Source organism: Prunus mume, linkage group LG7, assembly GCF_029339155.1.
Source record: "Prunus mume cultivar Tortuosa linkage group LG7, ASM2933915v1, whole genome shotgun sequence".
In the NCBI taxonomy this organism is placed as follows: Eukaryota; Viridiplantae; Streptophyta; class Magnoliopsida; order Rosales; family Rosaceae; genus Prunus; species Prunus mume.
The window spans coordinates 16,393,761-16,512,772 of record NC_142704.1 but is presented as its reverse complement, the minus strand read 5'-3'; the positions used below and the strand labels follow the sequence as shown (position 1 = coordinate 16,512,772).

The window sequence follows — 119,012 nt, the reverse complement described above, 5'->3', positions numbered from 1 at the left end:
GTTCAGGGTTCCAATGAAAGCAATCCACTTGACCCAAAAAGAATCAAGAGGTTTCCTTAATAAGATAAAAACTTTAGGCTTTATTTTAAAAAATAATAATAATCAATGCCTCTTTTTGGATTTGGATTTGGACTCATTAATAGGCAAAGAAATAAATGAGTTTCACTAGAATAAGCCCTGTTTGATATTGATGTAGGATGGGAATTTTTTATTTTTTTTACTATATTAAGGGCTTGATTTGAACTTGGTTTGTCAATCAATACATTAAGAGCTGCCTTTATTGAAATTTGAATCGAAGGTAGGTTTTCCTCAATTAATATTTCATAGGTTGTTAAATGATGATAAAGAAAGGAACTCTAAATTATAGGATCGTTTCTTAATGATTAATTTAAATATAGGGAAATTTGCGTAAATATCATCTAAACTTTTAGGCACACGAATTTTGTAAAATGTTGCAATCCACCACCTATGTCTAACTCTGTTAAAATTTATGTTAAGTTTAAGGCTATTTTCGTCAATTTACTATAACTAAAAATAATTATGAAAAAACAAACAGAATTTTTTTAATTTTTTTTTAATTGCCATTACTGGTAATCCATGAAAATTTTCAATTGCACTTGACAATGAAATATATTACATGATGTAACGTCCTAAATGTTTTTTTCCAGTTGCAGAATCCAGGAGTAAGACATCAAGCAAGGTAAACCCTTTGGTCCTTGCTTGCTTCTGTGCTAGGTAAAACCTACAAGCAAAACCAAAAAGTGAACAACTACATACAATCAACTGCTATAGTGACCAATTCAAACTGATGAATATTTTGATATAATTGCAACTGCAGCCTCATTTTGTGTTAAATATCATCAACAATTCTAAGGAACACACAGAACTAAGATAAGCAACAAATTTGTCATCTTCTTTTTTTGGGTCAAAATTTATCTGATTTGTTATCAAAAAAACTGAAAGGTCTGCAAAGGATCTGTTAATGTAGTTAGTGGTTTAGAATATTTACCCTCTCAAACAAGATTTTAAGTTCGAGTCATAACATTCGTGTAGTTTATGTGAATTTAGTATATTATTGCCTCTCTCAATTAAAATAAAAATAAAAATAAAAATAAAAGTCCAATTTGTGAATGAGAACAAAATAAAGAAGAACTTCATGTCAACCGTTTAAAAAAAAAGAAAAAGACTAAATATTTCTCAACCAATGAGGATAAGACACGAACTTTGACATTTTTCAATCTCCAAGGTAGAGAGTAGAGACCTATATACGGCTATATACGACAAGTAGTCCTACAATCAGAATTTTTCATTTTTCTAGGATTCTCACCTTTTCTTCAGCTTTTTCCCACTGTGGCGTACAGATTACAAAGAAGATGAAAGTTTGAGTTTGGCAACCCGGAACTTTTCGCATTTAGACTCACAAGGGTTGGTGCTTCTTGACCAAGAAAAAAGAAAAGGGTTGGTGCTAGCTGTCACCCTGCCGAGCATAATTTGGCAAGGCTTGAACTTTTCTCTCTTGCTATCATTGTCCTTTTGTTTTTATTTTATTTCTTTTGGAGCAAAGGTTTTTTTGTTGTTGTTTTGGAACATGGGTTTTTTTATTTTGTAGAGAATAAAAGTACAAGAGATTGGGGAGTTGAAGCTGAGGAAGGTAGGGTCTTTTACTCTTTGACTTGTTTGGGTATTGAGTAAGAGAGAATGATATGTGAACATCTTATGTCAAATTGCACTTTCAAAGTTAAATTCATACACATGGTAATTGTTGGGTGTTACGCATAAGTCTTTCTCTAGATTGTGGGTCTGTCTTGAAGCTAAAGGTGTCAAACGGAATATACCGAACCTGGCCCATTCCGTTTAGAGTTTGCCCATTTAATAAACGAGTCATGTCGAGCCTGCACATTTATGAAAATCATCAATGAGGGTAACAAAAAAAAGTGATTTATTCATGGAGAACATCAGAAGCAGGTGGATGGGTGTTGTGGCCGAAGTTGGAGGTCCTATAGCAGCGAGATTTGGGAGAAAGAATAGCACGTTCTTGATTTTGGGTTGAGAGCGTGTTACCCACAAATTGACTTTTTTGGTTTTTTTGTTTTAATGTTTTTTTAAAAGTAAAATGAATGTCATGAAGTAAAGAGTAAAACAAAATAGATTTTTTTAACTAGTTTTTTTTCAGCTTTTAAATTAGATCTAAGAGTAGGTGATTATAAGACTGTTCGACTATAGGGGTCCAAGAGAACGGGTTCAAATCTGAAAAATTAATAATAAGAAGAATAAAAATCCAATTTAGAGAGAGAGAGAGAGAGAGAGAGAGAGAGAGAGAGAGAGAGATAATCGGAAACTAAACCCCAAAAAAGAGATAAATCACAAAAAAATAGGCAGAGGATGCTATTTAATGGTTTGTCCAGAGTGGTTGTTTAGTTGTTTAGCAGAGGATGTTTATTTTTCAGTTCGCTTATAACAAGACTTCACTTTTCGCTGGGAAAAAAAACTTCCGACCGCTGGCTACTACACCCTATACCACCACAACACAATACTACAATGAAGTACCCAAAACGGCATAAAAACGCGTTTTTTTAGCGGGCCCCAGGGTCCCACCCTAAGTTTCCTAACGACGAAATGAGCGTTTTAAACGGCCAATAATGCTGTCGTAGATTTTAAACGCCCCTCTCCCCCCATCAAAACCCACAAAAAGAGAAAAAGAAAAAAAACAAACAAAGAAAAAATCCAAAATATAAAAAATTTGTCTCTGTAAATCACGAGGAGGGAAGCCCCTGTATTATTATTTTTATAAATTTATAAAGAAGAGTTTTTCAGATCGGGGACCCTTCGATTTTGGTCTCCTCGATCGCCATCGCAACCTACATTGCCTCGGATCTGATCGCGGATTTCGATTTTTTTATTGTCCGATTTTATTGGTTTGATTAATTTGGAAGGCGATTTGAGATTTGATTCTTTGCATTTTGCTTCGGTTGAGCTTCGAAGCCGATTGGATTTTATTGGGGAACTTCCCAGAATCTGAGTTTTGTGATGATCTGAAGGATTTGATTTGATTGTTGTTTATTGGAGAGATGGATCCGTTATCTGCAATCAGCGAAGAGCTGGCGGAGATCGACGGCCAAATCACTGACATTTTCCGTGCATTATCGTGAGCATTTTCATTTTATGCCTCTGTTTGGATTTTGGTTGTTTAAAAGATTGAGTTTCAGAGTGTTTTATGGTTCCTTCTTGGAAATTCAAGTCTAATGCTAGTGTTTGGATTCGTGATTTGTTTTATTCTTATTATTTTTTTTTTGTTGCAGAAATGGGTTTCAGAAGCTGGAGAAGATTAAGGACTCGAATAGGCAAAGTAGGCAGCTTGAAGAGCTCACTGACAAGATGCGAGACTGTAAGAGGTATTTTTCATAGTTTGATCCTCGTTATTTATTGTGAAAGTTAATGTGGGCTTAATGTCAATCAATGTTCTTGATAAGTTGGTGAATATGTGTGCTAAGAGTTATTGAATGGTAAATTGGATCGTGATGGTGACTGGGGGTGATGCAATTAGCTTAAGTATTAACACATCGTCAGTTTGCATAAAATAAATGAATTTCAGTACAGTAAGTTCCATTTGATCTTGATGTAGAATGCTAAATTTTTTCTTTTCACTATTAATGGTTTGATTGGATTTGGTTTGTGAATAAATTAAGAGCTGACTTTATTGAAATTAGAATCAAAGGTAGCTCTTCCTCAACTAATATTTCGTAAGTTAAACGATGATAAACAAAGGAATTCTTTATTGGATAGTTTCTTGTTGATTAAAATTATATATTTACAAGTTGCTTCAAACAATGGAAAGAAGTTCATTACTCAGAAAACTTTACCATGAAGGCTTGCTGAATTATGTATGCTAGAATAGGTCCTAGCCAGTTGACAATTTTATTTCTTAATCCCCTTAACTTTTGATGAACAACTCTAGGAATGTGATAGACCTGCCAGACAATAAACAATGCTTTCATTGCTATGCTCTAGTCTCTTCTTTGTCACCTTTGAGCTGGAACTTCGGTTTCAGAAGGAATCTAAATGAGCTGAAATCAGGGGATATGGTGGCATTGTTGGCAGTTTTGGAAGGTATAAGTTAACATGCTGCTAGAGCTGTGCAAGGTGGAATTGGGGTCCTCATGAAAGTTTCATCCTTATTAGAACATTTGGAAAGTTAAGATACCTCTGGAAGGTCCACATTTTCGTGTGGCTGGTGTTGCTGAGATGGGTTAACACGTGAGGCACAGTGCAGAGGAGAAGACCACAAGTTTGTTTGTCTCCTCAATGGTGTGTAACGTGCAAAGCTAGCAGTGATTGTCAATCATTTGTTTCTTCACTGTCCTGTGACTTAAAATTTGTGGTTTGATTGTGGAGGGGTGGAAGGTAGAAGGCAATAAGTTTTGAGTGGTGTAGTATAACTGTGTTTTGGTGTTATGGCGGGAAAAAAAATAAACGGATCTTTGGGGATAATTTGGGTGTTTATGAGGAGGTTCTTTGGGTTAAGATCAGGTTTTGATAATTTCTTTGGGCTTCATTTTTGTCGGAATTCATAGATATTTTTGCTTTCAGCTTTACTTCTTTATTGGAGAGCAGCTGTATCCTAACTCGTTTAGTTGTTTTTCCTGATGTATTAAGAGGCTTGTGTTGAGTTTTGTACGAAGCCTTTTCTTTAGGTTGTTGTCTGTGGATGGCTTGTTCATGTTCTCTTTGCACTGACTTTTGGCATTAGTGAAGTCTCAATATTTAAAGAAGAAATAAAAAGATTAGAATGGACTTGCTACTGTGCCATGGGTTCAATTCAATCTTCTTGCTCAGATCTCATATCCATTCTCATCTCACTTGGACGTCATGCCTGTCCATTATGGAGATGGTGAAAGTGCTGACAAGTTGTTTCTTCATTGCCCAATTGCCTTACATTTAGGGTGGAGACTGTTTGGGAGGCTAGGAAGCTGGGTAGTTCCAGCATCTTTCATAGCACTGGTTTGTGAGCACAAACATTTTGGGGAAGGAAGAATAGTGTAGTCCTAGGGAGGTGTGGTATGATGGATGTGCTTTGGGTGTTGTAGCTAGAAAGAATTTAGATGATATTGATAGCATTAGGGAGGAGGGGAAGGAAGTTTTGTGGGATAAATATTGATTTTGGTCACATTGTGGGCTTCCGTTTCTTCAGAATTTTGCAAAATTCCTTATTTTGCTTCATTTGCAGATGGGGGGGCTGCCATTATTTAGGATGGTAGGAGGGTGGTTTTGTTTGTTTCCATTTTAATTGACTTTTGGATAATTATTTAGCTTCGGTTGTCAGTGGACTCCTTTTCAATCACAAACTTTTTATATTTCAGTTTGCACTCATCTATTTTTGTTAATAAAATTTTGTCTCTTATAACAAATATTATACTTGGAACTGGAATATTTCTACAATTTGTGACTAATGCTGGAAGTTTTGATGAAGTTTAACTAAGTTGACATTTGGTCATTAATCCTGCACCATTATTTGTAAGGGATTGAAATATCTTGTCTGTTGTCGTGTTAAGGATAGTTGAGCAGTAATGAACATCATCTGCTTTTTATGCTGAGATATGCATACTAATTCAGCACTACATCATGTGCGTCTTATGCTGAGACTGCGTCCTATGCTGAGATATGCATACTAATTCAGTACTCTTATCCTTTTACATTGAGCACTGGATTTGCCTGGTTTATTTTTTGGATTTTCCACCCAAAATTATCCTTTACCTAAAAAATTGATGTATCTTAGATTCATTATTATGATGGTTTGCCATGTCATTTGAGAAACAAATGCCATAATCTGATGAATCTGTGCTTAATTACTAAATTTGGCCAGCATCTGTGGTTTATATATATATATATATATATATATCAAATTTTCTGCAATTCATTTGTAGGAGTTGTGATTATTTAATTCAATTTATACAGACGTTTAAATTCCAACTTATGAAGTCCTCAATTAGATTTTCAAGCTAAGAAGGTTATATACGTTGTGTTGTTTTCAGGCTTATCAAGGAATTTGACAGAGAAGTCAAGAATATTGAGAGAGTAAATGACCCAGACACCAGTAGAATGCTGAATGAGAAAAAGCAGACAATGGTGGGTTGTCAATTCTTAATTCATATACAGAGTCTGCATGTCTACTTTTTTCTTTCTTCTAATTGTTCCTTCTTTTAATTGTCTTCTTGTGTCTATTCGTTGTTTTTGCATGTTACAAGTGTATTAACCATTGTTGGAACTTTTGTGCAGATCAAAGAGTTGAATTCATATGTGGCTCTGAAAAAGCAGTAAGTTAGCATCAGCAAGAAATTACATTAATTGTTGTGTGAGTGTGCCTGTACATTGTATTGGTCTGACTTGAACATCTATTATCGCAGGCTTGCATAACATATGTATATAAATAATATTTCATTGATGTATGAGATTTCATATGTTGATTACATATCAATATGGAGACCAAAATACCTGTGATGTAAAATGCCGTGTTTTCTGAGTCTTAATTATTAATTCATAATTATTCCAATGATAAAGTTTTTAATTCACAATTATACAATTGATATGATTCTCCAATCTACTGTTCCCATATATACTGATTATTTAGCGCGGATGTCTTCATGAATGTGTTTCCAAATTAGTAGAGTCCTATCATTTCCTATACTTTTAATTAGAGATGCACTTGGGTAACTTAATTTGGATGGTAGTGGTCATGCGATGTTTTCCCTAATATTTGACATATTTCTCATCTCATCATCATTCTTCTAATAGCAGAAGAAGCCCGACTTTTACAATACAGAAAGATAATACATAGCACTATTTATTGAAAAAGAACTATTCAATTGTTCTCTTGGATGAGTCAAAGTACTGGTTTGTTTTCAGGTCAAAATTGATTTATAAATTGATAATGTTTTAGTACTACAAGTAAATGTATTTATTTATTCTTTATAAGAAATTTTGAAAACGTTTGTTGTGTCTTTGGTGCAGATATGCGTCGAACCTTGAAAACAAGAAAATTGATCTCTTTGATGGGCCAGCCGAGGAATATGGGGAACAGAATGTCTTGCTAGCCTCGTGTAAGCAAATATCTATTTATTTGTTAACTTGCAATTCGGCCTTGTATCCTTTAATAATTGACCCATCAGCTGATAATTCCTGCTCTTATAAATAGCTCTCACACAAATGCTCATGCAAATGCACACGTACACTCAAACACACTCACAGATTCATGCTTATACAAATACATATGAGGAATGCCATAACATCACCAGGTAAATTGAGCATGGTTGATGTGGGGAGGAGAAAATAGACACTTGAGGGAAAGCATTAGAAAGGTGACTCCAAAAGAAAAAAAAAAAGGAAAAAGAAAAATTTAGTTATCTATAACGGAGAGAGGGATAGGGATAGTTACAAGCTTGGGTCATGTTCTGGCACATGGCACATGTTACATATATGGTTGAAAATATAGGAGGGACACCAACTGAAATACAACTTTTCTTCATAAATACATCTCTCTCTCTCTCTCTCTCTCTCTCTCTCCCCTCACTTTTGGAAGATCATGGGACACCAATTGATATACAACTATTTCGACTTTTTCTCTATTTGCTTGGTTTCATTATGTAAATTGGCATGGTGGTGTTAATGTATGTTTTGTCATAAGTTAGGTTCTTAATACCAATTATAGGTGAATTTGACTTTATCATAGTACTTGTAAGTGGTTAATGCACATCTTGAGCCATACAAGACCTTATGTTCACTGGACATTGAGACACCAATTGATATACAATTATTTCGACTTTTCCTCTATTTGCTTGGTTTCATTATGTATTGGCATGGTGGTGTTGATGTACGTTTTGTCATAAGTTAGGTTCATAAAATCAATTATAGGTGAATTTGACTATATCATAGCACTTGTAAGTCTAAGTGGTTAATGCACATCTTGAGGCATACAAGACCTTATGTTCACTGGACGTTGCAGTAACTCACCTTTCTGTTAACACCGAGTACCCAGGTCTTTACTCTAATGATATTATATAGAAACTGCATCTGTAGCTACCTGAAATTTGTATAGATGCCTAATTCTGATACAGCAGTGCTTCAGAAACCAATTATTACTTTCCACCAGCTGGGCTTTGTGACTATATTAACTATATGAAGCTTTGGAAGAATTGGATTTCGGAGTCGATATGAGATTGTTCACCGGTGACAACAGTGACTGCATAATCAATATAAGCCTTTGGTTGGATCAAGAACTAAAAGGCCTGGATGGATTGGTGTAGGATTAGAGGTTAAACTTGATTTAACAAAAAAAAGTAATGTATGTTGAACATTTAGGGAAGTTCCTAAGAAGTATGCATTTACGCAATAACTTTGACATTAGTATTTTGTTCAGATGCCATGCTGAAGATGACCAATGCATTTTCTTAGGCGTCATACCTTTTGTTTCCTTCATTCTGGATGAATTTTTTTTTTAACCAGAGTCCACATATTTTGCAGCTATGACAAATCAACAACTAATTGATAATGGAAACCAAATGATGGATGAGACAGATCAAGCGATTGAGAGATCAAAAAAGGTTGGTACATTTTAAAAAGGTCCAATTTTATTATTGGAAGAAAAAGATTGTTCCTGCTCCCAGGCGTTGTTAGAAGCGATTCAAGTAGAACTTATCTTTGTGTTCCTGTTTGTAATAGGTCGTTCATGAGACCATCAATGTTGGAACAGAGACAGCAGCAGCACTCAAAGCTCAAGTATGTGATCGTTTTCAATTACTTTACTTCATATTCCTTATAGAAAATTGCATGGGCATCGAACTAAAGTTTTATTTTATTTTAAATTATTTAAAATTTTTAATGTTTCATGTTTAGACTGAACAAATGAGTAGGATTGTCAACGAGCTGGACTCAATCCATTTCTCAATCAAGAAAGCTACTAAGCTGGTCAAGGAAATTGGTAGGCAGGTCAATTTCTGAATTATCCACTTGCTTTGTCATATGTTGACGATATTTCCCATTTCTATTACTCATTATGATTATTATTTTTTTTCTTTCCCATTTTCTTTCCTGTTAGGTTGCAACTGATAGGTGTATTATGGGATTACTTGTCCTGGTGGTCATTGGAGTCATAGCCATCATTATTGTGAAGGTATGGAGTTCGCTTGCATCTAGTTTTGTTTTTATAAATTGTTTTAAATTCCACAGATTGAAGATTTTGCGTTGTCATCTACAGCTACATAATTGAGTTCTTAATATTTGTTGCATAACTTATAGCCTGATAGATGCTAGAAAAGTAATGTTGTTTTATTCTCATAATTTTCATTTTTCTTCATTTATTGCTGTGGAAGCCACTGATGTTATTTGCATTCTGATGGTCCCTTTGTGCTTCAAGGGAGTTTATTGTTCTAAAATAAAAAAATTAAGGGCCCATTTGATAACATTTCAATTTTAGTTTTTAGTTTTTAGTTTTCATTTTTTGTGCCAGAGTATAGAGGAAAATGAGAGGGAGAATGCAAGTGAGGATGATATTGAGAGAGAGGATAAGAGGGGAGGATGGGAGGGAGAAATAACAAAAGTGTAAACAGAAACTTGAAAGTGAAAACAATTCAAATAGATTTCATTTTTTAAATTTTGTTTTCACTTTTGTTACTCCTCCCTCCCATCTTCCCCTCTCATCTTCCCTCTCAATCCCATCTCCACTCTCATTCTCACTTCCATGCTCCCTCTTTTTCCTATATACTCTAGCACAAAAAATGAGAACTAAAAACTAAAATTGAAATGGTTATCAAACGGACCCAAAATTTGCTTTGTTTGTTTGAAATTTGGAAGTACATTTGATGCTTCTAAAAGTAGAGCATATCCTTGAACTGACAGCTAGTACTTTGAAGAGATAAAGTGTACTTGACTGTATCTACTTGGCTGCTAATGTATATTTCTGAAATAATTTCCAACTAATATTACTATAAATTTAAGTAGATTTTGAATTTCTTAGTTAGGAAAATGAAATATTTTGCGTTCAATTGTGGAATTTTATTTCCTCTTATCTGGTGAAGAGCTTGCTAACTTGTATCAGCCGTCTGTGTTTTGCCGTCATTGGTGGATATATGGTTAAACTGTTCTTATATCTTTAACTTTTCAGCTCGTCCATCCAAACAACAAGGACATTCGAGATATTCCTGGATTAGCCCCTCCCGCAATGACCCGAAAATTACTGTGGAATCCTAATTAAAGAGAGCTCAAAATGAACCATGTCATGAGATTGCCAAGATGGTTTGCATCATGCCCAAATGGACGTTAGCTTTTTATCTCGTGATGCTGTTCTCAGCCCTGTTTTACAAAACAGATATGGAACTATTTCCCAGTAAGTTTTGCTTTGGAAACCGGCTGTCGTTTAGGAAAGCTAGGCTCACTACTGTTGTTGTGCCTTGGTAATTGGCTTCAGTTGCATGAGATATGCGTGATCAATTTTTCTTCCCTGACCGTAAAAGTTATCCCTATTTAAGTGAGGGAAATCTACTTTGAATATGTATTTTAGGCTGTATTGGTTCGTATACCCTGTATAATCACAGCTTGATTTTGTAGTCACTTTTACTAAAAGTTCTGTTTGGAAGTTACTCGTTGATGTACCAAAATTAATATTTGAAATGAATTTGGGTCTTCTGTGGATTGAATCAGTGTAGCTCAGAAGTTGATCTCATGTTTTATCATCTCTCAAGAAATGGATTTAAATTTGCAGGGTAGGGCTCTTTTTTGGTATGTCAATTTCTTTGTAGTTTCAAATGTCAAGGTTTTTGTTTTTGTTTTTGTTTTTGTTTTTTTTTTTGTGCGGTTAAATTTCAAATATCAAGTTTTTCATTTAAAAGTGACATGTTACTTCTCTCGCATGAGCTCCAACCAAACTTCCTACGAGTTTTTGTTAAAAGTGAACAAAAACTTCTTTGACAGGCCAATTGACAGGGGCACCTATGCTCAAATTCAAATGTTCTTAGACACCCAACCAAGTTTAAGATATCCCATCCACCAAAAACTCAACTAAATTACTCTGAAACCCAAACTATTAACCTTTGTCTTTTGTGGTAACATTAACTCATTACAAGCAAAACTTTACCCCACACTTCGGCACAACACTCCTCTATTATTGAAGGTATGAGTGTGATGTTTTGGATGGTTTTGGTATACTTGTAATTGAGTTGATAGTTTATGGGTCTTGATGATGTAGTGTGATTTAGGATTTAGAGAGCAAGAAAATGATAGCTTGCTAATGGGTAAAGGTTTTAATTTTCAGAGAATTTGGAAAAGATTTTAGAAGTTCATTATGCCATTTATAATAGTTTTACAAAGAGATGATTACAACTTAAAATTATAAAAACATGGGTGTCCAGAGAACTTTGAGTGTTTGTAAACATTGCACAGTCATCGTTATCTGTTGATTTTTCCATTTCATTAAAAGACATCCAAACTTCGAATCATCTATTCTCACATCATAAAAACAGAAACAAACAAATCAAATCGCGATTATCGGGTGGTTTGACCCGACTCGATCTTATTGATAAGATTTGAGTCTTGAGAAACTTATATATAGCTACCTAAATATGATTTATTGCATACTTTTATACATGTCATGAATTTTCATGCAGCTGTGTATATTTGGATGCTAGTACCACTTTCTTCATTAGATGGTTCGACCAGCTGGTTTACATCCATTGAAATTTCTTTTTCTGTCTCTGTTTTGGTCAATATATTGTTTTCTGAGTTTGAAGCCTTCCTAAATATGTACATGGTTTGGTCAAAAAAAGGACTTGTTTTCTAGTGTAAAGAAATTGTATTGAATTTTAGTATGAACTCAAGATTTGCGCGTCTATGTGGGGGACCAATTGTTAAAGTTCACACCACTTGCCAATGATGTGTGCAATTTCTAATCAAGGTTGTTGTTGTGGCCACTGACTATATTTGAAAACAAGTTGCCATGGTCAAATAGCCTCTCCTCGTGATGCTTTATAATCAAAACTTGCATTTACATGTATCTCCTGTGTGTTACTAGAAAAATATGGCATGCATCATGAAGTTGACCTCTTCTTTTCACAATCCGTGTAAAGTACATCACCAAGGCGGACCTTGAGATTTCAAATTTGATGGTTTTGTAAATTGACGATAAGTTTTAATTTTGAAAAAGGAGATCCACTATTAAACCCGAAAAATCTTCAATTTTTTTATATTTAAATTTATTAAATTTAGACCCGAAAATTTGACAAAACCTATAAAATCAAAGGCCATGTGCAATTGCTCTACTTGCTACCCCTCATTACCATAAGTTTAAGTTTAACCCACCAAAAGGTTTTCCCTTTTGACCAAACAATTAGGTCTTAAGCCGCTGTTAAGAATTGTTGATTAAAATGTATTTGTTTATAGAAATTTATTGAAGTTTATCATCAGAAAAGACTGCCGTAAAAAAGCTACACTTGAAACGCAACCAATGGACTTGAGGACCAAATACAATAGAAAAGTGGACGCTTTGTAGTTTGTCAAATGGTTGACAGATGCAGTGACTCCTTTTTGAAATGTAGGCTACCCTCTGGGTCATGCAATGTCAATCCAACACCTAGCTCATTTGATATATTATACTATGGATTATTTTTTCCTTTTTGATGAGTGATATTATAAATTGTCAGTTGTCAATCCACGAGTTAGACCGAAATATAATTATTCTTTTTAGTTCTTAATCAATGGAGTAACTAATTGCAGTCTGCATTCAAGTTTCTGGCTCAAGAAAATTCATTAGTCAAGCACCGATGCTCCCGAGGTCTTGTGTTCGATTTTTCCATCTCCAAATATTACTTGTATAAATAAAAAATAAAATAAAAATCTAAAGTTATAACATGCTACTGGATATACCTCCAAAATATTTAACCAATGGAAAATTCTATATGTACCCTGTAATTTGCTTAAGCACCCTACATGCTCACCAAAACTTCACCTAATTTCAAATTGTGTATAGTAAGCAAATTGTGGGTTGAGTTCATACACTCTTTATATTACTTTATTAATAGTCATATTCCTCTTTTTCTTCCCACTATTTTTGTGTTGAGCCAATCTCTTGTCTCACTTTAATAGGTCGAGTGCGAAGATTGAAATATAAGGCGGATGGGTGAGCAATGCATATTTATACTGCTTATCTTTTGACAATTTAAAAAGTTTTACTTGACTTCATCATTACGAAAAAGAAGAAGAAGTCATTTTCTAACTTTCTCGTATCTAACCCATAACGATTGGAATCAATGTTGTAATGCGAAGGAATTCAAAAGTGTGATTATCATTGTACTAATTCAGGTGTTATATATAATGTGAATGAATGATGTAATTAACATGTCATGGACTTAAAGTATAATGAGTGGTGAATCCATGAATTTTTAAGGGAAAATGCAAATTTAAAATGCTAAAAGCTAAAAAAAATACCCAAATTATTTGAAGGAGGATTTGAACTACCCAAATTATTCGAATGAGGATTTAGACACTTTGCCATTCCATAACTATATAATTTAAACAATAAGAGTCTTTGGTCTATCACTAATTGACTATAATTTATATAGTATATCAATTAATGAACAAATTTCATGTCAATTACACAATTAGTCTACAAAAATTCATATCAAATCATCAATTAATCTCACGAAAATCAATATCAATTAATCTAATCAAAATGCAAATAAAGTTACCAATTAAACAAACAAATTATAATTCATCATACTTTGAGTCATGACCCGCACAACCTTTTTCTCCTCAATTAAACAAACAAATCATATACAAAGATAACCAAATCAAAAAACAAAATTAATATTTCTAAAAAACAAAAACAATAAAATACATATTATAAAATATTTAAAAAATAAGATAAAAAAAACCATAAGAAAAAAAAAATACATTCAAACTTGGAGGAGAGGGATGGATCTGCCACAAGACTCAATAGCATGCAAAGCTTCGTCAAGAATTAAGACTTCAACGCAATGCAAGGGATCCCTTGGTCCATTTAATTTGAACTTGGACTCCAAGACCACGCTCTTCCGTTGTGTGGAAATAAGGCTTCAGGTTTTCTCTTTCGTAATGCTATTTGAACACACTTGATTGATCACATTAGCTGACCACCTTATTCGGTAGCTACAGAAATTTTAGAAATTTAGGTGGTATAAGCTATAGAAAGGTCAAATGGCTTTCTTGGGTTTTTTGGGGATTGAGAACCAAATTGCTTCTTTTACGTCAATCCACAAGTAAATCAAAGCCATTGATCTCAAAGATTTCTCAACCTTTGAAGCAATCTGGTGCAAAAATATTGGATTAACTTTTACCCATTTTGATGTTCTTCCAGTTTAAAATAGTAAGTTAACATTTTTAATGTAGTTACAACTGACACCATACCAAGGTGATAAAAATGATGTTTCCGTAAAGTAGCCATTTTTCAGGTGCCAATTCATCTTTATAATTAATTTAATTACACTAGAAGCTTGTGGATAGGGAACTGTGCACGATAAGGTTCTTCATTGTTCTTTGACTGCAAAAGGTTGCCCATCACAGCAGGCTGCAAAACTTCCTCTGCATGATTGTGTTTTCTTGATCTAGAAAACCACGTGGCCAGTGCCAATTGGATAAGTGAGATAATAATTATCTACAATGCCATGAGCATAGAATTAAAGCATAATTAGCCTAATGGGGATGACCCTAACCTCATGTAAGGGGCAACTTATTTTTCGAGTGCTGATGATTTGTTTTTCTTTAGAATGTTTCGCTGATATTTTTGTAGCTCTGATTTGAACCTTTGGGTACGAACAGAACGACGATTACAAAATCATGCTGTGGATAGCATAACTCAGTGTTTCACCATCAGGCCTTTTATTTTATTTGGTGAAGATTGACTAGAAGTCTACACACGTATAGCTAGAAATAATGTACACAATAATTTCCAGACGGCGACAGTGGCAACTGCTATGAAGGTATTGGCTGTTGCCAAGATACTCTTGTAACAGATGAACTCATCACCAGCGGTTTTACTATTGAGATACCATCAAATTCATCAACATCATATCCAATGGACGACTGCAAGTATGCATTTTGGTTGAGACATATTGGTTTTTCAGCTTAACTTATGGAATTTTCGAGAAGTGAAGGATATGGACAGCGTTCCTGTGGTGCTATACTGGATCTTAAACGTACATGACTATGGTCAAAGATTCAGAGGAAAAACAGACCAGACTGGTAACCAGTCAACACCCTTTTGCAACAGCTATGATGATCGTAACACGATGATTTGTGCCTGTCAGCCACTCATGGAAGGAAATCCTTATCTTCTCCTTGTCAAGGTACGCAAACTGAATCTCTTCTTTCTGGAAAGAAATTAAGGTAGGAGCATGTTTGGATGAGTGGATATTAGTTCGTTTGGGGACTTACATTAATGAATATGATTAGGATGTGGCCCAAAGCCATTAGGTATTTTACACATGTCGAGATTTCACGAGTTGAAATGGCATCTAAAACATGTCATTGGACAAATCCCCTCCTTTTAGAGCATTTACAATCATGTTCTCTATTTCTTAGTTAAAATTTAACTAAAAATATATGAAAACTATTTTAGGAGCTCTCTATAAAATTTTACTCCAATCATACTCTCTAGTTTAGAGAGTTATAAAGGTTACTATTTTTTAATTAGTCCATCTCTATATTAAAAAAATATAAAAAAGTTATCATTAATTAAAAGTTTAAAATACTCATAAAATAAGGAACATTAAATTATAGAGAGCCATTAAGAGTCATTTCTCTTTCTTCAGATTTAGGAGCTCTTAAAAGTCTCCCTATTTTAAGGAGGTGGATAAGGAGCATGGTTGAAGTTGTATTTTTCTAATTCCTCCCTAAAATTTGTCTAAAGAGGTGGTTGAAGTTGTATTTTTCTAAAAATCTTGATGTTCTTCCCATGAGGATTCGTCATAGATCTGAATTTTCCTCCACCTTTTTGATATCGACTTCGTCATTTAATTCTAGCTTTGCAACTTTGATTGTTATATCAAAATTAGCTTTCTACACAAAGCCAACACATTGTTAGGGACAACCCAGTAAGCGTCTGGAGACAACGGCTTCTTGTGGCGGTGGACATGAATGAGCGGAGCAATGTCGGGGAAAACTTCTCTTGGCAGACCAAAGAATCAATTTCAAAATAATAAATAAAATTAATAAATTCACGTTAGCTAATTTCATTAATTGATGTGACATGAGCACATCATCTGCCATATAAAGTGATCAACTAATGTAATCAATTAAGTGTGTTCAAATAGCATTACTCTTCCTTTTTTCCTTTGCATGGGAAAATGACGTCTTTTGGTCAGGATTAAAAAAAGAAAACACGCGTTGCGTGCAGTGCAACACAGACGCGTAGTGCAACACAAAAAAGAACATGTGGCTGAGTTGCTCGGGCATTTATTTGAACAGGTGGTGGGCACCTCTAAGGTAGAGCTGATGGGCAAACTCTGCGACTTCAAAGCTTTTTCCCTATAATATATAAATATAACATTTCACTTGAGTATATGTGGGTCTGCCAATGAATATAATATTAACATATAAATACATATGTTATAATATGAAATCATTAGGAACATCACGTGAGTGCTAATCCAAAAAATTACTCATAACTGTGTACTAATAACATAACATTTCACTTACAATGTTCTCGTTATTATAAAATTTCTAACCCATAAAACTTTAAAAGAGGGGTTTTACCAACGTGAAGCATGGGTTAGGGAAAAACAATTATCTATTGCTGATCCCAAGGAAGGTTTTGCAAAAGATGCAAATATCCACGCCATGCAAAAATTTCTTAATAGGGTTCATTACTTTTTATTGAAAGTTATATGACACCCCTTTGACCTGTACGACAAAGAATTGTAACAAAAACAAAAACGTATTTAGGGCTCGTTTGATATACTATTTGGATTTAATTTTATAAAATTAAAAATAAATTTTAAGTCCCAAGCTTAAAAAATTCGTTTTATAGGCTCTTTAAAAATAAAAAACCTAAAAACACCTCTCATTACTATGCAAATTTTTAGATTCTAAAATCAGTATTTAAAAACTCATGTTTAAAAAAAAAATCAAGATTTTTGAGTTCTTTTTTTTTAGTAGGATACCAAACGAGCCCCTAATAATTGGAGCAGTCAATTTTTTCATAAAGCCCTCTGTATAATATTCTAAAAGAAAAAAAGGTAGCGAAACAGAAAATTGTATTTGATATCATAGCCATCATTTGAGTTTCATACAAACTACATGGACTAAAGGAAGATGTCCCAAGTCCCTCCTCTAATATCGCTTGTATCAAAGGAGGATGTATGCATTCTCAAGTACTAATTCGAAAGATATTTGATCTCTTATTTTAACTAATACAATTTTTTTGTTCTTTAGACACAAGAGGACTTGGACGCTTGACCAAACTTAGTCACATGATCCTGTAAATGATCCAAAGTAAAGACCTGATCAAAGAAAGAGTTTTATGCTCTTCTAGTGATTACTATAGTCAAGTTACTTGTAATTACGGTCAAGAGAACATCATTTTCACCCATCGCTGATGTAAAGACAAATTCATTACATTTTTCCTGAAACAGAATTTTATGAGCTTCCAAAAAATTGTTATAATTTCAGTTTTCTTTGTCAATTGATGAAGTAATTGCGTTTCAAATTTTTTTAGGGTTACTGGTCAATTCTTGACCATGAACCAAAACCACGCATTCAACTTGTATTCCAAAGCTTGGATTAAATTACCATTAGTGAAAAAATTATTGAGTAGTTTTCACATTACTACCCGAAAATTTACTGAAGTTCATCATTTACTATCTAATAAAGTTCATTAGTTGGCATTATAATACATAAATATTCTTTTAATTACATCTTTCATGCATCCATAATTGTATTCGTTCACCTTAATAATTGGTCAATAGTTAAGCTAAGCGTATTATTTTTTCATGATATTAATTGTAGATACTTATTAACGGAGATATGAAAGTGGTAGTAAAATCAATACTTATGTAAAGTTTAAGTAACAAATTTTCGAGTAGTCAAATGAAATTTCCCGTTACTAAAAGTAGCCTCCATTTGATATGACTTCTCCTCATGCACACGACTACAATGACTTGATGCATGCGTCAGTCAACATCAGTACACTCTTATCTTAAATGTGAACGGCTCCGCGGTCGTACCGACGTAAAGTTGGCAGACCTCATCTCTTCCACCATTACTCTGTTTCATTTCATATTTGCATTGCTCAGAAGGCAAAGCACATGGAAACTAAAGAAGAAATATATATATATTTTTTGATACGAACTCAACAAGAAATTATTAATACAAGACAACCCAATTCGTACTTCACAATAAATAAATATTTAAGCTCAACAGTATCCTGCTCTGTCTCCATTTCCATTGTTTTTGGCATTTATATTTTGTAGAATGTCTCTTCACTGTCTCTTCTGATATGCTCTATTGGGTTTTGGTCTGATTAAATAAAACCAACAAAATTAAGGAAAAATCTGAAGTCAAGGGTCTCTCTGTCGTGGAGAGACCAAAACGAAACCAAACCCAACGCGCTATGAGTCTCTGACTTTTAGACACGAAATGGGAACGAAGAGATAGGAAACGCTCAAAAGGTTTGAAACGTTTTCTTGGGTCTTTCATTTTTGCGTAGGTAGAAAAATCCGCCTCTGTTTTAGTCCTGTCCTTTTCTGCCTGTTGATCTTTTTCGTTTCATACACGACACACTCTCTCTCTCTCTCTCTCTGTGCATCTCCAAAAACGAGGTTTCGCTTCTTGTTTTAAGATTTTCCCATTTCTTTATCTTTAAGGCCATTCTCAGAACTTTCTCTTTCAATTTATGTCTCTTCCTTTCACTTCAAAATCGATCTGGCTTTGTCTTTTTTCAGCCTCCCTGTCTCCAATTACCAGCTGGGTTTTTCTTTCTTTGCTTCCTCTCCTATATAATTTGCTTCACTTCCTTCAATTTCCAATTGCGTGTTCATTTGCCCTCTGTTTGGTTGACCTTTCTTAGCTTTCTGGGGTCTGTTAGTTGACCACAATTTCCACTAGCCTCCCTTATTTTCTTTCTGGGTTTTCTTTTCCAATTATATTCATCCCTTCCCATCTAATTTCAGCCATTTCTTCTGGTTTTCTCATCTCTGTTTTTCCCCCAATGAATTGAATTTAGCATTTTTACAACTACATATATATACCATCTGAGGTCTTGAGACTTTTATTTATTTATTGTTTTAGAGCTTAATTAAGAAATGAAGTGCCTTTTTCCATTCAAGGACAAATCCAAGAGCAAGAAGCAAGGAGCACAATCCGCTCCAGAATTGAGAAAGCAAAGCAAATCAAGCGATCTGGTTTTAGATCGTGCAACAAAATCTTCAAGTTCCTTACCATCACCAAGGAGCATACCAGAATTGTACAAAGAAAGGGAGCAAAATTTGAGAGTTTTCTCTTATCAAGAGCTGAGGGAAGCAACAAATGGTTTCAACAGATTGCTAAAGCTTGGGGAAGGAGGTTTTGGGAGTGTGTACAAAGGAACAATTAGCCCTGAAAATGGTCAAGGAAGTCCGATTGTAGTTGCCATTAAAAGGTTAAACCCGCGTAGCTTACAGGTTCGATATATCTCCATTAATTTTCTCTGTTTCTGTTTTTCCGTTCCAATTTTTCTGTCTGTTTCTCTGTTTTTCTTTTCCTGTTCTTTTCCACATCTACTTGGTTGGGAGATTTGTTATTTGTTTGGTGCTATTTTTGGATGTTAGATTGATTGTGGTGGTGGCATTGAATGACATATTGTATTTGGATGGTGAATTCCAATGGTGTGTGTTTTTGAATGTTGAATTTACTTCCAGTGGAGGACTGTGTACTTTTCTATTTATTAAAATTAAATATCATTTAATTATAATTGATTAGTGCGTATGTGATTGTTTAATAGAATTTTTTTTATTCGCTCAGGGATTTAATATGTTTGTTAACTAGGTTGCTAGTTGAACTTAGATTTGAACTTATTATAAATAAATCATATCTTATGTCACTACATATTTGTTTAAATAAGATTATACATGGTAGGCGTGGCTGGGATGAATTATGCTTTTGAAATCTATCTGAATCTAGGAAAGTCACAAAGAAGCAGAATAAATTATTAGCAAGTGGGGGCATGATATAGACTAAATGCGAGATAGTGATAAGCTATTGAGGGTGAAAGAAAACTGAGTGCCTTCTTTTGATCAAGTCAAGGAAGTTGTGTGATCTAGACATCGCTGAAACCCAACATAGGGATATGACAAATATGGACTTTGGAATCCATCTGGTGCTGGAAGTGAAGGAATATTGGGAGGATATTGTCATGTACCAATGAGCATAGTGACAAAAGTTAGGAAGAAGAGAAAGAAAAGTGCTTGCTTAAAATCAGGCAAATGGAATTGATTGATATTCATCTCCATGTGGTGCTTGAATGGCATTTGTTAAATGAATGACAAATAAATGCTTGAAATGCTAAAGGAATTGATGTTTAATTCCTTGATTTGCTAACTCAAGAACAAGAATTGGAACAGTTTTTCATTGAAGGTAATGGTTTAGCAACTAAAAGATATCGGTCTGTCTAAAAGTTACATCTTATTACTCTTTTAACCAGTTATATATATGGTGGACGCACAGATTTTGCAGAATCTAGTGGTATATTTGTCATTACCTTCTGAGATTGGCAAATATTTTATGAAATTTAAGATTAATCAGAGACCCTTTTATACACACATTTTACAACATTATATGCCTCTTACATGTTGTTCTGATTCTTTTGGTTGTGAAGCTTATGGTTTTTAGCTTTTCTCAAACAGGGTCATAAAGAATGGCTTGCGGAAGTTCAATTTCTTGGTGTCGTAAATCATCCAAATCTAGTAAAACTTTTAGGATATTGTTCTGTAGATGGAGAAAGAGGTATACAACGGCTACTGGTATATGAATATATGCCTAATAGAAGCTTAGAAGATCATCTTTTCAACAGGGCTTTGCCCACAATGCCTTGGATGACAAGACTACAAGTTATGCTTGGTTCTGCTGAAGGATTGGCTTATCTACACCAGGGACTGGAAGTCCAGGTGCATATAGTTTCTATCCATTTTATCTGATTTGACCATACTATTGTTAGTTAGTTTTTAACTTAAAACTTCCACATCATTTGAAGATATGGCTCCTCTATGCCAGCTTGCTAGTTTTGGCTATGTTAATTTAACCAATGGAAACCAATAACATAATCGATTAAGGTATTTCTGTGGTTTCAGAAGATAGTGGTATTTATTTATGAATGTGTGAGAATTTTAGTTAGGTCGTCTTTTTAAATTGACTGAGGATTTGAACTGTGACTGCTGATATTTCATGTTGTGTTATATATCTTTTTCTTGTTTCCTACTTTCAAACTGGAATCTCTGCTTTTGGAACTTAAAGGGTATGTTCTACTCATGTAATGTAACTGCCATAAGTTAGGTACAGACAAAGTTTTTTCGTCTGACGGCTATAAAAATTAGATTACAGAGCAAAGACCATTTCTGTTAGATTAAAGCAAACAACCTTTGCTGCTACATTTGAGTCATTTCAGGAGAAACAAAAAATTCCCACAACTAGAAAATGTGCAGAATACTAGAGTGTGTTGCTTTAGCGGTGGGGTTACAGTTAAAGAAGTCACAGGCTTGGTTCAGCTCTACTTGTGGGCTTGAAAAAACTAATATCCTCATATCCTTATTTTACTTCTGATATCCAAATATTGCAGAAATTATGTGCATATGGATATGATGCACTTGCTTACCTCACATGATCATTTTTTGTTTGTAAGAAGACAGATTCTTGATTATATGTTTGTTGAACCTTGTTTTCTTGCGTTACATGGACAGGTGATATATCGAGATTTCAAATCCTCCAATGTGCTATTGGATGAGCAATTCAGGGCAAAGCTCTCAGACTTCGGGCTTGCTAGAGAAGGACCAACGGGTGACCGCACTCATGTATCAACGTCGGTGAGTGGATGGGTAATAGACAGTTTATATTCCCAAAACTGACCGTCATAATTTTGAGACATGCTACACCTGCAACATATTGAGTGGCAACTTTACATGTTGCATGAGTACTTATTATGTAACTTTTGTATGACATTTCATGTACAGAAGCATCCGTAGTTCCATCCAAGTTAGCTGGCTTAGCCCACTTATGGCTCTTATTACTGGATCCCCAAGCACCATTTGAGCCTCATTCTTGGGAGTGCTTGCTTAGTTAGCACATTTATGTCAAAGGTCCTCTTTTTCCACGGGAACAAGTGCTGGTCAATGTCACATTTTTCCACAAGTTCCTATTTTTTTCTTCCCCTTACACATGCCACAGGTTCTTTATGTTGACTTCAAAGACTTCATTGAATTGGCCCTGAACTACTGATGTACTTGTGCCTCATTTGGAGCAATGTACTAGACAGGACTGGGACTAAGTCCACGCCAGTCTCATGGGGACCCACCCCTGTAGGACTTTGTCCAATCTAATAGCCCAGTCCCATCATTGTTCACTAAACATTAGGGAAGACTAGTTGTCCATTTTAATTGAATTTGTCATGTCCAGCCCCACCTTCGAAACATGGCCTTGATGTCCCCGTTTAATGGTTGGCCACCTTCTTTGAAGTGCATCATTCTTGGAAAGAAACGTAGGATTAATTTTGAAAATTATAATTGTCTGTTGGTGTCCTACAATATCACTTATGCATGTTGTCTTTGGTTTTGTTATCAGGTGGTAGGGACTTATGGATATGCTGCCCCAGAATATGTTGAAACAGGCCATCTTTCAACGCATAGTGATTTATGGAGTTTCGGTGTGGTGCTTTATGAGATCCTCACAGGCAGGCGTGTCTTGGACAAGAACCGCCCGCCAGCGGAACAGAAACTTCTTTATTGGGTTAAACAGTTCCCTGCTGACAGTAGAAGGTTCAGCATGATAATAGATCCATTGCTGAGAGATCAGTATTCTCTTACTGCTGCACGAAAACTTGCCAAGTTGGCAGATAGCTGTCTGAACAAGAATGCAAAAGACCGACCAACAATGAGTCAGGTGGTAGAGGTCTTGAAGCAAGCTCTACAAGATTCAGAAGCGGGAACCAGTTCTGTAAATAGAAGTTTTGAGGCATCTGGGTCTAAATTGGCTAAGCGGAAACCCAAGTAGACTTGATACAAGAGAACATTATTATAGATACCACTTTCTGTTGTGACCAAATTCTCTTTAAATTTTTTGGGCAGGTTTAAATGGTTGGATATTATCAGGCAAGTATAGCAGGGTTGCAGTTAACCCTTTAAATCTTTTTTCGGGGACTCTCAGGCGCGAGTCTCGATTCATCGGTAGCTGTCAAATCCGGGAAGTATGTAAATTTCTGAGGTCCTGAAGCACACGAAATCAAGGAAATCTTTTATTTTCTTATTGTAAAATTCTAGAATGGAAGAAGGCAGTGAAATAGGGGAGACCCAGTAGACTGATCTGTGGAACCGCTGTAAATCTCCATACTGAGCCTTTTACCTTTTATCTTTTTATTAGTTTGAAGACATAGCTGCGCACTGTGGTAGTATTCATGTGAAAATTGCTTGTTATTTTTTCCCCTTTCTTTCCCTTTCTTCTGGGAATCATTCTTGTGGAGTGCAATTTAATTACATTGATTAGCCAAAAGTTCATGGAACCTCCCTCAATTAAGTAACAACACTTTGATTTGAAAAATGCTTTCATGATTTCATCAGTGCAGCATTATACTCCAATTTCTCGCCTGTTTAATCTTTCTATCCGAATTCCCATCCAAAGAAAATTAGTCTAAGTTCTTGAAACTAGTAGCTAAATTTTCAGATTTCACAGTTTTCATTGGAGAACAATGTGTCAGGACAAATTTTGAAAAACAAGGACTATGGCATATATCTTCTCGTCAGAGGAGTTGCATGAAATATTTTGGGGATATGAAGATGATATTTTGAGAATAATACATGGAAAATGGCATTCCTTTTTACGCCCACGTCGGTACACATAATTTATTACCCTAAACTCGAAACTTGAAACCCTTAAAAAGCGTCATTTTTGTGTGGAAAACTTGGTCTCTTATCTCTCCTCTCTCTCCGTTTCTCTCTTTTGTTCCTCTTTACTTGCCTATGCATATCCATCACTGTTTATGCGTCTTTATGCGGTTATATATGTACTTGTAGTTTAGAAAATTATATTCGCTGGTCTTATAGATTTGGCAGATAAGCAAGTCATGAAACCATACACTCAATGTCTAATAAAGTTTTTTTTTTTTGGTCGCATGTCTAATAAAGTTTTGTTTGACTGAAATTAAATATACATTCTGCAGAATTTGATTACATTCAACAAGCAGTTAGAAGTTGATGGTAGATCCCATGTTATTTCATAATTTCGGGGTTCCAGTATTTTTGGTTTATTTTCAGTAGTACTGATTGTAAATTAATATAAATTGAACTACAGTTTATGTAACAATAAGATGCAAAACATGAATGTTTGATGAATATCTATTCTATAATTTTTTTTTATATAAAAAATAATATTACTATTACACATTTAAAAATACATATGAGAACATTCAATTGTCTAATCCAAATAAGATACTCATTCAAAGATCATCTCTACAAAAATCACTTGAATGATATCATTTCAATTGAGTTATTGAAATTTTAGTACTTTTTAGTGTTCATTGATTTTGTAAAACACAAATATCGAAACGGTTTCTGATTTGTCTAATTTTTGTAAGGATGATCTATGAATGAATACCTAAAAATGGAATGCGATATATATATATCCAAAGGTGGATTCACGCTTGAGTTAGAGTGGGTTCTAGTCCGGTGCTTATTTTGGAGAGATAAATTAGGCTTAGTTGTGTAAGCTCAATTCAGAAAAATTACATAATAGCCCACCCATTTTTCTAGAAAGCAACCCACCTCATATACCATATCCACGCCGAATACTTTAATACTTTCATTACTAAAGTATTTTTTTTTCTCTCTCTTCTTTGGTTTATTTAGCCTCTAATTTGGCTCAAATAAGGTTTATATCTCTTTGAAAATAATATATATTTTTGAATGAATTTTGAAAATAGTTTTTAATATGAAGGAAATATACTAAATTAGTAAAAAAATATACCACTTTCATTAATCTAAAGGAAATATTGCTTCTTATAAAAAAAAATATTTTGTTAAAAAATATGGCTTATAATTGATCTCGAACAAAAAAAAAACAACCTACCTCTATAAATATTCCTGAGTCCACCATTATATATATATTATAGACTTTCTAGTAAGATAATATTTTCCTATGTATATATATGTATATGAAATTTCGTAAAACATATAATTATTATATATGCATTGATTTTTCATTTGGATTGGCTTGACAAAAAAAGAAACCTGGCACGAAAAGAAAAAAAAACTTGACAAGAGGAAAATAATTGTATTCTAACTTTTTATTTTGGGCCAAAAATGGGTAGAAAGTTTATTAGAAGCTACCAGAAACAACTTTTCTGGGGTATATATGCAAAAGAAAGCAACTGGGCTTGCGTAGTTATAAAGCAAAGTGAAGCCCAGAACACAAACACACGAGTGGGCCATTTGCAAGTTAGGGTTTAGAAAGTACAATGGAATTAATTTGAATAAAATATTATTTTTCCCAAGTGAGATTAGGAAACAGAAAGCTATATATGCATATGTAGCCCTGAGCCTCTGTAAACACTAGCTACTGTGATTTAGGGTTTCCAAAATTCGCTGTAATCTTTTCTCTTTCAAACGATCGAGTCGAGGACTTTTCTCTTTCAGACAAGATGACGGCTTTGAAGGAAGAGCGATGCGAGCGGGAGCCTCCTGTTGACGATGACGACTTTGGTGGACTCGCTTGCCCTCCGCTGGACGACCTTGAAGCTGTCTTCATCCTTGAAACCATGACTTGCGATCCCTCCGACTTATTCGACGACATCAAACTTGACGATGACGACTTTGGTGGACTCCCTTGCCCTCCGCTGGACGACCTTGAAGCTGTCTTCATCCTTGAAACCATGACTTGCGATCCCTCCAAGTTGTTCGACGACATCAAACTTGACGAGCGCGACTTGGCAATTCTGGAGAAGCCCAAGAAACTATCTCACGGCAAAGGCAAGGATTTGGAGACCCTCTACTTCATGCTAAGCGCACCGCCTCCATCTTGTTGTCAACAAAACCCTAAGGGGCCCGAGCAATCTGACCCTCATCATCATCCGCAAGATTGGGATGATGAAGAGAAGTTGGAGACTAACCAAGGCTATCAAGAGTTTCAAAACAAGGGAAAGAAAATTGAAGTTATCGATAAGCGGGGCAAGTTTCTGACCAGCTCGAGGAAGTGCCGAGCGTTCTGATTTCTGGGAGAACACGTTTGTTACTGTCTAGTTTATTCAATTCATTCTTTAATTGATATCAGATGTAAGTACATGGTTTTTGAACCACAAAACGATTACAAGTACATGGTTTTTTAGGAGAGCTAGCACGTATTTTATTGTCTTGTTTATTCTGTAATTGTGACCATTTTAAGTAATTGTAATTCGAGTTATAGATGTTCCTAGTGCCAAAGGTACCTATTTTCCATGTTGGGTTGTGTTTAATTTTTGGTTTATGTGGATCTTTGGACTTGGAATTTGTTTTGGTGAAATGGGTTCTTTTTGTTTCTGTTAGGGGGAACTTGTGTCCAAGAGGAACACCCACTTCTCTTTTGGGTGTTCCTCTTGGACATAACTCTTTGGTTCTCAACAAACATTCAATTTTTTTTTATCTGTAAATACAGTTTCCACTTAGTTAGGAAATGAATATTAGTCCAAATTCATGAAAGGAAATGATATCTGTTTTAGTTTCACATAACCTGGCTATCTATATGTATCATTGCTGATTTTCTCTAAAGTATCTCACAGGATTTTGGCATTACTTTGTGGGAAATTTTTTAAATATTCTTAGCTGATAATATCTGCATATGTGTGTGGTCAGGTTGTTTAATGTCCACCCTTTACATTCATGATAGATCTGGAATCTAGTGAATTGGAGAAATATCATGCTTCTTGTTGTTGATGATGATTTTTCAGAATTTCATGTGATGGTGCATGAATTGAAGTCATTGAAACATGGTCCTGGCAATGCAGGGAAAAAAATTCCCCTGTTTTCTTTTCCATTCAAGAACAAGAATTGGAACAGTATTTCATTGAAGGTAATGGTTTAGCAACTAAAAGATATCGGTCTGTCTAAAAGTTACATCTTATTACTCTTTTAACTAGTTATATGGTAGACGCACAGATTTTGCTGAATCTAGTAGTATATTTGTCATTACCTTCTGAGATTGGCAAATATTTTAATCATGTTTAAGGATAATCAGAGACCCTTTTATACACACATTTTACAACATTATATGCCTCTTACATGTTCTGATTCTTTTGGTTGCCAAGCTTTTGGTTATTAGCGATTCTCAAACAGGGTCATAAAGAATAGCTTGAGGAAGTTCAATTTTTGGCGTTGTAAATCATCCAAATCTAGTACAACTTTTAGGATATTGTTCTGTAGATGGAGAAAGAGGGATACAGCACCTTCTGGTATATGAATATATGCCTAATAGAAGCTTAGAAGATCATCTTTTCAACAGGGCTTTGCCCACTATGCCTTGGATGACAACACTACAGAGTATGCTTGGTTCTGCTCAAGGATTGGCTTATCTACACCAGGGACTGGAAGTCCAGGTGCATATAGTTTCTATCCATTTTATCTGATTTGACCATACTATTGTTAGTCAGTTTGTTTTTAACTTAAAACTTCCACGTCATTGAACATATGGCTCCTCTGTGCCGGCTTGCTAGTTTCGGCTATGTTAATTTAACCAATGAAAACTAATAACATAATCGATTAAGGTATTTCTGTCATTTCAGAAGATATTGGTATTTATTTACGAATGTGTGAGAATTTTAGTTAGGTCATCTTTTTAAATTGACTGAGGATTTGAACTGGGACTGCTGATATTTTATGTTTTGTTATATATCTTTTTCTTGTTTCCTACTTTCAAACTGTAATCTCTGTTTTTGGAACTTCAAGGGTATGTTCTACTCATGTAATGTAACTGCCATAAGTTAGGTACAGATGAAGATTTTTCGTCTGACGGCTATAAAAATTAGATTACAGAGCAAAGACCAATTTCTGTTAGATTAAAGCAAAGAACCTTTGCTGCTACATTTGAGTCATTTCAGGAGAAACAATAAATTCGCTTTAGTGCTGGGGTTTCAGCTCTACTTTTGTGCTTGAAAAAACTAATATCCTCATATCCTTATTTTACTTCTGATATCCAAATATCACAGAAATTATATGCATATGGATATGATACACTTGCTGACCTCATATGATCATTTTTTGTTTGTAAGAAGACAGATTCTTGATTATATGTTTGTTGAACCTTGTTTTCTTGCGTTACATGGACAGGTGATATATCGAGATTTCAAATCCTCCAATGTGCTATTGGATGAGCAATTCAGGGCTTGCTAGAGAAGGACCAACGGGTGACCGCACTCATGTATCAACGTTGGTGAGTGGAGGGGTAATATGCTTTTATACTCCCAAAATTGACCCTCATAATTCTGAGACATGCTACAGCAGCAACATATTGAGTGGCAACTTTTGTATGACATGTCATGTACAGAAGCATCCATAGTTCCACCCAAGTTAGCTGGCTTAGCCCACTTATGGCTCTTATTACTGGATCCCCAAGCATCATTTGAGCCACATTCTTGAGAGTATTTTCACTTGCTTAGTTAGCACATTTATGGTCAATGTCATATTTTTTTCACTTGATATAAACGAATTCAAGGTAATCTTTTCTTTCGTCTTGTAATATTCTAGAATGGAAGAAGGCAGTGAAATAGGGGAAGACAGTAGACTGATCTGCGGAATTGCTGTAATCCATACTGAGCCTTTTTACCTTTTTTATTTTTATTAGTTTTGAAGACGTAGCTGCGCACTGTGGTAGCATTCATGTGAAAATTACATGTTTTTTTATTTCTTCTCCTCTTTCTTTCCCTTTTCTTCAGGGAATCATTTTTGTGGAGTCAAATTTAATTACATTGATTACCCAAAAGTTCATGGAACCTCCCTCAACAAAGTAATAACACTTTGATTTCAAAATTGCTTTCATGGTTTCATCAGTGCAGCATTAATATTAATATTATACTTCAATTTTCTTTCCTGTTATTAATTCTTCTATCCGAATTCCCACCGAACAAAATTAGCCAAAGTTCTTGAGATTGATGGCTAAATTTTCAGATTTCAGAGTTTTCATTAGACAACAATTTTTCCGGACAAGTTTTGAAAAACAATGACTATAGCTATAGCTTCTCATCAGGGGAGTTGCATGAAACATTATGGGGATATGAAAAATGATATTTTGAGAACAACACAAGGAAAATGGCATCCAGTGCACATAAATTATTACCACAAACAAGCGTCGTACTTGTTGAAAGAAAAGAAAAAAATCAAAGACAACAAAAAACCTCCCACATTAGTCCTTGAAGTCCTGCAGAAAGCTTCCTAGAGCATCCACAATTTTTTTTTTACTGGAGAAAAGTCAGCATAAAAAGGTGGGACATGCGGCTACAGTAATTGCTGGAAAAAAATTCACATGCAGGGCAATTTTTGGTTGTCATGTTCCCCCCGATTCTTTTTAGACGAAATCATATCTTCTCCGAATGTAAATATTTTTACGTCTATTTGTTTGAAAAAAAAAAATTAACCTAATACAAAAAAAAATTAATTTTATAAAGTAAACACAAAATACAAATTTAACATAAAAACGAATTAAGACAAACAATCAATTATACATCTTTAGATTTACATCGTTTCTCATTGGAGCAAAAAATGTATTTACACTCGGAGGTGTAAAGGGGATGTAAAAGTGGCTTTACATTCCCGAAAATACACCCTCCACTGTGGATGCTCTTACCCCGAAAGCCGGCAGCTTCTAAGATCGTAGCTGGACAGGAGAGTCAAAAGACAAAATTTTCAAACTGTTATGCAAGTGCAAAGGAGGTGCATTTTATTGTGCAACATTCTTAAGCAAGATAAGCTGCTCATATAGTAGATACATTATAAATTTGAAGGAAAAGAAACAGAGCAATACGTAGCTCTTACCATTTATCTTTGAAGTCTCCTCTGCATTTTTGCCTTGTGCAGTGCTGTTGTAACATAAATCCAGTCTTTTGTATCATTCAGGACTTGGAAGTAGGCATATTCCATGAAGCAGTAAAAGACACCCCAAAATCCTATGAGGAAACCCAGCACTATACTTGCATAAAATCCCAAGTTTATGAGGCCATCATTGTCTCCTTCGGTGTTACAATCACTTTTTTTGCCACTGGTGATTCCAGGATCCTGAGTTGTTTCATCTCCAGGGCATTTCTGTTGGTCCACAAAGTCTCCCATCATTGAGAGGAGTTAAGGGGGGTGTATTCAATTAAGATTTTAATAGATTGTAATCACATGATTTTAGGGGGGTGTATTGAATTAGGATTTTAATAGATTTTTTTGAAGCTTAAAAGTCAGTGCTGTTGATTAACTTTTAAAAGATTAGAAAAAGTACGGTGATATTTAAAAACTTATCGATTTTGAGGTATTTCATGTATTCTGTGAGATTTTTTAGTGGGTGATATAAATATCAAACCCCATAAAAAATCACACCTTATTACATCTGATTCTCACATTGGTTTGCTTTGGGAGAAGATGAACAGACTTGAGAAGTGAACAACTTGTTACTATTTTTTTTTGTCTATATTTGCATTATCTATGTTGCTTTGCTGTGGGCACAAGCCTACACACATCCTTTGCTGTGGAACAGACAAAGAAACCAATCTGTAAAGATTGATTGGTTTGTTGCGCACTGCCCATTCTTTAGGAATGATTTTTCTTATTTATTTATTATTTCATAAAATAATATTTTATTACTTTTGTAAAAACCGGAGAATAGCTATTCAAATAACTATAGAATGACAGAATTGTTAGCAGGGATATATAATATTTTAAAGATATTGTTGTTGAAAAATGTTTCGTTAAGCCACTGGGTGTACAGATGCTTATTATCATTGAGACTTCCTTGTTTTATTTTGATCTAAAACTAGTCTTTCTTACTTTTCTTTTTATATAATACAAATAAATAGTGGACGGTGGAATGACTAGAAAAAGTCTGTCAGTAGGAAATTTCCTTGCGTTAGAATGCTTTATTTCTTGGTTTGAATTCTAGTTACTTGGGAGAAAAGGACCGCTGTGCTACGATTTTTTTATTTTTTTTTATTTTTTATTTTTGATAAAGATGAACTTTCATTAATAAAGACTAAAGAGAGGTCATATCCCAATGAAACTTTATTTTGAAAGTATATAAAAAATAATCATGTCCTCTAGGTCATATAGAACGCAGATGGTACTTTTTTTTTTTTTGAATTTTAAGTTTTAAAATATTTAAAATATAATATATTTTATTTAAAGCCACATGGATGTATATTCATCATTGTCTCAAAAAAATTGTTAGGGACTTCTGGTGTTACAATCACTCAAATTCTTCTCACTTGAATATCCAGTTCTGTCTGGAAAATGGAGAAATCCTTCATTCAGACAGTTGGCAACAGTCTTCTCTGCGGTTTCCGGCCTTTGTTTTCTTTTTTTCCCTTAGTCTGAAATTTCATCTCCAGCAATCCGTTCAACCATTGCCCAATTTCTACGGGTTCATGTCGGGAGAGAATCTGCTCGCCAAGAGCTGGGCAGCATGATCCATCTTCGCCGTCAAAGTCCCAACTCCGATCCACCACCACCACCTCATGCTTGAATTCACTGGGGTACTTTTACTCTGTCACTCCAAAAGTTCTTTTTTGTTGTTGTTGTTTTGGTATTAACAATTTTAATTGGGTATACAGAATTGGGTTTGATTTGTATGTCCTTAGTTTTGAAGTAATGAGTGATGATTACTAATAACTGATCTTGGAAAATGTCATGAATTTTTCAGTGTTCTGATTTGGTGCCTTAATTGTAATTGATTTTGGTGCCAAATGGAATGCCAAATTGACCAATGGGTTTATAGGTTCTCTGTTTTTGTTTTGCCTGTTTTGCACTTTTTACAAACCAAACGTTTGTGATGACTGAAACCCAAAAGAAAGGATTGTTTATAATATTCCTGTCAAGATAGAATGCCAACAGTTTGGTTTGTAGCAATGCTGATGGAATGCCAACACAAAAGGACTTCAGTATAATCTTTACAGAAAAATAAAGGACTTTATTCTAATTCCGGTGCTGCAACACAAATTTAAATCAGCTATAGGTTACTCATTAAGATTGTTACCAGCTGTAAACCCATCAACATGCTTCATCTTCTTCCCTTATTGGTGAAATTTGATGATTTACATGATGATCGTGAATTGGAACCATATGTTCGTATAGCTGATATAACTGTGTTGAATTTCAACCCTTCTAAACTGGTTTATGATTCTCTTGCAGAAACTTTCACACATACCTGGAGCTTCACTTTCTTCTGGAATTGAATGTTTACTAAATGAGGTTGAGCACCATCCGATCTGCAAATGAAGCTGGCCATCGTGAGGCTTACAACAAGACACAGAGCTGGCCATCGTGAAAACTCACAAGCAGGAGCACATGCCATTCACACAATCAAACTCGACGGATTCTGTTACAGCATGACTCAATTGGAACTACTTGTCGAGTTAAAGGATGTAATCGCTAAAAAAAAAAAGTTCACAGGACCCAATTGCAACTGGAGGCAAAATTCAGAGACGTCTATAATAGATAAATAAATAAATAAAAAGCAACGTTAATTATTATCAAGAGTAGAAGCCCAATTAAAACGGTGTATGAACCTTCCAGTCATGAGTAATGTGAACACCGTCAATACGTGATGATGACCATCTAAACATCTGACAGATAAATGTTGTCGGAATATAACCAATATCTGATGGTGAAAATGGCAACAACAGATAAGTGGACAAATGAGGTTGGGCTTATAGCGTGTTTAAAATTGTTGAGAAAACAAATTAGAGAGTGCATGGTTTCTGTCTTGCTTTCCGTAAGGAATTTTTGAAATCTACAGAAGGGAGGAGACTGGAGTTCGATTCACGTAGAAGACTATAATGACAATAAGGGTCAAATTAAAATTTTGGTTTGTTTTTTCGAAATTTATTGTTTTCGTTGAAAGATGAAAATTCTCTACTGTCTGTCAATCACATAATGTTGCAACCATTGTTTAAAGCAGCTTGTCCAATATCAACACTAACATTCAATATCCCAGTTACTTTCACAACCACATACTGAAACTAATAAATACTTGATCACAAGGAATTAGTTAATAATTATGTAGGCAAAAGTCATGTTCTCTATTATTTAGTTAAAATTTAGCTAAAAACACAAAAAAATTATTTTAGAGAACTTTATAAAATTTCGACTCCATATCCTCCATTGAGAAGGTTAAGACAAATGATTATTTGCTTTGCTAATTAAATATTCCATGCTTCCGACAAGACATCAGATGGGATACTTTAAAGTTCTTGCTCTGTTTTTTTTCTTCTAAAAAAGAACTTTAATAATATGTACTTTTCATACCTTAGGTGATAAAAATAATACAAATTTATAAATAAACTCAATTTTAAACATGCATTTATAAAAAAACTCAAGTACTATTTAAACATAGAAATACATTCAAAATCAACCTCAAAAGTTAACTTTTTTGGGTGTGTTTATAAATGGGTTTTGAGTGTGTGTAATGATGAGTTTTGGGTGTATTTATAAAGTTTTTTGGGTGTTGAGTTTTTTTATAATTTCAACATCTATTTTGGAGTGTTTTAGTGAAACTCCCTAAAAATAATGTTTCCGTTAAGGAGCCATTTTTCAGGTGCCAATTTATGTTTATAATTAATTGAATTACACTAGAAGCTTGTGGATAGGGAACTGTGCACACCAAGGTTCTTCATTGTTCTTTGACTGCAAAAGGTTACCCATCACATCAGGCTGCAAAACTTCCTCTGCATAATTGTGTTTTCTTGATCTAGAAAACCCCTTGGCCAGTGCCAATTGTATAAGTGAGATAATAATTATCTGAAATACCATGAGCATAGAATTAAAGCATAATTATACTAACGTCTCAGCATTTGTTGGCAACCAAACAACCCAATCAATTTCCAGCTTGAAATTAAATACGAAATTTAGCAAGAACTAAAGTAAGAGATATCCCACCTCCAAGAAAAAATAGACACCACATTTCAGAAAATTTCCAGAGATAATGAATCCAAAAAGAGAAGAAAATAAACAAAGGAAAAAAATGGATGTACTGACAAAGAAGATGAGCCTAACCTCCTCACGTAACTTACTTTTCAAGTTACGCTGATGATCTGTTTTTCTTTTGAATGTTTCGCTGATTATAACTTTTGGCTATGAACAGAACGGCGATTACAAAATCATGCTGTGGATAGTATAACTCAGCCTTTCACCGTCAAGCCACCTTGTATTGTCCTTTTTAATCAAGTCTTCCTTGAATATCATAAAAAACTTTGAACTTTCTCTACTTTTCTTTTATTATTTCTAGTCCAACATATATTTTGTTCTTTGTTTTTACACAAGTGATAATATACTTTAATATAATCTAAACTACACGGAGGGGATTCGAACTAGGTTGGGGAGCAGATCCGCTCTAGCCAACATATATTTTGTTTTCAAAAAGGAAGAGGAAGAGTTTTTATCAAAAATAGCCAAAATTACCCCTACTTTCATAAATGTCAATTTTTGTAAAATCTTTCCGTTTAAGTTAAAAATACACTTGAATAGACTTAAATACCCTAAAAATAAATAGCCAAAATTACCCCTATTTTGATTATGTTGGAGAGGATTAGGGCATATATCTTATGGTGAGAATGGCAACAACAGATAAGTGGACAAATGAGGTTGGGCTTATAGTGTGTTTAAAACTGTTGAGAAAACAAATTAGAGAGTGCATGGTTCATGTCTTGCTTTCCATATGGAATTTTCAAAATCTACAGAAGGGAGGAAGATCCATACAAATATATGTGCATCTTGTTACATAAAAGAAACATACTAGAGAGCCTACAAACCTTATATCCACTCCATGCCCTAGTGAAAAATATTGCCAGCTACAAATCAGCAGCCTATTGCTCCTGGCAGGCCAAATAGGGCGACGGCAAGAGAGTAATATGAGCCACAACCACCATCAACCTCAAAACAATTGCAGCAAGTGTGTGGCGAAAAAGATCGTAATGTACGTTACAACCAGATAATAGTGAGTTTCAGTCACTATAATTTTGGTGTTTTGAGTTTCAGTCTTATGTTCCTGGGTTTTATGTACCTTGTTTTGATCTTTTTACAGCATGCCAGTGAAGGAGGAGATATGGGTAGTGAAACTTTACCAAATCTGAGACAAGCACAGTCTGCATCAACCGCAGCTTCTTTCATTTTCTTTTATCTAGACACTTGTTTCACATCATTATATGCACTAATAACTTTATCAAGTATCTTGACTTCATCTATTTCAATAGATAATAATGAATTTGCAATAATCCCATTTGAAATTGTAGTGGAAGATTCTGAATTATTTTCCAACCAGATAATAGTGAATTTGCTTTTTCTTGACTCTAGCTTAATCCAGAAGATTATTTCATTAACTATTAGCCAATCACTGGCTTTGTTGATGAGGAGCCATTAAACTTTCTCAACATTTTTAAGTGTGAAAGGTTTTCTCAAGGTGATAGAAATGATATGTTTTCCCAAGGAGATAAAAATGATAATATAACCAAATGATAAAAATTATATTTCATTTTAAAGTTCTTGCTCTGTTTTTTTCTTCTAAAAAAAGTTGATAGACTTTAATAATTTGTACTTTTGAGTGGACTTGACTTGTAAAAGCTGCAGGAAGTACCTCTGCAACTTCCGTAATTTATTTTTATTTTTTTTAGTTTTATCCTACATTGAGAAGGTTAGGACTTGAGAATGATCATTTGCTTTGCAAATAAAAATTTGAAGCTTCCTACTAGACATCAGATAGGAGACTTAATAAAGAAGGAAGAAGTAAAATAATGGACTTGGGGTAATAAGGACCTGAAAGTGCTGAACTTAATTATTTCAGTTTGGTTTGAAACTCAAATTTTGTTTTCTAAAAAGAAGAGGAAGAGTTTTTTTTAAAAATAAAAAATAACCAAACAACCCAATCAATTTCCAGCATGAAATTAAATACGAAATTCGCAAAACTAAAGTCAGAGATACCCACCTTCAAGAAAAAATAAAACCAAAAAGAGAAGAAAATAAACATAGAAAAAAAATGGATGTACAGACAAAGAAGAACAGCCTGAGGTCACGTAAGCCACATTTTCTCCATAGACTAATGGGGATGACCTCATGTAACTTACTTTTTAAGTTACGCTGATGATTTGTTTTTCTTTTGAATGTTTCGCTGATCTTTTTTGTAGCTATCTGATTATAACTTTTGGGTACGACGATTACAAAATCATGCTGTGGATACCCTAACTCAGCCTTTCACCATCAAGCCACCTTGTATTGTCCTTTTTAGTCAAGTCTTCCTTGAATATCATAAAAAACTTCTGCTTTTCTTTTATTATTTCTAGTCCAACATATATTTTGTTTTTTGTTTTTACACAAGTGATAATCTACTTTAATATAATCTACACTACAAGGAGGGGGATTCGAATTTGGTTGGGGAGCAGATCCGCTCTAGCCAACATATATTTTGTTTTCTAAAAGGAGGAGGAAGAGTTTTTTTTATCAAAAATAGCCAAAATTTCATGTACTTTCATAAATGTTAATTTTTATAAAATCTTTCCGGTATAGTTAAAAATCCACTTGAATAGACTTAAATGCCTTAAAAAATACATACATAATTGCTTTCCCATCGTTTCACTCTAGTAGATGATGGTTAGCCAAACTAAAGGAGGTTCGTGCGGTGCTTTATCAAGGTGTCATTCATACTGTATTATGAATTCAGATTTGCGTTGTTGAATCCTCAAGTTCATCTTTGTCATGCAAAGTTCTCAAAACATGAAAAGATGCTCTAGATGTTTTTTTATGTTTTTTTTCAAAGAAGATATATCATTATATTCGTACACCATGTGCAAGAACATTAAAGAAGCATGATGGATTCTAGCCAAAAAAAGAAAGGAAAAAAGAACTATGCTGCAGACCCACCCCATAAACGCAGGAAGAACAACACTCACAAGGAGTTGGACTAGTGCTGTAGACGCGCCTACAAAAGATTCAAATTTTAATCTAATAGAGATTTTCTTTTTAGGTTTATATGAGTATTAGTTTTGAGGGCATTGAAGTCTATTCAAGTGGGTTTTTAGTTATAATTGAAAGTTTTTATAAAAATTGACATTATTGATTAGAAGTCTCTTTTTTGTCTTTTTGTGTGTGAAGATTGACTAGAAGTCTACCCACGTGTAGCTAGGAATAATGTACACAATAATTTCCACACAAATTCATGTGCACAAATCAACGAAATATGTAACCTACTTAAGTCAATCCATGTTCCTTTTTTGGACTGCAAAAATCAAACTCTGCAGATCAGTTTGATAAATAATAATGAATATCATATCCATTATTCTGTTGCTATGGCGCATGGTGATAAGTTGCTGCTATGGAGCTGCAGCAACCAGTGCAGCATCAGCGCTTATAGCAAAGCCTAATTGCACAACGCATTGTGGAGATGTTGCCATCCCATACCCTTTCGGGATTGGACCTAACAAGGATTGTTACTTAGATGAATGGTTTCAAATAGACTGCAGGCACAACAACTCTACAACCTCAGCTAATTACAGCAGGCAAGTGCCTTTCCTCAAGAGCGTCAACCTGGAGCTGCTAAGTATTTTTCCGGTTAAAGATGGCAGGCAATTGGTTCGGGTTAAGAACCCTATTACTTTGTTCAGCTGTGAGGGAAAGGAAACTCGCCAAGCCCAGAATTTGACGGGCAGTCCTTTCATTTACTCTCGGACAGCCAACGCATTAGTTGCAGTGGATTGTGACCTCTTTGCCCGTATGATCTCAGATCATGACCGTGTCATTGGATGCGGGTCGTTTTGTCAAAGCATTAAAGACGGCAGCTATGGCTTTTGTGGAGGTATTGGCTGTTGCGAAGCTGCTCTTCAAACATATGACCTTGCTAGTTTTGAGATACAATCAAATTCATCAACATCAATTCCAATGGGCGATTGCAAGTATGCATTTTTGGTTGACAAAGATTGGTTTCTGGTTGAACTACCCAATTTTTGGCACGTGAAGCATATGGACAACGTTCCTGTGGTGCTAGACTGGATCTTAAACGCAAATGACTATGGTGAAAGATTCAGAGAAAAACCAGACCTGACTGGTAACTACTCAACACCCATTTGCAGAAGAAATAATGTGACCTTGACTTCTTTGTACAATCGGACCAGCATGATTTGTCGCTGTAAGCTGGGCATGGAAGGAAATCCTTATCTTCTCCAACCTTGTCAAGGTACGCAAACTGAATCTCTTCTTTCTGGATTTAGATTGGTCCTTGATTTCTAATCTAAGTAAAGGTATTTACTCTTGGAAAGAGACTAAAGAGAGGGCCGAATTGAAATGATTACGTAGAAAGCTTTTATTGAAACCGCTTTTGTTAGATGCACATCAAAAATTTTGGCAAAAATTAAAGTGCTTCTTAGAAACTTCGTTTACCAAATGTTTTCAAAAGAGATTTTGGTTATCCGAAAGTGCTTTAATCATGCGCAAACTTCGTTTGGGAGTGATTCTAGATAGGCTAGAATCACTTCTAGGAAGAACCATCTTCCATGTGATTCTCCATATAATCTATTCTTTTATATTTTATACCCCTTCGGTTTTTTTATGTTAATGCTTGATTTCTAATGTAAGTGTTCTACTAGAAAGGTAAGAGCAGGTTTGGATGAGCGGATCGGCTCGTCTGGGGGATTACTTTAATGAATATGATTTGGATGTTGCCCAAAGTCATTAGGATCTAAAACATGTCATTAGACAAATCCTGCCCTCTTATTAGCCAGGTACCCAGCTTTCTGCCAAGACTGAACAAGTCCATGTTCCAATCGGGTGGCCTTGGCCGGTCATATATACACAAGGCTTCACAGACGAAAATGTTACTTGAAGTCTTATCTTCTCAAGTTCAACCATTAATTGTGAAATTACCTTTTTTTGGTCAAAATTGTGAAATTACCTTTCTTTGGTCGAAATTGTGAAATTACTTGTTAGTTTCAAACTTCTGTTCCGAAACACATCAATTTTATCTAGATTATTGATCTGTTATACCTCTATTGAAGAACGTAAAGTCAAACATCAAAAATTAAAAAAATTAAGTACAACATATATAACTATTATCGGAATTGAGTTTATTCTTGTACAGGAAATTTTAATTAGTATTAATTATGCTTTTCACCTTTTGATGAAATTTGAACATATGCGATTCTTATATGTGTGAGTTTGGACTGAAGCATATCTCGGGTCATCATCATTTCAGATATTGATGAATGCAAAGGCAGTAATCAGTGTGGAGACGACGTATGTGAGAATGTTGCTGGGGGTTATAGCTGCCACTCAAATATAAATGGCCGGACCCGGATATGTACGCATTTTGCTTCGAACCTTCATCCCAATAATACTAACACTACGTGCCACTTCATACCCACACCGGGGCAGGCCTCTCAAACTATTATTTTAGGTATGTAGTACTCCTATCTTCTCACACATCTCTCAAAATAATAATATATGATTCAAAAGTTTTTTTGTTTTGTTACAATATTGTTCAAAATGTTTTCGGCTTCGACAAGGGTTTATTCAATTATTTTCGTGTTTAGAAATGATAATGGATGTAATTCCAATTTAGCCAAATAATAAGCTCATATGGAAACCTATTGATGCAGGTCTTGGCTCCGGTGTTGGGCTATTGTTTCTACTCATTGGTGCATGGTGGGTGCACAAAATCGTGAAGAAAAGAAAAACCATTGCACGCAAGAAAATGTTTTTCAAACGAAATGGTGGTTTATTGTTAGAGCAACAGTTATTGTCTGGTGAAGTTAATGTTGACAAAATCAAGTTATTCAATTCAAAAGAATTAGAAAAGGCCACCAACAATTTTAGTATTGATAGAATTCTTGGTCAGGGAGGTCAAGGTACCGTTTACAAAGGCATGTTGGCGGATGGAAGAATTGTTGCAGTAAAGAAGTCCAAAATGGTGGACAAAAGCAAGCTCTCGGAATTCATCAATGAGGTTGTAATTCTTTCACAAATCAACCACCGAAATGTAGTTCAAATTATGGGTTGTTGTTTAGAGACCGAAGTTCCACTTTTGGTCTACGAATTCATACCGAATGGAACTCTTTCTCACTATATCCAAGGGCAAATTGAGGAATTCCCATTCACATGGGACAAGCGGTTGCAAATTGCCACAGAAGTTGCAGGAGCTCTTTCGTACTTACACGGTGCAGCTTCCTTTCCCATATATCACAGAGACATCAAGTCTGCCAACATACTTTTGGATGAAAAATACAGAGCAAAAATTGCTGATTTTGGAACTTCAAGATCAATTTCCATTGACCAAACTCATCTAACCACACGTGTACATGGAACATTTGGTTACTTGGACCCAGAATACTTTCGATCAAGCCAATTTACGGTGAAAAGTGACGTCTATAGCTTTGGAGTGGTCCTTGTTGAGCTCTTGACGGGGCAAAAACCAGTTTCTGCAGCAACAGGGTCACAAGAAGAAGAATACAGAAGCCTTGCCACATATTTCATTACCTCAATGCAAGAAGATCGTCTGTTTAACCTTGTTGATGCTCAAGTTCTGGAGGAGGGCTCTGAAACAGAAATCCAAGTAGTCGCTAACCTCGCAAGGAGATGCTTGAATATGAACGGAAGAGACCGTCCTACAATGAGAGAGGTTACATCAGAGCTAGAGGCTGTACTAATGTCAAGAAAATCTTTGATTAGTGCTCAGCAAAATTCTGACGGGATTGATTTTGGGGAAGATGATTCAGTTGGGAATTGGGATGTTGAATCACTTTCAGAAGTGTCGGCTAGCTACTAAATACATGGGTTTATGGCCATTGTTGCCATCTACAAGTTATGGTGAATTCCTTTTAATTGAATAAACTTTGTTTAATTTGATGTTGTTGTACTATAATTTTGGTGTTTTGAGTTTCAGTCTTATATTCCTAGGTTTTATTTAACTTGTTTTGATCATTTTACAGCATGCCAGTGAAGGAGGAAATATGAGTAGTGAAATCTGAGACAAGCACAATCTGCATCAACTGCAACTTCTTTCATTTTCTTTTATCTAGACACTTGTTTCACATCTATTTCACTTTATCACCAGTCATACCTTGCATGTTGCAATAATTCCATTTGAAATTGTAGTGGAAGATTCTGAATTATTTTCCAACCAGATAATAGTGAATTTGCTTTTTCTTGACTCTAGCTTCAAGTCATCTTATTGCTTAATCCAGAAGATTATTTCATTAACTATTAGCCAATCATTGGATTTGTTGATGATGAGCCATTCAAGTTTTTCAGCATATTTAAGTGTGAAAGGTTTTCCCGACCAGAGACAATAGTGAATTTGCTTCTCTTGACTCTAGAGCTTCAAGTCATCTTGCTTAATTCAGAAGATTGTTGATGAGGAGCCAATCAAGTTTTTCAACATTTTTAAGTGGGAAAGGTTTTCCCAAGGTGATAAAAATGATATGTTTCCACCAAGACCAAGACCAACACTAGAGAGTTTGGGAGTCCTTCGGATAATATAACCGAATGAAAATGGATTCATTCTCACCATCAATTCTATTTCATTTTAAAGTTCTTGCTCTATTTTTTTCTTCTAATAATTTGTACTTTTGAGTGGACTTGACTTGTAAAAGCCATGGATGATCGAGGAATATGGCATTAATTCCTGCCTCCAAGCCGCAGGAAGTACCTTTGCACTTTCCGTAATTTTTTTTTGTTTTATCCTACGTTCAGATGGTTAAGACTTGAGAATGATCATGTGCTTTGCTAATAAAATTCCAAGCTTCCTACTAGACATCAGATAGGAAACTTACGAAAGAAGGAAGAAGCAAAATAATGGACTTGGTATAATAAGGACCTGAAAGTGCTGAAACTTATTTCAGTTTGGTTTGAAACTCAAATTTTGTTTTCTAAAAGGAAGAGGAAGAGTTTCTTTATTTGTTTATAAAAAAGAGTCAAAATTACCCCTACTTTCATAAATGTCAATTTTCATAAAAAAATTCCGTGATACCAACTCAAATAGAATTTAGGGTTATGAATAATTCAGTATATTTCTATTCTTCTCACAAGGAGGTATTTATAATGATACAAATACAAGCCTCTCTAGGATGTAATTACACAAATGAGAGAGATTTCCAAGTTGGGGGAGAAATGAGTCCACTAAAATTTGCATTTGCAAGTTTGAGCTGCCTTCAACTGACTCAAAGAACCAGTGAAGTTAGGGATCACAATTCCTCTAAAATCATTGTTACTAATGTCCAAGTAATCAAGATATTCCAATTCAAGTAGGGAAGGACCAATCTCACCTCTCAAAGCGAAGGAGCATACCATCCACGTCGAAGTAGAGATTTAGTGTGACGACATTGCCTGTTTGGTTGTTGCATGTGATTCGTCTCCACTCGCAACAATCTTTTGTCTCCCCAGGTTGCAAGAACATTGGACTCATCCATAAGGCCTTGATGCGCACTGCAATTTGAATAAACAATGATGGAAGTTTAAGAAGACCATGGATCTCCTCATGTGGTTTTATCTTCGGTTTTAGATATTTTATTTTATTTTATTGTCTCATTGGTGTGAATAATTTCAATTATTTGACACAACAAAGGGCAAACACAAGCGAGCTCTCAATTCTTTTATTTTCCCTTGCTTGATCTGGCCATGCTGATAAGAGATCTCTATCTCCTCATTCGCTGCTTTCATAAATTAATTGCATATTCCCAATATTTTTTTAATTCTCTCTATAATATTATTCCTTTCCATTCTATTTTTTTCTTCTAAAAACAGTTGATAAAATTTAATAATTTGTACAGTTGAGTGCAATTGACTTACGAAAGTCATGGATCAAGGATGAGCATTAATTCCTGAAGCAGCTGCAGGAAGGTGACAAGAACCATCTCCGCACCTTAATTTTTTATTTTAGTTTTATCCTACTCAGAGAAGATTAAGAATTTTGTCCAAAAAATAAAAAGAAGGGGAGTTTAAGACTTGACTTGAGAATTATCATTTAGGGTTGCAGTTAACCCTTAAGTAGTCGGTGTATGATTATCAATGTGTCACAATATTTCCTTGAATTCTTTTTCCCAACCAGAGATAATTGTGAAATTGCTTTTCTTGAATCTAGTTTCAAGTCGATTGGCTAATAGATTGTTAATTAACTATTAGTCAATCATTTGGCTTTGTTTTTCATTTGATTTTTGAATGTTTCGCTAATATTTTTGTAACTCTGATTTGAACTTTTGACTATGAACAGAACGACGATTACAAAATCATGCTGTGGATAGCATAACTCAGCCTTTCACCATCAAGCCACCTTGTATTGTCCTTTTCAATAAGTCTTCCTTTGAATATCATAAAAAACTTTCAACCTTCTCTGCTTTTATTTTATTATTTCTAGTTCAACATATATATATTTTTTTTACACAAGCGATAATCTACTTTAATATAATATAAACTACACAGAGGGGAATTCGAACTCGATTGGGGAGCAGATCCGCTCTAGCCATTCAAGTTTTTCAACAGTTTTTAGTGTGAAAGGCTTTCCCAAGGTGATAAAAATGATATTACTTAATTAACTACTAGACATCAGATAGGAAACTTAAGAAACAGGGAAGAAGCAAAATAATGGACTTGGTATAATAAGGCCCTGAAAGTGGTGAAACTTTATTTCAATTTGGTTTCCTAGTTTTCCAAGTCCTTTCTCCATTGACTCGTGCTATATAGTGAAGTCTACATACAAAAAATAATAATTTACTTATAATTTTATATTTTGTAGATAGTCAATGACCATTTGTAAGGGGATAAGTTTTAGTCATCAACCTCTTATAGATAGTCCCCATTCATCCTCCAAGTTAGGCAACATATCCATATTATGACTAAACAAGCACATAACATGTTTAATACAGAAAAATGATGCTTTACTCATAATAATTTTATATTTTGTAGACCAATTCTCTATATAGCATGAGTCAAACATGGCTAGCTATAAACAACGTACACTATAATTTCCACGCAAATTCATGTGTGCACAAATCAACGAAATGTAACCTACTTAAGTCAATCCATGTTCCTTTTTTGGGAGCTATATAATGTTTGATATACATCAATTTGGACTGCAAAAATCAAACTCTGCAAATCAGTTTGATAAATAATGAATATCATATCCGTTATTCTGTTGTTATGGCGCATAGTAATACTAAGTTGTTGCCATGGAGCTGCAACAACTAGTGCAGCATCAGCGCCTATAGCAAAGCCTAATTGCACAACGCATTGTGGAGATGTTGCCATCCCATACCCTTTCGGGATTGGACCTCACACAGATTGTTACTTAGATGAATGGTTTCAAATAGACTGCAGGCACAACAACTATACAACCTCAACTAATTACAGCAGGCAGGCGCCTTTCCTCACTACAAGCTCAGCTAATTACAGCAGGCAGGCGCCTTTCCTCAAGAGCCTCAACCTGGAGCTGCTAAGTATTTTTCCTATTAAAGATGGCAGGCAATCGGTTCAGGTTAAGAACCCTATATTCTTCAGCTGCGAGGGAAAGGAAACTCGTCAACCCCAGAATTTGACGGGCAGTCCTTTCCTTTACTCTCACACAGAGAACATATTCATTGCAGTGAGTTGTGGCCTATCTGCCACTATGACCTCAGATCGTGGGACTGTCACTGGTTGCCGGTCTATTTGTCAAAACACTACAGGGGGCGACTTTCGCAACTGCTATGAACGTATGGGCGGCTGTTGCCAAGATACTCTTGTAACATATGAACGCACCAGAGATTTTACTATTGAGATACCATCAAATTCATCAACATCATATCCAACGGACGATTGCAAGTATGCATTTTTGGTTGAGACAAATTGGTTTGATAGCTTATTGAATTTTCGAGAAGTGAAGGATATGGACAGCGTTCCTGTGGTGCTAGACTGGATCTTAGAAGTACATGACTATGGTGAAAGATTCAGAGGAAAAACAGACCAGAGTGGTAACCACTCAACACCCTTTTGCAACAGCTATGATGATTGGAACACGATAACTTGTGTCTGTCGGCCAGGCATGGAAGGAAATCCTTATCTTCTCCAACCTTGTCAAGGTACGCAAACTGAATCTCTTCTTTCTGGATTTAGATTGATCCTTGATTTCTAATCTCGGTGGTCTACTATAAAAATGTAAAGGTATTTACCCTTGGAAAGAAACTAAGAGACTGCCTTGTATATATGGAAATGTTTCTGCAGAAAGCTCACTTGCTCGTTTTTGTTAGCTTTCTAGAAACTTTTTTTTACCAAATGCTTGCAAAAGGGTTGGTTATCTGAAGGTGCTTTAATCATACGCAAATTTAATCTCTTCTTCGGTTTTTTATGTTAATCCTTGATTTCTTATGTAATTGTTCTACTAGAAAGTTAGGAGCATGTTTAGATGAGTGGATTAGTTCGTTTGGGGGCTTACTTTAATGCATGGATGAGTGGATTAGGTCATCTCCAGCCATGGGCTATATCCCAAATATAGCTCTAAAATAATGCAAAATCTATCTCCAGCCATGGGCTAAATAAAATTTTGGCCAAATTTCGAGGGCCACATTTGGCTTTAGCTCTCTAACAGGCCAAATGTAGCTCAGCTTTGGCCTAGACCAAATTCATAGTGGGCACCATGTGCTTTTCAACCACCAAACATTAAAGCACTCCCCACTTCCCTTTCTCAAAACAATAAAATATGAAGGACCCTAAAATATAGCATTGCATGGCTGGAGATGGAAAATTTTAGCCCTGCACTATTCTTTAAAAAATTAATATTTTGGGGGGCTAAAGTTTTAGCCCTAGACCACATTTAGCCATATGACTGGAGATGGCCTTAGTTCGTTTTTGTGAGCTCCTAAAAGTCTACCTAAAAAACTTTTTGCAATTTATTTTCTTTTGTTATGTATAAATATGTTTATCTATCTGTTGAATAATGAAAAGTCACGCATCAAAAGTTAAAAAAAATAAGTACAACATACAATGAGTGTTTCCTAACATTGGAAATGAGTTTATTCTAATACCTGAAAGTTTAATTAGTATAATATATCTTTTCACCTTTTGATGAAATTTGAACATGCGATTCACGAGTCATCATCATTTCAGATATCGATGAATGCAAAGGCAGTAATGGGTGTAACGGCGATGTATGTGAGAACTTTGTTGGGGGTTATAGATGCTACTCAAATATAACTGGCGATAAATGTTTGTCTTTTGATTCTGACTATGGTGACGATAATGTTACCACAACATGCCACTCCAGAACCACATCGGGTCATCGGGCCTCTGAAATCAAAACTATTATTTTAGGTATATAGTACTCCTATCTTCTTACATCTCTCAAAAGAATAATATATGTATTATTCAATTATTTTCGTGTTTAGAAATGATAATGGATGTAATTCCACCAACAATTTTAGAAAAGTCCACCAACAATTTTAGTATTGATAGAATTCTTGGTCAGGGAGGTCAAGGTACCGTTTACAAAGGCATGTTGGCGGATGGAAGAATTGTTGCGGTAAAGAAGTCCAAAATGGTGGACAAAAGCATGCTCTCGGAATTCATCAATGAGGTTGTAATTCTTTCACAAATCAACCACAGAAATGTGGTTCAAATTATGGGTTGTTGTTTAGAGACCGAAGTTCCACTTTTGGTCTACGAATTCATTCCGAATGGAACTCTTTCTCAATATATCCAAGAGCAGATTGAGGAATTCCCACTCACATGGGACATGCGGTTGCAAATTGCCACAGAAATTGCGGGTGCTCTTTCGTACTTACACAGTGCAGCTTCCTTTCCCATATATCACAGAGACATCAAGTCTGCCAACATACTTTTGGATGAAAAATACAGAGCAAAACTTGCTGATTTTGGAACTTCAAGATCAATTTCCATTGACCAAACTCATCTAACCACATGTGTACATGGAACATTTGGTTACTTGGACCCAGAGTATTTTCAATCAAGCCAATTTACGGAGAAAAGTGACGTCTATAGCTTTGGAGTGGTCCTTGTTGAGCTCTTGACAGGGCAAAAACCAATTTCTGCAGTAACATTGTCACAAGAAGAAGAATACAGAAGTCTTGCCGCATATTTCCTTACCTCGATGCAAGAATATCGTCTGTTTAACATTGTTGATGCTCGAGTTCTGAAGGAGGGCTTTGAAACAGAAATCCAGGTTGTTGCTAACCTTGCAAGGAGATGCTTGAATTTGAACGGAAGAAACCGTCCTGCAATGAGAGAGGTTACATCGGAGCTAGAGGCTGTACAAATGTCAAGAAAACCTTCCATTAGTACTGAGCAAAATTCTGAAGGGGTTGATTTTGTGGAAGATGATGCAGTTGGGCATTGGGATGTTGAATCACTTTCAGATGTGTCGGCTAGCTACTAATAAAAACATGGGTTTATGCCATTGTTGCCATCTACAAGTTATAGTGAATTCCTTTTAATTCAATAAACTTTGTTTCATTTAATGTTGTTGAACACATATGTTATGTTTTTCTTATGATCTCGTTACATCAACACATGTACTTGGGAAAAAAAAAAAAGAAGCAGCTTAATTTCATGTATAAACCAAATTCCCAGCTATTTCCTAATTTAAAGTTGAAGCCTAAAAATAAAACTCAACTCCCTCCCATCCACTAATCCAACATTTCCAAATTTCCAAATTTTCAACATTTTCTTGTTTGGCTTGTCTTATCATCACTAGAAGCCCAAAAATAAAACTCAACTCCCTCCCATCCATTAATCCATCTATGAATTCAAAGAGATTCAACTAAAAAGATAATGGATGATGGTGTTGGAGACGTGGACGGAGGGTATGAGACTGAGGAAAATGAAGGGGCTTGAGACCGTAATGAAGATGAGGGAGACGCCCTTCTAACAACTTTTCTAGCAAACATTGTTAGAAGTGCTTTTAGCTCTTTTAGAAGGGTTCGACTTTGGGTGCCATGAGGGGGAGGGAGAATCCACCACAACCGTGGTCAGAACCCATTGGCAGGAAGTTAAAATTTTAAATTCATAATAAAAATGGCTTATATGTCACATATAGGCCACCGTTAATATACTTGGTTTGGTTATCGAACTAGTTGAAGCCAAATTCAAAATTTTCGGTTTTTTTGGGTCCACTTTGGTTTGGCTCACTGATTTACCGATTCAAATTCCACCCCTATATACAATCGAATCCCTTAGTTTAACATTATCATTATCAATCTTTAGGTAGAAAATTAGGGGATGAAGTTTTGTGAAAATAATTTTAAACCTCAAGCTCAAAACCTCACAAGTCTTTGTAAAAACATCAAAAACTCTGCCCAAAAAAAAAAAACATAAAAAACTTCAATTCAAGTAATCAAGATATTCCAATTCAAGTAGGGAAGGACCAATCTCACCTCTCAAAGCTAAGGAGCATACCATCCACGTCGAAGTAGAGATTTAGTGCGACGACATTGCCTGTTTGGTTGTTGCATGTGATTCGTCTCCACTCGCAACAATCTTTTGTCTCCCCAGGTTGCAAGAACATTGGACTCATCCATAAGGCCTTGCTTAAACTGAAGGAGAGCATGTTTTTCTCTCTTGATGCGCACTACAATTTGAATAAACAATGATGGAAGTTTAAGAAGACCATGGATCTCCTCATGTGGTTTTATCTTCGGTTTTAGATATTTTATTTTATTTTATTGTCTCATTGGTGTGAATAATTTCAATTATTTAACACAACAAAGGGCAAACACAAGCGAGCTCTCAATTCTTTTATTTTCCCTTGCTTGATCTGGCCATGCTGATAAGAGATCTCTATCTCCTCATTCGCTGCTTTCATAAATTAATTGCATATTCCCAATATTTTTTTAATTCTCTCTATAATATTATTCCTTTCCATTCTATTTTTTTCTTCTAAAAACAGTTGATAAAATTTAATAATTTGTACAGTTGAGTGCAATTGACTTAAGAAAGTCATGGATCAAGGATGAGCATTAATTCCTGAAGCAGCTGCAGGAAGGTGACAAGAACCATCTCCGCACCTTAATTTTTTATTTTAGTTTTATCCTACTCAGAGAAGATTAAGAATTTTTGTCCAAAAAAGAAAAAGAAAAAAGAAAAAGAAGAGGAGTTTAAGACTTGACTTGAGAATTATCATTTAGGGTTGCAGTTAACCCTTAAGTAGTCGGTGTTTGATTATGAATGTGTCACAATATTTCCTTGAATATTCTTTTTTCCAGCCAGAGATAATAGTGAAATTGCTTTTCTTGACTCTAGTTTCAAGTCATCTATTAGTCAATCATTTGGCTTTGTTACTACTTGAGTTCTTTTTTCGAACCAGAGATAAGAGGGGCAACTTATTTTCAAGTGCTGATGATGTTGAACCAAAAAAAAATAAAAAAATTAAAAAAAAAAAATCGTGGGTTTAGATAACCCCCATAACGTTGGGTGGGTGATTCCCACAACCACATGACACTTGCTTTCAAAACAAATGGGAAACAACGTGTGTATCAGATTGTCCCTATTCTTATCCCTAGAAAAAAAGAAAGGATAAATAAAGGAAGAGGATAATCATATAATGGTGGGAAGAGATCGTGTTTATTTTTTTGGCAACTCCATTCAGCAGAGAGGCTGCCCACTTAGCAAACGTGCTTCCCCAACTGCTGTTCATCTTTTGCCTATAAAAGGCATGAACGTACAGAGGTAAAAGCGGGGGGGAGAGGAGAAGGTGCTGTAGAAAAGTGGGGGGAGGCTGAAAAAAGAGCCTGCAAGGCGACAAGGGCTTGGAGAAGAGGCAGCCGTGAGGCTGCAGAGAAAAAAAACACAGCGGCAGACTGTGAAGAGATACCCAAAAAAAAAAGGCCAACAAGGCTTGGGGAACATGGAGGATGCACGGCAATGCTGAAGAAATGTGACAGAAGCAATCAAGGCTCCTCTCTTGAGGTCCTCCATGTTGGGTGGCAACCCTTTTAATCAATCAAACAGGTGGCAACTCTCAAATCAAACTCTTGGATGATGAATCCATCATGAGTGGCAACCCTTAAATCATTTTGTTGGATGATAAATCCATAATGGGTGGCAACCCTTCAATCAAAATTTCCAGGATGTTCAGTCCATCTTTGGGTAATAAACCCTGAAATCAAAACAGTGGGTTTCGCACCCCAGAAACAAAGCTTGGGTATTTCACCCTGAAAACAAATATGGGTTTTCACCCTCAAAACAAGTTTGGGTTTTTACGCCCTAAACAAATCTTGGATACAAAATCCACCATGGGTGTGTAACCCTCAATCAAATACTCTCTGATATATCCGCTTTGGGCACAATGCTCATTCACTGAGTTCTCTGGATGACAAATCCAATTTGGGTACAAAACCCACAGATAAAATCATTGGGGGATTAATCTCACAGCAAATATAAAAAACTAAGCTGTGCTTGAAAAGGAAGACAACCATGTTGGCTGTGGCTAGGCCTGATGCTGCAGATAGCAGCAGCAAATAACAAAATAAAGAAGCAAGACTCCTGTCGAAAGAGAAAAGGGGAGAAGAGTCAAAAAAAAGGGGAAAGTGGCTGACGCCACTTTGTTGAGAAAGCTTCGGTGGTATTGTTGGCAACAACAAACAAAACTTAAAACTAGTTGGCTTCTGGGTGTGTGAACAGGCAAGGAAGAAATTTTAAAAAAAGGAGTGGCCACGTTTTTGGTTGGCAGTTCCATATGGCAGCTTAAAAAAAAGGAGGTTTGGTGTCGTTGGCAGAGACCAACATGGAGAAGCGAAAAAAATAGCACCATTACTCAATTCTGTCTTCCCTCCACAAAAGCACAATATATTTAATGGGTGGCCAAACAATTACCCATTAAATTTATAAAGGCCCAAATTCCCTATTATATAATTTACGGATCAATTTTAAAAATCTGCATAGCCATATTTGGGTTTAAGTGCAAATGTCAATTGTAGAGAATTAGTGGCTTAATCAAAATTGTTCATTATTTTTCTTGGACATTGACAAAAAGAAAAATGGTACAAAACAATCTAATTTTCCCCATGGGTCATCTACCCATGAAAATTTCATTGAGATTAAATTCAAATATCTCAAATAGAAATTCTCAATTAATGGGCCACACTCACCCATTAATTTTCAATTTTTTTTATGGGTCATCTACCCATGAAAATTTCGTTGAGATTAAATTCAAATCTCTCAAACAGAATTCTAAATTATTGGGCCACACTTACCCATTAATTTTCAAATTTCGGAACTACGTTGGTTTGATCCTGTCAAGGGTACGTAGGCAGTCTAGTATTTCATTAGACGCAACCGCAACCAAATTTGAATCCCTGGTTTTCTCCTAACCAAATTCGTCCAAACACTTTCCCAAATGCAAATGTCAATTGTAGAGAATTAATGGGTTCATCAAAATTGCTCATTATTTTTCTAGAACATGTTATAAGGAAAATGGTACAAAACCATCCAATTTTCGTCCACGGGTCATCTACCCATGCAAATTTCGTTAAGATTAAATTCAAATATTTCAAACAGAAATTCTCAATTAGTGGGCCACACTTTCCCATTAATTTCTAATTTTTCTCATGGGTCATCTACTCATGAGAATTCCAATGAGATTAAATTCAAATATCTCAAACACAAATTCTAAATTATTGGGCCACACTTACCCATTAATTTCTATTTTTTTTTTCCATAGGTCATCTATCTATGAAAATCTTCAAATCGTCTCAAAGACACCAACTCTAAATTATTGGGCCGCACTTACCCATTAATTTCTAATATTGGAACTACGCCGGTTTGATCCCATCAAGGGTACGTAGGCAGTCTAGCAGCCCAATAGACGCAACCGCAACCAAATCCCCACAAATTAAATATCTACCTTTACACAAATCAAGTCCGAACTAAGTTGGTTTGATCCCTTTGAAAGGGTACGTAGGCAATCTAGAGATTCAATCTAGATGCAATCATCCCAAACACAACTCCATATCGAATCCCTGGCTTATTCAGCTAAATTCACTCAAACACCCCTCAATTAAATTCATTCAAATTCCCTCTTTTTGCAATGAGTCATCTATTCATTGCGAATCTTTGAACTACGAGTGTCTTGATTCCTGCAACGGATATGTAGGCACCCTGAGATTGAACTTGGGAGCAGCCTCAAAACCAAACACATACATTCTGTTTCTTTATGATGGAATCAAAGCTTGTAGTAAGGGATTGTAATTAAGAGACTTGTGTCTCGAATGGGTCGAACCTAAAATAATAAAACCCCATTAATTGATTAGTGGTGGTGAAATTATGTTTAGAGGTTTACAGTTTTTCTTCAACAGATGAATTGTTTTTCTTTTGAATGTTTTGCTGATATTTTTGTAGCTCTGATTTGAACTTATGGCTATGAACAGAACGACGATTACAAAATCATGTTGTGGATAGCATAACTCAGCCTTTCACCATCAAGCCACCTTGTACTGTCCTTTTTAATCAAGTCTTCCTTTGAATATCATAAAAAAAACTTTGAACCTTCTCTGCTTTTCTTTTATTATTTCTAGTTTTTTTTTTAACACAACATATAATATAATATAAACTACACGGAGGGGGATTCGAACTCGATTGGGGAGCATATCCACTCTAGCCATTCAAGTTTTTCAACATTTTTAAGTGTGAAAGGTTTTCCCCAAGGTGATAAAAATGATATTACTTCATTAACTACTAGACATCAGATAGGAAACTTAAGAAGGAAGGAAGAAGCAAAATAATGGACTTGGTATAATAAGGCCCTGAAAGTGGTGAAACTTTATTTCATTTTGGTTTGAAACTCAAATTAAAACTCAAATTTGGTTTCCTAGTTTTCCAAGTCCTTTCTCCATTGACTCATGCTATATGGTGAAGTCTACCTACAAAAAATAATAATTTACTTATAATTTTATATTTTGTAGATAGTTAATGACCATTTGTAAGGGGATAAGTTTTAGTCATTAACCTCTTATAGATAGTCCCCATTCATCCTCCAAGTTAGGCAACATATCCATATTATGACTAAACAAGCCCATAACATGTTTAATACAAAAAAATGATGCTTTACTCATAATAATTTTATATTTTGTAGACCAATTCTCTATATAGCATGAGTCAAACATGGCTAGCCATAAACAACGTACACTATAATTTCCACGCAAATTCATGTGTGCACAAATCAACGAAATGTAACCTACTTAAGTCAATCCATGTTCCTTTTTTGGAAGCTATATAAAGTTTGATATACATCAATTTGGACTGCAAAAATCAAACTCTACAAATCAGTTTGATAAATAATGAATATCATATCCATTATTCTGTTGTTATGGCGCATAGTAATACTAAGTTGTTGCCATGGAGCTGCAACAACTAGTGCAGCATCAGCGCCTATAGCAAAGCCTAATTGCACAACGCATTGTGGAGATGTTGCCATCCCATTCCCTTTCGGGATTAGACCTAACAAAGATTGTTACTTAGATGAATGGTTTCAAATAGACTGCAGGCACAACAACTATACAACCTCAGCTAATTACAGCAGGCAGGCGCCTTTCCTCAAGAGCCTCAACCTGGAGCTGCTAAGTATTTTTCCTATTAAAGATGGCAGGCAATCGGTTCAGGTTAAGAACCCTATATTCTTCAGCTGCGAGGGAAAGTAAACTCGTCAACCCCAGAATTTGACGGGCAGTCCTTTCCTTTACTCTCACACAGAGAACATATTCACTGCAGTGAGTTGTGACCTCTCTGCCACTATGACCTCAGATCGTGGGACTGTCACTGGTTGCCGGTCTATTTGTCAAAACACTACAGGGGGCGACTTTCGCAACTGCTATGAACGTGGCGGCTGTTGCCAAGATACTCTTGTAACATATGAACTCACCAGAGGTTTTACTATTGAGATACCATCAAATTCATCAACATCATATCCAACGGACGATTGCAAGTATGCATTTTTGGTTGAGACAAATTGGTTTGATAGCTTATTGAATTTTCGAGAAGTGAAGGATATGGACAGCGTTCTTGTGGTGCTAGACTGATCTTAGAAGTACATGACTATGGTGAAAGATTCAGAGGAAAAAAAGACCAGAGTGGTAACCACTCAACACCCTTTTGCAACAGCTATGATGATTGGAACACGATAACTTGTGTCTGTCAGCCAGGCATGGAATCTTCTCCAACCTTGTCAAGGTACGCAAACTGAATCTCTTCTTTCTGGATTTAGATTGATCCTTGATTTCTAATCTCGGTGGTCTACTATAAAAATGTAAAGGTATTTACCCTTGGAAAGAAACTAAGAGACTGCCTTGTATATATGGAAATTATCTTTTCACCTTCTGATGCAATTTGAACATATGCGATTCTTATATGTGTGAGTTTGGACTGAAGCATATGTCGGGTCATCATCATTTCAGATATTGATGAATGCAAAGACAGTAATGAGTGTCGAGGCGATGTATGTGAGAATTTGGTTGGGGGTTATAGCTGCTACTCAAATATAAATGGCCGTAGATGTACGTATTTTGCTGTCGGTAATACTACTGCTACTACATGCCACTTCAGAACCACATCGGGTCGGACCTCTGAAACTGAAATCAAAACTATTATTTTAGGTATATAGTACTCCTATCTTCTTACATCTCTCAAAATAATAATATATGTATCTTCCACCGTGGTAATATTATTCAAAAGTTTTTTGGGTTACAATGTTGTTCTAAATGTTTTTGGCTTGGACAAGGGTTTAGAAATGATAATGGATATAATTCAATACCTATTGATGCAGGTCTTGGCTCCGGTGTTGGGCTATTGTTTCTACTCATTGGGGCATGGTGGGTACACAAAATCGTGAAGAAAAGGAAACCATTGCGCGCAAGAAAATGTTTTTCAAACGAAATGGTGGTTTATTGTTAGAGCAACAATTATTGTCAGGCAAAGTTAACGTTGACAAAATCAAGTTATTCAATTCAAAAGAATTAGAAAAGTCCACCAACAATTTTAGTATTGATAGTGTTAGAGCATCCACAATGGGCTCCCTAAACCACCTCCTTAAACAAATTTTAGGGAGGAATGATAAAAATGCAACTTCAACCACGCTCCCTATCCACCTCCTAAAATAGGGAGTCCTCTAGGAGCTCCTAAATCTGAGAAGAGAGAAAGGACTCCTAGTTGCTCCCTATAATTTAATGCTGCTTTATTTAATGAGTATTTCAAACATTTATTTAATGCTAACCATTTTTTATTTTGTTTTTTTAATAGAGATGGATCAATCAAAAAAGAGTTATAGCATTTATGACTCTTCAAATTAGGGAGTATGATTGGAGTTGAAATTTTTTAGAGAGCTCCTAAAATAGCTTTATTATATTCTTAGCCAAATTTTAGCTAAGAAATAGAGAACATCATTGTGGATGCTCTTAGGGAGTTACCACCACCATCATGACATTCAATCATAGTTATACCTATTCAAGGAGTATTTCCGTTACATTGTTATTGTATCTTAATTATAGCTTTATTGTATTGTAATTACTACACTACCGTTGTAAACCATTTAGCTACCTCCTATGCCTGTATATAAGGCATGTACCCGTGAATTGCATATATGAAAAAGTATATCTTTTCTACATGGTATCAAGAGCCTAGGCAATTTTTTTTTTCTCTACTCTCATGGCCTCTACTATAGCCTCCTCGTCTTCTTCTCTCACGGGTCCCACTCTCCCCTTTAACATCTCCTCCTTTGCCTCCTATAAACTTTCAGAATCCAACTTTTTACTTTGGGAAAGTCAACTCAAGCCCTTTCTTATTGGGCAAAATTGGTGGCGTTTTGTTGATGGCTCTTATGTCTGCCCCTCCCCTTACCTCTCTCCTGATACTTCCTTTGATTCCACCAAAGCAACCGACATTCCTTCTTCTGCTCCCACACCCAATCCTGAGTATCTTACTTGGTTTCAAACTGACCAATATCTCATGAGTCTGCTTCGCTCCACTCTCAAGGAATCTATCCTCTCTCAAGTTGTTGGATGTTCTACCTCCAAGGAAATTTGGGATTGTCTTCGGGAAATTTTTTCTCAACAGTCTCTTGCGAATGCCACGCATATTCGTTTTCAGCTTCTCTCTCTCATCAAAGGCTCTAAACCGATTACAGAATATCTCTCTCTTGCCAAGAATTTGGCGGATCAACTGAGTGCCATCAATTCTTTCGTTTCTCCTGTTGACTTAGTCACTTATGTTCTCCGGGGATTAGGTCCCGAATATGCGATTCTTGTCACTGCCATCACCACTTTTTCCCCATTGCCCTCCATTGCCGAATTGCGTGCCCGCCTTCCGCCTTTGAAGCCCAAAGAATCGCACCATGCTGCCATTTCGCCTTCCTCCGCCACCGCTTTTTGACCTAGCACCATGCTCACTAGCAATATCAGCGTAGCCCTCGCGGTGCGCCTAAGGACTCGAGTTCGCCGCGCCGCTTCCTCCACCATCTTTTTCATCCACTTTTCGCTCCGCGGCCCTGCTCCATTTTCCAACCGACGCTAGCATCCTAATCGAACTCTTCCGACTTTTGGGTCCGCCTCCGCTACTCGTCTCCATATCCGGTGTTGGACTTGCAGCCGACGGGCACATTGCTTCTCGGTGCCCTCGGTCCTGCTTTCGCCGGCAAGCATGTCACGCCTCCTCGATCCTAATTGGTACTTAGATTCTGGTGCGATCCATCACATGACCAATGATGCCCGTCGCTCCACCAATGTTTCCTCCACCACTGTTTCCCTTCATGATCAAGTTGTCTTTGGTAATGGTGACTCCCTTCCCATTACTCATTCTGGTAACGTTTCATTTTTTTCTGGCAATTTTTTGTTTCGTCTTTTCGACGTTCTTCGTGTTCCTTCTCTTCATAAAAATCTCTTATCCATTGCTCAGTTTACTCAGGATTCCCTTGTCAGTATTACTTTCTTTCCATGGGGTTATATTATTCGTGACTTAAAAACTGGTGTTGTTCTCTTTTAGGGCCCATGTAAAGATGGTATTTATCCTATCTTTCCCAAGCTCTTGCCTACCTCTCCAACTGTTCTTACCACCGTTGTCTCATCCTCGTCTCTCTGGCATCGCCATCTTGGGCATCCCTCTAATAAAGTGCTCGACACTCTTGTTTCTCAATCTTTACTTGGTTCCTCCTTTCGTTTACCAAATGAACATTGTAAACATTGTGCATTGGCAAAATCAATAAGACTTTCTTTCTCTCCCATAGAACACTCTACTGTTGCTCCTTTTGATCTAATACACTCGGATGTTTGGATGTCTCCCATTGCTTCAACTTTTGGTTTCCGTTACTATGTCTTGTTCACTAATGATTTCACCCGTTATTCTTGGATTTTCCCCATGCGTCTTAAATATGAAGTCTTTGGTCATTTTTCCACTTTTGTCACGTATGTTCGCAATCATTTTTCCATCTCTCAAAACATTTCAAAGTGATGGTGGCAAAGAATTTGACAACTCTCAGTTTTGCCATTTTTGTGCCACCAATGGTATTGTCCATCGTTTCTCGTGTCCCCATACCCCTCAACAAAATGGCTTGGCTGAACGCAAACACCGTCATATTGCTGACATGGGTCGCACCCTCATTCTTACTGCCCAATTCCCCCACAACTTATGGGTCGAGGCCTTCTGTACGGTGGTTTATTTAATCAATAGACTACCCACTCCTGTTCTCCAATGGGTCTCTCCGTATCACAAATTATTTGGTCATCCTCCTGATTATTCCTTGCTTCACATTTTTGGTTCTACTTGTTATCCCTTTTTAGGTGATTATGTTTCTAACAAACTGCAACCTAGATCTCTTGAGTGTGTTTTTGTTGGCTACAGTGATGGTCATCGTGGATATATATGCTTCCACCCACCAACCGGTCGCCTTTACACTTCTCGGCATGTTGTTTTCAATGAAGGCAAATTTTATTATTTTGTCCCTGTTGCTGCTCCCACTTCAGCTCCATCACAAACCTTCGATATTGTTCATGCTGGCCTTGACCCTGAGCCTCTGCTCTCTCCGCTACCCCCAACAGCATCAAATCCTCCCACAGTGCACCCGGCCCACGCCACAGCCCAGAGCCCAGCCCCAACTCCCGCAGCCCAGTTCTAGTCTCTCATCTCCATCCATTAACCTGGCCCACCCCGAAGACACCTCTCATCCCTCATCACTTACCCTATCTCCATCCTCGGACATCACGCCTATCCCGAACCCGTGCCTCTATTCACATCCTCCGACCTGCACCCAACCTCACCGGTTCGCGCGCCATGCTGCTCCCAAGATTCGATAGTGCGCCACAGCGTCCCACCGTGCCCGATCGCTCCAGCCACCGAACCAGCGTTCGAGCCTTCGTCCTCCTCCTTGTCCTCGGCGACAGCGCTAGACACACCGCTTTGTACCTTCTGCTGCTTCTACTCAACCACCACTTTCACGTTCCAACTCGGTCCACACTCGCTCCAAATCTGGGATTCATAAACCCAATCCTAAATATCATGCCAATGTCTCCACCCGTTATCCCCGGCCTCAAGCTTTTGCTGCTTTTTTGGCTACCGATGATGAACCTACTTCTTACACACAGGCTTCTCGCTTTCCTGAATGGAAGACTGCTATGGTTGAGGAGTTCAATGCTCTTCTTAAATAAGGGACTTGGTCTTTAGTTCATTCTTCTCCTCATTTCAACACAGTTGGCTGTAAATGGGTTTTTCGGGTCAAACACCATTCTGATGGGACTATTGAACGTCACAAAGCTAGGCTTGTTGCGAAGGGTTACCACCAACAACCTGGTGTGGACTACTTCGATACTTTCAGTCCAGTTGTGAAACCTACCACTGTTCGTACTGTGCTCAGTTTAGCTATCTCTTTTGGTTGGTCTCTCCGACAGTTGGATGTCAAAAACGCTTTTCTCCATGGCTTGCTTACTGAAGAAGTTTACATGCAACAACCTCCTGGTTTTGTTGATCCTAGTCACCCTCACCATGTGTGCAAGCTTCATAAGGCGATCTATGGTCTAAAACAGGCCCCTCGTGCTTGGTTTCACTGCTTTAGCTCATTCTTACTTCGTGTTGGTTTTGATAATAGCAAAGATGACTCTTCCATGTTTGTTTACAAAGATGCACATTCTATGATGATTCTGTTACTTTATGTGGACGATATTGTTCTTACAGGTAGCGACTCCAATCAACTCCGTCAATTCATTCACAGATTGGGCATTGAGTTTGAAATCAAGGATCTTGGCAGTTTGCATTACTATCTGGGCGTGGAAGTTTCTTATTTGCCGGATTCAGTTCATATTACTCAAAACAAGTACACTCTTGATCTTCTCAAACGCAACAACCTTCTTGAGTGCAAACCTGCGACTACTCCTATAGCTTCCAAAACCTCTCTATCAAGCTCTCATGGTTCACCACTTTCAGATCCCACTCCTTATCGACAACTTGTGGGTGCCTTGCAATATTTAACCTTCACACGACCCAACATTTCCTATGCAGTTCAACATGTTTCTCAATTTATGGGCTCTCTTATTGATGTTCATTTTGAGGCTGTCAAACGCATTCTCCGTTACCTGAAAGGCACGCTCGGATATGGTCTACCCATTCACCTTTCTCCTGCCCCATCTCTTCTTGTTGCATACTCTGATGCTGATTGGGCTGGATGTCCCAATACTCGCCACTCCACCTGGCTATTGTGTTTTCTTAGGCAAGACTCCTATATCTTGGAGCACTAAAAAGCAACGCATTGTATCTCGTTCCAGTGCGGAGGCCGAATATCGTGCACTTGCCCATGCTTGTGCTGATACAATTTGGATTCAAAGTCTTCTTCATGAACTTCACTTCTCTCTTTCTACACCAGTTCTTCTTCATTGTGACAATTTATTTGCAACCTACATGGCTGCCAATCCTGTCTTCCATTCCCGCACTAAACATGTTGCTATTGATTATCATTTTATCCGTGAACGTCTTACTGCTGGAAGTCATCAAGTGCGGTTCATTTCATCTCAAGATCAGCTTGCTGATGTATTCACAAAAGGCCTCCCTGCAGCACGTTTTGCGCATCTTGTTTCCAACCTTGTCACCTATCCGGCGTCAAGTTTGCGGGGGGAGTGTTAGGGAGTTACCACCACCATCATGACATTCAATCATAGTTATACCTATTCAAGGAGTATTTCCGTTACATTGTTATTGTATCTTAATTATAGCTTTGTTGTATTGTAATTACTACACTACCGTTGTAAACCATTTAGCTACCTCCTATGCCTGTATATAAGGCCTGTACCCGTGAATTGCGTATATGAAAAAGTATCTCTTTTCTACAGATAGAATTCTTGGTCAGGGAGGTCAAGATACCGTTTACAAAGGCATGTTGGCGGATGGAAGAATTATTGCGGTAAAGAAGTCCAAAATGGTGGACAAAAGCAGGCTCTCAGAATTCATCAATGAGGTTGTAATTCTTTCACAAATCAACCACAGAAATGAGGTTTCAAATTGTGGGATATTGTTTAGAGACTGAAGTTCCACTTTTGGTCTACGAATTCATACCGAATGGAACTCTTTCTCAATATATCCAAGGGCATATTGAGGAATTCCCACTCACATGGGACAGGCGGTTGCAAATTGCCACAGAAATTGCGGGTGCTCTTTCGTACCTACACTGTGCAGCTTCCTTTCCCATTTATCACAGAGACGTCAAGTCTGCCAACATACTTTTGGATGAAAAATACAGAGCAAAAATTGCTGATTTTGGAACTTCAAGATCAATTTCCGTTGACCAAACTCATCTAACCACATGTGTACATGGAACATTTGGTTACTTGGACCAAGAGTACTTTCAATCAAGCCAATTTACGGAGAAAAGTGACGTCTATAGCTTTGGAGTGGTCCTTGTTGAGCTCTTGACAGGGCAAAAACCAATTTCTGCAGTAACATGGTCACAAGAAGAAGAATACAGAAGTCTTGCCACATATTTCATTACCTCGATGCAAGAAGATCGTCTGTTTGACATTGTTGATGCTCGAGTTCTGAAGGAGGGGTCTGAAACAGAAATCCAGGTAGTCGCTAACCTTGCAAGGAGATGCTTGAATTTGAACGGAAGAAACCGTCCTACAATGAGAGAGGTTACATCAGAACTAGAGGCTGTTCAAATGTCAAGAAAACCTTCCACTAGTGCTCAGCAAAATTCTGACGGGGTTGATTTTGTGGAAGATGAATCAGTTGGGCATTGGGATGTTGAATCACTTTCAGAAGTGTCGGCTAGCTACTAAAAACATGGGTTTATGCCATTGTTGCGATCTGCAAGTCATGGTGAATTCCTTTTAATGATATAAACTTTGTTTCATTAGATGTTGTTGTACTATAATTTTGGTGTTTTGAGTTTCAGTCTTATATTCCTAGGTTTTATGTAACTTTTTTTTATTTATCATTTTACAGCATGCCAGTGAAGGAAGAAATATGAGTAGTGAAACTTCACCAAATCTGAGACAAGCACAATCTGCATCAACTGCAACTTCTTTCATTTTATTTTATCTAGACACTTGTTTCACATCTATTTCACTTTATCCCCATTCATTCCTTGCATATTGCAATAATTCCATTTGAAACTGTAGTGGAAGATTCTGAATTATTTTCCATTTGAATCCAGATAATAGTGTATTTGCTTAATCCAGAAGATTATTTCATTAACTATTAGCCAATCATTGGCTTTGTCACTACAAAAAAAGTGGGCAATAGTCACGTTTTTCATAGTAACAAAATCAGTTTTTGTTACATTTGGTAGATGGTCAATGATTAGACCAACACTAGAATAGAGAGTTTGAAAATGGATTCATTGTCTCCATCAATTCTATTTCATTTTTTTCTTCTTAAGAAGGTTGATAAACTTTAATAATTTGTGCTTTTGAGTGGACTTGACTTGTAAAAGCCATGGATCGAGGAATATGGCATCATTTCCTGCCTCCAAGCTGCTGGAAGTACCTCTGCACCTTCCGTAATTTATATATATATTTTTCCTGCCTCCAAGCTGTTGAAGCTTACTTGTTGGAATCTGGCGCATGAGTCTTCCTTGAATATGTAGACTTCACTTTTATTTTATTATTTTCTTCTTTTCTTTTATTATTTTTATTTGGTAAAGATATGTAGACTTCACTTTACCATGTACACACGTACTTTAATACAAAAAATTATCATTTACTTGATAATTTTATATTTTATAGCATGAGGTAAAACATGGCTTGCTAGCAATAATATGCATGCACACAACACTTTCCACGCAAATGCATGTTCCTTTTTCGGAGCTATATAAAGTTTGATCATATACATCAATTTGGACTGCGAAAATCAAACTCTGCAAATCAGTTTGATAAATAATGAATATTATATCCATTATTCTGTTGTTATGGCGCATAATAATACTAAGTTGTTGCCATGGAGCTGCAACAACTAGTGCAGCATCAGCGCCTATAGCAAAGCCTAATTGCACAACGCATTGTGGAGATGTTGCCATCCCATTCCCTTTCGGGATTGGACCTCACAAAGATTGTTACTTAGATGAATGGTTTCAAATAGACTGCAGGCACAACAACTACACAACCTCAGGTAATTACAGCAGGGAAGTGCCTTTCCTCAAGAGCGTCAACCTGGAGCTGCTAAGTATTTTTCCGTTTAAAGATGGCAGGCAATCGGTTCGGGTTAAGAACCCTATTACTTTCTTCAGCTGCCAGGGAAAGGAAACTCGCCAACCCCAGAATTTGACGGGCAGTCCTTTCATTTACTCTCATACAGACAACATATTCACTGTAGTGAGTTGTGACCACTTTGTTCGTTTGAGCTCAGATCATGGGACTGTCGCTGGTTGCGAGTCGACTTGTCGAAACAATACGGACTTCTTTAATGGCTGCAATAATGGCTGTTGCCAAGATACACTTGTAATAAATGGACTCACCAGCGGCGGTTTTACTATTGAGGTACAATCAAATTCATCAACATCATATCCAATGGACGATTGCAAGTATGCATTTTTGGTTGAGAGAAATTGGTTTGAGTTTAACTTAACGAATTCAAACTTACCGAATTTTCGAGAAGTGAAGGATATGGACAGGGTTCCTGTGGTGCTAGACTGGATCTTAAACGTACATGACTATGGTGAAAGATTCAGAGTAAAAACAGACCGGAGTGGTAACCACTCAACACCCTTTTGCAACGGCTATGATGATCGGAACACGATGATTTGTACCTGTCAGTCGGGTATGGAAGGAAATCCTTATCTTCTCCAACCTTGTCAAGGTTCGCAAACTGAATCTCTTCTTTCTGGATTTAGATTGATCCTTGATTTCTAATCTAAGTGGGCTACTATAAAAATGTAAAGGTAAAGAAACTAAAGAGAGGGCCCGAATGGAAATGATTAGGTAGAAAGCTTTTAGTGAAATCGCTTTTGTTAGATGCACATAAAAAATTTTGACAAAAATTACAGGGCTTCTTAGAAACTTCGTTTACCAAATGTTTTCAAAAGAGATTTTGGTTATCTGAAAGTGCGTTAATCATGTGCAAACTTAATCTATTCTTTCATATTTCCACCCTTCGGTTTTTTTTTTATTTTTTAAATGTTAAGCTTGATTTCTAATGTAAGTGCTCTACTTGAAAGGTGAGAGCAGGTTTGGATGAGTGGATCAGTTCGTTTGGGGGCTTACTTTAATGAATATGATTTCGATGTTGCCCAAAGCCATTAGGTATTTTACACGAGCTGAAATGGCATCTAAAACATGTCATTAGACAAATCCTGCCCTCTTATTAGCCACGTACCATCACTATTGATGTTCTCCTCACCATCCCCAGGTTTCTGCCAAGACTGAACAAGTCCATGTTCCAATCGGGTGGCCTTGGCTGGTCATATATACACAATGTTTCACAGACAAAAATGTTACTTGAAGTCTATCTTTTTAAGTTCAACCATTAATTGTGAAATTACCTTTTTTTGGTCGAAATTGTGAAATTACTTGTTAGTTTCAAACTTCTGTTCCGAAACGCACTACTTTCATCTAGATTACTGATCTATTATACCTCTATCGAAAAACGTAAAGCCACACATCAAAAACTTAAAAAAAAAATAAGTACACGCATATATAACTAGTATTGGAATTGACTATATTCTAGTACCGGAAATTTTAATTAGTATTAATTATCTTTTTCACCTTCTGATGAAATTTGAACATATGTCTCGGGTCATCATCATTTCAGATATGGATGAGTGCAAAGGCGGTAATGAGTGTGGAGGCGACGTATGTGAGAATTTTGCTGGGGGTTATAGCTGCTACTCAAACATAAATGGCCATAGATGTACACATTTTGCTTCAGACCTTGATCTCGGTTATACCACTACATGCCACTTCAGAACCACATCGGGTCGGGCCTCTGAAACTGAAATCAAGACTATTATTTTAGGTATATGGTACTCCTATCTTCTTACATCTCTCAAAATAATAATATATGTATCTTCCCCCATGTTAATATTATTCAAAAGTTTTTTTTGGTTCCAATGTTGTTCTAAATGTTATTGGCTTGGACAATGGTTTTGTTAGAATTGTGGGGAAAACAAAGTGATTTTATTAGATTGGAGGAGAATAGTACATGGCTTTGTGTAGGCTAATTAGCCTTCTACACTTAGCATATTGGCTTATTGGCCACTACACTTGATTTAGGCTATTTGACCCTTCACTTAGATTAGTTTGGACTATTTGGCCCTTCACTTCGATTGGTGAGCTTATTGGCTCTCAAAACTTAAAAGACAGAAGTAGAAACAAGGGTAATTTTGAAAGGAACCAAAAGATTTCTAGTGTAATCTTGTGTCTATCCCAGGGTCTGTTTGTACAGCCTGCGCATCCCACATGGTTGGATAAAACTTTTTTAACCATTCATAGATTTCTTTGGGTGCTCTTGGCTCCCTAATGATTTGGTAGTTCTTTGTTAGACTCCCCATATGACTTGGGTTGGGTAGCTTTTATATGCTCCCACAAAGATTGGGAGTTGATTGGTTCACTCCACGTTTCTTTGTTGTTTGCATGCCTATTTATTGGCACCTTTGCCGACATCACCAAGTCCGCCGACATCACCAAGTCCGCCGACTTGGTTTCTTTTTCTCCAGCCACAAGTGTGTGGCTCTTATACTAGAAACTTCTATATTTTACAATATTATTTTTGTGGCTATTGTTCAGCCATCATGCTCCACACCCATAGTCTAGCAACACGAGTGTTCTTGCTCTAGAGAGTTCTTCCAACTTCAATCTCTTTGTCTCGCCGACATAGTATGTTCTCCACAACTCTAGAATCATCATTGTATTCATGATTCTTCTAGAATTGTGTAGAACACAAATGAACATTATTTTTCAACAGGTTTATTCAATTATTTTCGTGTTTAGAAATGATAATGGATATAATTCAATACCTATTGATGCAGGTCTTGGCTCCGGTTTTGGGCTATTGTTACTAATCATTGGTGCATGGTGGGTACACAAAATTGTGAAGAAAAGGAAAACCATTGCACGCAAGAAAAAAAATTTCAAACGAAATGGTGGTTTATTGTTGGAGCAACAGTTATCGTCAGGCGAAGTTAATGTTGACAAAATCAAGTTATTCAATTCAAAAGAATTAGAAAAGTCCACCAACAATTTTAGTATTGATAGAATTCTTGGTCAGGGAGGTCAAGGAACCGTTTACAAAGGTATGTTGGCAGATGGAAGAATTGTTGCGGTAAAGAAGTCCAAAATGGTGGACAAAAGCAAGCTCTCGGAATTCATTAATGAGGTTGTGATTCTTTCACAAATCAACCACCGAAATGTAGTTCAAATTTTGGGTTGTTGTTTAGAGACCGAAGTTCCACTTTTGGTCTACGAATTCATACCGAATGGAACTCTTTCTCAATATATCCAAGAGCAGATTGAGGAATTCTCACTCACATGGGACATGCGGTTGCAAATTGCCACAGAAGTTGCAGGAGCTCTTTCGTACTTACACGGTGCAGCTTCCTTTCCCATATATCACAGAGACATCAAGTCTGCCAACATACTTTTGGATGAAAAATACAGAGCAAAAATTGCTGATTTTGGAACTTCAAGATCAATTTCCATTGACCAAACTCATCTAACCACATCTGTACATGGAACATTTGGTTACATGGACCCAGAGTACTTTCAATCAAGCCAATTTACAGAGAAAAGTGACGTCTATAGCTTTGGAGTGGTCCTTGTTGAGCTCTTGACGGGACAAAAACCAATTTCTGCAGTAACAGGGTCACAAGAAGAAGAATACAGAAGCCTTGCCACATATTTCATTACCTCGATAAAAGAAGATCGTCTGTTTGACCTTGTTGATGCTAGATTTCTGGAGGAGGGCTCTGAAACAGAAATCCAAGTAGTCGCTAACCTTGCAAGGAGATGCTTGAATTTGAACAGAAGAAACCGTCCTACAATGCGAGAGGTTACATCAGAGCTAGAGGCTGTACAAATGTCAAGAAAATCTTCGATTAGTGCTCAGCAAAATTCTGACGAGATTGATTTTGTGGAAGATGATTCAGTTGGGAATTGGGATGTTGAATCACTTTCAGAAGTGTCGGCTAGCTACTAAAAACATGGGTTTATGCCATTGTTGCCATCTACAAGTTATGGCGAATTCCTTTTAATTGAATAAACTTCGTTTCATTTAATGTTGTTGAACACATATGTTATGTTTTTCTTATGATCTTGTTACTTCAACACTGGTACTTGGGAAAAAAAAAAACAAATGAAGAAGCATAATTTCGTGTATAAACCAAATTTCCAGCTATTTCCTAATTTAAAGTTGAAGCCCAAAAATAGAACTCAACTCCCTCCCATCCACTAATCCAACATTTCCAAATTTCCAAATTTCCAACATTTTCTTGTTTGGCTTTGTCTTATCATCACTAGAAGCCCAAAAATAAAACTCAACTCCCTCCCATCCATTAATCCGTCAATGAATTCAAGGAGATTCAACTAAAAAGATAATGGTTGATGGTGTTGGAGAAGTGGATGGAGGGTGTGAGACTGAGGAAAATGAGGGGGCTTGAGACTGTAATGAAGATGAGGGAGAAGCCCTTCTAACAACTTTTCTAGCGAACGTTGCTAGTGTTGCCGTGAGTGGTATTTAAAAAGGGCATGTAAATATATTGTAAATATTAAAAAAAAATCCTTTATTAGGAAGGATGTGTGTGTGTCCTTTATTGTTTCCGTGTAGAACAAGGATTGTATCTTGTATATAATGTCTATTATGCAATACAATGATTTTTAAGCTGTAAATTCAATTTGGCGTCAGAGCCAAGCGCAACCCTAAAAATTCCCACCGTGCCGCTGCAAAAGTAAAAGCAAGAAAACTCCTCACACGTCTGTGATCTCTGCTGCGTTTCTGCAGCAAGCCCAGACTGCCGTATTTCTTTCGTAAGAGACAAGAACTACATCAGATTTCAGTGTTTGTCGTTGCATCCCTGTAGCAAAACCGTGTGCTTTCTGCTCCGTACCGTGTGTGTGGTGTGAATTGTGATTAATGGTGAGTGACAAAGAAGAGGCTGTGCTAAAATTGGAGGGTAGGGAATCTGGCTCTACCCGCGGGTCAGTTGTCAATCCTGTGGTTATTCAAAGTGATGCTTCAAACGTACCAAATACCGTAAAACTCAATGGATCAAATTACCCTCTTTGGTCCAAAGTATTAGAGATGCATATTGCTGGGCGTGGAAAAAAAAGGTTCGTGACAGGGAGTATTAAGGAGCCGAATGAAGACAGTGCTGACTATGATGCTTGGGAGACTGGGAATGCAATTGTGAAAGGATGGTTGATTAACTCCATGGATCCTACTATCATGGGTTTTTTCATTCATCTTCGTACTGCTCAAGAAGTATGGGAAGAAGTTGCCAGGAAGTATTATGATGGATCTGATATCTCTCAGATTTATGAATTGAAAGTGAAGTAATTCCGACTTCGCCAAGAAAGGCGGCCTATTAGTGTATACTATGCCAATCTTAAAGCTGTCTGGCAAGAACTCGATTAGAGAAGACCAATCAAGATGGAGTGTGCTCGTGACTTGAAGACACTTCGAGGAGAAGTTCAACTAGACCGTGTGTATGCCTTTTTAGCGGGCCTCGATGATATTTTTGATAAGGTTCGTAGTGATATTCTGAGAACTCAGCCTCTACCATCCGTGGAGGAAGTGTTTTCAATAGTTAGGCGGGAAGCTCAACGCCATGCTACTTTGATGGGAAGTAGTGTTGCTAGGAACCAATGAGGAACCCTTCCCGTGGCTATGGTGTCACGACCTCCTTCTTCTGGCAGGCCCTATGGTCCATCTTCATCAACTGATTCTCGCACTTTCACTCGAGAGAATAAGGATGATTTGAAGTGTATTTTTTGTGGGCAAACTCGTCATACGAAAGATACATGTTTTCAAAAACATGGAGTCCCTGAATGGTTTCAGGAATTGAAGAAGAAGTTGCGTGCTAAAGAGCGTGCTTCTAGCGGAGCTAGTGGAAGGCATCCACCTATGGTTGCCACAACAACTGGAAACAAAGATGTCGTGCCTACTCAGGGGGATCCAAGTCAAGCCTTGTTAACCCGACTCAATCCCAGTGAGTCTTCGTCCAATACAGGTACTGATGGGCATGTTCTTTTAGCCTATGTTAAGGAACACCATACAAGTTGGATTCTGGACTCTGGAGCAACTGATCATATGACATTTGATAAACGGTCATTTAAGTATATGACAACGGCACATCAAAAGTGTGTTGCCACGACAAATGGCACCATTGCCGTGGTGACTGGGGCTGGCACAGTGGACCTCACACCATCTCTTTCTCTCCACCATTGTTTGCTTGTTCCATCGTTGCTTCACCATTTAGTATCTATTTCCCAAGTTACTGGGCAATTTGATTGTGTTGTACTTATGTATCCATTTTTTTGTTTGCTTCAGGATATTCAGACCAAGGAGATAATTGGGGGTGGCACTAAGAGAGAAGGGTTGTACTATATGGATGACGTCGTTCTTGGCAGAGCTAATGCAGTTCGAGCGTACTAGTCATCTGCAAGAAGTTTGGTTGTTACATCGTCGGTTAGGACATGTTTCTTTTAGTTATCTAAGGCATATGTTGCCTAGTAAGTTTCATGAAATAAAGGAATCAGACTTACATTGTGAAGTATGTATTCTTGCTAAGAGCCATCATGCTTCGTTTCCTTCTAGTATGAATAAAAGCTTGCTTCCGTTTGAGCTTGTGCATTCAGATGTTTGGGGGCCTTCACCTGTTAATACAGTTTCAGGAGTTAAGTGGTTTGTTACATTTATTGATGATTGCACTCGTATGACATGGGTGTATTTGTTGAAAAATAAGAGTGATGTAAGTGCAATTATTCGGTCTTTCTCTCATATGGTGGCTGTTCAATATTCCTCCATTATTAAAGTTCTTCGTACTAATAATGGGGGAGAATATGTTAACTCTGAGCTTTTCAATTTTTTCCGTGATCAAGGAATTTTTCGTGAGACAACTTGCTCATACACCCCACAACAAAACGGGGTCGCTGATCGGAAAAACCGTCATATTTTGGAAACTGCTCATGCCATGCTTATTGGTGGGTCTGTTCCAAAGAGTTTTTGGCTAGATGCCATCACCTATGCTGTGTATGTTATCAATCGCATGCCCTCCCGGGTCGTAGAATTTCGTACTCCACTCCAAGTGTTGACGGAGCTTGTTCCGATTGTTTCTACCAATACACTCACCCCTCGAGTGTTTGGATGCGTGGCTTATGTTCATATTCACAAGATTCATCGCAGTAAATTGGATCCTTGTGCTCTTCATTGTGTCTTTGTGGGTTTTGCATCCCACTAAAAAGGTTACAAGTGTTACCACCCTGCTACTCGTCGCATGTACATCACCATGGATGTGACCTTTTCTGAGTATGAATATTTTTATACTCCCATTTCACCACCTTTCGATCACAAGAGGGAGAGTTCTAATTGTGATCTGGATGGTGTTCTCGAATGGTTGGTTGTACAAAAGGAAACGTCTTCAGGGGGAGTGCACAGTGTGCCGAGTGATGCAGGTGATGATGCTTAATCTTCTCCTGCCGTTGTGAGTAGACAGCAGGTCTCACCGAACCTGCTCCAAGTATCCCACTGACTTCTCACCGAAGAAGAGACTGCTAGTCCATGTATTGGTGCTGCCGAAGGGAAGTGCAGTGGTCATCAACCAACTATTACTGAAGCTTTCTCCCCTCTCTCTAGCTCAACAATGTCGTCGTCCAATGCATCTTCTCTGGATATCCCTGAGGTAAGCACTAGTGATACTCATGAAACTAATGATATTATAAGTACATATAAATTGTCACTAAGGCAAAATCATGGTGTACCTCCTGACAGGTTCTCTCCATAAGGAAAAGTGAGGTATTCCATAACCAATTATGTGTCCTATGAAAGTCTTTCATTCGAACGTCAAGCGTGGGTGAATAAAGTGGATTCAATTCAGGTACCAACTCGGGTAGAAGACGCTTTGAAGAGTCGAGAATGGACCAAAGCAATGGATGAAGAGATGAGGGCATTACAGAAAAATAATACTTGGGAAGTAGTTGAGCTGCCAAAGGGAAAGAAACCAGTTGGGTGCCGATGGGTTTTTACGGTGAAATACAAGGCTGATGGATCACTTGACAGGTATAAAGCAAGGTTGGTGGCGAAAGGGTATACTCAAACGTACGGAGTTGATTACCAGGAAACTTTCTCTCCCGTGGCTAAGATGAATGCGGTACGAGTCCTTATCTCACTAGCTGCAAATTTGAACTGGCCACTGAAACAATTTCATGTAAAAAATGCATTTCTTCATGGATATCTGGAGGAAGAAGTGTATATGGACTTCCCTCCAGGGTATAGCAACGGAGGGAAAATGGGAGTTTGCCGATTGCGGAAGTCCCTTTATGGGCTTAAGCAGTCACCACGTGCATGGTTTGGGAGGTTCACTCAGGCTATGAGAAAAAATGGGTATTATCATAGTCATTCTGATCATACTTTATTTGTGAAGCGGAGAAACGGTAAAGTAACAGCCTTGATTATTTACGCAGATGATATGATAATAATAGGCGATGATTCTGATGAAATTGTCAAATTGGAGAAGAACCTTTCTACCGAGTTTGAGATGAAGAGTTTAGGTGACTTGAAGTATTTCCTTGGTGTGGACGTTGCTCGTTCGTCCAGAGGTATTTTCTTGTCTCAACGAAAATATGTTCTAGATTTATTAAAGGAAACAGGGATGCTTGGGTGTAAGCCTGTGGATACTTCCATTGTGGAGAAACATTACCTGGGAATTTATCAGGATCAAGAACCAGTGGATAAAGGCAGATATCAGAGACCGGTAGGAAGACTAATTTACTTAGCTCATACCCGTCCGAATATAGCCTATGCAATAAGTGTGGTGAGTCAGTTTATGCACTCGCCTAGTGTGGATCATATGGCAGTTGTTATGCGGATTTTAGCATATTTGAAGTCGGCTCGAAGAAAAGAAATTTTGTATAAAAATTCTAGTCATTTGAGGATCGAAGGATTTACTGATGCCGATTGGACAGGCAATGTAACTGATAGATGTTCTACTTCTGGGTACTTTACATTTGTTGGTGGAAATCTAGTGACTTGGAGGAGCAAGAAGCAAAACGTGGTGTTGAGATCATCAGCTGAGGCCGAATTCAGAGGTATGGCACATGGAGTATGTGAAGTCCTTTGGTTAAGTAAGTTACTTGGTGGTCTAGGTTTCATAGCAAAGGAGGCAACAAGGTTGTATTGTGATAATAAATCTGCATGGGAGATTGCAGAGAACCCGGTACAACATGACAAAACAAAGCATGTGGAAGTTGATCGTCATTTTATTAAGGAGAAGTTCGAAAACAAAATTATTTCAATACCACAGAAGAGCAACTTGCGGATATCCTCAGTCATGCCGTGTGTAGTAGATCTTTTGGTGACTCTCTTATCAAGTTGGGCATGTGCGATATCTATGCCTCAACTTGAAGGGGAGTGTTGCCGTGAGTGGTATTTAAAAAAGGCATGTAAATATATTGTAAATATTAAAAAAAATCCTTTATTAGGAAGAATATGTGTGTGTCCTTTATTGTTTCCATGTAGAACAAGGATTGTATCTTGTATATAATGTCTATTATGCAATACAATGATTTTTAAGCCGTAAATTCAATTGCTAGAAGAGTTTTTAGAGTTGCATAAAAAACTTCAAGGAGTTCCACTATTTTTATTTTTTATTTTTGCCTTTTGCGTCAAAACCCTTTAAAACTCCAAAACCCCAATTCATGAAAATGAAGAAATCCTTCACTCTGGTGATAAAAATGATGTTTCCGTAAAGGAGCCATTTTTTAGGTGCCAATTTATCTTTATAACTAATTTAATTATAGACTAAACTCCACATTTCAGAAATTTTCCAGAGAGAATGAAACCAAAAAGAGAAGAAAATAAACAAAGGAAAAAAAATGGATGTACGGACAAAGAAGAAGAGCCTGAGGTCACGTAAGCCACATTTTCTCCATAGACTAATGGGGATGACCCTAACCTCACGTAACTTACTTTTTAAGTTACGCTGATGATTTGTTTTTCTTTTGAATGTTTCGCTGATATTTTTGTAGCTCTGATTATAACTTTTGGGTGGGACGATTACAAAATCATGCTGTGGATACCCTAACTCAGCCTTTCACCATCAAACCACCTTGTATTGTCCTTTTTAATAAAGTCTTCCTTGAATATCATCAAAAACTTCTGCTTTTCTTTTATTATTTCTAGTCCAACATATATTTTGTTTTTTGTTTTTACACAAGTGATAATCTACTTTAATATAATCTAAACTATAAGGAGGGGGATTCGAACTGGGTTGGGGAGCAGATCCGCTCTAGCCAACATATATTTTGTTTTCTAAAAGGAGGAGGAAGAGTTTTTATCAAAAATAGCCAAAATTTCCTGTACTTTCATAAATGTCAATTTTTATAAAATCTTTCCGTTATAGTTAAAAATCCACTTGAATAGACTTAAATGCCTTAAAAAATACATACATAATTGCTTTCCCATCTCTTCACTCACTACTACATTTTACACTTTGCGCGACGAAGAGAATTTCATCGCGCAAAATACATTGTAGTTACACAAATTTTAGTGCGACAGACACTTCGTCGCGCAAAGATTGTGAAGAAAAACTTTGCGCGACGAAGTCTTTTCATTCGTCGAGCAAAGAGACTTTGCGTGACGAAAAAATATCGCTCAAAGTGAGTTTGCGCAACAAAAAACATTGGTGGCGCAAAGTAACTTTCTTTGCTCGACAAAAATATTGGTCGCGCAAAGCGACTTTGCGAGACGAAATAATATTTGTAGCGCAAAGTTTTGCGCGACGAAAAAATTAAAAAAAAAAATTTGGTTTTTGACTTTTGGTTTTATTATTTTGGTTTTATATTAATTTAATTATATTAATTATTTCGAATTTTTGAGTAACAAAATATTAATTTAATTATATTAATTATTTGCGCAACGAAATATTTTGGTTTTTGACTTTTTGTTTTATTATTTCTTTAATATTAATTTAATTATATTAATTATTTGGAATTTTTACTTTTTAAATTTAATTTAATTGTATGATTTTTTTCGTTACTTTAATTTAAATTGATATTTATTTAATTATATTGATTTATTCAAATTTTTACTTTTTAAATTTAATTACTTTAATTTAAATTTACATATTCAAAATAAAATTACATATGAAAAATAGTGATCAAATTATCCAATAAATATATATATATATAATATTCAAAATGTACACATAAATTAACAAAGTACAATACATACAAAAAAGGGATAATCTCCCCTAAAATTGTTATACAACAAATCCAACCCAAATTCCAATCCCTCCCCTTTACTCAACCCCAAACAACACACAAACTCAAAACTAACTCCAAAAACACATATTAATGAAAAAAAAATTATAATTTGGAGAGAATCTGCCTTTTGGCAAGATTGAGAGTGAGTGAGAGTGAGAGAGAGAAGTGAGTGTGAGAGAATTAGAGAAGATAGTGATAGAGAGATGAGAGAGTGAGTGAGAGTGAGAGATAGTGAAAAGAGAGATGAGAGAGTGAGTGAGAGTGAGAGATAGTGAAGAGAAAGATGATGAGAGATGAAGTGAGAGGAGTGAGTGTGAGAGAAATAGTGGGATTTGGGGAGAGGGAAAGAGAGACGAGAGGTAAGAGTAGAGAAAGACATTGAGAAAATGGTGGAGTTATTTTCATTTTAAAAATGGTATCACTTTGCACGACGAAAAAAATTGGAGTATTGGTCACGCAAAGTTTTGCGAGACGAAAAAAATTGGACGCGCAAAACTTTGCGTGATGAATACAGGAATATTGGTCGCGCAAAGTCAAAAAAAAATCCCGCGTCCCATTTTTGGTACCCGCCAAATTTTTGGTACCCGTCAGACTTGTTTGTATATATTTCAAGATCATATACCCCAAAAATTGCAAAAAACAAACATTCGGAGACCCAGTAACGGGACAAAAAATTTCAACGGTTCTAAATGAAAAATCACGATTTAACTGTTATTTTAACTCCAATTTTAATGATTTTTTACAACTACACTCCTTGACCTTATATGAATACAATGAACAATTTCGATCGTCAATTTAAAATATTTACACTAGTAGATACCACAAAATCTTATGTTATATTTAACAAAAGTATAAATAAACTCTTAATTGTTAGTGAATATATTGTTTTGATGGCATACGCATTCTAAGAAACTATTTTCAACGATCCAACCGTCAAACTTGTTTGTTTATACTTCGAGATCATATAAGCTAAAAATCAGAAAAAATAAACATTCAGAGATCAAGTAGCGGGACAAAGCTTTTCGACGGTTATAAATGAAAAATCATGATTTAATGGTTATTTTAACTCCGATTTTGATGATTTTTTACCGCTACACTCCTTTACCCTATATGAATACAATGACTAAATTTGATCTTCAATTTAGAATATTTACACTAGTGGATACCACAAAATCTTATGTTATATTTAACAAAAGTATAAATAAACTCTTAATTGTTAGTGAATATATTGTTTTGATGGCATACGCATTCTAAGAAACTATTTTCAACGATCCAACCGTCAAACTTGTTTGTTTATATTTCGAGATCATATAAGCTAAAAATCGGAAAAAATAAACATTCAGAGATCAACTAACGGGACAAAGCTTTTCGACGGTTATAAATGAAAAATCATGATTTAATGGTTATTTTAACTCCAATTTTGATGATTTTTTACCGCTACACTCCTTTATCCTATATGAATACAATGACTGAATTTGATCTTCAATTTAGAATATTTACACTAGTGGATACCACAAAATCTTATGTTATATTTAACAAAAGTATAAATAAACTCTTAATTGTTAGTGAATATATTGTTTTGATGGCATACGCATTCTACGAAACTAGTTTGAACGATCCAACCGTCAAACTTGTTTGTTTATACTTTCAGATCATATACGCCAAAAATCGGAAAAAATAAACATTCAGAGATCAAGTAACGGGACAAAACTTTTCGACGGTTATAAATGAAAAATCATGATTTAACGGTTATTTTAACTCCGATTTTGATGATTTTTTACCGCTACACTCCTTTACCCTATATGAATACAATGACTGAATTTGATTTTCAATTTAGAATATTTACACTAGTGGATACCACAAAATCTTATGTTATATTTAACAAAAGTATAAATAAACTCTTAATTGTTAGTGAATATATTGTTTTGATGGCATACACATTCTACGAAACTAGTTTGAACGATCCAACCGTCAAACTTGTTTGTTTATAATTTGAGATCATATATGCCAAAAATCGAAAAAAATAAACATTCAGAGATCAAGTAATGAGACATAACTTTTCGACGGTTATAAATGAAAAATCATGATTTAACGGTTATTTTAACTCCGATTTTGATGATTTTTTATAGCTACACTCTTTGACCCTATATGAATACAATGAACTAATTCGATCGTCAATTTAAAAAATATATTTTCTAACAAAAATCCAATCCAAACAACAATAATTTAAAAAAAAAAATTTTATTTTATTTATTTTATAAGGACTTTGCGCGACGAAGTTTTGTTGTTTCGTCGCTCAAAGTAGCTTTGCGCGACGAAATGATTTTCGTCGCGCAAAGTAGCTTTGAGCGACTAATTGTTTTCATCGCGCAAAGGCACTTTGCGCGACGAATTTTTTTGTTGCGCAAAGCGACTTTGGGTGTCAAATTTTTTGGTCGCGCAAAATTTGGTCGCTTAAGACTTTGCGCGACGACGTATTATCGCCGCGCAAAAGTTGGTAGCGCAAAGTCACTTTGTGCGATGAATTATTTTTCGTCGCGCAAAAGTTGGTCGTGCAAGGTTTTTAGCGACGAAGTTTTGAGTTTCGTCGCCCAAAGTGACTTTGAGCGACGAATAATTTTTCGTCGCGCAAAATTTGGTCGCGCAGGGGTTATTTTGTAGTAGTGACTCTAGTAGATGATGGTTAGCCAAACTAAAGGAGGTTCGTGTGGTGCTTTATCAAGGTGTCATTCATACCGTATTATGAATTCAGATTTGCATTGTTGAATCCTCAAGTTCATCTTTGTCATGCAAAGTTTCTCAAAACATGAAAGGATGCTCTAGATGTTTTTTTTATGTTTTTTTTCAAAGAAGATATATCATTATATTCGTACACCATGTGCAAGAACATTAAAGAAGCATGATGGATTCTAGCCAAAAAAAGAAAAGAAAAAAGTACAATGCTGCAGACCCACCCCATAAACGCAGGAAGAACAACACTCACAAGGAGTTGGACTAGTGCTGTAGACGTGCCTACAAAAGATTCAAATTTTAATCTAATAGGGATTTTCTTTTTAGGTTTATATGAGTATTAGTTTTGAGGGCATTGAAGTCTATTCAAGTGGATTTTAGTTATAATTGAAAGTTTTTATAAAAATTGACATTGACTAGAAGTCTCTTTTTTTTTTTTTTTTTTTTTTTTTTTTTTGTGAAGATTGACTAGAAGTCTACCCACGTGTAGCTAAGAATAATGTACACAATAATTTCCACACAAATTCATGTGCACAAATCAACGAAATATGTAACCTACTTAAGTCAATCCATGTTCCTTTTTTGGACTGCAAAAATCAAACTCTGCAAATCAGTTTGATAAATAGTAATGAATATCATATCCATTATTCTGTTGCTATGGCGCATGGTGACTTCATCTATTCCACTTTATCACCAGTCATACCTTGCATATTGCAATAATTCCATTTGAAATTGTAGTGGAAGATTCTGAATTATTTTCCAACCAGATAATAGTGAATTTGCTTTTTCCAACCAGATAATAATTATCTAAAATGCCATAAGCATAGAATTAAAGCATAATTATACTAACGTATCACAGCATTTGTTGGCAACCAAAGTCAACTTCCAGCATGAAATTAAATACGAAATTCGCAAAAACTAAAGTCAGAGGTACCCCACCTTCAAGAAAAAATAAACACCACATTTCAGAAATTTTCCAGAGAGAATGAAACCAAAAAGAGAAGAAAATAAACAGAGGGAAAAAATGGATGTACAGACAAAGAAGAAGAGCCTAACGTCGCGTAGGCCACATTTTCTCCATAGACTAATGGGGATGTCCCTAACCTCACGTAAGTTTCTCAAAACATGAAAGGATGCTCTAGACGTTTTTTAAAATGTTTTTTTCAAAGAAGATATATCATTAAATTCGTACACTATGTGCAAGAACATTAAAGAAGCATGATGGATTCTAGCATAAAGAACTATGCTGCGGACCCACCCCCATGAACGCAGAAAAGGAAGAACACTCACAAGGAGTTCGACTAGTGCTGTAGATGTGCCTACAAAAAATTCAAATTTTTATCTAACATGGTTCTTTTCTTTTTAGGTTTATATGAGTTTTAGTTTTGAGAGCATTTAAGTCTATTCAAGTAGATTTTTGGTTATAATTAAAAGTTTTTATAAAAATTGACATTGACTAGAAGTCTTTTATTATTAATTTTTTTTTGGTGAAGATTGACTAGAAGTCTACACACCTGTAGCTAGAAATAATGTACAATAATTTCCACGCAAATTCATGCTCACAAATCAACGAAATGTAAGCTACTTAAGTCAATTCAAATGAGTTTTTGGTTATAATTAAAAGTTTTTATAAAAATTGACATTGACTAGAAGTCTTTATTATTAATTTTTTTTTGTGATTGACTAGAAGTCTACAGATCTATAGCTAGAAATAATGTACAATAATTTCCAAGCAAATTCATGCGCACAAATCAACGAAATGTAAGTTATTTAAGTCAATTTATATTTCTTTTTTCGGAGCTATATAAAGTTCGATATATATCAATTTGGACTGCAAAAATCAAACTCTTCAAATCAGTTTGATAAATAATGAATATCATATCCATTATTCTGTTGTTATGGCGCATAATAATACTAAGTTGTTGCTATGGAGCTGCAACAACTAGTACAGCATCAGTGCCTATAGCAAAGCCTAATTGCACAACGCATTGTGGAGATGTTGCCATCCCATACCCTTTTGGGATTGGACCTAACAAAGATTGTTACTTAGATGAATGGTTTCAAGTAGACTGCAGGCACGACAACTCTACAACCTCAGCTAATTACAGCAGGCAAGTGTCTTTCCTCAAGAGCGTCAACCTGGAGGTGCTAGATATTATAAAGTTTGATGAGCATGGCAGGCAATCGGTTTCGGTTAAGATCCCTAATACTTTCTTCAGCAACGAGGGAAAGGAAACTCGCCAACCCCCGAATTTGAAGGGCAATCCGTTTATGAGTAGCTCATCGAACGTGAAGGATATGGACGGCATTCCTTTGGAGCTAGATTGGTTCTTAAACGGAGATGACTATCGTGAAACATTCGAAGGATTCATAAAAAACCCAGACCTGACTGGTAATCAATCAACACCCTATTGCGATTTTGGTGCCAGTAGTATTGTTTGTTTCTGTCCGAAGGGCACGGAAGGAAATCCTTATCTACTCAAACCTTGTCAAGGTACACAAACTGAATCTCTCCTTTCTAGATTTATATTGATCCTTGATTTCTAATCTCAATGGTCTACTATAAAAATGTAAAGGTATTTACCCTTGGAAAGAAACTAAGAGAGGGCCCGAATGGAAATGATTATGTAGAAAGCTTTTATTGAAATCGATTTTGTTAAGTATTAAAGTGCCGACAGCCCAAAAGAGATGAGTGGATCAGTTCGTTTGGGGGCTTACTTTAATGAATATGATTTAGATGTGGCCCAAAGCCCCATTAGGTATTTTACACGAGTTGAAATGGCATCTAAAACATGTCATCAGACAAATCCTGTCCTCTTATTAGCCATGTAATATCACTATTAATTTTCTCCTCACCATCCCCAGGTTCCTGTTATATCTCTATCGAAGAACGTAAAGTCACACATCGAAAACTTAAAAAAATAGTATTGGAATTGAGTTTATTTTAGTTCAGGAAAGTTTAATTAGTATTAATTATCTTTTTCACGTTTTAATGAAATTTGAACATATGCGATTCTTATATGTGTGAGTTTGGACTGAAGCATATCTCTTGTCATCATCATTTCAGATATTGATGAATGCAAAGACAGTAAAACGTGTGTAGGCGGTGTATGTGAGAATTTGGTTGGGGGTTATAGCTGCTACTCAAATGGCCTTAGATGTACTTATTCGGACTTTCAGGCAACATGCCATATTCATCTTACATCTCTCAAAATAATTATTTTAGGTATAGTACTCCTATATTACATCTCTCAAAATAATAATACACCATGGTAATATTATTCAAAAGGGTTTTTTGGACAAATGGTTTATTCAATTATTTTCGTGTTTAGAAATGATAATGGATATAATTCAATACCTATTGATGCAGGTCTTAGCTTCAGTGTTGGGCTATTGTTACTACTCATTGATGCATCATGGTGGGTACACAAAAACGTGAAGAAAAAGAAAACCATTAGACGCAAGAAAATGTTTTTCAAACGAAATGGTGGTTTATTGTTAGAGAAACAATTATCCTCAGGCAAAGTTAATGCTGACAAAATCAAGTTATTCAATTCAAAAGAATTAGAAAAGTCCACCAACAATTTTAGTATTGATAGAATTCTTGGTCAGGGAGGTCAAGGTACCGTTTACAAAGGCATGTTGGCGGATGGAAGAATTGTTGCGGTAAAGAAGTCCAAAATGGTGGACAAAAGCATGCTCTCGGAATTCATCAATGAGGTTGTAATTCTTTCACAAATCAACCACAGAAATGTGGTTCAAATTATGGGTTGTTGTTTAGAGACCGAAGTTCCACTTTTGGTCTACGAATTCATTCCGAATGGAACTCTTTCTCAATATATCCAAGAGCAGATTGAGGAATTCCCACTCACATGGGACATGCGGTTGCAAATTGCCACAGAAATTGCGGGTGCTCTTTCGTACTTACACAGTGCAGCTTCCTTTCCCATTTATCACAGAGACATCAAGTCTGCCAACATACTTTTGGATGAAAAATACAGAGCAAAACTTGCTGATTTTGGAACTTCAAGATCAATTTCCATTGACCAAACTCATCTAACCACATGTGTACATGGAACATTTGGTTACTTGGACCCAGAGTATTTTCAATCAAGCCAATTTACGGAGAAAAGTGACGTCTATAGCTTTGGAGTGGTCCTTGTTGAGCTCTTGACAGGGCAAAAACCAATTTCTGCAGTAACATTGTCACAAGAAGAAGAATACAGAAGTCTTGCCGCATATTTCCTTACCTCGATGCAAGAATATCGTCTGTTTAACATTGTTGATGCTCGAGTTCTGAAGGAGGGCTTTGAAACAGAAATCCAGGTTGTTGCTAACCTTGCAAGGAGATGCTTGAATTTGAACGGAAGAAACCGTCCTGCAATGAGAGAGGTTACATCGGAGCTAGAGGCTGTACAAATGTCAAGAAAACCTTCCATTAGTACTGAGCAAAATTCTGAAGGGGTTGATTTTGTGGAAGATGATGCAGTTGGGCATTGGGATGTTGAATCACTTTCAGATGTGTCGGCTAGCTACTAATAAAAACATGGGTTTATGCCATTGTTGCCATCTACAAGTTATAGTGAATTCCTTTTAATTCAATAAACTTTGTTTCGTTGTTGAACACATATGTTATGTTTTTCTTATGATCTCGTTACATCAACACATGTACTTGGGGAAAAAAAAAAAGAAGCAGCTTAATTTCATGTATAAACCAAATTCCCAGCTATTTCCTAATTTAAAGTTGAAGCCTAAAAATAAAACTCAACTCCCTCCCATCCACTAATCCAACATTTCCAAATTTCCAAATTTTCAACATTTTCTTGTTTGGCTTGTCTTATCATCACTAGAAGCCCAAAAATAAAACTCAACTCCCTCCCATCCATTAATCCATCTATGAATTCAAAGAGATTCAACTAAAAAGATAATGGATGATGGTGTTGGAGACGTGGACGGAGGGTATGAGACTGAGGAAAATGAAGGGGCTTGAGACCGTAATGAAGATGAGGGAGACGCCCTTCTAACAACTTTTCTAGCAAACATTGTTAGAAGTGCTTTTAGCTCTTTTAGAAGGGTTCGACTTTGGGGGCCATGAGGGGGAGGGAGAATCCACCACAACCGTGGTCAGAACCCATTGGCAGGAAGTTAAAATTTTAAATTCATAATAAAAATGGCTTATATGTCACATATAGGCCACCGTTAATATACTTGGTTTGGTTATCGAACTAGTTGAAGCCAAATTCAAAATTTTCGGTTTTTTTGGGTTCACTTTGGTTTGGCTCACTGATTTACGGATTCAAATTCCACCCCTATATACAATCGAATCCCTTAGTTTAACATTATCATTATCAATCTTTAGGTAGAAAATTAGGGGATGAAGTTTTGTGAAAATAATTTTAAACCTCAAGCTCAAAACCTCACAAGTCTTTGTAAAAACATCAAAAACTCTGCCCAAAAAAAAAACCATAAAAAACTTCAAGGAGTTCCATTTTTTTTTTTCTTTCTTTTTTTTGCTTTTTGCGTCAAAACCCTTTAAAACCCCGAAAGCTCAAATGCCTCTCTCTCGCTCTCGCGAGTATCACTAGTTCTGTCTTTTGTTTCCCAAACCCCAATTCATGAAAATGGAGAAATCCTTCACTCTGGTTCAGACAGTTGTCACTGCAACAGTCTTCTCTGCGGTTTCCGGCTGGTACTTTCCAGTTTTCTTTTTTCCCTTACTCTGTGTCACAATCTCGGGAATCAGGTTCCCCACATTCCTGTCTTTCAATACCTGCAATCCGTTCAACCATTGCCCAATTTCTTTTTCGCAGGTACGGGTTCATGTTCGGGAGAGAATCTGCTCGCAAAGTGCTGGGCAGCATGATCCACGATCTTCGCCGTCAAAATCCCAACTCCGATCCACCACCACCACCTCATGCTTGAATTCACTGGGGTACTTTTACTCTGTCACTCCCAAAAGTTCTTTTTTGTTGTTGTTGTTTTGGTATTAACAATTTTAATTGGGTATACTGAATTGGGTTTGATTTGTATGTCCTTAGTTTTGAAGTAATGAGTGATGATTACTAATAACTGATCTTGGAAAATGTCATGAATTTTTCAGTGTTCTGATTTGGTGCCTTAAAATTTTGATTGATTTTGGATTGAGGGAGAGAATGGAATGCCAAATTAAGAAAGAAAAAAAAACCAAAAGAAGTTAAAAGTATATGATACGAAAAACCTATTTGACCAATGGTTTTATAGGTTCTCTGTTTTTGTTTTGCCTGTTTTGCACTTTTTACAAACCAAACGTTTGTGATGACTGAAACCCAAAATAAAGGATGTTTATAATATTCCTGTCAAGATAGAATGCCAACAGTTTGGTTTGTAGCAATGCTGATGGAATGCCAACACAAAAGGACTTCAGTATAATCTTTACAAAAAATTAAAGGAATTTAGTATAATTCCAGTGCTTCAACACAAATTTAAATCAGCTATAGGTTACTCATCAAGATTGTTACCTGCTGTAAACCCATCGACATGCTTCATCTTCTTCCCTTATTGGTGAAATTTGATGATTTACATGATGATCGTGAATTGGAACCATATGTTCGTAAAGCTGATAAAGATCAGTTTGCAGTTTGAACTGGTTCTTTAGTTTATTTCCTTACCGCAATCATGGTTGAGGGGATGATATATCCGTACCTTCTCTTTGACAACCGTGATTAATTAGATTAGTGTTTGAACCTAGATGGTAGATGTTCATGTCCCCTCTTTTTGGAGTACGTGTACGTGTAAGCTCATGTTTTATTGTTCTTATATAATTTTCTCACGGTTTCCCTCTATTGGAGAAAATATCTTTAGGACATGAATTCATGGTTGTCTGAAACTCAAATTTAAATTTGATTCATGTACTATGAACTATGGAAGTTTTATTTAGATTGTGACATATTCAGGTGCTTGGGTCAAGGTTGATGGCATCAAGTGGGCAGTGAGGAAGTCACTTTGATCCTTAAAGCTTGGAACTGAGAAAAGCAATGTCTGACGCCTTCATTAAATGCACTCCATTGCACCATATTTGGCAGTGTTTTCCATTCTTCTAACATTATCCTTGAGGGTGGAATGTGCCGTCCTGTATAGTTCAGATGATATTTCAAAACCTTTTGACTGGCAGTCCTTTCATCTACTCTCAGACAGACAACATATTCATTGCAGTGGGTTGTGACCTCTTTGCCCGTATTGAGCTCAGACTATGGGCCTGTCGCTGTATGCGGGTCAATTTGTCGAAACACTACAGACGGTGACTATGGCAACTGCTATGAAGGTAATGGCTGTTGCCAAGGTATTCTTCCAAGCTATGAACTCACCAGCGCTTTTAGTATTGAGATACCATTAAATTCATCAACAATGTCACATCCAATGGGCGATTGCAAGTATGCATTTTTTGGTTCACTATTGGTTTGCGAATAACTTAACTATTTTTCGAGACGTGAAGTATATGGACAGCGTTCCTGTGGTGCTAGACTGGATGTTAAAACTTAAACGTACATGACTATGGTGAAAGATTCAGAGAAAAACCAGACCTGACTGGTAACCAATCAACACCCTTTTGCACAATAATTATTTGACTTCTCGGTACAATGGGGCCAGGATGATTTGTGTCTGTCCGCCGGGCATGAAAGGAAATCCTTATCTTCTCCAGCCTTGTCAAGGTACGCAAACTGAATCTCTTCTTTCTGGATTTAGATTGATCCTTGATTTCCAATCTCAGTGGTCTATTATAAAATAGTAAAGGTATTTACCCTTGGATAGAAACTAAAAGAGGGCCAGTGGGTGTTTACCTCAGTGGTTGAGGTCTTTGTTTGCAAACCCCATGGCTCAGTTCGAATCCTCTTGTGGGTGCCCCCCTCCCTTTAGAGTAGGGGACTATCCATCGAATCCCAAAAAAAAAAAAAAAACAAAAACAAAAACAAAAAGAGGGCCTCATATGGAAATGATTATGCAGAAAGCATTTTTGCACATGCTCATAAACAGTTTTTTTGAAATCGTTTTTGTTAGATGCACATCAAATTTTAATAAAAATTAAAGCGCTTCCTAAATACTTTATTTGACCAAATGCTTTCAAAAGAGATTTTGGTTACCTGAAAGTGCTTTAATCATACGCAAACTTTAATCTCTTCTTGTTTGACCCTCTTCGGTTTTTTTTATGACCGCAGCTCACATTAATAGTCGCGAGCTTACATTTAGCAAATATTGTACCCATATGAGCAGTGTAAAATTAGGACATTAATTTTACGTAAAAGAATAATTTTTAAGTAACTTTGAAGAGGATAGAAATTGATTCATTTAAGTAACTTAGGAAGATAATCAGTAAAATGAATAATGGTCACAAAGAGAAAAGTCCAAGATAGTTGGGATTTGCATTAATAAATATGTTTATCTTAATTCAAACCCCTCAATCAAATCCTCTCATTATTTTCGTTTGTTATGTATAAATATGTTTATCTTAATTCAATACAAGGAATTTTTCTTAATAATCTAGATTACTGATGGTTATCTCTTTGTCGAATAATGTAAAATCACGCATCGGAAACTTAACAAAATAACTAAAACATATAATGATTGGTTCTAGCCAGATAAGAAACTAGTATTCGAATTGAGTTTATTCTAGTATAATATATCTTTTCACCTTTTGATGAAATTTGAACATGCGATTCTTATATGAGTGAGGGTTTTTTTTTTTTTTTGAAATATATGAGTGAGTTTGGACTGAAGCGTATAGTCATCATCATTTCAGATATTGATGAATGCAAAGACATTATTCCGTGTATGGACGCGATGTATGTGAGAACTTCGTTGGGGGTTATAGATGCTACTCCAATATAACTGACGGTGAATGTGAGTATTTTGCTGTTGGCCATGGTGAGTTAATAGTACACATCAGAATGGACTCCCGGAATCCAATTCCAAACTATTATTTTAGGTATAGTACTCCTATACTATCCTAGAACTTTATATCTCAAAATAATAATATATCTATCTTGAGTTAATTACACTAACATCCCCTAAGGTTTTAAGGTATTTCACAAAACCCCCTAGGTTTTAGAAATTATATGAACATCCCCTGAGGTTTTAAATTGTTTTCACAAAACCCATTTTCATTGATTCTTTATCCGAAAGATTGATTGAGGTTAATTTTGTCATTTTCATAAATTAAAAAAAAATGAAATCATCAAATTTTAGACAAGTAATCAACAAAAGGGGGTTTCGAGAAAATAATTTGAAAACATCAGTGTGTAATTTCTGAAATCTCAAGGGGTTTTATGAAAACACCGAAAACCTTAGGGGTATTAGTGTCAGTAACTCCATGTATCTTCCAACATGTAATGTTATTCAACATTTTTTTGTTACAATATTATTCAACAAGGGTTTATTCAATTATTTTCGTGTTTAGAAAAGATAATAGATATAATTCAGTTAATTTTAAGGGGAATTCTCACTCACATGGGAAATGCGGTTGCAAATTGCCACCGAAGTTGCAGGAGCTCTTTCGTACTTACACGGTGCAGCTTCCGTTCCCGTATATCATAGAGACATCAAGTCTGTCAACATACTTTTGGATGGAGAATATAGAGCAAAAATTGCTGAATTTGGAACTTCAATATCAATTTCCATTGACCAAACTCATCTAACCACATGTGTACATGGAACATTTGGTTACTTGACCCAGAGTACTTTCAATCAAGCCAATTTACGGAGAAAAGTGACGTCTATAGCTTTGGAGAGGTCCTAGTTGAGCTCTTGACGGGGCAAAAACCAATTTCTGGAGTAACATGGTCACAAGAAGAAGAATACAGAGTCTTGCCACGTATTTCCTTACCTTGATGCAAGAAGATCGTCTGTTTAACATTGTTGATGGTCGAGTTCTGAAGGAGGGGTCTGAAACAGAAATCCAGGTAGTGGCTAACCAGATAATAGTGAGTTTCAGTCACTATAATTTTGGTGTTTTGAGTTTCGTTCTTATGTTCCTAGGTTTTATGTAACTTGTTTTGATCGTTTTATAGCATTCCAGTGAAGGAGGTGATATGGGTAGCGAAACTTCACCAAATCTGAGACAAGCACAATCTGCATCAACTGCAACTTCTTTCATTTTCTTTTATCTAGACACTTGTTTCACATCATTATATGCACTAATCACGGATCTTGACTTCATCTATTTCACTTTATCACCAGTCATACCTTGCATATTGCAATGATTCTATTTGAAATTGTAGTGGAAGATTCTGAATCATTTTCCAACCAGATAATAGTGATTTTGCTTTTTCTTGAGCTTCAAGTCATCTTATTGCTTTTTCTTGACCAAGACCAACACTAGAGAGTTTGAGGGTCCTTCAGATAATATAACCAGATGAAAATGGATTCATACCCTCCATCAATTCTATTTCATTTTAAAGTTCTTGCTCTATTTTTTTCTTCTAAAAAAAGTTGATGACTTTAATAATTTGTACTTTTGAGTGGACTTGACTTGTAAAAGCCATGGATCCAAGCTGCAGGAAGTACCTTTGCACTTTCCGTAATTATTTTGTTTTATCCTACGTTCAGATGGTTAAGACTTGAGAATGATCATGTGCTTTGCTAATAAAATTCCAAGCTTCCTACTAGACATCATATAGGAAACTTACGAAAGAAGGAAGAAGCAAAATAATGGACTTGGTATAATAAGGACCTGAAAGTGCTGAAACTTATTTCAGTTTGGTTTGAAACTCAAATTTTGTTTTCTAAAAGGAAGAGGAAGAGTTTCTTTATTTGTTTATAAAAAATAGTCAAAATTACCCCTACTTTCATAGATGTCAATTTTTATAAAAAAATTCCGTGATACCAACTCAAATAGAATTTAGGGTTATGAATAATTCAGTATATTTCTACTCTTCTCACAAGGAGGTATTTATAGTGATACAAATACAAGCCTCTCTAGGAAGTAATTACACAAATGAGAGAGATATCCAAGTTGGGGAGAAATGAGTCCACCAAAATTTGCATTTGCAAGTTTGAGTTGCCTTCAACTGACTCAAAGAACCAGTGAAGTTAGGGATCACCATTCCTCTAAAATCATTGTTACTAATGTCCAAGTAATCAAGATATTCCAATTCAAGTAGCACTACTACAAAAAAAGGCAAAAGACGACGAGAATTCACCGTCGTGTATTCAGTTTTCAAACCGTCGTGAAATCGACCGACATCTATTTGGGTGTCAAACTACGACGGCTTTTCACCGTCGTTGTTTATCTGTAACGACGACAGTTTTTAAAGAAAATCGTCGTTGTTTAGAGATAAAGATCATTAATTATAGGAGAAAAGACGACTATTTTTTAATAAAACCGTCGTGTATTGTATGTAAAGAGGACGATTTTTTATGAAAACCATCGTGGATTGTTTATAAAGACGACAGTTGTTTTATAAAAAGCGTCATCTTTACATATAATAGACGACGGTTTTTTTTTATAAAAAGCGTCATTTTACATATAATAGACGACGATTTTTACAAAAAGCGTCATCTTTACATATAATAGACGATGATTTGTATAAAAATCGTCATCTTTACATATAATAGACGACGGTTTTTCATAAAAAGCATCATCTTTACATATAATAGACGACGGTTTTATAAAAGCGTCATCTTTACATATAATAGACGACTCTTTTTATAAAAATCGTCGTTAATTATCTGTAAAGACCATGATTTATTATAAAAACCGTCGTCTAATAAGTTTCCAAACTGCTACATTTTAGTTCTTTTTTATTTCCTATGATGCTATACAACGATTTTAACTAGAAAACCAACCATAATGCTTTATTAATGAATATATACACTCAAAAATAGTTTCTTTCATAAAACTTGAAAATTCAATAGTTATTACATAGTTAACCAATCTTTATTCTACAACAAACATAATTCCTAACAAGACCTACGTACTCCTAATCCAAGCATTCCTCATCCAAACATGCAAATGATGCACAACTGAAGTCTCCTCCATCATCCCTGTAAATAAATCAAAATGACAAAGAGAGAAAAAAAAACTAAGATTATAAACATAAAAAATTAGGTGGAAGAGAAATTTTACTATTGGCCCATATTTCCATAAAAAAACTTGTACAATGAGCATAAAAAAGACCATCGAGAACCTGCAAATTTTCAACAACAAAAAAACATACGACTTACATAGAAAACCTGCAAAAGAAAAAGTTATAAATCTGCAAGCTTCCTCCTCATCTCTTGGTAACCAAATTAGAAAATCTTAAAAAAAACTAGAAATATAAAAAAAAAATATGTAAACGAACCAGACAAATCAAGAGAGACAAAATCTGAAATTAGGGAGACAAAGAACATACCAGAAACGCAAAGAGACTAATCTAGAATTCACTAGCAAGATATAGAAGGGTATTAAGAGATTAGGTGACTTTCAAATCAAACCTTTCAACTAGCTTTGATTCTCAAAAACAGAATATCCCTCTATATCTTATGGATCTGCGAAGACCTCAATCTCTCAATTCCTTCATTGATATCGATTTTTTTATGATTTTGTAGAGAGTTTCATGAGGGTGCTTTAGAGAGTGCAGGAGGGTTTCAAGGAGGGAGAGATAATGTTTCCAGAGACGGGGGAAAATCTGAAAATTTGTCGAGGGCGAATTCACTTAACTAGCCTTTTTTTTAGCGTGTTTTAAAAGACGACGCTTGTTAATGAGAGATAAGGTTTTCAAAGATGGGTGAAAATTTAAAAATTTGTTGAGCGCGAATTCACTTAAGCGCCCATTTTTTAGGGTGTTTTAAAAGACGACGCTTTTTTTTATAAAAAAAATTGTCATCTTTACATATAATAGACGACGGTTTTTATAAAAAGCGTCATCTTTTCATATAACAGACGACGGTTTTTTATAAACACTGTCATCTTTACATATAATAGACGACAGTTGTTTTATAAAAAAGCGTCATCTTTACATATAATAGACGACGGTTTTATAAAAAGCGTCATCTTTACATAATAGACGACGGTTTTTTTATAAAAAGCGTCATCTTTATTTCATAATAGACGACCCTTTTTTAAACAAACCATCATCTTTACATATAATAGACGACACTAGTGGATACCACAAAATCTTATATTATATTTAACGAAAGTATAAATAAACTCTGAATTGTTAGTGAATATATTGTTTTGATGGCATACGCATTTTAAGAAACTAGTTTCAACGATCCAACCGTCAAACTTGTTTGTTTATACTTCGAGATCATATACACCAAAAATCGGAAAAAATAAACATTCAGAGATCAAGTTACGAGACAAAAAAATTCGACGGTTATAAATGAAAAATCATGATTTAACGGTTATTTTAACTCTGATTTTGATGATTTTTACCGCTACACTCCTTGACCCAATATGAATACAATGATTGAATTTGATCTTCAATTTAAAATATTTACACTAGTGGATACCACAAAATCTTATGTTATATTTAACAAAAGTATAAATAAACTCTTAATTGTTAGTGAATATATTGATTTGATGGCATACGCATTCTAAGAAACTAGTTTCAATGATCCAACCGTCAAACTTGTTTGTTTATACTTCGAGATCATATACGCAAAAAAAAAAAAAAATAAACATTCAGAGATCAAGTAACAGGACAAAACATTTCGACGGTTACAAATGAAAAATCATGATTTAACGGTTATTTTAACTCCGATTTTGATGATTTTTTACCGCTACACTCCTTGACCCTATATGAATACAATGACTGAATTTGATCTTCAATTTAAAATATTTACACTAGTGGATACCACAAAATCTTATGTTATATTTAACGAAAGTATAAATAAACTCTTAATTGTTAGTGAATATATTTTTTTGATGGCATACGCATTTAAGAAACTAGTTTCAACGATCCAACCGTCAAACTTGTTTGTTTATACTTCGAGATCATATACGCCAAAAATCAGAAAAAATAAACATTCAGAGATCAAGTAACGGGACAAAAAATTTCGACGGTTATAAATGAAAAATCATGATTTAACGGTTATTTTAACAAACCATCATCTTTACATATAATAGATGACCTTTTTATTTTATTTTATAAAAAGCATCATTTTTTTACATATAATAGACGACCATTTTTTATAAAAAGCGTCATCTTTATATATAATAGACGACCATTTTTTAAAAAAACCGTCATCTTTACTTCATAATAGACGACGGTTTTTATAAAAATCGTCATCTTTACATATAATAGGCGACGGTTTTTTTATAAAAAGCGTCATCTTTACATATAATAGACGACGGTTTTTTTATTATAAAGCGTCATCTATTATATATAATAGACGACGGTTTTTACAAAAAGTCATCTTTACATATAATAGACGACGGTTTTTTTATAAAAAGCGTCATCTTTACATATAATAGACGACGGTTTTCATAAAAACGACGGTTTTTATAAAAAGTGTCATCTTTACAAATAATAGACGACGGTTTGTATAAAAAGCGTCATCTTTACATATAATAGATGACGGTTCTTTCAAAACAACCATGTCTTTACCAAAAAAAGGACACTTGATTTTTAAAAGACGACGCTTGTCATACCTATTGTAGTTGTTTTTTGGTCAGATTTTAACTCTGAAGAAAACCTTTTTAATAAGACAACACTTTTTATTTGTGTGCGTTGTTATAAAAAAAATATTCAACAGTACCTCCGTTTTTTTTGTTTAAGTCACTTATCCACGACGGTTTTTTGTTACCGTCGTCTTTTTAAATACAACGACGATTTTTTCTTCTATAATAGACGACCATTTTTATAACAGACGACCATTTTAAAAAAAAAACCGTCATCTTTACTTCATAATAGACGACGGTTTTTATAAAAATCGTCATCTTTACATATAATAGGCGACGGTTTTTTTATAAAAAGCGTCATCTATTATATATAATAGACGACGGTTTTTAAAAAGAACGTTATCTTTACATATAATAGACGACGGTTTTCATAAAAAGCGTCATCTATTATATATAATAGACGACGGTTTTTATAAAAAACGTCATCTTTACATATAATAGACGACGATTTTTATAAAAAGCGTCATCTTTACAAATAATAGACGACAGTTTGTATAAAAAGCATCATCTTTACATATAATAGACGACGGTTCTTTCAAAACAACCATGTCTTTACCAAAGAAAGGACACTTGATTTTTAAAAGACGACGCTTGTCATACCTACTGTAGTTGTTTTTTGGTCAGATTTTAACTCAAGAAAACCTTTTTAATAAGACGAGGCTTTTTATTTGTGTTATAAAAAAATATTCAACAGTACCTCCGTTTTTTTGTTGTTTAAGTCACTTATCCACGACGGTTTTTTGTTACCGTCGTCTTTTTAAATACAACGACGGTTTTTTCTTCTACCGTCGTCTTTTTTTGGTCGTCTTTTTCACTTTTTGTAGTAGTGTAGGGAAGGACCAATCTCACCTCTCAAAGGAGCATACCATCCACGTCGAAGTAGAGATTTAGTGCGACGACATTGCCTGTTTGGTTGTTGCATGTGATTCGTCTCCATTCGCAACAATCTTTTGTCTCCCCAGGTTGCAAGAACATTGGACTCATCCATAAGGCCTTGCTTAAACTGAAGGAGAGCATGTTTTTCTCTCTTGATGCGTACTGCAAATTGAATAAACAATGATGGAAGTTTAAGAAGACCATGGATCTCCTCATGTGGTTTTATCTTCGGTTTTAGATATTTTATTTTATTTTATTGTCTCATTGGTGTGAATAATTTCAATTATTTGACACAACAAAGGGCAAACACAAGCGAGCTCTCAATTCTTTTATTTTCCCTTGCTTGATCTGGCCATGCTGATAAGAGATCTCTATCTCCTCATTCGCTGCTTTCATAAATTAATTGCATATTCCCAATATTTTTTTAATTCTCTCTATAATATTATTCCTTTCCATTCTATTTTTTTCTTCTAAAAACAGTTGATAAAATTTAATAATTTGTACAGTTGAGTGCAATTGACTTAAGAAAGTCATGGATCAAGGATGAGCATTAATTCCTGAAGCAGCTGCAGGAAGGTGACAAGAACCATCTCCGCACCTTAATTTTTTATTTTAGTTTTATCCTACTCAGAGAAGATTAAGAATTTTGTCCAAAAAATAAAAAGAAGGGGAGTTTAAGACTTGACTTGAGAATTATCATTTAGGGTTGCAGTTAACCCTTAAGTAGTCGGTGTATGATTATCAATGTGTCACAATATTTCCTTGAATTCTTTTTCCCAACCAGAGATAATTGTGAAATTGCTTTTCTTGAATCTAGTTTCAAGTCGATTGGCTAATAGATTGTTAATTAACTATTAGTCAATCATTTGGCTTTGTTTTTCTTTTGATTTTTGAATGTTTCGCTGATATTTTTGTAGCTCTGATTTGAACTTTTGACTATGAACAGAACGACGATTACAAAATCATGCTGTGGATAGCATAACTCAGCCTTTCACCATCAAGCCACCTTGTATTGTCCTTTTTAATCAAGTCTTCCTTTGAATATCATAAACAACTTTGAACCTTCTCTGCTTTTCTTTTATTATTTCTAGTCCAACATATATATTTTTTTTACACAAGCGATAATCTACTTTAATATAATATAAACTACACGAAGGGAAATTCGAACTCGATTGGGGAGCAGATCCGCTCTAGCCATTCAAGTTTTTCAACATTTTTTAGTGTGAAAGGCTTTCCCAAGGTGATAAAAATGATATTACTTCATTAACTACTAGACATCAGATAGGAAACTTAAGAAACAGGGAAGAAGCAAAATAATGGACTTGGTATAATAAGGCCCTGAAAGTGGTGAAACTTTATTTCAATTTGGTTTCCTAGTTTTCCAAGTCCTTTCTCCTTTGACTCGTGCTATATAGTGAAGTCTACATACAAAAAATAATAATTTACTTATAATTTTGTATTTTGTAGACCAATTCTATATAGCATGAGTCAAACAAGGCTAGCTATAAACAACATACACTATAATTTCCACGCAAATTCATGTGTGCACAAATCAACGAAATGTAACCTACGTACTTAAGTCAATTCATGTGCCTTTTTTGGGAGCTATATAAAGTTTGATATACATCAATTTGGACTGCAAAAATCAAACTCTGCAAATCAGTTTGATAAATAATGAATATCATATCCATTATTCTGTTGTTATGGCGCATAATAATACCAAGTTGTTGCTATGGAGCTGCAACAACTAGTGCAGTATCAGCGCCTATAGCAAAGCCTAATTGCACAACGCATTGTGGAGATGTTGCCATCCCATACCCTTTCGGGATTGGACCTCACAAAGATTGTTACTTAGATGAATGGTTTCAAATAGACTGCAGGCACAACAACTATACAACCTCAGCTAATTACAGCAGGCAAGTGCCTTTTCTCAAGAGCGTCAACCTGGAGGTGCTAAGTATTTTTCCGTTTAGTAATTATGGCGTGCAATCGGTTCAGGTTAAGAACCCTATTACTTTCTTCAGCTGCGAGGGAAAGGAAACTAACCAACCCCAGAATTTGACCGGCAGTCCTTTCATTTACTCTCGGACAGACAACATATTCATTGCAGTGGGTTGTGACCTCTTTGCCCGTATGCGCTCAGATCATGGGCCTGTCGCTGGATGCGGGTCGATTTGTCAAAACAATACAGACGGCGACTATGACAACTGCAATGAGGGCAATGGCTGTTGCCAAGGTACTCTTCTAACAAATGAACTCACCAATCTTAGTATTGAGATACCATCAAATTCACCAACAAAGTCAGATCCAATGGGCGATTGCAAGTATGCATTTTTGGTTGACCAAAATTCGTTTGCGAATAACTTAACGTTTCGAGACGTGAAGGATATGGACAGCGTTCCTGTGATGCTAGACTGGATGTTAAACGTACATGACTATGGTGAAAGATTCAGAGAAAAACCAGACCTGACTGCTGCTAACCAATCAACATCCTATTGCACCAGCAGTAACGATTACAATGGGACCATAATGTTTTGTGTCTGTCCGCCGGGCATGGAAGGAAATCCTTATCTTCTCCAACCTTGTCAAGGTACGCAAACTGAATCTCTTCTTTCTGGATTTAGATTGATAGACTTCGAGTAACATTTTTGTCTGTGAAACCTTATGTTTATCAAATGTTTTCAAAAGAGATGAGTGGATCAGTTCGTTTGGGGGCTTACTTTAATGAATATAATTTGGATGTGGCCCAAAGCCCCATTTAGGTATTTTACACGAGTTGAAATAATGGCATCTAAAACATGTCATTAGACAAATCCTGACCTCTTATTAGCCATGTACCAGCACTATTAATTTTCCTCACCATCCCCAGGTTTCTGCAAAGACTGAACGAGTCCATGTTGGGTGCTGGCCTTGGCTGGTCAACCATTAATTGAAGTCTATCTTTTTAAGTTCAACCATTAATTGTGAAATTACCCTTTTTTTTGGTCGAAATTGTGAAATTATTTGTAGCTTCAAACCTTCTGTTGCGAAACGCACCAGTTTTATTTTCTTTTGTTATGTATAAATATATGTTTATCTTAATAATCTAGATTACTGATCTGTTATATCTCTATCGAAGAACATAAAGTCACACATCCAAAACTTCAAAAAAAATAAGTACAACACTAGTATTGGAATTGAGTTTATTCTAGTACCAGAAAGTTTAATTAGTATTAATTATCTTTTCACCTTTTGATAAAATTTGAACATATGCGATTCTTATATGTGTGAGTTTGGACTGAAGCATATCTCGGGTCATCATCATTTCAGATATTGATGAATGCGAAGGCAGTAATAAGTGTGAAGTAGGCGATGTATGTGAGAATTTGGTTGGGGGTTATAGCTGCTACTCAAATATAAATGGCCGTAGATGTACGTATTTTGCTTCGGACCTTGCATGCCACTTCAGAACCACATCGGGTCGGGCCTCTAAAACTGTAATCCTAGCTATTATTTCGGGTATATAGTACTTCTATCTTCTTACATCTCTCAAAATTATAATATATATGTATCTTCCACCATGGTAATATTATTCAAAGGTTACAGTGTTGTTCTAAATGTTTAGATATAATTCAATACCTATTGATGCAGGGCTTGGCTCCAGTGTTGGGGTATGGTTACTACTCATTGTTGCATGGTTGGTACACAAAATCGTGAAGAAAAGGAGAACCATTGCACGCAACAAAATGTTTTTCAAACGAAATGGTGGTTTATTGTTGGAGCAACAGTTATCGTCTGGCGAAGTCAATGTTGACAAAATCAAGTTATTCAATTCGAAGGAATTAGAAAAGGCCACCAACAATTTTAGTATTGATAGAATTCTTGGTCAGGGAGGTCAAGGTACCGTTTACAAAGGCATGTTGGCGGATGGAAGAATTGTTGCGGTAAAGAAGTCCAAAATGGTGGACACAAGCAAACTCTCGGATTTCATCAATGAGATTGTAATTCTTTCACAAATCAACCACAGAAATGTGGTTCAAATTATGGGTTGTTGTTTAGAGACCGAAGTTCCACTGTTGGTCTACGAATTCATACCGAATGGAACTCTTTCTCAATATATCCAAGGGCAGATTGAGGAATTCCCACTCACATGGGAAATGCGGTTGCAAATTGCCACAGAAGTTGCAGGAGCACTTTCGTACTTACATGGTGCAGCTTCCGTTCCCATATATCACAGAGACATCAAGTCTGCCAACATACTTTTAGATAGAAAATACAGAGCAAAAATTGCTGATTTTGGAACTTCAAGATCAATTTCCATTGACCAAACTCATCTAACCACATGTGTACATGGAACATTTGGTTACTTGGACCCAGAGTACTTTCAATCAAGCCAATTTACGGAGAAAAGTGACGTCTATAGCTTTGGAGTGGTCCTAGTTGAGCTCTTGACGGGTCAAAAACCAATTTCTGCAGTAACATGGTCACAAGAAAAAGAATACAGAAGTCTTGCCACATATTTCATTACCTCGATGCAAGAAGATCGTCTGTTTAACATTGTTGATGCTCGAGTTCTGAAGGAGGGCTCTGAAACAGAAATCCAGGTTGTCGCTAACCTTGCAAGGAGATGCTTGAATTTGAACGGAAGAAACCGTCCTGCAATGAGAGAGGTCACATCAGAGCTAGAGGCTGTACAAATGTCAAGAAAACCTTCCATTAGTACTGAGCAAAATTCTGAAGGGGTTGATTTTGTGGAAGATGATGCAGTTGGGCATTGGGATGTTGAATCACTTTCAGAAGTGTCGGCTAGCTACTAATAAAAACATGGGTTTATGCCATTGTTGCCATCTACAAGTTATAGTGAATTCCTTTTAATCGAATAAACTTCGCTTCATTTAATGTTGTTGAACACATATGTTATGTTTTTCTTATGATCTCGTTTCATCATCAACACTTGTACTTGGGGGGAAAAAAAGAAAGAAGAAGAAGCTTAATTTCGTGTATAAAACCAAATTTCCAGCTATTTCCTAATTTAAAGTTGAAGCCCAAAAATAAAACTCAACTCCCTCCCATCCACTAATCCAACATTTTCTTGTTTGGCTTGGCTTATCATCACTGGAAGTCCAAAAATAAAACTCAACTTGATCCCATCCATTAATCCATCAATGAATTCAAAGAGATTCAACTAAAAAGATAATGGATGATGGTGTTGGTGTTGGTGTTGGAGACGTGGATGGAGGGTATGAGACTGTGAGCAAAATAAGGGGGCGTGAGACCGTAATGAAGATGAGGGAGAAGCCCTTCTAACAACTTTTCTAGTAAATGTTGCTAGAAGTGCTTTTAGCTCTTTTAAAAGGGTTTGACTTTGGGTGCCATGAGGGGGAGGGGGAATCCACCACCACCGTGGTCAGAACCGATTGGCATGAAGTTAAAATTTTAAATTCATAGTAAAAATGGCTTATATATCACATATAGGCCACCGTTAATATACTTGGTTTGGTTATCGAACTAGTTGAAGCTAAAATCAAATTTTTCAGTTTTTTTGGGTTCATTTTGGTTCGGCTCACTGATTTACCAATTCAAATTCCACCCCTATATGCAATCGAATCCCGTAGTTTAACATTATCATTATCAATCTTTAGGTAGAAAATTAAGGGATGAAGTTTTGTGAAAATAATTTTAAACCTCAAGCTCAAAACCTCACAAGTCTTTGTAAAAACATCAAAAACTCTGCCCAAAAAAAACATTAAAAACTTCAAGGAGTTCCACTATTTTTTTATTTTTTATTTTCGCTTTTTGCGTCAAAACCCTTTAAAACCCCGAAAGCTCAAAATGCCTTTCTCTCACTCTCGCGAATATCACTAGTTCTGTCTTTTGTTTCCCAAACCCCAATTCATGAAAATGGAGAAATCCTTCACTCTGGTTCAGACAGTTGTCACTGCAACAGTCTTCTCTGCGGTTTCCGGCTGGTACTTTCCAGTTTTCTTTTTTTCCCTTACTCTCTGTCACATTCTCGGGAATCAGGTTCCCCACATTCCTTTCTTTCAGTACCTGCAATCCGTTGAACCGTTGCCAATTTCTTTTTCGCAGGTACGGGTTCATGTTCGGGAGAGAATCTGCTCGCAAAGAGCTGGGCAGCTTGATCGACGATCTTCGCCGTCAAAATCCCAACTCCGATCCACCACCACCACCTCATGCTTGAATTCACTGGGGTACTTTTACTCTCTCACTCCCAAAAGTTCTTTTTTGTTGTTGTTGTTTTGGTATTAACAATTTTAATTGGGTATGCTGAATTGGGTTTGATTTGTATGTCCTTTATTTTAGTTTTGAAGTAATGAGTGATGATCACTAGTAACTGATCTTGGAAAATGTCATGAATTTTTCAGTGCTCTGATTTGGTGCCTTAATTGTAATTGATTTTGGATTGAGGGAGAGAATGGAATGCCAAATTAAGAATATATATATATATATATATATATAGAAGTTAAAGTATATGATACGAAAAACCGAATTGACCAATGGGTTTATAGGTTCTCTGTTTTTGTTTTGCCTGTTTTGCACTTTTTACGAACCAAACGTTTGTGATGACTGAAACCCAAAAGAAAGGATGTTTATAATATTCCTGTCAATGCTTCATCTTCTTCCCTTATTGGTGAAATTTGATGATTTACATGATGATCCTGAATTGGAACCATATGTTCGTATAGCTGATAAAGATCAGTTCTCAGTTTGAACTGGTTCTTTAGTTTATTTCCTTACCGCAATCATGGTTGAGGGGATGATATATCCGTACCTTCTCTTTGACAACCGTGATTAATTAGAGTAGTGTTTGAACCTAGATGGTAGATGCTCATGTCTTTTTGGAGTACGTGTACGTGTAAGCTCATGTTTTATTGTTCTTATATAATTTTCTCACGGTTTCCCTCTATTGGAGAAAATATCTTTAGGACATGAATTCATGTTTGTCTGAAACTCAAATTTAAATTTGATTCATGTACTATGAACTATGGAAGTTTTATTTAGATTGTGACATATTCAGGTGCTTGGGTCAAGGTTGATGGCATCAAGTGGGCAGTGAGGAAGTCACTTTGATCCTTAAAGCTTGGAACTGAGAAAAGCAATGTCTGACGCCTTCATTAAATGCACTCCATTGCATCATATTTGGCAGTGTTTTCCATTCTTCTAACATTATCCTTGAGGGCGGAATGTGCCGTCCTGTATAGTTCAGATGATATTTCAAAACCTTTTGTATGCTGACTGACTTCTAAGATACAGATTTCTATCGTGAGATAGTCGTTAAATTATGAATGAACTTAGATTCTTCTGTTTTGAGTGCCGTTTCTTGTTCCTTTAGTCTCTAGACGGTTTCTTCATAGATTTTCTTGTAAGGGACTTGTTCCTTGTGTTGTAATCTTCTTTCTTTTATTAATGAAAGCTGTTTTTCTTATTAAAAAAGATCTGAATGAATTTATATAATGTAGTTGGTATTGGTCATGGATTTTCTCTGATTAATGAGGCAGGGTTACTTTTTCAATCTGGCTTCGGTCACCGTCATGATGATTAACTAATGAAGATTGTTCTTTGCATTTTCCATGCAGTGTTTTCTTTAGTTTCCTGAAAAGCTAAAATCATCTTACAGCATCTCGGAAGAGAAATCGGCTACCCCATACTGTTGTGGTGTCTCTGCAAACTTAGTGGCTAAGTGGTTGGGGTACGCGATTCATAGCTCATGCTTGTTAGCATTGATTTAGATTCAGCTGTGGTTGAGAGCTAATATTGTAAAGTGCTGGAAAAGAATTACAAATAATTTAAATTTATGTTACATTTTCATTTGGGTAAAAACAGTAGAACCTAGTAACCAGATAAGCGGGAAAAAGAAGAAACATTTGGAAAAATGATTATCCGTTAAAAAATATATATTTATGCATGGAAAAAATTATCCTCTCAACTTAGAAGAAATATTGTTCTATTGGTTTTGCCAAAGAGACATATATGTTAGGAATACAAATATATAATTCAGTAAGATAACCAATATCTGATAAAAATTTAATAAATAAAAAAACCTTCATGTAGTGGCAAGAACCTGAGTTTACCATATAGACTACGCCAGCCAGGGACGCCTAAAAAACTCAGAAAAGACTGGGCTCAAGCAGCTGATCTAGAATTGTAGGAGGAATTCAGCATTGGGTTGAGAAGTTGAGAATTTTCTATAACGATGCTCCTAATTTCAATTCTAGAACTAGAAAAAAAACAAAGAAAAATAAACATGATTCTCTTAGTTAATTTCTAAAAGTAAAGATGCTCCTAATTGCTCCTATTATGTCTATTTTTCTTTAATTATGTTGATCCGAACGGTGGTTTTTTTTCTAAATCAAATCCTCTTAGCCTACAGAAATCCTAGATCAAGGCGATAATAAATGGAGAGTTGTGAAGAGCAGAGGGAGCAGTGATATCTGTGTTAAGTACGCTTCTAGCCAAGATAGTTGAGAAGGTTTCTAGCTAGTTAAAACCAAATGGAACTATCTAGGTGAAGCATAATACACAGCTACAATAATTCTTTTTGGGGTAGATGGGGGTAAAGGTCCAAAAAAATAGTAGCATACTAATCTCGGTTAGGTAAGGCAGCTTAGTCCTTAAATAGATATAACAGAAACTGAAGAAGGTGAAAATCTTAGGTTTAAATTTTCATGTATGTGGGAAAAAAAAAAAAAAAAAAAAAGGAAAAACAGAAAAGGGGTTGAGAGTGCAACTTACTCGAACCCAACTCCAGACCACAGCCGAAATTTGCTAACCCTAGGAGCTGTACTTGCTTTATACTCCAAAAGCCATGTGTGCATCCATTTTTCGCACATAAACTTTTATTGTTGAGTTTATGTGTTCCTTTGTTTCTAACATTCTGTGGATCAGAACATTTTAGTTTGAGTCTTCCATTTCCAATAATATAGGTATATTGAGGCTATAAGAAAAGAACAGAGAAACTGATGAGAATGTTCAAAGTTCTTGGATGTTTTTATGCAGAAGCAAAAGGGCTTTAACTGCATATTATTATTTAACACACTGGACTTACAACCATTTAAAAGAGTCATCTAAACATCCCCATAAACTAAATTAATAATACTTGGGTTGAATGAACAACTGGCCATTCATGTATGGAGACATATGCAAGAATTTTTTTAAAAACCATCTTACATAATCAGCATCTGATGCCAATAATGGTGTTTGCATATAATTATACTTCTCTCTCTCACTGTATTTAACTCTCTTTTCTCCTCCTATATCACAGTAATAAAGCTATACTCTGTTTGTACATGAAGATGCACATAAATAATTTCTAAAATCTCTACACAAGAACAGTTTCCTTCGTTTTCTTGACATTCTTCTCTTTGATGAAACGAACGAAGAGGTTGCTCCCAGTGGAGTCACATTCTGACAGACTTCTGTTCCGGCCACCTTCTGCCATGCCTCTCACAAATTCAACCATGTTCCTCCAGTTGTCCCCTTCGAACAATCTCTTGTTCATCCGTAGATATGTAAATGCACTTAAGGCATTGCCGGAGTCTGATCTACTTGTTGCCAAAACTTGTTCAAATGCACCAGTATCATACCTCTCCAATGCATTCTCTCCTGCAAGGTCAATTCCAGCACTCTTGGTTGCCATTTTTACCTGCCGCACTAGCCCTTCTGGTGAGCAATTTGCATGTGCAGGCTGTTCTCTGTCTTTCATTTCCATGCAGGTAAAGTTTAATACCACCCCATTTTTGCTGAACATTCTGGCTGTTGGTAGGTAACCGTCTCTATGTCTAGTGTTGTAGTAGCCAGCAGTTAATTCCGCCGCGTGTGATCTTGATCCATAGTGCCAGTGAATCCCAGCAATTTTTCCGGATAGTTTAGCTCCAGATCCTTGGAATACTCCTTTCGCAGCTGTCAGTATTCTATCTCCGTGTCTGAGTAGCTTTCCGGAGTACCATTCCATGAAAAACTGTCCATACTCAGTGTTCCAAGTTCCATCTCTTTTGAAAAATCCGGTGTCTTCAGGAAACTGATTGTACTGGCCGGCATCATGGGGTCCACTTCTTCCCCAATCTCTCTTTCCTAGTGCCTCTGCTGATGCTTCCAGGGAAGCTCTCATGTACTGCATCACATAAAAGCTTGTTCAGGAATGAAAAATATACCAAACATTTTATCAAATTATGATGTGGTTCTATTTAGGGTCATTTTACTGGGTCAACAAAAATGGATAAATGCCTTTTGTTCCCAAGAATTACCTTGTCATAACATTGGAATTCTCCTATTCCAGGAAACCTCCAAGTTCCATTGCTTTCTGGATAAGCTGGATATCTGAGCTCCCCACAAGGACCCATCCCCACTTGAATTTCCTGCAGAAGTAGCTGAAATTGAGTTTCTAATTTTGAAGCAAGTTGCTGGAAAACTTTAAAATGACTTTAAATGGAGAGAAAATATTGATTGAATTAGTAAGTTTTCTTATCCAAATTAGTTTTGTTCTGTTTGATGATTTTTTCTCTCTCTTTTTTGGTGGAACACAAACAGAGATCTGTTTATGTCTAGCTTTCTGAATTGTTGATTGCCTGCTACCAAAATAATAGCATCAAATGGACTTTTTGTTTATTGCAGATGCTTACCACAATAACATTGCCCAAGTAATCTCTGAATCTGTCATGGAAGCTTCTCATGTAGTCAGTGTAAACCTGGATCGGTGTTCTTCCTCCGAGAACAGGCAATGAATCACATCCCAAGGATATGTACTCAGGATTCCTCCTACCTGATTTGTCTGTGTAAACAAGGTCAGGGTTCTTGCTGACTTCTTCTAGCACCCATGGAGGTAGAGGAATGCTGAAAATTCATAAAAATGATGGTTTAGTAAATTGAGGGCATAAATCCACACCTGCTGGAGATGGATTAACTGTTGGCAGAAACATATGTAAACAGAGTTTCTTGGGTCCTTAGTAATTAATGACTTGGAGAGAGTAATTCCAAAACACTATGCAGGTTATAGACTATTAGTGACACTAAAACGTGCTTTTCTAAATTCTAATCCAAAAGCACTTATATTTTATATTCTGTCAAAAGTGATTTCGGATATTCTAAAGCGCTTCTAGCCATCCTAAAACCACCTTCAGACATCTTTTCACCTTTTACTAAATCTCATAGAGAACAATAAACATGAAATAGTGCAATTAGAGCCATAAACATACCTGCATGAGTCTCCAACATTTCCTCCACACTGATGAAAAGACATGACAACTTGGATCTTCAAGCCATGCTTCTGCACCATCTGCACGAGCTCAGCATACCCTTCCCAGTTGTACTTGGAAGGCCCATCTTTCTCCACCAATCCCCACCAGGCATCCACCATAACTCCTTCAACTCCTGCATTCTTCAAGGCCATCAAACTAGCATTCATTGCTCTTGGCTTGTTCAAATGCCCTCCATGGCTCACAGTGTCAAGCGGAAGCATCACGTACACAGGCACCTTGGAACCATTAATGCTGTGAGCAATATTGGGAAGTGCATGAAGCATCTCTCTCCTTCCATCGGTGCCAGCGGTCATTAAGGTCTTTTCGCGCAAGAGCTGCGTCTCTTGCATCGAACTCTTTGCCCGGAGACGGCATGTTGGCTTGATTTGCGCATAGCAAATTGTCCCAGAAGACTCATCAGAGGCTTTTAGGCTTTTGTGGTCATTAAGATTGATGAAAGACGTTGAAGAACGCAGAGTTAACGTCATTTAATTTCTGTAAAAGTGTTTTGAAGGGAAGAGAGCAAAAAAAGTGATGAGATTGGATGAAGGGGTTGTGTGTCTATTTATAAAAACACATTCCCTCTTGATGTTCTTTGAAGGAGATAATGCTGGTGGGCTCTGTTTTTTTTTTTTTTTTACTTAGGCCGGTCTGGTGGGCTCTAGTTGAAAAGTGAAAAAGTGCAACTAGGCCAGATCATTTTGTCTTTTTATTTTGTTTTATATTTGTTGGTCTGAGTCAGCAAACTTTTCAAAGTTGTTTTCTCTATACGTGGTTACACCTCTTCCATTCTTATTAATTGCAAAACATTTGAATCTCTATCAAATTTTGAGTGTAGTACAGGTGGTCCCTGATTTTGAAAAAAAGCTTCAAATCTTAAACAACTTTTAGTGGTTTTGTTTATCCTATATTTTGAGATTCAAATGCTGCTTTGAACATGGGAAATTATTGCATAGTATTGGAATATGATTACGTGGTGTAATATGTTCATGTGTTATAATATAAATTCATATTATAACATAATAGACGAATTATATCACATGACCATACTCTCGTAATACACTATATTTACTTAGAACTGAACAGTTTGCCTCGACTTAGAAGTGAATTTCAGGGGAATATTAATCATAAGATGGTATGCATTATTTGGATAAATTACCATAGATTTTTTAGAGTGCTCAACACACTTGAAGTTTCAAGCATATGCTTGCATGCATCTTGGTTGGATATTCGGAATTGGATGTGATAAAATATCTTCAGCTGATACATACCCTTCTGATATTTTGAAGGAAAGTCCATGTTAATTTCATCTGTCACACTTTTTTCTTAATTTAAGTCTGTTCATTTATCCTTAAAACCGTGTCAAGAGACTAAAATTGAAGCTGTTGTTTGGATGGCTACTGTAATGCTTGGTCTATGTGCTCTCTCATAGACCCTGCATTTTAGTCGATCACAAAAGATCTCAGAATTAGGAAATTTAATTGGTTTTGCTTCATTTAGGATAAGAAAGAGGAGAGGCTCTTGTCATTTAGGCGGAATGGTGGCATGCGGTTGTAACAAAGTCTTTGCTTTCATTTCTCTTGGATTTTGTCTTTCCAATATGCCCTCAAGTGAAGTATTCAAACTTTAACTTGCTTTCATGACTTGGCATGTGTTTTCACATTTCCTTAATTGACTGATTCCTCGTAAATTGACTTTTTGTTTTTGTTTTTGTTTTGAGAAAGATTTAGTATAGCTGACGCCAGTACACACGTGATGAGTAGATGTGATAAATGAGCGTATACGACCATTACACCGTCAACAAGCATCGTACCGAGTGAGCAAATGTTAGAGGGACATATATGACCGCGCCATCCCAGAACTTTTGGCATTTTTGACCAAATAATGCCGCATTGTTTAATTGGAGGTCATCTTTATATCTATGTCGACCTATATTTTCTTATTCCTACCTATTTTATTTCAAATTTAGCATATGACAAAACGCCTGGGCCAAAGCCTTGAGTTCTTGGAGTCATCAAGGGCACAATTTGCGCGGAGTTGCTTTGTATATATTATAATCTCCAAATATTTGCATTACTATTTTTATTTTATTTTATGTTTTTCTGTTATTTTATTCTGTTGTAATTAATCAGAAATAAGATGTTTGAGATTTGTGACGAGCAATAGAGAAATAGTTCCAAGCAGGCAGGCACGTGCACCATCTGTGTTTTTGGACCTGTTGAAGCCTAATCAGGTGTGATGATTAAAAATAATAATAATAATAAATTGTGTTTTAGAATCTTCCTTTTCCCTATAATCACTCCTAATTGTAGGAAAAAAAAACAAGAGATTAAGCAACAAAGACGTGGATTACACGAAGCAAAGATGGTGTGAAATGCAATGCTAAGGACAGAATTTCAAAGAGAGTTTACGAAAGTGGGGGTCCTTTATTATTGGCCTAGGACCAAGATGAATTCGAATCTCTGGGAGCTTGCTGTGGATACTTTGGTCTTTCAAGTGATGATGAAATTGGTTTGTGCTTAGCCGTTGCCACGTACTTGTTAGGTCTACCATAAGTATTTTTGTGGAGGCCATGAAACCTTATCTCTTCAACTTTCCTCAGTCTCTCAATCTGAGTCACCCCTTCTGTCTCAATTCATAAGGGGCGTTGAGGAAGAAACCCCACAGAAATTGCAAGGAAAAATCAATCCAAAAGGGACTTGTTAGAGCAACTCCACTGAGAAGCCCAAGCCCCCGGGGGGGTGGGGTTGGGAGTCCAAGCCAAAAAGCCAATTCAAGCGGGCCACTTTTGCTCGGGCTGGAGGTGGGACCCACGAAAACAGGTTGGCCCAAAGGCAGCTCTTGCCCGAGTTCGAGCCTGAGGGGGGATGATAGCGTGCGCTGACGTCAACCCAGCTCTCCACCAACAGCTAGAAGACATGTGTCGTCGTCTGGGCGCTCTGATCGCTTGCTCTCCTCCAATCCAACAACTGGGCTTTTTTTTTGCTATAAAATTATGAAAAAAATCCTAATTTTTTTTTTAAAATACCAAAAAATTATGGAATTTTTTTCTATAAATACCTACCAATATTCTTCACTCTCAACACTAAATCCTCATGCATTTTCTTCTATTTCTACTATTATTCACTTTTTACTCAACATTTTATTCACTTTTAAATTGTATTTTTATTTATCATCTTATCCGAAAATTTTATCCGATTGAGATATGAATTTTATAATAAATATTGACACATACGAACCTAAAAATCTTATCCAAAAATATTATCCAAATTAATTGTTTAGGTAAACAAATTTGTAAAAAAAATAAAAATAAATTAATAGTATTTGCTCTTTGCCATGACAACATGGTGGAAACACACATTGTTTTTGCAAAGGCAACCGCTATTCACGTGAATAGTAGCTAGTCCCCCCTGCCATGGCAAAGGGCAAATGGGTGGAGTTGCTCTTAGGTGAGAGAGAGAGAGAGAGAGAATTGGTTCAAATTTTAGAACCAAGTGAAAAGAACAAATGAGAGTTTGCCAAAAATAGAAAAAAATTATTGTAAATAATAGTGTGTATTATTTCCCCCCAAAATAATTTTGAAGCAAAGTAGTACTTTGACAAATGTTGCATTTTTCGGCTCGTAATTTATTCAAAAGTTGGAAAGTAGAAACATGTGAAATTACTAGATGTTTTTTTTCATTAATAAAGTTGATTGGGCCCCAACTTCCCTCATGTTTTTCAACAAAGTATAGTTGCCTTGTGTGAGGGATGATGCAAGTTTTACCATGTTAATGGAGGAGGGGGAATTTGATCAATGGGGAGCCTCTGTCAAATTAGGAAGAAGGATAGTGACTAGACCAAGAGTTAGTTGGTAGGTACTTAGTTTTTTGGAAATTAAAAATGTTAATGTGACACGCTTTATCTTGTGGGATACCTAGTCCACTGGAGATGCTCTTATTACAGTTTCATTTCTTAGTCTCTCTATGGTCAGATTTATTGAAAAATCCTTAATATCCTGATTACAAAACATGTTATGGGACTTTTCTTTGTAGGACTAACCCCACATTCCTATATTAATGTCTTGTGCAATTGGTCAACTGGAACTTTCAATTTTGTTATCATGAAAAATATGATGACGCATCCTCCTATATTTTCAATGAAATTAGGTGGTGTATGTTTTTACACTATATATGCACCATAATGTACGTACTATATATTTACCAGTTGTAATTGTCTCCATGACCATGTGACATTGCTTCATGATTTCCTTTATCTTGCTTGTGGTTCTCCAATGTTGTGCTTTACATTTCAAATCCCCTCACATAGACGTACCCTGTCCTTTTCCTTGTGTCACAAAAGCAAATTCTGATCATCCAGCCCTTCATTGGCCCGCGAATTTATTTAAGAAATTCCTCATTATTTTTAATTGTCATTATCATTTTAGTTTAAAAATAAATAAATATTTTTTAACTGTAATGGTCCCCAACTTTATACCCGAATTTATATATGTATAATAGAACATACCTAGACCTTGTTTGTAATTTACCTATTTTTTTAGCAACTCTCTTTTTCGTTAATTTTTTATTTTTATGTCATCAATTTTGGTGGAAAATCTCGGGCCAACGGTAGCTTTGGTAGTGGACAACATAAGAATATTAAAACTTGTCTGGCTGAAGTGTAGCCGACATGGCAAAAAGATGGCAACTTTCTTCAACACGCGAACCAAAACAACTCCCATCCTAAAAAACAAAAACAAAAAACAAAACAAACCGAAACAACAGCACTTTTTTTTTTGTTGGGTCTGAAAACAACAGAACTTGAATAATTAAGGTGCCGACCTTAAAAGAAACAAAAAATAACAAATAAAAGACCTTTGATGCCTAATTCAGAGATTATATAAAATGCCTAAACCTCAACTGTAGGAGACTGTAATTTGCAGTTCAAATTATCTTTTAAGTACTCCTCAAACATTAAACAAAAAAGGTTTTTTTTTACTAGGAAATTTTTGGAAATGATTTCCTTGTGCTTATGGTATACCTCTTATATGCTTAAATTTTTGGGTTTATAATTTAAAGTAGTTTTTTCACATCTAGCAATGAGAGAAAAAATTTGGAGCTATTCTTGTTACGTGACAACGCAAAATGATAGTGTAGTCCAGTACAATCCACTTAAGAAATAGCTGAACTAAGATATTTTTCCAACTCAAGAACTGAAGTTGCACATGATTAAAACTCAAGAACTGAAGCACAGTAACTGCATAAGACTGGACTAAGATATTTTTCCAAATATATTTTGGCAAAAGATCTTCTTGTCCTAGAACTATATGATATTTTCATTTTGTGACTGTAGCTCTACTATATACAGCTTTCATGGTCACCAAGGAACGGTTGCCATAGAATAAATATTTTCCAAATAAACTTGCATTTTGACAGCACTATATTCCAAAATAATTTTGAAGAAAAGTAGTACTTTGACAAATGTTGCATTTTGCGGGTCCTCAGTTTATTCAAATGTTGGAAAGTAGAAACATGTCAAATTACTATATGTTTTTTTAATTGCAATGGTCCCGACTTTATACCCGAATTTATATATGTATAATAGAACATACCTAGTCCTTGTTTGTAATTTACCTATCTTTTTTTGAAACTCTCTTTTCCGTTAATTTTTTTTAATTTCTATGTCATCAATTTTGGTGGAAAATTGCCGGCCAACAGAACTTCGTGTGGCGGACGTGTAGCCGACATGGCAGAAAGATAGTAACTTTCTTCAACACGTGAACCAAAACAACTCCCTCCCAAAAAAACAACACAAACCGAAACGACATAACCTTTTTGTTTTTGGTCTGAAAACAACAGAACTTGAATAATTAAGGAAACAGATTAAGCAAAATAATAGTATAGTCTAGTGTGATCCACTTAATCAATACAAGTCATCCAAACCTGATAGGAACATCCTTGTATAAATTCATCTTCACCAAAACAGATTCAGCAAAATTAAAATGTTGCATTATTTTAAAGGTGGTGAGTAAAATTGTTCTCCGAAACCAATAGAGGAGAGTTCAACCACAATGGTCCAAGGGACATTTTGGAAAAGCAAAAGAGAGAGAAAATTTTTAAAAGAAGAAATGACAAAATCTTATTTATTTTTAGATTTTGAATCCAATACATGTTTTGATTTGAAAGTTGAGTGGTTTTTTCTTTTTAAAAAGCAAAAGTGAAAATTTTTTATGTCTAAAACCTAAAACCTATGGCAAAATGGCTCTGAAGTTGCACATGATTAAAACTCGAGAACTGAAGCACTGTATCTGCATAAGACAGGACTAAGATATTTTGGGCAAAGATCTTCTTCTCCTAGAACTATAAGATATTTTCATTTTGTGACTCTAGCTCTATTATATATACAGCTTTCATGTCAACCTATTCGCTTATATACATATATATATATATACACACACAGACAGGACTAAGATATTTTGGGAAAAGATCTTCTTCTCCTAGAACTATAAGATATTTTCATTTTGTGACTCTAGCTCTATTATATATACAGCTTTCATGTCAATCTATTCGCGCATATATATATATATATATTATTTTTGCATTATAACAACAAACTTTACATAATTATAATAAATAAAAAATAGAAACACCTTTTAAAAAAAGGAAACATCGAAAAATATTGACTAGTTTTCTAACGTCGATGGGGAGGATTTATTTGTTGAGTTGAAAGTTCTACGAGAGCTTTTACCAAAAGAAAAATTCACAACTACTACAATATTAAATTTCTTGAAAAGATTAAATTGTTTTCCAAATGCATCCATTGCAATTAGAATTATATTCGCTATTCCTCTTACTATTGCATCTGCAGAAAGAAGTTTTTCAAAATTAAAGTTGTTAAAGTCATACTTGCGATCAACTATGTCGCAAGAAATATTAAACGGGCTAGCTTTGATTTCAATTGAAAGTGAACTTCTTACAAAACTTGATTATGAAAATTTCATTGATGATTTCTTTTCTAAAAATTCAAGAAGATAAATTTTCAGACATTTGTATTGTGCTAGTTGTGTGTTTTTTTTTTTTTTGGGAAAAGCTCTCGATCGAATAGTTTTAATTCTTCAAATAAAGACATCAAATACAATGTGAATGATTTTTGGATATTTAGGTTTGTTTTTGTCGTTGCTTTTATGTAACAACACGGTCCTTAATTAATATTTAATTATTAATTTATTCCAATAAAAGACCACTATATTTCTAGAATATTTTAATGGTATAAAAGTTGACTTTTTGACCGGGAAGGAATTTTGGGATTTCAATTATACCGTTGCGTAAAGCGCAGCGACATAAGTCCGTAGACACATAGTGGACTCAAATCGGAGTTGTAACGAAGGAGTTATGATTAAAAGAAGTTCATTGGCATAACCGTAAATATTTCGAAGTTCAGATTTTATAAACCCAAAAATTTCTGGATTCGGAGGGGCTGGAGTAGCTGATTTTGGGAGCTGTTTTCTCTCAGCTCCGATTCGAGCAAGACCGTGCCAAACGAACCACCAAACTTTCCTCTTCCAGCCACACCCTTCTTTGCCTCGATCCGCGCCATAGTGGCCGAATCTACAAAGCAGTGATCTTGGATAGTTTTGACAAAATTTCCAACCTTTCGTTCTCTGTCATCCAGCCACCAAATCGGACGAGTGAGGTATGATTTTCTAGCTATTTTTCATGCTCTAGCTGATGGTTGGGTATGATTTCAGAAATTTTAAGCATAGATAGCTCGATTCGAGTTAGGTTTCGGTTTTGAGAGCACAGCCACTTTTTGGGTATGTCCAAGAACAAAAATTGTTCCAAATGGGGTGGTTTACCTAATTTAGGAGTTTGGGCGGTGATTCGGAGTTTTTCCGGTCGAAAATTGATCAAGCCACCCACGCTCTTGGCAGACCATATTCAGTTTTAGAATGATCCTTGTGTCATCACGAGCGCGTAGGATTTTGCGGATCTCAATTTGGTTAACGTTTGAATCCCTAACGGATCTTGTGTGATTTCCGGGTTCAATAGTTTTGTACCGTTGGATCGTAACCATTTTCGATAGGTTAATTTAAACGTTCTCAAGATCGTATAGTATTTAACGGATCATAAACGGAGTCCTCGATACTCCAGAATGCCAACCCTAGAACCAGTTTAAATAGCAGTTAAATTCTGATTATGAATGAAGAAAGAACTACGTGTGGCATCCTCAAAACGATTAGCATGTGCAGCCACGAGTTGGAGTCCTCCACTTGTGTTATTGTTTATCATGGTATTTTGGTCTTTACGACCCATAGTCACCATGTGTCGATTTTAAACAAGTTTTGACCCGAATTTCAAAGTGGAAATTGGGTCAGGTTGTTTCATTTTATGTTTAATGCAATATAATTTAATTTGTTAATGACATTTGTGTGCAACTACTCGTTAATTTGTGATTGTCAATTTTTTTCCTATCAAATATAGATATTGCTTATTGGAGGCAGCAAGGGACCTTATGGTATTTTTGTATTAGATTATGTGAGGCCCCAATTTAAGTTTCGCACAAGACCCTCAAAATCTCGAGGGACGACTGTGTTTCTACAGCAACCTCTCATTATGGCTAAACATCTTAGTTTTTTTGGGCGAAAAAGATGAAATTTCATTGATAAACAAATTCAACTAAATAGAATTCAAAGCATCCAAGCCCTCTAAATAAGGAGAGTTCTAGCCTGAACTAGTATTATTATTAATCAATGAGCCAAATAAAATACAGAGCATCAACTAGATAAAATTAGCTCACTAAAAGCCAACCAAATAAATCATAGCATGAAAAATTAATGCCAAATCGGACCCAACAACCAACAGAACCACCTCTTATTAGATAGGGGACAATGTCATCAAGAGAAAGAGCATAATCATTAGCTTCCTCCGGATACATTATCAGGACCTGTCTCGATTCCTTCGAAATTAGTGACAAACCTGTGCAAAACCGACATCCATGTTGGGCCCTCTTTATTTAGAGTAACTCCACCCATTTGCCCTTTGCCATGGCAAGGGGCTAGCAGCTACTTTTCATGTGAATAGTTGCTGTCTTGCAAAAGGTTGTGGTGTTTCCACCAATTGTCATGGCAACAACTATTCACATGAGATATGAGGAGAGAAATTTGTATAGAGTTTTGGTGTAGGAAGTGAAAACTACAATTAAGTATTTATTATAAATAATAAAAAATCTGAAATTTTTGTAGATTTTTATAAGATTTTTTTGTTGCGTCAACAAACTCGGGCTGGACCTAGGCAGATCTTGCTTGAGGGGCCAGGGTTCGTGGGCCCCATATCTTGCCAGGGCAAGACAGGCCCACTGAAATGGATTTTACGCTGCCTCCCCCCTCGGGCTTGGGCTCGTGGGTGGAATGGCTCTTAATTGCTCATAACCTTTTTGAAATAGTGACTTAATGATTTATACTTATGCCGAAAATTCGGTAGTCTTCCCTGTAAGTAGAGCATTTCCCAAATTTCCACTTGTAGAAAACAATGTGATAAAAAATCTCAATCTTTCAGCACGAACAATATATAAGCCACACACAAAACTAACAACAATTCTAATGGCCTCAGGCCCTCTACAAAACATAAATCCAATTTTGTTAAATTAAACCAGACATAAAGGAAAAATGTATCGCATTTGACATTACAGTTGCACCTAGGTTAAATTGTAGGTTGCCTACGTATCCTGTTCGAGGAATCAAACCACACATAGTTCTTAATACGAGATATCACAACCCAACGATTATAGTATAATCCAGAATGAAGTCACCAAAGCTAAAATCATCATTTGCTTTTGATACCACCAAGATATATAATTAAACTTACAACACAAACTGTTCAATTAAGTAATAATTGTAAGGGAGACTTTGTAAAAAGACAAAGGAGAGAGAAATTTTTGAAAAGAAGCCAAAATGGACAAAATTGCCCTTATTTATTTTTGGATTTCCTAAGGAATCCTTTACATTTGCATATCTTTGATTTGAAAGTTGAGAGGTTTTTCTGTCTTTTTGAAAAAGCTTTGGCTTTTTCCAAAAGTGAAATTTTTTTTTTGGCTAAAACCTAAATTTACTTAATTGTAAATCTAACCATATGTAAAACCAAACCTCTTATTAGAAACCATACACGCAACATCCCACACAGGGCATCCCACATAGGGCATATGGTAATATCATCATATCAAAGGCAACAACCCACACAGGGCATAGGGTAATAACACCATTAATATTTCTGAATGGATAAAAATAGGAAATTCGCAATCTACAAATTAGGAGAGAAATAAAAATCAGTATATAGTGAGTTTTTTTTAGTACTTATAAGTCAGCTAACCTCATTAATATTATGTATAATTGGAATGATAACATCCTCATTTATAGAGAGTGAATTGTTATAGAAATTGGCCAATGGGGTCTAGTCCAACGGAAAAGGGTCTTGACTCATAGATCAGTAGTCTCAGGTTTGAAACCCCATGACACTTTGGTAGTGTGTATGAAAATCCCCCTCCCGTTCCTAACTTTGGTAAATATAAATAGAAGTTGTGGGTGTTGGAAATTTGTTTCTTGAAGGATCAATGAAAAAGAATAGAATTTGTCACCTGATCAAATTTGACATTATGGATTGTTTCCCTTAGACTTATTGGATGATAAGTTAATATAGAGTTTTTCTATTTAAACTCTACACTTCTCTTTGTTCACCTCACATTCTAAGTTCACCCCAACTTCTAATTCAAATTTTCACAATTTCTAATAAAATCTCACTATCTTCCTAAACTACACTGTGTGGGTTCATCTTCTTGGTCGTTCCATAAACAGAACTTGCTTTTGTTATCACTCATTTTGCCCAAATAAGGGCAGCACTGATCAAGCTCTTTTCTTGCATCAACAGCACACGTCTTACAATTTGTGTTTGAGTCTTTTGGCTTTGGCCTTGAATAGTTGAAACAAAGGTCAAATTCAGCAAGAGAAACTTCAATCTCTAGTGTAGAAAATTATTGAACCCTTTCAAGTCGTTCAAAAGACAATACATTCCCAACCCAACCTAGAACATATTTCACTCTATATTTGATGAGATTTTTTCATTTGTTTTGGTCTTTTATGACCAAATAACTTGTGAACCAAATAACTTGTGAATTAAATTAAAAATAGTTGTATTAATAGCGATGTATTGATAATAAACAGAATTAGAACAAGTCTTTGATCACAACATCCTCAATAATTATGGGATGAGTCCCAAACCAAGAAATAATCTCACATTACATACCTCAATTGGCGACCCATAAGCCACTATTTGTATACTGTTAAAATTGATAAAAGAGAAGAACTTGCAGAGATTGCATAAGAGCAGATCCTACAATTATAGCTTGACTTAAACGTGACTAAAAAGATTTGTTGATTCTCAACCATATTTAGAGTTTGTGAAGAGAAGATGAGAGTGTAGTAGATTTTTTGGATTGAAAGAGAAGAATAATCTGGCAATAGGGTGTAAAGGAATTTGTGTTTTTCTAAACCTGAATATGAATAGTGGTGGCACTACTACAAAATAACCCTTGTGCGACCAAATTTTGCGTGTGAAAAATTATTCGTCACAAAACACACTTTGCGACGAAACTCAAAACTTTGTCCCGAAAAACCTTGAGCGACCAACTTTGCGACGAAAAATAATTCGTCGCTCAAAGTGACTTTTGCGACCAACTTTGTCGTCGCTCAAAGTCTTGCGCGACCAAATTTTGAGCAACGAAAATAATTCGTCGCTCAAAGTAACTTTGCGTGGCGAAAAAAATTTGTCGCTCTAAGTAACTTTGCGCGCGAAAAACAATTAAATCACGCAAAGCTACTTTGCAACGAAACAATTAACTTCGTCACGCAAAGTCCTTATAAAAATAAATAAAATAAAAAATTATTTTTTAAAATCTTTGTTAGAAAAATATATTATTGTTGTTTGGATTGGGTTTTTATTAGAAAATATATTTTTTAAATTGACGATCGAATTAGTTCATTGTATTCATATAGGGTCAAAGAGTGTAGCTATAAAAAATCATCAAAATCGGAGTTAAAATAACCGTTAAATCATGATTTTTCATTTATAACCGTCGAAAAGTTTTGTCTCATTACTTGATCTCTGAATGTTTATTTTTTCGATTTTTGGCGTATATGATCTCGAAGTATAAACAAACAAGTTTGACGGTTGGATCGTTCAAACTAGTTTCGTAGAATGCGTATGCCATCAAAACAATATATTCACTAACAATTAAGAGTTTATTTATACTTTTGTTAAATATAACATAAGATTTTGTGGTATCCACTAGTGTAAATATTTTAAATTGAAGATCAAATTCAGTCATTGTATTCATATAGGGTAAAGGAGTGTAGCGGTAAAAAATCATCAAAATCGGAGTTAAAATAACCGTTGAATCATGATTTTTCATTTATAACCGTCGAAAAGTTTTATCCCGTTACTTGATCTCTGAATGTTTATTTTTTGCGATTTTTGGCGTATATGATCTCGAAGTATAAACAAATAAGTTTGACGGTTGGATCGTTGAAACTAGTTTTTTGAATGCGTATGCCATCAAAACAATATATTCACTAACAATTAAGAGTTTATTTATACTTTTGTTAAATATAACATAAGATTTTGTGGTATCCACTAGTGTAAATATTTTAAATTGACGATCAAATTAGTTCATTGTATTCATATAGGGTCAAGGAGTGTAGCTGTAAAAAATCATCAAAATCGGAGTTAAAATAACCGTTAAATCGTGATTTTTCATTAAGAACCGTTGAAATTTTTTGTCCCGTTACTGGGTCTCCGAATGTTTGTTTTTTACGATTTTTGGGGTATACGATCTTGAAGTATATACAAACAAGTCTGACGGTTAGATCGTTGAATGGTGTGTGTATATATATATATATTTATTTCCTTATTAAGTAGCTTTAAATTTATTTATTTTGTACGTATAACACTTAAGAAATTGGTATATACATTTATTAAGTAGCTTTAACCTTATTTATATTTTAAATCGTAAAAAAAATAATTTTATTATTCATAACAATTATTTTTATAAATATCGTGCTACGAACCAATTTTTGTCTCTCAAAAGTTTTGCGACCAACAATTCGTCGCGCAAAACTCTAAAAATTTGGGTGGGTACCAAAATGGGATGCGGGATGAAAAAAATATATTTTTTAGACTTTGCGCGACCAATATATATTTTCATTGCGCAAAAATTTATGGTACCAAAATGGGACGCGGGAATTTTTATATAATTTTTTAGACTTTTGCGACCATTATGTATATTTAAATCAGCGCAAAAATTTCAAAATTTAGTGGTACCAAAATGGGAGGCGGATTTTTTATACAAATTTATAAATAAACCCAATCCTAGACATGTATTTATAAAAAAACCCAAGCACTATTTAAACATAGAAACACACCCAAAATCAACCTCAAAGTCAACTTTTTGGGTGTGCTTATAAATGGGTTTTGAGTATGTGTAATGATGGGTTTTGGGTGTGTTTATAAAGTGTTTTGGGTGTTGGGTTTTTTTATAATTTCAACCTCCATTTTGGGTGTTTTAGTGAAACTCCTTTTTTTTTTTTTTGACTTTGCGCGACCAATATACTAATATTCATCGTGCAAAAATTTCAAAATTTGGGCGGGTACCAAAAATGGGAGGCGGGATTTTTTTGACTTTGCGAGACCAATATACTAATATTCGTCGCGCAAAACTTTGCGACCAATACTCTAATATTTTTCGTCGCTCAAAACTTTGCAACCAACAATGTCGTTCGTCGCGCAAAGTGATACGGTTTTTAAAATGAAAATAACTCATCCACCATTTTCTCAATGTCTTTCTCTACTCTTTCCTCTCCTCTCTCTTTCCCTCTCCCCAAATCCCACCATTTCTCTCACACTCACTCCTCTCACTTAATCTCTCATCATCTCTCTCTTCACTATCTCTCACTCTCACTCACTCTCTCATCTCTCTTTTCACTATCTCTCTCTCTCTCTCACTCACTCTCTCATCTCTCTATCACTATCTTCTCTAATTCTCTCACACTCATTTCTCTCTCTCATTCTCACTCACTCTCAATCTTGCCAAAAGGTAGATTCTCTCCAAATTTTAATTTTTTTTCATTAATATGTGTTTTTGGAGTTAGTTTTGAGTTTGTGTGGGGTTTGGGGTTGAGTAAAGGGGAGGGATTGGAGTTTGGGTTGGATTTGTGGTATAACAATTTTAGGGGAGATTATCCCTTTTTTTTTATTGTACTTTGTTAATTTATGTGTACATTTTGAATATTGTATATATATATATTTATTGGATAATTTGATCACTATTTTTCATATGTAATTTTATTTTGAATATGTCAATTTAAATTAAAGTAATTAAATTAAATTTAAAAAGTAAACATTTGAATAAATTAATATAATTAAATTAATATCAATTTAAATTAAAGTAACGAAAAAAATCATACAATTAAATTAAATTTAAAAATTAAAAATTCGAAATAATTAATATAATTAAATTAATATTAAAGAAATAATAAAACAAAAAGTCAAAAACCAAAATATTTCGTCGTGACATTAATATTAAATCGCGCAAAACTCTAAAAATTTGGTACCAAAAATGGGACGCGGGAATTTTTTTAATAAATTTTTTGTCAGCAAAGTGACTTTGCGCGACCAATATGTTTCGTCGCGCAAAGTCACTTTGAGCGACCAATATTTTTCGTCACGCAAAGTCTCTTTGCACGACGATTGAAAAAATTTCGAGCAAAGTCTTTCCACGATCTTTGCGCGACAAAATCTGCGACGAAGTTTACGTCGCTAAAATTATGCGATTATAATGTATTTTTGCGACGAAATTCTCTTCAGCAAAGTGAAAAATGTAGTAGTGTGGGGTGGGCATGTGTATAGATGTATTAGGGTTAAGTATTAAGTTGGACGACCTTTTTTGTCTTTTTACACAATAATAAAACTTAACAGCTTAATTATTTAAGTATTAGGGTGAACAAAGAAAAATGTGGGCTTTAAATAGAAAAACTCTTAATATATAAGGTGAAAAACTCTAAATCTCAAACCCAAATGACCTCTAAATTTACTTGTTTTACTCCGACAACCCTTTCTCATATCTAAGACTTGGATCTGCACTTGTGGGCTCTGTATATCTGTGGTCATTTTTTACCACTACTTGATAGATCGCTTGAATATGATGCTTGGTGGCTTGCTCC

The 119,012-nt window shown here is 35.8% G+C and overlaps 10 protein-coding genes and 3 pseudogenes across 15 annotated transcripts; 12 read left to right on the top strand and 1 right to left on the bottom strand.

Annotated features, from left to right (window-relative positions):
• The first annotated feature begins 2,691 nt into the window (after nucleotides 1-2,691).
• On the top strand, nucleotides 2,692-10,685 carry NPSN11 (Putative plant snare 11). The gene is made up of 10 exons (XM_008231271.3): nucleotides 2,692-3,145; nucleotides 3,300-3,392; nucleotides 6,030-6,123; nucleotides 6,274-6,311; nucleotides 7,006-7,094; nucleotides 8,515-8,594; nucleotides 8,713-8,769; nucleotides 8,887-8,979; nucleotides 9,089-9,163; nucleotides 10,154-10,685. The coding sequence occupies exons 1-10, from the start codon at nucleotides 3,069-3,071 to the stop codon at nucleotides 10,241-10,243; spliced, it is 786 nt and encodes a 261-aa protein (XP_008229493.1). The 5' UTR covers nucleotides 2,692-3,068; the 3' UTR covers nucleotides 10,244-10,685.
• A 7,854-nt stretch (nucleotides 10,686-18,539) lies between these two features.
• Nucleotides 18,540-23,745, top strand: LOC103328868 (putative serine/threonine-protein kinase PBL19). Of its 2 annotated transcripts, none has more exons than XM_089055723.1 (4): nucleotides 18,540-19,673; nucleotides 20,895-21,155; nucleotides 21,945-22,079; nucleotides 22,822-23,745. In XM_089055723.1, exons 1-4 carry the CDS (start codon nucleotides 19,317-19,319, stop codon nucleotides 23,248-23,250), a joined length of 1,182 nt encoding a protein of 393 aa, XP_088911849.1. In that variant the 5' UTR covers nucleotides 18,540-19,316; the 3' UTR covers nucleotides 23,251-23,745. The 2 variants fall into 2 exon arrangements, with proteins under 2 accessions (XP_088911849.1, XP_008229495.1); XM_008231273.3 differs by having other exon boundaries at nucleotides 18,564-19,673; nucleotides 21,945-22,067.
• Nucleotides 23,746-25,779: 2,034 nt separating this feature from the next.
• On the top strand, nucleotides 25,780-26,650 carry LOC148915607 (uncharacterized). Its single transcript, XM_089055724.1, has one exon. The coding sequence runs from the start codon at nucleotides 25,889-25,891 to the stop codon at nucleotides 26,453-26,455; it is 567 nt and encodes a 188-aa protein (XP_088911850.1). The 5' UTR covers nucleotides 25,780-25,888; the 3' UTR covers nucleotides 26,456-26,650.
• An 11,059-nt stretch (nucleotides 26,651-37,709) lies between these two features.
• Nucleotides 37,710-41,594, top strand: LOC103329026 (wall-associated receptor kinase-like 3 pseudogene; annotated as a pseudogene). The gene is made up of 4 exons (XR_016122291.1): nucleotides 37,710-38,622; nucleotides 39,637-39,837; nucleotides 40,040-41,246; nucleotides 41,369-41,594. The product of XR_016122291.1 is annotated as a wall-associated receptor kinase-like 3 pseudogene (transcript).
• Nucleotides 41,595-44,528: 2,934 nt separating this feature from the next.
• Nucleotides 44,529-62,046, top strand: LOC103328869 (wall-associated receptor kinase-like 3). The gene is given in 8 exon segments (XM_089041866.1): nucleotides 44,529-45,490; nucleotides 46,515-46,718; nucleotides 55,177-55,251; nucleotides 55,254-55,391; nucleotides 57,079-57,084; nucleotides 60,716-60,879; nucleotides 60,881-61,700; nucleotides 61,827-62,046. Coding segments are annotated over 7 exon segments (2,313 nt in total). The 5' UTR covers nucleotides 44,529-44,544; the 3' UTR covers nucleotides 61,661-61,700; nucleotides 61,827-62,046.
• LOC148915606 (wall-associated receptor kinase-like 1) lies at nucleotides 46,786-48,053 on the top strand. The gene has a single exon (XM_089041867.1). It carries the CDS (start codon nucleotides 46,795-46,797, stop codon nucleotides 47,797-47,799), a length of 1,005 nt encoding a protein of 334 aa, XP_088897993.1. The 5' UTR covers nucleotides 46,786-46,794; the 3' UTR covers nucleotides 47,800-48,053.
• Nucleotides 53,683-54,433, top strand: LOC148915605 (wall-associated receptor kinase-like 22; annotated as a pseudogene).
• Nucleotides 62,047-62,753: 707 nt separating the features above from the next.
• On the top strand, nucleotides 62,754-67,103 carry LOC148915604 (wall-associated receptor kinase-like 3 pseudogene; annotated as a pseudogene). Its single transcript, XR_016122290.1, has 3 exons — nucleotides 62,754-63,677; nucleotides 65,359-65,516; nucleotides 65,694-67,103. The product of XR_016122290.1 is annotated as a wall-associated receptor kinase-like 3 pseudogene (transcript).
• An 11,758-nt stretch (nucleotides 67,104-78,861) lies between these two features.
• LOC148915603 (putative wall-associated receptor kinase-like 11) lies at nucleotides 78,862-81,646 on the top strand. Of its 2 annotated transcripts, XM_089042084.1 has the most exons (3): nucleotides 78,862-79,514; nucleotides 80,088-80,246; nucleotides 80,391-81,646. In XM_089042084.1, the coding sequence occupies exons 1-3, from the start codon at nucleotides 78,890-78,892 to the stop codon at nucleotides 81,557-81,559; spliced, it is 1,953 nt and encodes a 650-aa protein (XP_088898210.1). In that variant the 5' UTR covers nucleotides 78,862-78,889; the 3' UTR covers nucleotides 81,560-81,646. The 2 variants fall into 2 exon arrangements, with proteins under 2 accessions (XP_088898210.1, XP_088898211.1); XM_089042085.1 differs by lacking the exon at nucleotides 80,088-80,246.
• Nucleotides 81,647-82,523: 877 nt separating this feature from the next.
• On the top strand, nucleotides 82,524-87,325 carry LOC148915602 (uncharacterized). Its single transcript, XM_089041843.1, has 5 exons — nucleotides 82,524-82,709; nucleotides 82,831-82,952; nucleotides 83,953-84,708; nucleotides 85,794-85,979; nucleotides 86,533-87,325. The coding sequence occupies exons 1-2, from the start codon at nucleotides 82,636-82,638 to the stop codon at nucleotides 82,940-82,942; spliced, it is 186 nt and encodes a 61-aa protein (XP_088897969.1). The 5' UTR covers nucleotides 82,524-82,635; the 3' UTR covers nucleotides 82,943-82,952; nucleotides 83,953-84,708; nucleotides 85,794-85,979; nucleotides 86,533-87,325.
• Nucleotides 87,326-94,172: 6,847 nt separating this feature from the next.
• Nucleotides 94,173-97,422, top strand: LOC103339179 (wall-associated receptor kinase-like 3). The gene is made up of 3 exons (XM_089042105.1): nucleotides 94,173-95,124; nucleotides 95,844-96,032; nucleotides 96,165-97,422. The coding sequence occupies exons 1-3, from the start codon at nucleotides 94,209-94,211 to the stop codon at nucleotides 97,328-97,330; spliced, it is 2,271 nt and encodes a 756-aa protein (XP_088898231.1). The 5' UTR covers nucleotides 94,173-94,208; the 3' UTR covers nucleotides 97,331-97,422.
• An 877-nt stretch (nucleotides 97,423-98,299) lies between these two features.
• Nucleotides 98,300-100,355, top strand: LOC103328870 (Putative membrane lipoprotein). Of its 2 annotated transcripts, none has more exons than XM_089041169.1 (3): nucleotides 98,300-98,482; nucleotides 98,604-98,725; nucleotides 100,112-100,355. In XM_089041169.1, exons 1-2 carry the CDS (start codon nucleotides 98,409-98,411, stop codon nucleotides 98,713-98,715), a joined length of 186 nt encoding a protein of 61 aa, XP_088897295.1. In that variant the 5' UTR covers nucleotides 98,300-98,408; the 3' UTR covers nucleotides 98,716-98,725; nucleotides 100,112-100,355. The 2 variants fall into 2 exon arrangements, with proteins under 2 accessions (XP_088897295.1, XP_088897294.1); XM_089041168.1 differs by lacking the exon at nucleotides 100,112-100,355 and adding an exon at nucleotides 99,553-99,849 and having other exon boundaries at nucleotides 98,331-98,482.
• Nucleotides 100,356-101,636: 1,281 nt separating this feature from the next.
• Nucleotides 101,637-104,256, bottom strand: CT-BMY (chloroplast beta-amylase). Its single transcript, XM_008231276.3, has 4 exons — nucleotides 103,727-104,256; nucleotides 103,154-103,364; nucleotides 102,779-102,889; nucleotides 101,637-102,645 (listed from the first exon to the last, which is right to left on the bottom strand). Exons 1-4 carry the CDS (start codon nucleotides 104,254-104,256, stop codon nucleotides 101,854-101,856), a joined length of 1,644 nt encoding a protein of 547 aa, XP_008229498.2. The 3' UTR covers nucleotides 101,637-101,853.
• Between the last annotated feature and the right edge of the window lie 14,756 nt (nucleotides 104,257-119,012).

Coding starts and splice junctions, on each gene's coding strand:
- NPSN11 (XM_008231271.3), top strand. CDS start 3,069: ATGGATCCGTTATCTGCAATCAGCGAAGAGCTGGCGGAGATCGACGGC. Junction 6,312..7,005: donor TATGTGGCTCTGAAAAAGCA/GTAAGTTAGCAT, acceptor TCTTTGGTGCAG/ATATGCGTCGAACCTTGAAA. Junction 8,770..8,886: donor CAGCAGCACTCAAAGCTCAA/GTATGTGATCGT, acceptor TTTCATGTTTAG/ACTGAACAAATGAGTAGGAT.
- LOC103328868 (XM_089055723.1), top strand. CDS start 19,317: ATGAAGTGCCTTTTTCCATTCAAGGACAAATCCAAGAGCAAGAAGCAA. Junction 19,674..20,894: donor TAAACCCGCGTAGCTTACAG/GTTCGATATATC, acceptor TTTCTCAAACAG/GGTCATAAAGAATGGCTTGC. Junction 21,156..21,944: donor ACCAGGGACTGGAAGTCCAG/GTGCATATAGTT, acceptor TTACATGGACAG/GTGATATATCGAGATTTCAA.
- LOC148915607 (XM_089055724.1), top strand. CDS start 25,889: ATGACGGCTTTGAAGGAAGAGCGATGCGAGCGGGAGCCTCCTGTTGAC.
- LOC148915606 (XM_089041867.1), top strand. CDS start 46,795: ATGATAATGGATGTAATTCCACCAACAATTTTAGAAAAGTCCACCAAC.
- LOC148915603 (XM_089042084.1), top strand. CDS start 78,890: ATGAATATCATATCCATTATTCTGTTGTTATGGCGCATAATAATACTA. Junction 79,515..80,087: donor TCTACTCAAACCTTGTCAAG/GTACACAAACTG, acceptor TCATCATTTCAG/ATATTGATGAATGCAAAGAC. Junction 80,247..80,390: donor TCTCAAAATAATTATTTTAG/GTATAGTACTCC, acceptor CTATTGATGCAG/GTCTTAGCTTCAGTGTTGGG.
- LOC148915602 (XM_089041843.1), top strand. CDS start 82,636: ATGAAAATGGAGAAATCCTTCACTCTGGTTCAGACAGTTGTCACTGCA. Junction 82,710..82,830: donor TTCTCTGCGGTTTCCGGCTG/GTACTTTCCAGT, acceptor TCTTTTTCGCAG/GTACGGGTTCATGTTCGGGA.
- LOC103339179 (XM_089042105.1), top strand. CDS start 94,209: ATGAATATCATATCCATTATTCTGTTGTTATGGCGCATAATAATACCA. Junction 95,125..95,843: donor TCTTCTCCAACCTTGTCAAG/GTACGCAAACTG, acceptor TCATCATTTCAG/ATATTGATGAATGCGAAGGC. Junction 96,033..96,164: donor AATCCTAGCTATTATTTCGG/GTATATAGTACT, acceptor CTATTGATGCAG/GGCTTGGCTCCAGTGTTGGG.
- LOC103328870 (XM_089041169.1), top strand. CDS start 98,409: ATGAAAATGGAGAAATCCTTCACTCTGGTTCAGACAGTTGTCACTGCA. Junction 98,483..98,603: donor TTCTCTGCGGTTTCCGGCTG/GTACTTTCCAGT, acceptor TCTTTTTCGCAG/GTACGGGTTCATGTTCGGGA.
- CT-BMY (XM_008231276.3), bottom strand. CDS start 104,256: ATGACGTTAACTCTGCGTTCTTCAACGTCTTTCATCAATCTTAATGAC. Junction 102,890..103,153: donor ACTTGGGCAATGTTATTGTG/GTAAGCATCTGC, acceptor CTACTTCTGCAG/GAAATTCAAGTGGGGATGGG. Junction 102,646..102,778: donor AATTCCAATGTTATGACAAG/GTAATTCTTGGG, acceptor TATGTGATGCAG/TACATGAGAGCTTCCCTGGA.